Source organism: Scyliorhinus torazame, chromosome 27, assembly GCF_047496885.1.
Source record: "Scyliorhinus torazame isolate Kashiwa2021f chromosome 27, sScyTor2.1, whole genome shotgun sequence".
Taxonomy (NCBI): Eukaryota; Metazoa; Chordata; class Chondrichthyes; order Carcharhiniformes; family Scyliorhinidae; genus Scyliorhinus; species Scyliorhinus torazame.
The window spans coordinates 18,701,446-18,834,288 of NC_092733.1; the positions used below are offsets into that span (position 1 = coordinate 18,701,446).

Genomic DNA, 132,843 nt, shown 5'->3' on the forward strand with positions numbered 1-132,843 from the left:
TTCACAGTAACTTCACTGCATTGTCAGCCTACATGTGACAATAATAAAGATTATATTATGACGACCCAAATGTCTCACTCGTCCACAGCAGAAGATATGGATGATCGACAGCCTAGCGTGATTCGATGTGCTGGTCAGATGTTATCTCTCATTCTTTTAAAAAAATAAATTTAGAGTACCCAATTCCTTTTTTCCCAATTAAGGGGCAATTCGGTGTGGCCGATCCACCTAACCTGCACATATTTTGGGTTGTGGGGTTGAGACCCACACAGACACGGAGAAAAGGTGCAAAGTCCACACAGAGAGTACCCGAGGTCGGGATCGAACCCGGGTCCTCGTGGCCGGGAGCTTGCGGTGCTAACCACTGCTGCCCCGGTGGGTCAGGTGTTAAGTGGCACAAGTGGCCTGTTTGGTTTTATGGGGAATTCCTGGGCAAATTGTACAGTAACTGCGTTTATTTTTTCTGGTGCCCGCTCACGCGTCATCAGATTCGATTGAATTTGATCGGGCTGCTCATCGCAATGGGGTTTGAAGCTTGTGATGTCTACAATACTTGTTTGGCCTGGCAGTGTATAGCTTTGTACCCAGCTATTAAAGTGCAGGCTTTTCCTCAGGTGTACGTTGTCCACGTCAACTGGTCTCGGAGGTGGCATTTGAAGTGTTTGTGAGGGACTGTAGTTTCTTCCTTTCCCTGATTCCTTTGCACAGAGGCCCGTTCGCAGATAATTCACTCCCATGCCAATTCCCGCTCCGAACTAACAGCTCGAAGTGGCCTTAGCCTTTGTTCTGTAATTTTCTCAGTGCCGAGAGCCACGGATTAGTCAAGATCAACCGTGACATACCCGACGCTTGAATTGGGCGAGGTTCACGTGGCTCCTCGCCACTTCAGTGTCAGACAGTCCCTCATAAATCCGACGGGGAATTCAGGATAAACATCTTATCCCCAGAGAAAGGATTTGGATTTTGAGGTACAGTGAAAAGTATTTTTCTGCGAGCAGCTCAACAGATCATTAAGTCCATGAAAAGAAAAGAAAAGAGAAGAAAATACATAATAGGGCAACACAACATATACAATGTAACTACATAAGCACTGGCATTGGATGAAGCATACAGGGTGTAGTGTTAATGAGGTCAGTCCATAAGAGGGTCATTTAGGAGTCTGGTGACAGTGGGGAAGAAACTGTTTTTGAGTCTGTTCGTGCGTGTTTTCAGACTTCTGTATCTCCTGCCCGATGAAAGAAGTTGGAAGAGTGAGTAAGCCGGGTGGGAGGGATCTTTGATTATGCTGCCCGCTTTCCCCAGGCAGCGGGAGGTGTAGATGGAGTCAATGGATGTGAGGCAGGTTCGTGTGATGGACCTGGGCGGTGTTCACGACTCTCTGAAGTTTCTTGCGGTCCTGGGCCGAGCCGTTGCCATACCAGGCTGTGATGCAGCCCGATAGGATGCTTTCTATGGTGCATCTGTAAAAGAATAGTGACAATATGGAACTGGCTACCACAAGGAATGAGGTGGAATCAAGCCAAAGGTTAATAGGTGCACGCGGGGGAAAGGAACAGGAGAACATGCTGATAGCATCAGATGAAGAGGGGTTGAGAGGAAGATTGCGTGGAGCATGAACACCAGTTGCACTTTATGGGAGAGACTGGAACTATGGGATATAGGTTAAAAATGAAGAGTCTCTCATTCAAGGTGGAGGTGAGGAGAAGTGTTGTCTCTCAGAAGGTCCTGAGGCTGAATCTTCCAGTCCCGCAGAAGGAGGCCACCGGCGGCGGGTTCCCCGGTGGGGCGGCCCGAAGGCAACGCAAGCGGCCGGCGACTTCGGCAGTATCCTGTCAGCAGCCAAGGGTGAGCCACCTCCTGCGCTGGAAAATCCCAGCCTGAACCTTGGGAATTCTCCCCCCCCAAAAACAACGGAGGCAGGGTCCACGATTCTTGAGTAACAACAAGGGAGTCAAAGGTTATCGGGATGGGGGGGCAGGCGGGAATGTGGTCAAAGGTTATGGTGGGGGGCACGGGGAATGAGGTCAGAGGTTATGGCGGGTGGCAGGGGGAATGAGGTCAGAGGTTATGGCGGGTGGCAGGGGGAATGAGGTCAGAGGTTATGGCGGGGGCAGGGGGAATGTGGTCAAAGGTTATGGCGGGGGCAGGGGGAATGTGGTCAGAGGTTATGGCGGGTGGCAGGGGGAATGAGGTCAGAGGTTATGGCGGGGGCAGGGGGAATGTGGTCAAAGGTTATGGCAGGGGCAGGGGGGATTGTGGTCAGAGGTTTCTGGGGGGTGCAGGCGGGAATGTGGAGTTGAGGCCACAATCAGACCAGCCACAATCTTATTGAATGGTGGGGCTGGCTCGAGGGGGCCGAATGGCCTACTGGGATACAGAACTGGCTGGGTCATAGAAGACAGAGAGTAATAATTGAAGGGTGCTTTTCTGATTGGAGGGCTGTGACCAGTGGTGTTCCGCATGGATCAGTGCTGGGACATTTGCTGTTCGTAGTATATAGAAATGATTTGGAGGAAAATGTAACTGGTCTGATTAGTAAGTTTGCGGACGACACAAAGGTTGGTGGAATTGCGGATAGCAATGAGGACTGTCAGAGGATACAGCAGGATTTAGATTGTTTGGAGACTTGGGTGGAGAGATGGCAGATGGAGTTTAATCCGGACAAATGTGAGGTAATGCATTTTGGAAGGTCTAATGCAGGTAGGGAATATACAGTGAATGGTAGAACCCTCAAGAGTATTGAAAGTCAGAGAGATCTTGGTGTACAGGTCCACAGGTCACTGAAAGGGGCAACACAGGTGGGAGAAGGTAGTCAAGAAGGCATACGGCATGCTTGCCTTCATAGGCCGGGGTATTGAGTATAAAAATTGGCAAGTCATGTTGCAGCTGTATAGAACTTTAGTTAGGCCATACCAGGAATATAGTGTTCATTTCTGGTCGCCACACTACCAAAAGGATGTGGCGGCTTTAGAGAGGGTGCAGAATAGATTTACCAGGATGTTGCCTGGTATGGAGGGCATTAGCTATGAGGAGAGGTTGAAGAAACTCGGTTTGTTCTCACTGGAACGACGGAGGTTGAGGGCAGACCTGATAGAGGTCTACAAAATTATGAGGGGCATAGACAGAGTGGATAGTCAGAGACTTTTTTCCAGGGTAGAGGGGTCAATTACTGGGGGGGCATAGGTTTAAGGTGCGAGGGGCAAGGTTTAGAGGAGATGTACGAGGCAAGTTTTTTTACACAGATGGTAGTGGGTGCCTGGAATTCACTGCCGGAGGAGGTGGTGGAAGCAGGGACATAAGTGACGTTTAAGGGACATCTTGACAAATACATGAATAGGATGGGAATAGAGGGATACGGACCCCGGAAGTGTAGAAGATTTTAGTTCAGACGGGCAGCATGGTCGGCACAGGCTTGGAGGGCCGAAGGGCCTGTTCCTGTGCTGTACTTTTCTTTGTTCTTTGTTCTTTGATTGGTAGTTTTGTATGGACGGTCTGTTTCTGTGCTGTTGGCCCTACGCATCTTTGTCACATCACCCAAAACAAGCGACCCACTAATTCACCAACAACCTCAAACGCAACCTCAACACCAAATTCAACTTTGGTGCCTTGCCAATCTCAAATACCACGGACTGGATTCTCCGCTGGCGGGATTCTCTGTTGTGCCGGCAGCGCCCGGGGATTTCCCGGCAGCTGCCCACAATGGGCTGGCGGGCGGGACGGAGAATCCCGTCCAACGTTTCCGTACAACTGATCGCTGCTTTGCCAGCAGCATAGAGGCTCGGATGATGGGGAGGATGGGCCCATTATGTGCTGCACAGTGACACGCTCCTATTCCCAGATAGAGTTGCTGAAGATGCCTCCCTTTCCCTTGCCCCCAGTGGTATCTGCAGCATTGGGACTGTACTTCAAGGGAGATCTGCTCTATTCTGATTGTATATGAGCTATGGCGCGGGAGGTCTATGACTAGATAAATGAATAGTGGATCAGCAGATGCTGTTTTATTGTGTGTATGTGCAAAATGGTTGAAATCCTGATTCACACCCAAGCAGCCCTCTCTCTCTGTCTACCAGGTTCTCTCCGATCACCATCGAGGGGATGACGAGCCTCGCCGGCGTGAACCTCTCAGGCCCCACGGGCACCGGCTGGTGCATCTTCGTGTACAACCTCTCCCCCGAGGCGGACGAGAGCGTCCTCTGGCAGCTGTTCGGCCCCTTCGGGGCGGTCACCAACGTCAAGGTCATCCGCGACTTCAACACCAACAAGTGCAAGGGCTTTGGCTTCGTCACCATGACCAACTACGACGAGGCGGCCATGGCCATCGCCAGCCTGAACGGATATCGCCTGGGCGACCGCGTCCTACAGGTCTCCTTCAAGACGAGCAAGACACACAAGTCGTGAAGGTGCCCGGCAGAAGGGCACCAGAGAGAGAAAGAGAGAGATAAATAAACACACACACATGCGCGCGTGCACACACGGAAGCACCCTCCGCAACATAAAACAAACAAAAAAACAAAAAAAAAGTAAAGCAAAATAATTAGTACGCCACCAAACACAGATAGACAGACACATACGAACACGCAGACAGCGACAGAACAAAAAACACAATTTTAAAAAAAAGATCCATTAAAATATACCTGGGCTTACAGAGAAAACAAAACAGACTTTTTGAAGAGCCAGTGTTAGCGTTATATTGATACAAGACATCTTACAACAAATAACGAGGAAGCAATTTCATAAACAACTTTGAATACTTTTTTCATAGCTCTTACTATATGAATATAATACGTATAAAACATTACTACGCAGGGGGTTTTAACCCAGCCTAATATTAATAATAATACTTATAACTACCTTCCTTGAAGGTGATTATCTCTTGTAATGGTGGGCAGAACAGAAAGCTGGGAAACAGAACGTTTCACAAAGGCCCATGTTCAGGAGTGTCGTGTGATTGCAATTGATATATAAAAGAAAAAATATCTTTCCAAGGGGAATATTTATGAATGCAGCTCCTAATTAGTTTACCTTTTTTTTCTCTTTTTCCTGTTCCTTCCACGGTTTTATTAACTAAGATCAATGAAGAAAAAAAAGCAAGTGCAATACCGCCTGGCAGAACGCTGAAAAAGCTCTGTCGGACACTGAAGTGCATTACGGTAGATTAATTGTCCAAATGTCTTTGCTAACTTTACTCGCCTAACTTGTGCTGCGTGTTCTGCGTCGTGAGGGGCACTTCCCACTTTTGCAAGTCGGAGCCAGGGACTCGGGTGGCGAGCTCAGAAGGTTTGCGTGCAAACTGTTTCCGTGCGACCTTATCGGTGGAACTGGCATGTCGTTGGCTCGATACTTGAGACAGATTGTAGTGTCGCACTGTCTGTCGGAGTGACGCCCACTCCCGGCGAAGAAAATTTGGGGATGGGCAAAGCGGGCGTGTCGCCAGTGGGGTGGGCTGTGCCACAATCTAACGAATTGCCTCTGCGAGTTAAACTATTTCCCAAATAGGACAGAGTTCTCCTTTAATAAAGCAATTTCGTCATCGTAGTGCAGAAGTGACAGCGAATCTGATCCTCGTTTTAGCTTCTTAAAAAAAAAAGGAAAATCTTGAAAACATTGAAACAACATAATGCCGTTCACCAAAGCGAATAATGCATATCAACAGAGGACAGCTATGGGGGTCAGTTGTAAGGTCGGTTCCTTTTTGCTAGCAAGTGTTTTTTATAAGAGACATTTGAGACTGCAAGTTGTGCAGTTTGATTTATTTTGCCGTCTACCTTTCTTGAACCCCTCTGGTTGTAACCTATTCTCTCTGGTTACCAATTTTAAGCCAATTCTTTAGATTACCAGAGACACAAAGCGACCCCTCCCCCCCCCCTCCCCCCGAGAGAGTACTCACCCCTAAGGCGGCAATACCAATTTGTTCAACACGATTAAAGCTTCTTTTTGACATAGTTAACGGATAATGGATCCTGCCAAACTGTTCTACCGAGCTGTCAGGAGGACAGGTCATGTATAAAATAAAGTTATTTGATATCCCTATATTTATAAAAGCTAAAATAAAGCATCCACCTCTTTCATATTTAAACATTAGCTGTTTACAGGGCAACCGCTTAGGGAACACGAGGAGAGAATGTTTGACAAATGCCTTGGTGGAATAGTCTTTGCACTTCTCAACTGCCCCCTCATTGGATACTTGTGTGTCTCCTTGTACGTGAGGGAAGGGGGTGGGAGGGCAGATGTGTTGTGCAGTCTGCGAGGGAGAATCGCTCAGTCTCTCTTACAGGAAAATTTAGCGCGCCCTGACTGACTTGACCAGCCTCACTTGAAACTCCAGCCACCTTCACCCCAGGGCCACCAGGCTGCGCCCCACGCCCCACACGGTGATGCTTACCTTGCTCTCCTGGTCTCTCCCTCTAACTCGCTGGCTTGGCATCATTCCGATGTGGGGGGGGGGGGGGGGGGGGGGGGGGGGGGTGAATATCCATATGAATTCCTATCGGTCTCTTCTCATTGTCGAAGCATCAATACCAAAAGAAGCAATGATAAATCCAATAGCAATGTTGAAAGTGAGGAAGGACAAGACTTCAGCCTCCATTTTATGTGGAAGGCCCTCAGAATGATATAAGGTTATTCCTGAACAGCCAGGACACATTAGAGAAATGTGACAAGCACTGTTCCTGTAAGTCTCCCTCTATCTCGTGCTCTCATCTTAAGACATGGTATTCATTATATCCTCCACTGGAGTAAAGGCTGCATGATATCCATTGGGAAGCAAATTCAAGATCTTTTGACCCTTTGTCAACAGGTTCGACCAACACGCCTACCCAATATGTCATGTTGAACATTATAATCCACATTTTCATACATGAGGCACGGTGGCACATTGGTTAGCACTGCTGCATCACAGCGACAGGGACCCAGGTTCAATTCTAGCCTCGGGGGACTGTCTGTGTGGAGTTTGCACATTCTCCCTGCGTCTGCGTGGGTTTCCTCTGGTTTCCTCCCACAGTCCAAAGATGTGCAGGTCAGGTGGATTGGCCACGCTAAATTGTCCCTCACTGTCTAAAGATGTGCAGGTTGGGTGGAGTTAAGAGGTTCCGGGGAGAGGGTGGGGGAGCGGGCCTAGTTAGGGAGCTTTATCAGAGGATCAGTGCAGATTCTATGGGCCGAATGGCCTCCTGATGCACTGTTAGGATTCTATGAAAATTTCTAATGGAAGCAATCGGCAATAATGGGGAGTTCCTGGGTGCACTGCCTAGCATAGTTACTCCCGCCGCACCCCCCCCCCCCCCCCCCCCCCCCCCCTAATCAAAGGTTACATCGGTTTAGGTGCCTGTTCAAGGTTAATCTTCCTAGGGGAGATAGTGGCACTGTCACTGGATTAATAATCCAGAGGCCCAGGGTAATACTCTGGGGAGCTGGGTTCGAATCCCACCAGGGAAGTTGGTGGAATTTAAATTCAACAAAAATCTGGAATTAAAAGTCTAATGATGACCATGAAACCATTGCCAATTGTCGTAAAAACCCATCTGGTTCACTGATGTCCTTTAGGGCAGGAAATCTGCCATCCTTACCTGTCCTTACCCGGTCTGGCGTACATGTGACTCCAGAGTGCTTAAGTGCTGTCCTAACCAGCGACGTCCACAACCAATGAAGAAAAAGAACATTTTAGTCCCTGCTATCTGAATGACCCCTTACTCAGTCCAGATGAATCACAGTCAGGAGCTGTGGACAAGATGGTCCACTCATCGGTCCGAGGTTGCTGGTAAACTGATCGGACAGACTCCTGACGGGGTTTAAGTCAGAACCCACAGCTCCTCACTGGGTATTTTTCAATGCTCCCTTTAACCGTAACTCGGTCCCACCTTGTGCCAAAAACAATCAACGTCATGCAAATCGAAATGAAAAACGCCAAGGTACTCCCATTCAGTATTGCCTGATTAACACAGTGAATATAAATGTCGCTTGTATATGCACTCCATACACAGCACACGCACATGCCAAAACTAGCACCTACAGCGGTCAGTGTCGTACTGCTTTCCTGCCCAACTCAACACTTCCAGCGAAGAACCAAGCAAAATACAGTAGTGGGTGAATTTCTGGCAATCAATGGGACAAGCTAAACTCTAAAGCTTAACCCAAACCCAAAAACCAAGTACAATAGTAATGGCAACTTCTAGTACTGTTTGTAACAGTTAGCTGCTGTTGGGCAGTTCTCTCAAACACTTATGGTGCTGCAGCATGCTCTGCACCCCCCCCCCCCCACCCCCACCTTGCCCTGCTATACCTTTGGTACCTGGTTGGTAATCTGGCAGAATGGATTGCTTCCCCCGCTCTCACCCCGCCATCCCCATCACCTGAGTTCCACCCTGGCGAAACCTGCCGGATGAAAACCGGGTGGGTTCTAACAATAAGTTGGCAATCTTCCTCCCTAACAGCACTGTGGGTGCACCTACGCCACATGGAGTTTGGCGGATCGAGAGGTCAGCCCGCCGCCACCTTCTCGAGGGCAATCAAGGATGGGCAATAGTGGGCAGCACGGTGGCGCAGTGGGTTAGCATTGCTGCCTCACGGCGTCGAGGTCCCAGGTTCGATCCCGGCTCTGGGTCACTGTCCGTGTGGAGTTTGCACATTCTCCCCGTGTTTGCGTGGGTTTCGCCTCCACAACCCAAAGATGTGCAGGGTAGGTGGATTGGGCACGCTAAATTGCCCCTCAATTGGAAAAAAATGAATTGGGTACTCTAAATTTTAAAAATAAGGATGGGCAATAAACGCTGGCCTAGCCAATGGCACCCCCGCCCCGTGAAGGATTTAGAAAAAGATCTGCTGCTCTTGGGGCACCATTCTCTCCAACCGTGAGCAATGTCACTGGAGGTTCACCGTGCTCGGAAAAGTAGAACTGAATTCCCACCTTTTAGTTTTGCCTTCTTACATTCGTGCATTCCCTGACCTGTCACCCACCTCGATAACATCATCCCTTCACCGTATGTCATGAATTGAGGCGGTTCAAGGAACGTGATAAGGCATCATTCCGATTTCTCCCAGACCATAGTCTCAAAGGAAGCTGTCAGAAATTCTCTTGAATGTTTGACAGTCACCCCAGTAGCAAACAGAGCTTCGCCTTTCAAAGGTGTTCCATCTTCGAACCATCCACTATTTTCATACTTTGTGCGCCCCATCACTTTAAAGTGACAATTCCAATTCATTCAGTGCCACCCCTTTCCCCTTTATATGTGGGTCATTTTTACGGTGATAATGTGGTTAAAATAGAATAACCTCAGGGGATTAAATTCAGTTACAACCCCGTTCTCCTCTCTCTGTCACGTTGGAGATATCAATTTTTGTATGTGTCGGAAGACAAAAGAAAACTGCAGAACTGTAAGACAATTGAAGATTTTACTAGTTTGGGGATATTTCTATATTGACATGGAGGAAAGGCTAGATCCTGAAAAGGGTATCTTTGCTTGTATGCATCTTGTGTGGAGATGTACCTTGCTCCTATATATAAAATTCAGAAAATAGATATCTCAGTTTCTCGGTAAAGATACTAATTTTTTAACAGGGTTTCAAGATTTTCCTTTAACTCTTGTATTGAGATTTAGTGAGTCCATCCTGCGCTTTCCCCATTTCGTGCTCTCATCTCCTAAGAGTTCCTTGAGACAGGAGCCTTCCCAACCACAATTGTATTGACAACTGGAGGGACTTGGACAAGGCCCCACGCCTCCCACTCCATCGTTGCAACTCTGGGCTCGAAAGTATTTGCGCCAGCACCGACCTTGGACACCCTGTGCCGAGGCGGTGTGAGGTTGAGAGGAAATAGCGGCGTCCGGCGCCTACCATTGTGGCCACATGTCAGTTTCAGCGTCGGGTACACACGCTTCATTCCAGTTTGAAGGGTTTGTACTTGGAACTGAATCCACGTTGGATCCTCCACAGCAAATCTTAGGTGTCAGGCTTTGGTTTTGCGGTTCTGCAATAGTGCGTGCGACGCGGACACTACACATTATTATTGTACACAGTCCTTCGCTACAACACTCCTTTCATCTCTAATAGCCCACGGATCATTTTTTTTCTCTATCAGGGAAAATTAATAACTCTCTCTGTGACACACTAATACCCCACAGCCTCACGCATAACACCTCCATCAGTGAACCCTCTGTATGATAGATATATCATGACCACCGCTAATTCACACAGTTTATGTGTCCATATTAATAGGCACCATATCAAACACCCCATTTCTAAAAGGCTCATCAGTATATAACCCTCCGTGACATGCTCTATGATGTGACATGCATTAGTTGAGACTATGGATGCAGCAACACGGTGGCGCAGTGGATAGCATTGCTGCCTCACGGCGCCGAGGTCCAAGGCTCGATCCTGGCTCTGGGTCACTGTCCGTGTGGAGTTTGCACATTCTCTCCGTGTTTGCGTGGGTTTCGCCCCCACAACCCAACAATGTGCAGGCTAGGTGGATTGGCCACGCTAAATTACCCCTTAATTGGAAAAAAATAATTGGGCAGTCTAAATTTTTTTTTTAAAAGAAGAAAAAAAAAGAGAATATGCATGCATCAGAAGTCTACATCCCTCACTTGTTGCCTTATTAGTGGACGATTTTAGCAAAGAGACTGTGCTTTATTGAGTTACGTCAGATGGAGAACTGCACATGGCTCGCCTGACTGCCAATGTCATGTATTCGTGACAATTAACAACATCAACAGGCCAGCGAGCATTGCCAGTCCTTACGGTTACTTATGGGATGGGGGCTGTTAGCTAAAGGTAGAACGCTCAGTAGATCTCTCAGCCTTGCTAGTTTATCACCGTGAAAGAAGATCTAGATCATCGAAGACCGAGAGGCAAATATTTTCCACAGAACTGCTCCATAGTCACTCCATATCAGCGCAAGTAGACTTCCAGAGGTCTTTCGTGCCTCCTTCTACTTGGGTTGAACCTCTAGTTAGAAGGTGCCTTGATGTGACGCCATTGATCAAAGAGACCTTGTGTAGCTCGCTGTTTCTAATCATGATACCCCATGAGGGAGAACTCTGTAAAAGAAATGCTAACAAGCTATCCCCAGAAGGCAAAATATAAAATTCAGACACGTCAGTGATAGTACAGAAGATTTTCCTTCAAACGGTTATTTGTTCCTGGGCCAATTCAGCTCAGTGGTATTTGCGTGCCCCCATCCATCTGAATGTAATTAGGAGCTGGTTTGAAAAGTGAACATATTAACTACCCCCCCCCCCGCCCCTCACTCTACAATTAATGTCCCCTGTAGCATTTAGCATCCAAAACATCTCTCGACCATGGATTTCCCCTCCTTCCTATAAATCTTCGAAAAATACCATTCGGAATAGAGCCTTGTTCTAGAAACAAGTGTGTTCCGGATAATTGTCAGGATCAACAATGTTGTTGTGTCACACAAGTAGAGTTAAACCATGACCATTGCCTATTCTTGTATGAGTATGCCTTGCATACAGCTGCCAAAGACAGTTATAGAAACGGTCTACTATATTCATAACAACATACATGTCTCGAATAATCCTTTGAATGTGGAAGGACTGTCAAAAGAGAAACGAAAGGTATTAATGTATCGGGTTTTTTTAAAACAAAAGGATTCATAAGTGATCCCCTTTTTGATGTATCTTAAAAAATCCTGAAGACCTGCTGCAAGAACATGATGCAGACTTCTAATCATTTGTCTCCCCCCTTCCAAGCTCTTCCTATTTATTGTGATAGATAGATTATTGTAAAAAGTCCTTGTTTCCATGCTGGGGTTGGGAGGGTTCTAACAAACAACATTGGCGAAACATTTGATGACTTTTCATATTATAATAAATCTTGCCAAAGAGATGATCTCTTTGATGTGAATGGGTTTAAAAAAATCTATTTTTATAAAAAAGAAAAAGACCTCATTGAAAATTTTTACACAACCTTGATCGAGAAAAAAAGAGAATATTTTGACAGGTTATGTTCTTTTAGTGGGAGGGGGAGGACAGTTTTGTCACGTGTGCTCCAGGTTGATAACTTTTTAAGACTTAAAAAAAAAAGGGAGCATAAAACACATTGTTTTCGAGCAAGAATTGTTGATACTAAAGTACTCTTAATGACAGGGAGCACTCTCTCAACAGTACAGGTTCCACACAGTGACATCATAACAGCTGACAAGGTTTAGTTGAGGCCTTCCTATTTAGTTACCACGACAGGTCGACATTTCTGAAGAGAAGATTGCCACTGGGAAGGAGAGATTTTTAAAAAATCAAGTGACTCTCAACCCGTTGGCTTTGCCCGTGTGTTGGGAACCAGTTTGCTTCAACGAGACGGGCAAACGGTCAAGTTCCAAGTTCCCTCCCTTCATTTTGTTCCTTCACGCAGGTGTCCCGATTAAAAATGAATCGCACCCTTCTTCTCCTGGTGGATGCCTGAGACTCTCCCCTCCCCCACCCCGGCGCACTGCAAAGTTATTTGTCGTGTCAGAAGGACTCGAGTTGCTTCCGAGAAACCCAACGGCTGCTTAAACGCACATTCCCTCGACCAACTTGGGCCGTTTGTCGAATTCCCGAGACAATAAATGGAAGCATGTTCCCCGCCTTCTCAACCTTGACCCTCGCCTGCGGTGTGGTGACCCTCTGGTTAAATCAACACCAGTCAGCCCTCCCCCTCAAAGGGAGCCTATAGTCATCTTTACCTTTATATACAGAAAATGAAAAGCTCACTCACAGATCGATTTTTCCCTACTTGAAATTTATAGTTCACTTGCATTCTTGTAGGGAAATATCACACTCCCATCTGGCATCGTGTTAAAATCGTGTTTCTTCACTTTGGCCATTCTTGCGACTTTCGGCCGACAGCAACTATCGACCAACAATTCTCCAATTGGCGTAGAGTACCCTGTCTCGTCACCAGCTTCAAAATGTCCGTTTGAAGTAGAGGAGGACCCACCGTACAGGGCGGCTTAGCCGCACGGACCAGATCTTGCCTGCTCAACCGGGCCTGCCCTCCATACTTGGGCCATGGCCTCCTCAGACAGACTCTACCTCTACCAGCAAGCAGGGCGGTCAATGAAGACGAGGCAGCGTGTCACACCCTGGCATCCTTTGCCGGGTCTTCAACCCTCAGCTATTCACTGGTGAAGAGAGAGTGAGCATTTGGGACCTCTGGGACAGATAGCGGCGGAAGGTGCGAGGGGTGAAACAGTTCCAATTACTCAAAACCTGCCAACGAGGAACAAAATGAATGGAAAGCGTAATGAAGTCAAGTTTTTTAAAAAAATTTTGAACAGAGTTGGCACTATTCTCTTCAATCAAAATTGTTTGATCATTTGTCTGAGGGCCTCAGTATATTTATTTATCTTTACCACCTCTTTGACATAAGTTGTTCTTCCTTCGTTGGGTGTGGTAGGTGCTAGTTGACTCTTTGTATGTTCCAAAGGCAATGTTTGCAGAAAGCCACAGGTGCAAAGCCCTGCCTAACCTTTCCCAAGCTGAGCAAAGCACTAAAGGCTCTGTTGCGTTTGAAATTTAAAAAAAAATGCTTTTGATTTTCAATTTGGCTTTTCTTTGACCCATGTTGACTTTCTGTGGGGGGAGGGGCTTTCTTTTTTTTAAATTTCCTCCCTCTTCCCCCCCCCCCCCCCCCCAAGACTTGACTATTGCCAAACTTGCAAGTTTAGTTTGCATTCTCACTTATTTGTTTCCTTCTTTTTTCTTAATGTCAGATGTTTCTTTTGTATCTGGAACTCTATGTGTAAAGACATGGGTCTAATTTTGTTAGAATAGTTTTTAAAGATTTAAAAAAAAAAGGGAGAAAAAAAGATTTTCTATTGTTTTAAAACCGTGTTAAGTGTATTGTATGAATCTGTGGTAGCTTACATTGCAAGAACAAAAAAAAAACATTTAAAAAAAAAAGCACCATGACCTAGGTAATATTTTGGCAAATAATAGCTTCTTGTACCTTAACTTATTCAAAGGTTGAATATATATTATCGCACTGTAAAAGTCGTTCTGTGTATATTTATGTTCCTTTATATTTGCAAGTTTTAAACAAAAAAAAAAACGACTTTAATTTTTACCAATAAGTGGTTTAGCTTAATTTATTCTAAAGGGAACAAACTTAAAGTTTGAGGAAGGCTCTCCCTAGTCAAGTACACTTTTCTTTAAAAGTGTATGTCGTGATTCATACGAAACAAAACTATTGAGTATTAGGAAGTTTCTTTGTGTGATAGTTGTTCTAAATTTGCTATTACTTTCGTCTTGTTAAACATTTTCAGTCTTTATCTAATAGTAGTGTCAATGGAATTTAACATGTTATTGCTTGCTACCTCTTTAGTTTTATTTTTTCCTCTATGCCAATCCTCTAAGGTGCAATGGGTGAGCGGTGATGACCAAATGGGATTTTTTGTTTTGTGGGAAAAATGGGGGGGAAAAAAGGTCTCTGAGATATTTGTGGATGAGGGATGTCCGATTGACTGGACTATCGATGACAAGTTGTGGGGTGGAGTGTGTGTGTGTGTGTGCGTGGGGGGGGGGGGGGGGGTTGGGGGGAAAGTGGGGGGCGCAGGGTTCTGGAAATACAGTGAACAAAATGGAACCCTGGACGGAGTGTGTACAAAGCATTAGTGAGGAGGCACAGATCCTTTTACTCTTTGATGTATTTAGTTGGGGGAGGGGTAAAAGTTCCTACGATCATTTAACTTAATATTTATTTCGATGGTAAATTATGGCTGATTTCATGTTGGAACAAACTTGCTAGTTTAGAGTATTTATTACTGGGAATACAAATGTGAAAGCTGTAAACATTTTTCATTGAATTGTTTGATTATTTGTACTTTTCATGCCAGACAATAAACTTCAGAATCTTATTGCAGAGCTTCATTCTGTGGTGTTGTTGTTTTCTCGGCTGTACTCAGATTGCTCACTGTTAAGCTTCCCTTGCAAATCAGGAGGCATCGTTGGAAAAATACCTCTCCCTCCCCAGTTTTCCGCCACCTCTTCATGTGAAGATGTGGAGATGCCGGCGTTGGACTGGGGTAGGCACAGTAAGAAGTCTTAAAACACCAGGTTAAAGTCCAACAGGTTTGTTTGGAATCACGAGCTTTCAGAGCACTGCTCCTTCGTCATGTGAGTGAAGAGTGAAGTGGTAGTTTATACAAACACATATGTAGACAAAGCCAATGAAATTGGTTTTGTCTATATATGTGTTTGTGTAACCTACCTCTTCACTCACCTGATGAAGGAGCTGCTCTCTGAAAGCTAGTGATTCCAAATAAACCTGTTGGACTTTAACCTGGTGTTGTAAGACTCCTTACTGTGTATATGTGGAGACACTAGCCCCTTCTGAAGGGGACGAGGCTTAAGGTTTTCCCTGCAAGTAAGCAGCCTTTTCCCTGACTTCATGGACCTGCTTTTAAAAGTAAGGGGTGGGGTGTTCTGTTTAATGCCTTGGAGCTAGGCAGAGATGATACACTCCAGGTTATATGTGTCCACAGGAATGTACTCAACACTTCGAAATGTCTGCCTTCCTATGCTTACAGCTGCATGGCTCAGTAGTTACTCTTGCTATGTGATCACACCCAGACTTAAATAATCGCACACAGATACCAGACATACACCAAACAGTTGAAGACTGCAGAGGAATGGGATTAAGGTGTGTGCAAGCCCTAAACCAGCAGAACCATGGGCAAGTGTACCCCCACTGAACTTCACAACCATAGATGTTCCCTGACTCCCTCCTGAACACAGCCCCTTCCATTATTTGTCTGATAGGTGTCAGAAAGCCACAACTAGAGGCCTGTAGGAACTTAATACAAACTGTTTGGACTCTTTTATCAGCCTAGTTTTAAGGTGTGGAGATGCCGGTGTTGGACTGGGGTGAGCACAGTAAAAAGTCTTACACCACCAGGTTAAAGTCCAACAGGTTTGTTTCGAATCACTAGCTTTCGGAGCGCAGCTCCTTCCCTCAGGTGAGTGACGAGGTATGTTCTAGAAACACATATGTAGACAGTCAATGATGCAACACGATACTTTGAAAGTGTTGGACTTTAACCTGGTCTTGCCAGACTTCTTACTAGTTTTAAGGTGTGTGATTTGCATAGAAAATCTGTAGAGCAAAGGAGCTCCCCAAATTATATTTCAATTTGTCTGTGAACCACATAAGTCGTCACCCAATGTCACAGTATTGAACTCTGGCCAAGAACCTATTCGCCGCTTGTCAGTCAACTGTGCGTCTTTAATTCCTTCATGGTGTACCAGCATTGATGATAGGGCTGGCAGTTATTGCCTGTCCCAGAACTGAGTGCCTGCTGGGCCATTTAAGAGTCAACCAGTCTGGAGTCACATGTAGGCCAGACCGGGTAAGGACGGCAGATTTCCTTCCCTAAAGGACATTAGTGAACCTGATGTGAACGTAGAAAGGTCGCTATGCCCCGGCTTTCATTCGGGAAACAAAATAAAAAACCTCTGGATTACCCAACTGGGCGATGTTCAACTGTCTACCCAATAGTCTTCTTCCCACTCTGCCATTCTTACCCGGCCTGGCCTACATGTGACTCCAGGCCCACAGTGAGTTGGCTGACTCCTCACTGGGCCCTCTGGAATGGCCCAGCGAGCCACCAAATTCAAGGACAATTAGGAGATGAGCAAACAATTGCTGGACTTGTTAATGATAGCCGCATCTCGTCAAAATTAACTTGTTAAAACTCTATTTGGAATTATTAAACATTGGGCGGCACAGTGGCGCAGTAGTTAGCACTGCTGACCCGCGGCGCCCAGGACCCGGGTTCGATCCCAGTCCTGTACGTGTGGAGTTTGCACATTCTCCGCGTGCCTGCATGGGTCTCACCCCCACAAACTCAAAGATGTGCAGGCTAGGTGAATTAACCACGCTAAATTGTCCCTTAAATGGAAAAAAAGAATCGGGTACTCTAAATTTATTTTAAAAATAATTATTAAACACAAGTCTTTAATGAAAATTACACACACTCTTCTCTCAAGCCCTGATGATTTTTCTCCTGTGTTGCTTGCACCAATGTCTTGGAAATCCATCTTTAATTCCGGGAGGTCCCAAGCTAATCCTGGAGAGTTGTCCAGCCTTGTCCCTACTTGGTTTCGGCTGATATTCTGTTTTGTGATAGAAAGCAGCTAACCCAACATGTTGGGTGTCAGGTTAAGGTTGAACAGACCTTCCTGTCGCTGCCATTTCAACTCCCCGTCCTGCACTCACGTCCACATGTCCGTCCTTGGCCTGCTGCAATGTTCCAGTGAAGCCCAGCGCAATCTGGAGGAACAGCACCTCATCTTCCGATTAGGGACGTTACAGCCTTCCGGACTTAACATTGAGTTCAACACCTTCTGGACTTAACATTGAGTTCAACAACTTCAGACTGTCAACTCTTCCCTCCACCTTCACCCCACTTTTATTTCTATCAATTCATTTCTTCCTTCGATCCATTTTTCCCCACACCATTGTCCCCCCCCACCCCATTAGGGCCATCTGTTCCCCGTTCCTCTTCGCCCTTTGACACACTGCTCACCCGTTCTGCCATTGACACATTCTAATCTCTTAATGCGCCACTAGGCGGGGTTGCCTTGTTAATTAGGAATGAAATTAAATCAATAGCACTAAACGACATAGGGTCAGATGATGTGGAGTCTGTGTGGGTAGAGTTGAGGAACCACAAAGGCAAAAAAACCATAATGGGAGTTATGTACAGGCCTCCTAACAGTGGTCAGGACCGGGGGCACAAAATGCACCACGAAATAGAAAGTGCATGTCAGAAAGGCAAGGTCACAGTGATCATGGGGGACTTCAATATGCAGGTGGACTGGGTAAATAATACTGCCAGTGGACCCAAGGAAAGGGAATTCATTGAATGTTTACAGGAGGGCTTTTTGGAACAGCTTGTGATGGAGCCCACGAGGGAACAGGCCATTCTAGACTTAGTGTTATGTAATGAGCCAGACTTGATTAAAGATCTTAAAGTAAGGGAGCACTTAGGAGGCAGTGATCATAATATGGTCGGATTCAATCTCCAATTTGAAAGAAAGAAGGTAGAATCAGATGTAAAGGTGTTACAGTTAAATAAAGGTAACTACAGGGGCATGAGGGAGGAACTGATGAAAATCAACTGGGAGCAGAGCCTAGTGGGAAAGACAGTAGAACAGCAATGGCAGGAGTTTCTGGGAATAATTGAGGACACAGTACAGAGGTTCATCCCAAAGAAAAGAAAGGTTATCAGAGGGGGGATTAGGCAGCCATGGCTGACAAAGGAAGTTAGGGAATGCATCAAAGCAAAAGAGAAAGCCGATAATGTGGCAAAGAGTAGTGGGAAGTCAGAAGTTTAGGAAGACTACAAGAACAAACAGAGGATAACAAAGAGAGAGATAAGGAAAGAGAGGATCAAATTTGAAGGTAGGCTAGCCAGTAACATTAGGAATGATAGTAAAAGTTTCTTTAAATACATTAAAAACAAACGGGAGGCAAAAGTTGACATTGGGCCGCTCCAGAATGACGCTGGTAATTTTGTGATGGGAGACAAGGAAATAGCTGAGGAACTGAATAAGTACTTTGCGTCAGTCTTCACAGTAGAAGACATGAGTAATATCTCAACAATTCCGGAGAGTCAGGGGGCAGAGTTGAATATGGTAGCCATCACAAAGGAGAAAGTGCTAGAGAAACTAAGAGGTCTAAAAATTGATAAATCCCCGGGCCCAGATGGGCTACATCCTAGAGTTCTAAAGGAGATAGCTGAAGAAATAGTGGAGGCGTTAGTTATGATCTTTCAAAAGTCACTGGAGTCAGGGAAAGTCCCAGAGGATTGGAAAATCGCTGTTGTAACCCCCCTGTTCAAGAAGGGAACAAGGAAAAAGATGGAAAATTATAGTCCAATTAGCCTAACCTCGGTTGTTGGCAAGATTCTAGAATCCATTGTTAAGGATGAGATTTCTAAATTCTTGGAAGTGCAGGGTCGGATTAGGACAAGTCAGCATGGATTTAGTAAGGGGAGGTCGTGCCTGACAAACCTGTTAGAGTTCTTTGAAGAGATAACAAATAGGTTAGACCAAGGAGAGCCAATGGATGTTATCTATCTTGACTTCCAAAAGGCCTTTGATAAGGTGCCTCACGGGAGACTGCTGAGTAAAATAAGGGCCCATGGTATTCGAGGCAAGGTACTAACATGGATTGACGATTGGCTGTCAGGCAGAAGGCAGAGAGTTGGGATAAAAGGTTCTTTTTCGGAATGGCAACCGGTGGCGAGTGGTGTCCCGCAGGGTTCAGTGTTGGGGCCTCAGCAGTTCTCTTTATATATTAACGATCTAGATGACGGGACTGGGGGCATTCTGGCTAAGTTTGCCGATGATACAAAGATAGGTGGAGGGGCAGGTAGTATGGAGGAGGTGGGGAGGCTGCAGAAAGATTTAGACAGTTTAGGAGAGTGGTCCAAGAAACGGCTGATGAAATTCAACATGGGCAAGTGCGAGGTCTTGCACTTTGGAAAAAAGAATAGAGGCATGGACTATTTTCTAATCGGTGACAAAATTCATAATGCTGAAGTGCAAAGGGACTTGGGAGTCCTAGTCCAGGATTCTCTAAAGGTAAACTTGCAGGTTGAGTCCGTAATTAAGAAAGCAAATGCAATGTTGTCATTCATCTCAAGAGGCTTGGAATATAAAAGCAGGGATATACTTCTGAAGCTTTACAAAGCACTAGTTAGGTCCCATTTAGAATACTGTGAGCAATTTTGGGCCCCACACCTCAGGAAGGACATACTGGCACTGGAGCGGGTCCAGCGGAGATTCACACGGATGATCCCAGGAATGGTAGGCCTAACATACGATGAACATCTGAGGATCCTGGGATTATATTCATTGGAGTTTAGGAGGTTGAGGGGAGATCTAATAGAAACTTACAAGATAATGAATGGCTTAGATAGGGTGGATGTAGGGAAGTTGTTTCCATTAGCAGGGGAGACTAGGATCTGGGGGCACAGCCTTAGAATAAAAGGGAGTCACTTTAGAACAGAGATGAGGAGAAATTTCTTCAGCCAGAGAGTGGTGGGTCTGTGGAATTCATTGCCACAGAGGGCGGTGGAGGCCGGGACGTTGAGTGTCTTTAAGACAGAAGTTGATAAATTCTTGATTTCTCAAGGAATTAAGGGCTATGGAGCGAGAGAGGGTAAATGGATTTGAAATCAGCCATGATTGAATGGTGGAGTGGACTCGATGGGCCGAATGGCCTTACTTCCACTCCTATGTCTTATGGTCTTATGGTCTATCAATGCCCTTCTCAGTCATTATCACCACCATTTATATTCCTTTTTCCCCCTCCCATGACATCTTTGTCAATCTCCACCTATTGCACCCCCCCCCCGCCCCTCCCAAAACCATTATAAATCTGATCCCATTTCCAGTTGTCTCCAGTTTTGACAGTCATCCAGACTTGAAACGTTAGCTCCCTTCTCTCTCCACAGATGCCGTCAGACCTGAGATTGTCCAGCACTTTGTTTTGTTTTAAGGTTGCGGCGCCTCCCTCACACAAGACCTTGCTCGCGATCCCTCCCTCGGCTAGCATGCTGCTCTGTTTAACAAAGGAGCCTGCCTCACGTCACTGATAATCAGACCATCTTGCAGAGGCAGCTGCAATGGCAAATACGGCTGAATTGGGAACAGAAATAGTGGACGCACTACAATGAGAGAGTTCCTTTCCAATTTTGAGCTCTGTATCTGGAATATAGCAAGGGACGGGATGGCGGACGGGGGAGTGTACCAGCGTGCTGTCTGCTCAACGCTACAGGCCATTTCCACGCAATTTGCATTTATATAACACCATTAATGTGGAATGATGTCCTGAAACAATTCACCCAGGGCAGCGATCAGGCGAAATGAAGACGGAGCAAAGGGCGACGTCGCAAGAGGGGGTGGTCGAAAGCTTGGTCAAAGAGTCGCGTATCAAAGAGGGCGTTAGTGGCGAGAGTGATTCCGGTTTCGGGGCACAATATCATGAAGGCATGGCTGGTAATGGCGGGCAAAGGGGCGGGATGGCTCAACGGATCGGAGAATGCAAAATTCAGAGGAAGCGGGTGAGAGAAGGCACAAAAGGATCTGAACACAAGGGCAGGACTTCCTAAAATTAGGGCGGGGGACTAACTTGAGCAAGCTGGACACACTGGGGCAAAGGTCAGCAGAGCTTTGGGACGAGCTGGTTGATGGGAGGGTGGAAAGAGGGAGGCTGGAGGGCAAAGCTTTGGAATGGTCCACAGGCTCAATTTTAACTCCCAAGCACATGGGCTTTCTGCAGGTTATAAACAACAGGCCTGTTTGAGTTTGAAAGTGACAAAGGCGACGGATGAGGGTGCAGCAACAGATGGGAATGAAGCTGGGGCAGAGGCGAATAATATTGGGAGGCTGAAGTGTGCATTCCTCGCGATGAGGCTATTGGGAGCCACAAGTGAAGGTCTTGTCGCATCTCGTTCAAACGGAGGCAAGACTGAGGGCAATGGCGTCAGTGGGGAGTTGGTGCTGAGGGACAGAGAAGGATCTTAGACTTCCTAACTTGGGAATTTGTGGCGCACCCCAGACTGGATGGCGACGCGGTCGAGGGCACAGTCGGTGAATGAGGAATAAGGTGAGGAAGCAGGGCTGCCATCGAGAACCATCTACAGCAACATACTGAAAATTTGGAGTCTTAAAGACACTAACGAGAGGGATAAAGAACATTATTTCAGAATGTACACATAAAAACATATTGAATCTCAGAAACAATAGGCACACTACTGAATTCTGAATGAGAAATTAATGTAATTTGATGTCTTTGTAAATCAAGCACCATTGACAATCAGGGTGGAGTTGGGGGAAGGAATCCCATTGACCTTCACTGGACCAGCCTTTGACAGTAGCTACAAGAGCAGGTCAGAGGCTAGGATTTCTGCAACAAGCAACTTGCCTCCTGTTGCTTCAAAGCCTGTGCACCGTCTATAAGGCACACGTCACGAGTGTGATAAGACTATAAGACTGTAAGAGCTAAGAGCAGAATTAGGCCACTCGGCCCATCAGGTCTGGTCCGCCATTCAATCATGGCTGATATTTTTGATTCCCCTATTGATCAAGAACCTATCTATCTCTGTCTTAAACACACTCCGTGATTTGGCCTCCACAGCCTTCTGCGGCAAAGAGCTCCAGATTCACCACCCTCTGGCTGAAGAAATTCCTCCTCATCTCTGTTTTAAAGGATCGTCCCTTTAGTCTAAGATGGTATCCTCTGGTTCTAGTGTTTCCTACTAGTGGAAAACATCCTCTCCATGTCCACTCTATCCAAGCCTCGCAGTATCCTCGTTGGAGTATCCTGTAAGTTTCAATAAGATCCCCCCTCATCCTTCTAAACTCCAACGAGTACAGACCCAGAGTCCTCAACCACTCCTCATACGACAATCTTTGTTCCAGGAATCATTCTTGTGAACCTCCTCTGGATCCTTTCCGAGGCCAGCACATCCTTCCTTAGATACGGAGCCCAAAACTGCTCACTATATTCCAAATGGGATCCGCCCAAGAGCCTTATACAGCCTCAGAAGTACATCCCAGCTCTTGTATTCTAGCCCTCTCCATTGGCCTGGATGAGTGCAGCTCCAGCAACACTCTCAACCTCAACAGCATCCAGGAGAAAGCAGCCCTGTTGATAGACAGCTTATACACGACCTCACTCCCACTATAGTCAGTAGAGTGGCAGCAATGTGCACCATCTACAAGGCAGCAGGGTAGCATTGTGGTTAGCACAATTGCTTCACAGCTCCAGGGTCCCAGGTTCGATTCCCGGCTTGGTTCAGTCTGTGTGGAGTCTGCACGTTCTTCCCGTGTGCGTGGGTTTCCTCCGGGTGCTCCGGTTTCCTCCCACAGTCTAAAGATGTGCAGGTAAGGTGGATTGGCCATGCTAAATTGCCCAGTGTTCAAAATTGCCCTTAGTGTTGGGTGGGGTTACTGGGATAGGGTGGAGACGTGGGCTTGGGTGGGGTGCTCTTTCAACGAGCTGGTGCAGACTCGATGGGCTGAATGGCCTCCTTCTGCACTGTAAATTCTATGATTCTGTGAATCTCCACGGACAAGGACGGCAGATACATGTTTGCACGTTCTCCCGGTGCTCCGGTTTCCTCCCACAGTTCAACTATGCGCAAGTTAGGTGGATTGGCCATGATCAATTGCCCCTTAGTGTCCAAAACGCTAGGTGGGGGTTACCATGTTATGGGGATAGTGCTGGGCAGTGGGGATAGTGCGGAGGAGTGGGCGTAGGTAGGGTGCTTTTTCGGAGGGTCGCTGCAGACTCGATGGGCCAAATGGCCTCCTTCTGCACTGCAGGGATTCTATGAACATTGGCACCAACAGGTTCCCCCAAAAGTTACACACTATCTTGACTTGGAAATAAATTGCCGTTTAGTTACTGTCGTCGGGTCAGAATCCCTTCCTAACAGCACTGTGGTTGTACCTACAAATGGATTGCAGCTACTCAAGGCAGCTCATCGCCACCTTCTCAAGGGGAATAAATTCAGCCTTGCCAACACTGCTCTCATCCCGTGATCAAATAAAAAAGACCAGAAGACCGCAGGTTTGTACTCCGCGCACTCCCACCCCCCCACCCCCCAAATCTACATTTAGTTACAACACATCTAACAGGGCAGGACATCAGGCCGAAGATGGACGGGGTGGTGAGGAGCAAGAGGTTGGGGAAACAGATCCCAGCTCACTCATCCAAATCGTTGGCTGGTGAACGCCTGCTGGGGAATGAAACTTTCTTTTTATTCTTTCAATGGACGTGGGCATCATTTTGTGTCCACCTCTCCCTCCCCCAGTACTCAGCACATGTCGAACGAGGAAAGGATCAGCCACATGTACAATGTCTTCCGTGGGGGCGGATAGTCTGTTGCCACACTGACACAAAGAACAATACAGCACAGGAACAGGCCCTTCGACCCTCCAAGCCTGCACCGGTCATACCAAACTTGGCCAAAATCCTCAGCACATCTTTATGCCATATCCCTCTATACCTATCCTATCCATGTGTTTGTCAAGATGCCTTTTGAACGCCGTTAATGTATCTGCTTCCACAACCTCCCCTGGCAACGTGTTCCAGGCACTCACCACCCTCTGTGTAAAAAAACCTGCCTCGCACATCTCCTCTAAACTTTGCCCCACGGACCTTAAACCTATGCCCCTGGTGACTGACCCCTCCACCCTGGGAAAGAGTGCCTGACCATCCACTCTATCCATGCCCCTCATAATCTTGTAGACCTCTATCAGGTCACCCCACAACCTCCGTCGTTTTGATGAAAACAGTCCCAGCCCCTCCGCAAAGCTGATACCCTCCAGACCAGGCAACATCCTGGTAAACCTCCTCTGCACCCTCTCCTAAGCCACAGATGGCCTCTTGACTGAGGCATCAGGGTTGAAACAGCACAAAAGTGAACTTAATTCACGGTTCAAGATCGCCATTTTTTGGCAGTAGTTTATCGTATGGCCATAAACCTCTATTATGTTAACTTTGGATCCCTAACAAACGCTCTGCATATGGCACATCCTGTATTTTCAGAACATCATGTACCCATGGTAACTCAGTTATCTTGCCACTACTATGGTCGATCCCACGGGATGACCATCACTGACGCAGCGACAATAATCAGTAGTTTTCCGGTGGAGATGCTGGCGTTAAAATCTAATTCGCAACTCTACACTTGAGAAACCTCAGCAGTGAAAATTATAAATACTTTCAAGCTCGCACAAACCAGTTCGGTCAATTCCTTGGCAAATGATTAAAAGGGTAAGGTGGAGCTGAGGGTTAAATGTTCAGGGAGCAAAGGTGGGGGGGCACTAAAGCACCAATCACGACAAGAGTGTCATAACTAATGTAACTCCTTGGTTTTTAGGGTAACTTTTAAAAATTATTCTTTCACAGGATGTAGCTTTCGCTGGCTGGGCCAGCATTTGTTGCCCAATCCTAACTGCGCTCGAACTGAGGGCTGGCTAGGCCATTTCATAGAACTTAGTGCAGAAGGAGGCCATTTGACCCATCAAGTCTGCACCGGCCCTTGGAAAGAGCACCCTATTTAAGCCCATTCCCCACCCTATCCCCGTAACCCCACCTTATCTTTTGGACACTAAGGGGCAATTTAGCCTGGCCAATCAGACACAGGAGAAGAATTAGGCCACTCGGCCCATCGAGTCTACTCCGCCATTCAATCATGGCTGATATTTTTCTCATCCCCATTCTCCTGCCTTCTCCCCATAACCCCTGATCCCCTTACAATCCACCTAACCCGCACATCTTTGAACTGTGGAAGGAAACTCACGCAGACACGGGGGAGAAAGTGCAAACTCCACAGTCACCCGAGGCCGGAATTGAACCCTGGACCTGTGAGACAGCAGTGCTAACCACTGTGCCACCGTGCTGCTCATCCTCCGAAAGAGCACCCTACCTAAACCCATTCCCCACCCCTATCCCCGTAACCCACCTAACCTGGACACTAAGGGGCAACTTAGCATGGTCAATCCACCTAATCTGCACAACTTTGGACAGTGGGAGGAAACCCACGCAGACACGGGGAGAACGTGCAAACTCCACAGTCAGCCAAGGCTGGAAATGAACCCGGGTCCCTGGCACTGAGACAGCAGTGCATTCTGACTATCACCATTCCAAAGGTGTAAAGTTGAACAGGCACCATATTTTTGTTTGCGCTTAAAAACAAAACTCCAAGCAATTTATTCCCCTGGTCACGGATCCGCTAAACCCCTGTGCGGAGTCTGGATCAGCAGCACCTCAAGAGATATTCAGCGACAGAAATTGCCCACCTACACTGGCGGGTAGAACACAGAAGCTATACTTATCATAGAATGTATAGTGCAGGAGGCCATTTGGCCCATCGAGTCTGCAGCGGCCCTTGGAAAGAGCACCCTACCCAAGCCCTACACCTTCACCCTATCCCCACAACACAGCAACCCCACCCAACATTTTTGGACACGAAGGGCAATTTAGCATGGTCAATCCATCTAACCTGCACATCTTTGGACTGTGGGAGGAAACCGGAGCTGCTGGAGGAAACCCACGCACACACGGGGAGAACATGCAGACTCCGCACAGACAGTGATCCCAGCCGGGAATCGAACCTGGGACCCTGGAGCTGTGAAACAACAGTGCTAACCACTGTGCTACCCCGTACTTAGCTTGGTTTCCACATTCGGTTCCGAAGCTGCGATTTGTAGTTTTGTCGCTAGCTGTTCCTGCTTTTCCGAATGGCAGGAGATCACTTAAAGAGAAGGACAATCCAAGGACTTACCCACCAGCTAGATGGGATCAATTATATTTCTGATTGGAAAAACAGCGATCGGATCGTTTCAATGTTAGCTCACGTGCCTTCTAACTTCTTTGCGCCCTTGTTGGCAAACATACCAAGACCTAAAGCTGAGTGTGCAAGTGATTTCTCATTGCTGAATACCTTAATTCCCTGGAGTATTAAGCAGATGTTGGTGAAGTAAAGATATGTGTCGCATAGAGCAAGTACATTTTAAGTCGACGCAAGGAGTTCTCCAGTAAAATGAGTGCACGTGGCTCAAACGGCCTCCCGGCAGAGACCTGAGAGATTGAAATTTCTACATTAGAAACAGTGGCAGGTATAGGCCATTTGGCCCTTCCAAACCTGCGCCACCCTTCCAAGATGACGGGCCGATATTCCACCTCACCATCACCTGCCCACACTACCCTCATATCCTTTAATTCACCGGCGAGACCAACTATTTTGATCCAACCAAATAAACTAAATCAAACAAACTTGAGGGTCACTTAAAAGGGATACTGCCCCAAACAAAAATAAAGAGCAAACGAAAGTTAAAACCTCAACCCAAAATGTGATTAAAAGGGTTGGCGGAGCACTCCAGGCCCTGCGGTGCCCACCGGGCACGGAAGGTCTCGATGGTGCCCGTGGACACCGCATGCTCGCCTCTCCAGGGACACCCAGACATGGATGCAGCCGGGGAAGTGGGGCAGTCGGGTTGGGGAAAAAAAACCTATCAATTTCTGTCTTGAATGTACGCAACGACTGGGCGAACACACCTTTCTGGGTTAGAGAGCTCCAAACCACAACCCTTTCCTTCAAGCGACTCTTGAATGGCCAAAGCCTCGTTTCAAAGCTTGGATCGAGATTCCAGCTCGGAATCCGAGCGGCATCTACCCGGCCAAGGCATTTGTCTCGATGAGATCACCCCTCATTTCCTCTGAACGCGAGGGAATATTCCTTTGAACACTGGGATAAGGTCAGCATGTGGGAAAGGTTCCTGGCCTGCACATGGCAAGCTGTCTTGCCAAAGCCGGGTATGGTGGTTGTGGGGGGGGCGAGGGGCAGGTGTGCTTGCAGTGGGCTCTTTTGTTTTCATCCCAAGGCAGCCATGGTGATAATCCTCTTATTAGTCTTCCACAGGATATGGGCACTGCTGGCTAGGTCAGCGTCTGTTGCCCACCCCCAATTGCCCTCGATATGGTGCCTTCCAGAACCAAGGCAGTCCTAGACTCTCAAAACACAGCGTTGCTGCCTGCTGTACTTTACCAACCTGCAGCTGCTGTCGGTGAGCTGCTGTGACGGGAACGGAAGTGGCTCAGAAGAGGGAAGCAACGTCAGTTAAGATTTACCCGTGGATTCGGAGGGCAAAATTGGTCACAAAACCTTCCTTCAATTCCAGCATGGCCCAGTGCATCTCCGACCTATTAGACTGGATGATGGCACAGTGGTTGGCGCTGCTGCCGGACAGCGCCAGGGACCCGGGTTTGATTCCGGCGTTGCGTTTGCACGTTCTTCCCGTGTCTGCGAGGGTTTTCCTCCGGTTTCTTCCCAAATTCGTAAAGATCCGCAGGTTAGGTGCATTGGCCAAATTGACCCCTCGAGAGTCCAACGGTTAGGTGGGGTTAACGGGGAGGTGGGGCCTGGGTAGGACGCTCTTTTGGCGGGTTGGTGTAGACTCGGTGGGCCGAATGGCCTCCTTCTGCACTGTAGGGACTCTGCGATCTGTTTGAACATATTGGTCGGCAGTGCTGGCTGGCTACGCTTGCCAACAAGGCATTGCCGATTCCACCGATGGAAGATATTCTGTCAAACCAATGGTTTTGGGCCGGGCGGGGCAGGGCAAGGCGAAGCAAAACCAAAACACACATTATTCTTTCCAGCTTCATCCACCAGTTTATTTTCCATTTGTCACCAGAAGGTATTCATTTAACACTCGGAAATTCTAACTGGATCATGGCGTGATTGTAAATAGCTGACAGGGCAGACAGGTGCTGAAGAACTGGCAACACTCAAATTGCCTCTGGAAAGACAAGTTTGTATCGGGTTTTTAATAAAAATACAGTGATTGTATTCAAAAAAGTTTAAGACACAATTGTTTGGTCGCAGACAAGGGCAGGAATACAGCAGCTGAGGGCGGCGACAGGTGCAGCAAGGCTCCTGGGCGGGGTGCCTGAATCAGAGTCACCTCGATAGCCGAGGCTGGGCAGGAAAGGGAACTCCGAGTCACGCGGGAGCAAGATTTGAGCCACAAATCCCCACAGCCAAATCCCGTTCGGCTGCAAGCTCGGAGTCGAGGGGACCGCCCATTTATTATTACACAGGCCTGCCAGGTACAACAGCAAAGAGGCAGAGAGAAAAGGTCACAATTGCCCCCTCGGAAAGGACAAGGAGGAAAAAGACTTGCACCGGGAAATCCTGTTTCACTCTTCCTGAATCCGGCCAGCTGAGAGTTGAGCGACACCAAGACCCGTTACCCAACTGCACTGGTCTCCCGACGAGGGAGGACCGGGAGGTTCTGAGCACTTATAATAGAAGAGAGATTTGTGGGGCGGTGGGGGGGGGGGGGGGATCAAAATGTTTCGGGAATGGAGAGGTGGAGGAAGAAAGAGAGAAAATAGTCTTCAAAACAAAATTAAACCACTTTTGCAAGACTTTAGTTGGTTATACCATTTTAGGACTTTCACATTCAGGATTTATGTAACATTAACAGATTGCGGGACCTGGCTTCTTTGCGGGGCGGAGGAGCGAGGGACGAGGTCAAGAGAGAGCAAGTGACGAGTCCGAGGGCGAGAGCCCGAGGGTGAGAGCGAGGGACAAGGGCGAGAGGGAGGGACAAGGGCGAGAGGGAGAGCGAGGGACAAGGGCGAGAGGGAGAGCGAGGGACAAGGGCGAGAGGGAGAGCGAGAGAGCACAGGGGACGAGGGCGAGAGAGAGAGCGAGGGACAAGGGCGAGAGAGAGAGCGAGGGACAAGGGCGAGAGAGAGAGCGAGAGACAAGGGCGAGAGAGAGGGAGAGCACAGGGGACGAGGGCTAGGACAGTGGGTGTGAGAGAGGGGAGGAAGAAGGCCCAAGAGTGAGGGAGGAAAGAAGGTGTGGAAGAGGGGGAGGAAAGAGGGCCTGGGAGAAAGACAGAGAGGCAGAAAATACATTTCTTCAAACTATAAGTCACAGAAGTAGTATACATAGAATCTCGAGCCTAGACCTGAGCCGCATTTCTTTTTTAAAATGCGACTTACTACTCTCTTCGAGGAAGACCAATAGCCAACTGTGCTCACAGCAGCTCCAATCAGCCACATCGGTGTCATCCTCTAAATTTCACAATCAAGCATTAAAAAATATCAACTTTATTTCAATCAATCTTGCAGAATACTGGTCGAGATTGGGTCCCGCGCTGAGTCACCGTGTCTTACTGATTTGGGAAGCAGAGAGGAGGAGGGGGGAAAGAAAGACTGCGGCATTAAAAAAAGAGAGTTGTGATTTACGACCAAGTGATCAATGATGGGATGTCTCACCAGATATTCCGGAGGGAGTTGGGGGAAAGGAAAAGACATTGTTTTGGAAAACTGCCCATATGGAGAGGGTTTCAATTTTTTTTAAAAAGGAGGCTGGTCCGTGAGGGGAAAGGTGCCCGCTGGGTGAACAGTGCTTGCAGGCCCCAGAAAGCTCCTCGCATTCGCTTCTTCACAAGGAGATTCCAACAACCTACACAAGACAGAATGAATATCGTTCAGGAATCAAGGCAGGACAGAGCAAAGAAATTAACCTTTTCTTTGGTTTATTAAAACAAAAAGCAGCGCAAATGATTTTGTTGCAACACACACACACACACACACACACACACAAACACACACAAACACAAACACACTGCCTGACCCGACTGTTTCCAGCATTTTCCATTTTTCTCTTAAAACGTTCTGCGCCCCTGGTATTTTGCTTAGAATATCAGAAATACAGACGCTCGGATTCCCCCACTGCGCGCAGTCTGAAATAACCCCCCCCCCCCCGCCCCGCCTCCGCTTCCCCACTGCTACAAGGATGAAATTCGCAGTGTGCCGAACAGCTTTTAAACAGGGTGCCGTCAGTACGTTGTCTTTTTCAAGTATCAACGCCAAGGCACTCTTCTCTCTCCTTCCTCCCCATTATTCCCCCAGCCAGCCATCATTAAGAGGTGGGAATGGTGACCTGCATTCCATCAGTGAAAGCCACCTTACTGAACCGCTCTAAAGACCCGCTTACCAACGGCGGCGTCGGAAGGAATAAGTACGAGGAGCAAGGGGGCCCCCCCGGAAGGGAATCAGGTTGAGAACACAAGCACCAAATTCAGCAGTCTGGGCTCGGCTCACCTGTTAAGTCCCACTTGCCCGACTCTCACAGCTCGTCGTGGTCTCCGCCCTCCTCGTCGCTTTCCTCCTGACAGAAGGCCGGCGTCGAAAACTCCATCAGGTATTCACAGCGGCTGGGCTCAGAGGTAGACAACACCGCAGTCTCTTTCCCACAGGACAGCTTAACCTATCAGCGATTGAAACAACATTAAGGCCACGCTCCTGCAGCCAGACTAAAGGTTACATTCCGGGGTGCTTCATCTTCTAATGCCTCTGTTCACTCCCCGCTGGGAGTAAGCTGGGTGCAGTGGGAGCACTCTCACCTCTGCACCAAAGGTCAGGCGTGGGTTCAAACCCTTGACCAGGATTTAAGCGCACAATTGAGGTTGATACTTCAGTGAATTACTGAACAGGTTATGCACTGTTGGAGCTTACTTGCAACAGTAAGGGGCCACAAATAGTAATTAGTGATTTAGGGAGGAATGTTGGCCAGCTTATCTGCACTTTGTCAAATTACATCACACATATGGCGCAGAAACAGGTCATTCGGCCTTGTAGGGGCTTTGCGCCGTGCTGGGTCAACATCCCAGCCTCCGAGCCAGAAGCTCTGGGTACGGGTCCCACCAAAGGACTTGATGGCCGAGGAAGGTGCGTTCGCAACACGGCCAAAACGGGCCAAGCTGGTTGACCTGCAAAGAAAATTCTTTCGACGCAAACCAATGGCCGCCAATAGGATTCCTGGTCATCCAGGTGATGGAAAGAACGTTGGAGCCTCTGTGTTCACCCAAACAGGCAGGCATGCGGGGGGGGGGGACTTTGGTTTAATGTCTTATTCTATGCGGCAGCAGCTTAATCAATAGATAGTATTACACCGAGGCAGTAAGCTGGATTATCTGCTCAAGTCTAGGCAAAATGCTGCACTCAATACCTCCCGTCCCAGAGGTCCGACCAACTGTGAGCTTTAGTGACACTGACGAGCAACAAAATCAAAGACTACCCCTGCCAATGACAAGAAATGTACTTACCAAGGTAGACCTGCTCGGCCCTTGCCAGCAGCCTGTACCGTGCTCGTACTTCATCGCACTGAACCGGTTGTTTTCTGGACCAGCCCACGAGCCCCATAAGCTGCAAGCAAACAGCACGGGAAAAACAACTTCAACGGATCCCAAAAGCAACTTGGTGCAAAAGTAACAAAATTAATATCGGAGCAGAGGACCGGGAATAAGCTGTTGAAATCGAAAGACTGAACAATCGAAATACTGAGCTATACTTCAATTGGGGTGGGGGTATGGGGACGAGGAAATGCAAGAGCGCCGGTTAGCTCAGCTGGCTAGCGTGTGGATCAGATCAACACCCACCCCCTCTCCCTCCAAGAAAAACCCGGAGGCGGCCCCCTCACCCTTGCCGCAGCAGCAGAATCAGTGCACTGCGGGGTTCAGCAGAAGAATCACAAAGCCTGCCTTCGGGCGGAGAACTCGATGAGGAGAGAAGACGACGCCTCAACGCCACTTCTCCGGCCCTTGGTTCGTAGAAAGGTGGAAAACAGGAGCAGGAGGTGGCCGTTTGGTCCCTCGAGGCTGCTCCGCCATTCTGTACGGCCATGGCTGATCCATTTTCTCAACGCCGTACCCTTGTGATATCCCCGTACCTCCCCTTGAAGCCTTTAGAGTCTATGCATCTATTTCCTTCTTAGGTATATTCAGTGACTTGGCCTCCACAGCCTTATTTGGGGAGAACACAGGTTCACCCTTCTGAGTGAAGACATTCCCTCGCTTAACAAAAGAAAAATCTATCCATCAGCTGATGAAGCCCCAGCGGCGAGCTCCAGATTTTAACCTCCGCTTCTGTGAGGTACTCCGTGACATCTAGAAAATGTGCATTTATATTGTGTCCTTAATGTCGCATAATATTCCTAGGCGCTTTGCACTTAAGAAAATTTAACACTGATCAACTTGTGAGGATATTGGGAGGAAAGCTTGGTTTTAAAGAAGCATATTAAAGGAGACTGAGATTCGAGGAGTTTGAGGTACGGCCGCCAATGGCAGTGATTAAAATAGTAACTGCACAACAGGTCGAAAATGGAGGAGCTCAGAGATCGCGGAGCGTTGGACGTTTGAAAGAGTTTACAGAGATCAGGGAGGGATGAGGCCAAGTAGGAATTTGCAAACGATGATGAGAACTTTAAAATGGGGGATGTTAAGAAGGCATTGGCACAGTGGTCAGCACTGCTGCCTCACAGCGCCAGGGACCCGGGTTCGATTCCGACCTCGGGTGACTGTGTGGGGTTTGCACGTTCTCCCCGTGTGTGCGTGGGTTTCCTCCGGGTGCTCCAGTTTTCCTCCCACAGTCTAAAGGTGTGCAGGTTAGTTGGATTGGTCATGCTAAAATGCCCCTTGGTGTCCAAAAGGTTAGGTAGGGTTACGGGGATAGGGCGGGGTAGCGGGACTAGGTAGGGTGCTCTTTCAGAGAGTCGGTGCGGACCCGATGGGCCGAATGGCCTCCTTCGGCACTGTAGGGATTCCATAAAGACCCACCAGTATACGTGAACCCATATTGCAGCACTAAGTACGGCATTCAAAGAGAGGGGCAACATCTGAAAAATAAAAATAAAACGAGCAGCAAAAACTAATCTCATCTTGGTGTTTGAGGCCTGCGGCGGGAAAGGGCTACGAAATTTACCACGAGTAGCAAGGCGGAGCATGTTTACACGACTACCAAACCGGAACAAACATTTACCAAACAGGCTTCCTCAGCCAGGGCTCCCCAAACTGCGGATCACGACCGATCGCAAGCTCAGAGGCAGTAACGTGGAGCTCGGACCGAGTTCGGATACTTGAGAGGCCTCTTTAAACCCTCGCTTTTTATTTATTGGCGGGCATGATCTAATGGGTTGCTCTCGAAGGCCTGATTGCTGCAACAAAAAACAAAAGGTCCGCAGAGAGGTGGGGGGTCTCGGCGGGGGAAAATAAAGTTTGGGGCGGACTGTCCTAGACGCTGCAGCCGAAGCAACTCTTTCGCTTGGCTGTCCATAAATCAAACTACAAAGCGCCCCTGCGGACTATTAGGTCTGGCGAGGTAAGGAGCGGAAACCGGGCTCCCGGCTTCAACCTCCCGAGGCATACCTGGAGACATAAAGCAACGGAAAGTGTTGGAAAAGACGCAGCAGCGTCAAGAACTGGGGCTGCAGGAAGAGGGGCGGGCGGGGCAGGAGTGGTGGGGCGACAATAGGATTAGTTTTGGCTTTCTCCAGCAAAGGTCCAGCACAGGGTCGATGGGTTGATTGGCCTCCCTCCTGTAACGTACACGTCCACAGCGAACCAGATGCTAATGCATTATCATTAATTTTTTTCATAATTACAGACTTCAGCAGCTGTTCTTCAGTTTCCAACTATAGGGCATAGGTCACAATAAGTGGCAATGCTTTTGTCTCTGTGCTCATTTGGGGCAATTTGAGCCTATTTTCGGTCCTTCTGCCTCGCTTTTCATTTTGAAGGTAGAATTTAGGGTGACAGCCAATCACTGGCATGTTAGCAAAGTGCTCAAAAACTAGCCCCCCCCTCCACACCCGGTTTAGATTTAGCATCAATTTCATAATGGGTTTCATGTTAAGGCCCCTGCGCTTGAAATATCGAACGGGATCCTCTTTGTAAACCGCTCGGGAGACAATAGATTCCATTACGCGTTTCCCAAATCAGCTGACACGAGTCAGCTGAAGCAGGAAGAAATCATTCAGCTTTAGTGACTGTTCAACTAAGGAATGATTATGAAAGAAAGTTATTAAATATTTAACACCCTTTTCAAAGCAATTTTGAGATACCTGGGACATTTAAATGTCAGGGCTTTATATTAAAAAAATAGGATTGAAACAGTTGTCGACAAAATGAAAAATGGTCATTACAACAAAAATGTAACGGATTGATCTTCACTCTACCTCGCCAAATATGTACTCTTTATGTTTTCAAGATTTAAAGCAGCAGTTTTCTATACGGGCACCTTGGTGGGCGGTTGTTACTAATTACATATCACCCAAATGGCAGGCAAAAATGAGTGCATATTTGGAGCACTGTTAGGTGGAATTAATGGGGTATGTCATTCTCTACCTGGATACCTTTCGCAGGGGCTCACCCAGACAGCTTGACACAGAAGGTGGTCTACACTCGCGGGGTCGTCCATCAAACTCCGAGATGCTTCACTGCATTGTCAGGGGTTTTTTCCATGGCTCCCCTACCTAACCCGCAATCTCCGGAACCACATAAACGCCGGAAACAGCAGGCCACTCGGCCCATCGACCCTGCTCCGCCGTTCCGATACAATCATGGCTGATCTTGAGCCTGTGACGCCATCTTCCCCTCCCGCTTCCCGTCACCCTTAATTCCCTGGGACATCAAAAATCCGTTCGGCGCAGCCTTCGACATATTCAACTATGAGGCATCCACCGCCCTTTGGGATAGAGAATTCTTTTTTTATATATAAATTTAGAGTACCCAATTCATTTTTTCCAATTAAGGGGCAATTTAGCGTGGCCAATCCACCTAGCCTGCACATCTTTGTGTTGTGGGGGCGAAACCCACGATGTGCAAACTCCACATGGACAGTGACCCAGAGCCGGGATCGAACCTGGGTCCTCGGCGCCGTGAGGCTGCCGTGCTAACCACTGTGCCACCGTGCTGCCCGCTGGGATAGAGAATCCTAAACATTCAGAACCCTTTGACTGAAGAAATTTCTCCTCACCTCAGTCCTAAGTGATTGGCCCTCTTATCCGGAACCTGTGCCCCTGCCCCCACCGGTGTTTCAGATTCTCCGACCAACAGAAACAATCTCCCAGCAGAAACAGAACTCCCGTCCACCCCCCTCAGAATTCTGCACGGTTCAATGAGATGGCCCTTCGTTCTTCTGTTGTTTGAAAGCTGTTTGTTCTCTGCTGCTCTTCCAATTCCGATGACTGATCATCAATCTGAAACGCTAACTCGGTTTCTCTCGCCGCACATTCTGCCCGAGCTGCTGTGCGTTTCCAGCTGTTTATTCTCATCTCCGGTTGCCAGCTCTCACAGCACTTTGCTTTCGCTTGTGCCCCAAAGCGTTTGGGTAAATGCACTGGACGTAGTTCAGAGAAGGTTTGCTACACTCGTACTAGCAATGGCGGGTTGTCTCTGGGGGAAAAATAAGACAGGCTGGCCTTGCATCCGCTGGAGTTTAGCAGAGTGAGGCGCAACTTGATTGAAACACAAGATGCTGAGGGTGGATGTGGAGAGAATGCTTCCTCGTGTGGGAGAATTCAGAACTAGGGGGTCACTGTTTAAAAATAAGGAGTTGCCCATTTAAGATGGAGATGGGGAGAATTTTTTCCCCCCCCCTTAGCGGGGGTGAGTCTCTGGAACTCTCTTCCTCAAAAGGCGATGGAAGCAGAGACTCAGGCAGAGTCAGATGGATTATTAGCGAGGGGGACGAAAGGTTATATGGTGGATTGGCAGGAATGTGGAGAAATCGGCTCAGCCACAGTTTCATTGAATGGCAGAGCAGGCTCGAGGGGCCGACTCCTGCTACATTTTCTAAATGCTGGCAGCACGGTGGCGCAGTGGTTAGCCCGGCTGCCTCACAGCACCAGGAACCCGGGTTAAAATCCCCGGCCTCGGGTGACTGTGCGGGGTTTGCACGTTCTCCCCGTGGGTTTCCTCCGGGTGCTCCGATTTCCTCCCACAGTCCAAAGATGTGCCGGTTAGGTGGGGTTGTAGGGATAGGGTTGGGGGGGGGCTAGGTAGGGTGTCCTTTCCGGGGGGAGTAATACTACGTTCTCAGCAGAGTACTTTTGGGAGTTATTCCATATCACGTAAACAGATTTGTGCAGTGCCTCATTGGGAGTCCATGCTTGGATTAGAGAATGGCATGGATGATCAATTAAGTCTGGCTCGAAACACTCTGATCTGCTGGCATTCCGATTAATAAGCCAATCTCAGGCAGCTTCACCTCAATAAGGCCGTGATGGCGGCGCACTGTGCCAACGTACCAAAAAAACACAACGTGCCGTAACATAACACACGCGAAAGTAATGAAAACGAAGCATTAACGAACGTCCACTCGGCAGATCCGCAATGGTCTTACCCAAGACTTGTTTCTGAGCCCCCGTTTTTCGGCTTCTGTGCCACTTTATTGAACGGACAGAGCTTGTAGACGTACCTGTAAGGAACGGAGAACCAGAGTTAAAATCCTGAACCGTTTCCAGCCGAGATGTCCACATACAGCCCCGACTCGCACCCCACCTCCACTGCCCTCATCTTCTTGCTGACTGGTTTGACCCGTCTGAAATCCGTCGGCCTGGAGAGGATTGTTTCGACGCTGAGTGCACGAGTTTCAAATTAAAACACTCAAGGTCAACAGGGACATTAAGATGTATGTAAATTATTGGGAAAGATGGACATATAACCAGTCGCTCCGAGGCTCCATACGACACACTCAAGCAGCGCACCAACATTAAAGCCAGAACACCCCAACCCTAAGCAATTCATAGTCTCTTATACAGAGGGCTTGATACAACTTTACAGCGTTTAGTGACCACTATCCCCGGCCAGAATGGAGATGATTAGGTATTCACCCCCGGAGGATCCGCATTGCAGCAAGTAAAGAAGTATTCATTTTATGTACATAGATTGTATTAGGCAGTTCTCCTCCGCTCACACTGCATTTTGCTGGCAGAATAACCCTGCCTATACCGGTAGACTTTGCTGTAATTCTGGTCAGGAGTTCTGTTCGTTGTGCAGGAGTTTGCACAGGCCCCGCTTGCTCAGCAAGGAGACCCTGGGAGGCACGGTTCTCTGTGTAGGGGCTGGTTTAGCACACTGGGCTAAATAGCTGGCTTTTAAAGCAGACCAAGGCAGGCCAGCAGCACGGTATAATTCCCATACCAGCTTCCCCGAACAGGCGCCGGAATGTGGCGACGAGGGGCTTTTCACTGTAACTTCATTGAGCCTACTTGTGACAATAAGCGATTTTCATTTCATTTCATTTTCAAAATAGATCACTTGACGTTGTAGGTCCCGCCACAAGGTCCGTCCTGCCCGCTACCCACGGGCCAGCCCGGTGGTGACACTGGGCATTTCGCAGGCAGTAATATTAACAAAGCAACAGGACGAGTGACGCAACCTGATCCATGGTCTCATAGAACATCTCCAGAAGCACTTCACAGAACACGGGCTAGAAAGAACATTTCCCCCTCACCATAAAAAAAGGGGTTAACTTACGCCTACACAGCACCTCACACATCCCCGGGACGTCACAAAGTGCTTTACAGCCAATGAAGTACAGTTACTGTTGCAATGTAGGAAACACATCAGCCAATTTACATACAGCAAGCTCCCCTACAAACAGCAGTGTGGTTACCACCCAGCTATTTTTATTTTTTTACTTAGAATTGGTGGAGGGTCTTTTTGGAATGCCACAAATCCTGTACGTCTATCTGGCAGAGAAGACGGGCTTAACGCCTCAAAGATTGCACCTGCAACAACGCGGCACAGCACTCATATGCGTGCATTGTCACCTCGGGCTTAACGCCTCGAAGGTGGTGTCGCCGACAGCGCAGCCCACACACTCTGGTGCTCGGACGTGTCTGCGAGCTGAACAGAGCACCTCAACAATGAAGTTAATTAAACCCGCTTCAGCCACAAACTTATTCATGGCGTCAGGAATTGGACGTGTTTGCTCAGTCCCCCCCGAGCGCGAGCGTGCAAACACCTCACTCCATTTGTAATCATAGCGTTAATCCTTTACCTCTGTGAGCAACACGATTTTTAAATTACAGAAAATAACTAGTAAACAGCTCCACCTGTTTCAAGTAATGTCGGGTCAGTTTCTTGGCAAACTTCGAAAAAATTAAGTTAAGGTGCCCTTGCGCCATACAAAAAAAAAGGCTAAATGTTCAATTTTCTCCATTTGCACGGGTGAAATTGAAATGGGCTAAATCGCTGGCTTTGAAAGCAGACCAAGGCAGGCCAGCAGCACGGTTCAATTCCCGTACCAGCCTCCCCGAACAGGCACCGGTATATTTGAAGCCTACTTGTGACAATAAGCGATTTTCACTCTGTCCCGTCCCGTCATCTCTCCCCTCCTTCCACTGACAAGGTGAGCCACCATGTTGACGAGCAATATTCATCAGAAATAAATTCAGAAAGACATAGCTTCTTTTGAAAGCGGGAAACATTTTTACGGGTTCAGCAGGCCCACAGGTTTCCCTGCGTAGGTACGAACGCGTGGAAGGAGGAAGAAGGGTGAACATATTGAGTTACCAGCTCCGGCATCCTCCCATCGGCCATGGATGCTGGACACACAGCAATCAAGGTAGTTTCAGTTGTTGATGGCAGTCCCTCAAGGGCATGCAGGCCGCACATTACGCTACCAGGTGTCATGGTGGGTTGTTGGTCTTCGGAATTGTGTGTCTGCTGCCAAACCGCAGTAAGCCAATGGTCATTGTGGTGGCGTCACCGCTTTCCTCTGCCGCGGCCGGCGACCGACTCAGAGGTGCGATGACCGATAGCCGTGGGGCCGCTTGCAAACAGCCTTGAAGCGAGGCTTTGGCCATCTGCCGGCCTTGTGGCTCCGGCTACCTCAACGTACGCGACGTCCTTGGGTACGTGACCGTCTTTCGTCCTGCATGTGTGCCTAAGCCAAGGAGGCTACCTCTGATTGGTGAGTGCTAAAACGTTTGGGAGCCCTTTCCTTTTGAGACGCACAGGGAAAGCAGCTTTGGGAAACGTCATGCTGACTCTTAGGGCCTAGCTGATGGTTTTGAAATGCCTGCGTACCCACCCTCTGCGGCATGGCTGTGAAACATGGGCAACTTGCAGCTATCAAGGTCAGAAGCTCAACAATTATATTCTTGCTGTCTGCGATACATTATGGATATACCCTGGCAGGACTAAATTACAAACGCGGCAGTATTCTCAAAGGCAACTTGACGATTTTGTTCTGTTTCGTACAGCGCTGCAATGGCAGGGGGTCCTGGTAACGGGATTTTGGTTTTCGCCGCATAGATATTGCTAACCTGAATATTAGTCCAGAAGTTTCCACTCAGTTGTGCTTTCTTTCCCCAGGATTCACCCAAAATCAGTTCAAAAGGTCGCAAGAACGGGGCTGCACGGTGGTTAGCCACACCAGGGCCAGTGACTCAGGTTTAATTCCGGCCTCGGGTGACTGTCTGTGTGGAGTTTGCACTTTCTCCCCCATGTCTGCGTGGGTTTCCTTCGGGTGCTCCGGTTACCTCGCACAGTCCAAAGAACAAAGAACAAAGAAAAGTACAGCACAGGAACAGGCCCTTCGGCCCTCCAAGCCCGTGCCGACCATGCTGCCCGACTTAACTACAATCTTCTACACTTCCGGGGTCCGTATCCCTCTATTCCCATCCTATTCATGTATTTGTCAAGATGCCCCTTAAATGTCACTATCGTCCCTGCTTCCACCACCTCCTCCGGTAGCGGGTTCCAGGCACCCATTACCCTCTGTGTAAAAAAACTTGCTCGAACATCTCCTCTAAACCTTGCCCCTCGCACCTTAAACCTATGCCCCCTAGTAATTGACCCCTCTACCCTGGGGAAAAGCCTCTGACTATCCACTCTGTCCATGCCTCTCATAATTCTGTAGACAAATGATGTGCAGGTTAGGTGGACTGGACACAATTGATGTGCGGGGAGCTCCGGGGATAGGGCAGGGGAGTGGGCCTGGGTAGGGCGTTCCTTCAGAGGGGTCGGTGCAGACTCATAGAACATAGCACATACAGTGCAGAAGGAGGCCATTCGGCCCATCGAGTCTGCACCGACCCACTTAAGCCCTCACGTCCACCCTATCCCCGTAACCCAATAACCCCTCCTAACCTTTTTGGTCACTAAGGGCAATTTATCATGGCCAATCCACCTAACCTGCACATCTTTGGACTGTGGGAGGAAACCGGAGCACCCGGAGGAAACCCACGCAGACACGGGGAGAACATTCAGGCTCCGCACAGACAGCGACCCAGCGGGGAATCGAAGCTGGGACACTGGCGCTGTGAAGCCACAGTGCTATCCACTTGTCCTACTGTGCTGCCCTATCCACAGTGCTATCCACTTGTGCTACTCGATGGGCCAATTGGCCTCTTTCTGCACCGTAGGCATACTATGGAACACAAAATGCAAGCCATACTTCCTCGATCTTTCCCATTCGCGCTAGTTATAAAACCAAAGCACCGGAATCCAGACTTTCCCGGAAAACCGGCTATAACCCCAGAATGAAACATCTGCCAAATGGGGAGTTTTCACTGATGGTTACAGGCTGTCAAGATGGCTGAAAGAATGAAGCTGGGTCCTTTGGGTGCACACACACAAATGGAAATGCTTTTAAAAAGGCTTTGGACTGCAATTTCTTTTGAGAATTTATTAACTGACCCAACTACAAAACAGCTGAGATTTTCTTTCTTTCTTTTTTTTTTTTAAAAGTCACGTTCAGTCATTTTAAAATTAGTTTACTCACGGGTGATGGATCAACACAACGATTAGAGACGTCATTAGCCCGTTTTCAGCTGCATCTAAACAGCACCAAGTTACCATTCCACTCCTAAATATATCTCGAGGAATCTGTTTGAAAATAACTAGTTTGGGAAAGGAGAGTGACATTTACAAACACTGACTGTCCGCCAACGCTTCCAGAGCAGATCATGCCCCCGACGATTAGTCAATGAGATTGAGCAGTACCCGGGACTGGTGAAGGGAGAGAAATGAGTTTGAAAGCGGACCGGATTCCAGACTGGGTCCAAAGCAGAAAATGAGCCCACAATCACTAAAAAAAATTCACAGCACACGAACCTAAAAAAGGTTTAATACTGTCTGTGCAGAGTGTGCACGTTCTCCCCGTGTCTGCGTGAGTTTCCTCCGGGTGCTCCGGTTTCCTCCCACAAGTCCCGAAAGACGTGCTTGTTAGGTGAATTGGACATTCTGAATTCTCCCTCCGTGTACCCGAACAGGCGCCGGGGTGTGGCGACTAGTGGCTTTTCAAAGTAACTTCATTGCAGTGTTAACGTAAGCCTACATGTGACACTAATCGGGCAGCACGGTGGCACAGTGGTTAGCACTGCTGCCTCAGGGCTCCGGGTTGATCCCAGCCGTGGGTCACTGTCCGTGGGGAGTTTGCACATTCTCCCCGTGTCTGAAGTGGGTCTCATCCCCCACAACCGAAAGATGTGCAGTGTAGGTGGATTCGCCGTGCTAAACTGCCCCTTAATTGAGGGGTGGGGGGGGGGAGAATTGGGTACTCTTATATTAAAAAAAGATTACAAACACAAACATTGTGAACGTTCAAGAAATACGTTTGAAAAATTACACTTGATCTATCGTAGCGCTCTCTTACACAAAGATGAAGCACATTTGTGTTTGCCCCCCTTTTATTTCAACGCCCCCAAATTTCGTCAACTTGAAACAATCCGAGTTTAAGTGACCGTGTCTCGGGAGGAGTTATCGACAGATGATGAGAGGGAGCTAGCCGAGTGCCATTAGGCCATAATAATAATAATCTTTTTTATTGTCACAAGTAGGCTTACATTAACACTGCAATGAAGTTACTGTGAAAATCCCCTCGTCGCCACATTCCGGATTCATTTTGAGTGGCGCAACAGGGCTAAGCTGGCCAATCACGAGGTTGGCAGAGGAGGTATAGAAAACAAATTGGCATCTGCAGAACTCTGTTAAATAAAAAAAAAACAATCCTCGACCAGCTGCTGGAGATATAAATACGAGCGTTTCATTTTGTGCTTTTCATAAATCTTGTAACAGCCACGAGTGAACTTTCCTATTCGATAGGATTTGTGGATGGGAAGAGAGAGAGAGAAAGCACGTGAGAGATTTGTGGGGGGGGGGCAGGGAAGAGCAAGAGAGGCAGGGGAGAGAGGGAAAGAGGCAGGGGCGAGGGGGAGAGAGAGAGAGAGAGAGAGTCTGAGAGAAAGAGAGAGAAAGAAAGAGAGAGAGGGAGAGGGGTGAGGGGGAGAGAGGGAGAGAGGGGGAGAGGGAGGGAGAGGGAGAGGGAGACGGAGAGGGAGAGGGCGAAGGAGAAGGAGAAGGGAGAGGGAGAGGGAGAGGGGGAGAGAGAGGGAGAAGAGGGGGGAGGGAGAGGGAGAGGGGGAGGGGGAGGGGGAGGGGGAGGGAGGGAGTCAGAGAGAGAAAGAGAGAGGGAGGGAGAGAGGGAGAGACAGAGAGGGAGAGAGAGGGTTTGACAGTAATTATCTGCTGTTGCACTTAAGGATTTGCTGCCTGAAGCTTGGCTTGGATGTGCTGACCTAAACGAGCACTGCAGAAGATACATCATTTAAATAGATTCAGCTGTGCAGGCAACATACAAATATCTATTCCCAAACACCTGCTTCAAAAGCAATGAGGGTATAAATTCAACAAGCATAAATTAAAAAGAATAACCTTGCAAAATGAGACTGCTATTCCGAATACCGATTTGACGTTAATATATTTCGCTAAACATGACTGGTTGCTTTTAGATTTTGCTTGATGCTGCTTTCAGATGACCAGCTTCAGTGCATCCCATTCCTTTCAAACTGCAAATGCTGCACAATACGGAGATCCAGAGTGGCAAGAAAAATCCGCTGAGGTTTGTTTTATTGAAACCAGAAGCCACAACGGGGAAATTTTTTTTTTTTTTTTTTTTTTTGCAGGTCGCAGTTTCCCCGGACGTCAGGCTGTTTTGTTCATTGCGCCACAGAACGCAGTCAAGGGGTGGAGAGGGGCACATCCACCATCAGCGACTCGTCTGCCACGTTACATCGCCTATGGGCAGAGGCAATCGCTGAGCGTCCGTGATCAGTATAAGGGGCTTCGGAAAATCACAAATCAACGGTACAAAGGAATCCAGCACTCGCGAGACAAATGGTGCAGCAGAACGCAGCACCGCTAAAGGCGACCTTACTCAACCGCACAAGTATCCCGAGCGGTCGTGATAGGGCAGATGCTGAGAGGATATCTCTTCTTCCCCCCTCCCTCCCTCATCGTCAAGGCCACAATCAGATCAGCCGTCATCTTATAGCATGGCGGACCAGGCTCGATGGTCTCCCCCCTTGCTCTCGTGTTCTTTTCTGTTCCTACGTTCTAAAGATCGTTGACACTTTGGGACGTTCAAGGTGATACTTAAATCCACGTTGGCGATGATTGATTAATGAAGGGGGACGACGGGGGGACGCCTGGATCCCACATTCTCCATAAGCAGCTCTTTCCATTTGCTTGGACACGACTTTTCCCACCTTGACGCAGTTACGTCCACGGGATGACGATCCGTTTCACTGTGAACATGCAGATAGCAAAGCAAAAAAAGGGGTTTTGGGGGGGGGGGGGGGGGGGAGAGAGAACAAAAGCCAGTACTCACTCGTTTGTCGTCATCTCATAGCACTGGCTGAACATGTACGCAAATTCTCCGTCGGCTCCAAAGTCAATCGTAAGCTCCTTCTCGATACTCCTGCAAAACACCAGTGGCGAATGGCATTGTTTTATGGAGTTTTCTAAAAATGGATCGTTTCAAGGAATTATCAGTGTGTTAAAATAATCAGAAACACCGGGATCCAAATTCCTTTTCCCGCTGTCACAACGGAAACAAATCAACACCAGGCCAGGAAAATCAAAATAAAATTTTAGTCCGCCCATCACAAAAAAAACCAAATAACAACGTTATCGCAACGCTGCGGAGTATCGCCGATCCAGTCGGACAGTGCTGTCTCCGTTCATGGATAAGGCAACAGTTAACAGAGACGATCTCTACACCTCAGCCCACGCCCCTTGACAACTTTTGTTTGGTTTGCAGGGTCAGAGCAACCATGAGGCTGGTCAAATTGCGATCCATGCTTCCTGGGCCGTACAGATGTGGGCAAACCCCTGTCAATGCGCCGTCAAGTGCATGCTGTGAGAATTACATTGTTGAGCTCAACGCCTTGTTAAAGACGGGTAATAGTTATTGGTTCAATCTCCAAAACAAAGCGTGCAAACGGCACAGCTGGGATGGTTGTTGCGGGGGTGCAGAATAAACTTGCTGAAGGTAAAAGACAAGCTGCGGAATTATTCCTCAATCATACGCCAACGTTTAATATTAAATAAATAAATGATCTTTATTGTCACAAGTAGGCTTACATTGACACTGCAATGAAGTTACTGTGAAAAGCCCCTAGTCGCCACATTCCGCCGCCTGTTTGGGTGCACTGAGGGAGAATTCAGAATTCGCAGCTGGTACGGGAATTGAACCCGCGCTGCTGGCCTTGTTCTGCGTCACAAACCAGCTGTCTAAACCAGCCACTGAGCTAAACCAGCCCCACTCCAGACCCACAATGTCGCTGAACCTTAACTGTCCTCCGAGGTGGCTGTCAGCTACTCCGCTGAAGCGGAAAGAATGGGCAACAAATGCTGGACTTGCCAGTGACACCCACAACCTTGTGAAAGAATAAATTAAAAAATGCCTCTTTTTTAAAAATTCATTTGATGCGGGCATCACTGTCTAGGCCAGCGCTTATAGCCACTTGCAGCAGGACAATCTGCAACAGTTAGTTTCTCATCTTCTTTACAATTATTCTCTTACCTTTCTAAGTGTTTGGGGAGAAAGCTACATTTGCGTACAATGTGGGACATGTTAATACACATATTTAGGACGTATAATACCATACGTCACCCATGCTATAAATGTGTTCCAGAGCTCGATGCTGCCATTTGCAGTACTCCAAAGTTTATGAATTTAAATGTTCCCACCTGCGTTGTGCGGCTGGCCCAGTTGAGCCAACAGCTGAGACACGACAGTTGGCTGCAAAGGACGAGCATAGAGGTTAAAAAAAAAAAAGGGAATGGAGTTCCGGTTACTGCGCGACAAACCCCACCGGGGGTATGCGTGCGAAATTCAAGATGGGGGGGGGGGGGGGAGAGATCATTCCCAGCTGTGAAGCCTCGTGCAATTGAGGACAGCCTGACAGCACTTGCAATCTAGCCTTTAGCATGACCAAGGAGCCAAGGACCCGAAGGCGCTCTTGGAGCTGGGCCCCAAGGTGTAGTCACCAACTTCAGGAGTGGAGGGGAGAAATGCGTTTTTTCTGAAGTTTGGCCTGCAAAGGAAGAACTTCAAAACAAAGTACTTTGAAAACAAATTGTTGAATTTATGTCAAAAAGAAACAAATTAATTACCCGTACGCTCTCACCTGGTTCCATTGGTATAGGTCTAATCATAACCAAAGTATCAGTCGCAATGGCTTCTCTTCCCACTCCTGCATCATTAGCCCTGGTGTCCCCAAAGGATCGATATTTGGCCCTCACCTATTTCTCATCAATATGCTGCCTTCTGACATAATCTGAAAGCAGAGCGTTAGCATAGAATTCCTAAAGTGCATGAGGCCATTCCGCCCATCGTGCCTGCACCCACCCTCTGCCCACTCCCCCGCACCCCACCTAACCTGCACATCTTTGTCACTGAGGGGCAATTGATCATGGCCAATGCACCTAACCTGCACATCTTTGGACTGTGGGAGGAAACCCAATCATCCGGAGGAAACCCACGCAGATACACAGTCACCCAAGGCCGCAATTGAACCCGCGTCCCTGGCGCTGTGAGGCAGCAGTGCTAACCACTCTGCCACTGCGCCTGTGGTTACTTATCACATGTACATTGACAGCAACCAACTCTACCTCACCACCACCTTTCTTCACTTCTCCACTGTTGCCAAAACATCAGGTTGCATACCAGACATCCAGTGCTGGATGGGTAGAAAATCCCACCAATTAAATATGAGCAAAATTGAAACTATTGCTTTTAATCCCCACTCCGTTCCCTAGCTACTGACACCATCCCTCTCCATGGCAATAGTGCGGGACTAAAGCAGTCTGTTCACAAAGCCGGTGCCAAGTTTGACCCGAGATGAGCTTCCAAACACATTACATAGATTACATAGAACATACAGTGCAGAAGGAGGCCATTCGGCCCATCGAGTCTGCACCGACCCACATTAATCCCTCACTTCCACCTTATCCCCGCAACCCAATAACCCCTCCCAACCCTTATGGACACTACGGGTAATTTAGCATGGCCAATCCACCTAACCTGCACGTCTTTGGACTGTGGGAGGAAACCGGAGCACCCGGAGGAAACCCACGCACACACGGGGAGAACGTGCAAACTCCGCACAGACAGTGACCCAGCGGGGAATCGAACCTGGGACCCTGGCGCTGTGAAGCCACAGTGCTAATCACTTGTGCTACCGTGCTGCCCTACATGTTCACACCTTCACTAAGGATGCCAATTTACACCACCCTGCTATCACCCACCTTCGCCCGCCTCAGCTCATCCGCTGTCGAACACCTTCCTTCGTCACCTCTCCCGTATTCCGACGCGACCCTGGCTGTCCTCACACGTTTTGCCCTCATAAACCTCAGGTCATCTGGAAGTACTCTGGCTGCCCGTGTCTCAACTTGCACCAAAGTCCCGATCACCTGGTACTGGACGAGCAATGTCTTGTGATAAAATGGCCGACGGCCTGAATCTATTGCCCGATACAGAAATGGACATTTAAACTGAAGCCACAGTCAGAACCGCAGACAGGCCTGATGGGGGAAGTCAAATAGCCAAAATCGAATAGACTGGACAGGGACAGACAGCCGGGGCATGTCTGGGCCTGTCCTGTCGGAGGATAATCGGCCCCATTCAAATGGATTGCCCAGACTTTCTGGGACCCAGATTACCTTACATGGGATAAGGTTACGTGCAGACAATGCACCCGAAGATGGACCTCTGGGTGGGGGGGGGATCCCTCATCTATTGATGGCCCAAGCTTTGCAATTCCCTCCTTAAACCTCTCTCCGGCTCACTGTTCGCCTTTATGGCGCACCTTAAATTCTACTTCTTTGTCTCTGACACAGCCGCTAGCCATCAGGCCCAGTACCTGCTACTGAGGCCCATTGGCACTCTTTGCGTGGTAACGTTTCGGTACAGCCCCCTGGGACACTTCGTCATTTATGCGCGATTATAAACCTAAGCGCCGCTGGTGCTGAAGGGTTCCGTCGTCTTTGGGCCTTCCGCCACCAAACCACTGGGACTTTACCACTCCTCCACGTTAAGCGTGGAAGCGGTGGGTTTCTATCTGAAGTCTCGCAGGTAGAAGGAATAACAGCGCCCACAATAACTCGACGGAAGCAAGACCTCGGGATCAAGCTCTTCTATCTGGGACATCTGTGGGCCGCTGAGAGCCTCAAGGGCACTTATAAACATTTCCTTGGCTGGAGCGTAACAGCGAGTCGGGTGCTGCAACTTATTTTTCAGCAGCGTCCCTCCAGTTTCACTGCGCAAGGGCAGCATGTTGGCGCAGTGGTTAGCACTGCGGCCTCCCGGCACCGAGGACCCAGGTTCGATCCCGGCTCTGGGTCACTGTCCGTGTGGAGATTGCACATTCTCCCCGTGTCTACGTGGGCTTCACCCCCACAACCCAAAGATGTGGGGGTTAGGTGGATTGGCCACGCTAAATTGCCCCTTAATTGGAAAGAATGAATTGGGCACTCAAAAGTTTCATTACCGAGGGAGCTTGCCTGAAGAAAAACAATGCATCTGTACTTTGACCTGACATTGCTACACACCTGGTCCCTATATTATTTTATTTATTTACTGTTTATTAATTTACAGGATGTGCACGTCGCAGGTTAGGCCAGCATTTAATGTCCATCCCGAGTAAGAAAACTTGATAACACGTTATTACGTGTTATTACATTTATTACGTGGGCTGGGTCCACTCTGAGAAATAAATACATTTTAAATAATCTTTATTGTCACACGTAGGCTTACATTAACACTGTAATGAAGTTACTGGGGGCAGCACGGTAGCATTGTGGATAGCACAATTGCTTCACAGCTCCAGGGTCCCAGGTTCAATTCCGGCTTGGGTCACCGTGTGTGCGGAGTCTGCAAGTCCTCCCCGTGTGTGCGTGGGTTTCCTCCGGGTGCTCCGGTTTCCTCCCACGGTCCAAAGATGTGCAGGTTAGGTGGATTGGCCATGATAAATTGCCCTTAGTGTCCCAAATTGCCCTTAGTGTTGGGTGGGGTTACTGGGTTATGGGGATAGGGTGGAGGTGTTGACCTTGGGTAGGGTGCTCTTTCCAGGAGCCGGTGCAGACTTGATGGGCCGAATGGCCTCCTTCTGCACTGTAAATTCTATGATAAAAGCCTGTAGTCGCCACATTCCGGCGCCTGTTCGGGCACACTGAGGGAGAATTCAGAATTCTCAGTTGATACGGGAATTGAACCCTGCTGGCCTTGATCTGCATCACAAACCAGCTGTCTAGCCCACTGAGCTAAACTCCAGGCTGGCATGCTGTAACGTGATCACAGGTGACTGATTCTAAATGCTGCCAGCACAGGACGGTGACAGACTCTTCAATGTGCAGTGGTTGAAATGCTGCACCCACTGCTCCACCTAAACAGATGTACTTCCCAATCTCACTCAGATATAACTCTCGCAGAGGCAAATGCTTGCTTCCTTTCACCGTGGGCGGCACAGTGGTTAGCGTTATTGCCTCACAGCGCCAAGGAGCCTGGTTTCGATTCCGGCCTTCAGCGACTGTGTGGAATTTGCACGTTCTCCCAGTGTCTGCGTGGGTTTTCCCCCGGGTGCTCTGGTTTCCTCCCACAGTCTACGTGGGCTTCACCCCCCACAACCCAAAGATGTGCGGGTTGGGTGGATTGGCCACGCTAAATTGCCCCTTAATTGGAAAAAATTAATTGGGCACTCTAAAATTGGCGCAGTGGTTAGCACTGCTGCCTCACGGCACTGAGGACCCGGGTTCGATCCCGGCTCTGGGTCACTGTCCGTGTGGAGTTTGCACGTTCTCCCCGTGTCTACGTGGACTTCAGCCCCACAGTCCAAAGATGTGTAGGTTAAACATAGAACATTACAGCGCAGTACAGGCCCTTCGGCCCTCGATGTTGCGCCGACCTGTGAAACCACTCTAAAGCCCATCTACACTATTCCCTTATCGTCCATATGTCTAGCCAATGACCATTTGAATGCCCTTAGTGCTGGCGAGTCCACTACTGTTGCAGGCAGGGCATTCCACGCCCTTACTACTCTCTGAGTAAAGAACCTACCTCTGACATCTGTCCTATATCTATCTCCACTCAATTTAAAGCTATGTCCCCTCGTGCTAGACATCAACATCCGAGGAAAAAGGCTCTCACTGTCCACCCTATCCAATCCTCTTATCATCTTGTATGCCTGAATTGGAATTGCATTGGAATTTAGACGGTTAAGGGGTGATCTGATTGAAGTATTCAAGATATTATGAGTTTAGTGGACTGGCCATGCTAAATTGCCCCTTAAGTGTCACACAGATGGGACTTCCGGTTGCGGCTATGCCTAGGTAGGTCGCATGTTCGGCAGCTCCCACCGGGAACGGACTTTTGGGCTCTTCAGAGGGGCCCCAACGGCAATTGTTCGACAGCTTCCAGTGTGGGAAGGTGACAGCAAGGTCCCCCCGACATTATATCGATTGGAGCAGGAATGGAGCGGTTAAAAAAGTGATCCTGGTGCAGCGAAAAGTGCGAGGGAGTAAAAGCAAGATGGCGGCAGGTGGAGACCAAGCAGCGTGGGCGCAGTGGTCACAGGAGCAGCAGGAGTTTCTTAAACGCTGCTTTGAGGAGCTGAGGACAGAAATGCTGGCGCCAATGAAGGCGGCGATTGAGAAGCTTGTGGAGACCCAGAAGGCCCAAGGGGCGGCAATCCGGGAGGTGCGGCAAAAAGCTTTGGAGAACGAGGACGAGATCTTGGGCCTGGCGGTGAAGGTGGAGGCACACGAGGCGCTGCACAAGAGGTAGGCGGAAAGTCCACTACTGTTGCAGGCAGGGCATTCCACGCCCTTACTACTCTCTGAGTAAAGAACCTACCTCTGACATCTGTCCTATATCTATCTCCCCTCAATTTAAAGCTATGTCCCCTCGTGCTAGACAGCAACATCCGAGGAAAAAGGCTCTCACTGTCCACCCTATCCAATCCTCTGATCATCTTGTATGCCTCAATTGGAATTTAGACGGTTAAGGGGTGATCTGATCGAAGTATTCAAGATATTATGTGTTTAGTGGACTGGCCATGCTAAATTGCCCCTTAAGTGTCACACAGATGGGACTTCCGGTTGCGGCTATGCCTAGGTAGGTCGCATGTTCGGCAGCTCCCACCGGGAACGGACTTTTGGGCTCTTCAGAGGGGCCCCAAAGGCAATTGTTCGACGGCTCCCAGTGTGGGAAGGTGACAGCAAGGTCCCCCCGACAGGAGTGGAACGGTTAAAAAAGTGATCATTGGTGCAGCGGAACGTGCGAGGGAGGAAAAGCAAGATGGCGGCGGGTGGAGACCAAGCAGCGTGGGCGCAGTGGTCGCAGGAGCAGCAGGAGTTTCTTAAACGCTGCTTTGAGGAGCTGAGGACAGAAATGCTGGCGCCAATGAAGGCGGCGATTGAGAAGCTTGTGGAGACCCAGAAGGCCCAAGGGGCGGCGGTCCGGGAGGTGCGGCAAAAAGCTTTGGAGAACGAGGACGAGATCTTGGGCCTGGCGGTGAAGGTGGAGGCGCACGAGGCGCTGCACAAGAGGTGGGCGGAAAAACTCGAGGACCTGGAGAATAGGTCGAGGAGGAAGAATCTTCGGATTCTGGGTCTCCCTGTAGGAGTACAGGGGCCCGATGCCGGGGCATATATGAGCACGATGCTCAATTCGCTGATGGGCACGGGAGCCTTCCCGAAGCCCCTGGAGCTGGGTGGGGCTCATCGGGTCCTGGCAAGGAGACCCAAAGCCAACGAGCCGCCAAGGGCTGTAGTGGTGAGGTTCCACCGCTTTATGGACAGAGAGTGTGTCCTGAGATGGGCCAAAAAAGAGCAGAGTAGCAAGTGGGAGAACACGGAGATCCGAATTTACCAGGACTGGAGTGCGGAGGTGGCTAAGAAGAGAGCTGGTTTTAACCGGGCTAAGGCGGGGCTCCATCGGAAGGGGGTGAAGTTCGGGATGCTGCAGCCAGCACGATTGTGGGTCACGTTCCAAGATCGGCACCACTATTTTGAAACGGCTGATGAGGCATGGAACTTTATACAGACTGAAAAGTTGGGCTCAAATTGAGGGTTTGTCGTGGGGAGATGTTTACTGTGTTTACCGCGTTTGGGGAATGTTCTTTTTGTTTGAGTGCTGGGTGGGGATGGGTGAATGTATTTGATGTGGGGGCTGTGGGAGAGTGTGGGCGTCAGTGTTGGATGGCAGGACCCCATGGAGGAAGAGGGGGGGGTGGAATCCCGGGGATGGGAAGTTGGGGTAAGGCCGCAAAAAGAAGCTGCGCCAGAGGGGGTGAGGCCGTCTCAGGAAAGCGCGGGCATTTTCCCACGTTAGGGAAGGATGGGGGGGGGGGGGGGGGGGGGGAAGAAGGGGAGAGAGGAGGGTGGTGCTGGAGAGGAGTGCACCCTGACTGCCAAGGGGTAGGAGGATTCTCACACTGGGGGGTCGATGGCAGGAGAAGCCGGGGTCAGCAGGAGTCAGCTGGCTTATGGGAGTGTCACGGGGGGAGCAAAATGGCTAGATGAGGATCTAGCGGGGGGGGGGGGGGCCGCCGCCTGGGGGACTGGAGGGTGCGGGAGGCACGGGCGCGTGGCTGGCTTAGAAAAAGAGATGGCTAGTCGGCAGGGGGGGGGGGGGGGCGAGTAGTGAGGGGCCTGAACGGGCCGGTCAAGAGGGCCCGGGTGTTCGTGCACTTAAAGGGACTGAAGGCAGACCTGGTTATGCTCCAGGAGACACATCTGAAGGTGGCAGATCAGGTTAGGCTGAGAAAGGGATGGGTAGGGCAGGTCTTTCATTCAGGGCTGGATGCGAAGAACAGAGGCATTGCAATACTGGTGGGGAAGCGGGTGTCGTTCGAGGCACTGAATATTGTAGCGGATAATGGTGTCGATATGTGATGGTCAGTGGTAGGTTGCAGGGGGTGGGGGACACTTCAACACGGTGCTGGACCCAGCACTGGACCGTTCTAGGTCCAGGACGGGTAAGAGGCCGGCTGCGGCCAAGGTGCTCAGGGGGTTTATGGACCAGATGGGGGGAGTGGATCCATGGAGGTTTGCCAGGCCGCTGGCCAGGGAATTTTCCTTCTTTTCCCACGTCCATAGAGCCTACGCCCGGATAGATTTTTTTCATTTTGAGTAGGGTCCAAATCCCGAAAGTGGAGGGAACGGAATATTCGGCCATAGCCATCTCGGACCACGCCCCGCATTGGATGAAGCTAGAGTTGGGGGAGGAGAGGGACCAGCACCCGCTGTGGCGCCTCGATGTGGGACTGTTGGCGGATGAGGGGGTGTGCTGGCGGGTACGGGGGTGTATTGAAAGATATTTGGAAGCCAACGACAACGGGGAGGTGCAGGTGGGGGTAGTCTGGGAGGCATTGAAGATGGTGGTCAGGGGAGAGCTAATCTCCATTAGGGCACACAGGGAGAAGAGAGAGGGGAGGGAGGGGTTGGTGGGGGAGATTTTAAGGGTAGACAGGAGTTATTCAGAGCCCCCCCCCCCCGAGGAGGAGCTACTTAGGGAGCGACGGAACCTCCAGACAGAATTCGACCTGTTGACCACGGAGAAAGCAGAGGCACAGTGGAGGAAAGTGCAGGGGGCGACGTACGAGTATGGGGAAAAGGCAAGTCGGATGCTGGCACATCAGCATCGTAAGAGGGAGGCAGCGAGGGAGATTGGTGGAGTTAAGGATAGAGGGGGGAATACAGTGCGGAGTGCGGTGAGAATAAACGAGGTATTTAGGGACTTCTCTGGGGATCTGTACAGGTCTGAGCCCCCAGCGGGGGAGGAGGGGATGCGACGATTCCTAGATCAGCTGAGGTCCCCGAGGGTGAGGAGGAGGAAGTGGCTGGTTTGGGGGCGCTGATTGGGCTGGAGGAGCTGGTTAAAGGATTGGGGAGCATGCAGGCGGAAGGCCCCGGAGCCGGATGGGCTCCCGGTTGAATTCTAGGAAATATGTGGACCTGCTGGGCCCATTGCTAGTGAAGACTTTTAATAAGGCGAGGAAGGGGGGGAGCCTTGCCTCCGACAATGTCCAGGGCTCTGATTTCTTTGATCTTGAAGCGGGACAAGAATCCATTGCAATGTGGGTCGTATAGACCGATCTCGCTCCTCAATGCTGACGCTAAGTTGCTGGCGAAGGTGCTGGCTACGAGAATGGAGGACTGTGTCCCGGGGGTGATTCATGCGGACCAGATGGGATTTGTGAAGGGTCGGCAGCTAAATACAAATGTGCGGAGGCTCCTCAATGTGATTATGATGCCCTCGGTGGAGGGGGAAGCGGAGGTAGTGGCAGATATGGACGCGGAGAAGGCCTTTGATCGGGTGGAGTGGGAGTATCTTTGGGAAGTGTTGCGGAGGTTTGGGTTCGGTGAGGGGTTCATCAGTTGGGTCAGGCTGCTATATAGAGCCCCAGTGGCGGGTGTGGCTACGAACCGGCGGAGGTCGGAGTACTTTCGGCTGTACCGGGGGACAAGGCAGGGGTGCCCCTTATCCCCCTTGTTGTTTGCACTGGCAATTGAGCCGCTGGCCATGGCACTGAGGGAGTCCAGGAAATGGAGGGGGAGCATCATGGGATTTGTGTGGGCGAATAAGACCCAGAGGGTGAAGAGAGTGTTTCTGGAGCGTAGCAGGGACAGTGGGGGCTGGCGCTGCCGAATTTGTGTGGCTATTATTGGGCAGCCAATGTGGCGATGATCCGTAAGTGGGTAATGGAGGGAGAGGGGGTGGCGTGGAAGAGGCTAGAGATGGCGTCCTGTGTGGGCACGAGCCTGAGGGCGCTGGTTACGGCACCGCTGCCGCTCTCACCGACAAGGTACACCACGAGTCCGGTGGTGGCGGCGACGCTGAAGATCTGGGGGCAGTGGAGGCGACATAGGGGCGAGGTGGGAGCCTCGGTTTGGTCCCCGATTCGGGAGAATCATCGATCTGTCCCGGGAAGGATGGATGAGGGTTTCAGAGCTGGCATTGGGCAGGGATTAGAAGAATGGGGGACCTGTTCATCGATGGGACGTTTGCGAGCCTTGGGGCGCTGGAGGAGAAGTTTGGACCACCCCCGGGAAACGCTTTCAGGTACATGCAAGTGAGGGCGTTCATGAGGGTGGCAGGTGAGGGAATTTCTGCTGCTTCCGGCACGTGGGATTCAGGACAGGGTCATTTCTGGTGTATGGGTTGGAGAAGGCAAGGTTTTGGCGATTTACCAGGAGCTGAAGGAAGAGGAGGCCTCGATGGAGGAGTTAAAGGGCAAGTGGAGGGAGGAGATAGATGAGGGTCTGTGGACTGATGCCCTGAGTACGGTTAATTCTTCCTCCTCTTGCGCCATGCTCAGCCTAATAAAGTTACTCACAAGAGCGCATATGACAGGGGCGAAGTTGAGTAGGGGCGGAGGACAGATGTGGAGGTGCTCGGGGAGCCTGACAAATCACGTCCATATGTTCTGGTCATGCCCGGCGCTGGATGGGTTTTGGAGGGGTTTTGTGAGGACTATGTCCAAGGTGGTGAAAGCCCGAGTCAAGCCGAGCTGGGGATTGACATTATTTGGGGTATCGGACAAGCCGGGAGTGCAGGTGGCGAAAGAGGCCGGTATTCTGGCCTTTGCGCCCTGGTAGCCCGGCGGAAGATTTTGCTACTATGGAAAGATGCGAAGCCCCCAAATGTGGAAGCTTGGATCAACGACATGGCAGGGTTCATCAAGCTGGAGAGGATAAAGTTTGCCTTGCGAGGGTCTGTGCAACGGTTCCTCAGGCGGTGGCAACCGTTCCTAGACTATCTCGCGGAGCGTTAGGAGGTGGTCAGCAGCAGCAGCCCAAGGGCCGGGGGGGGGGGGGGTTCTTTTGGGGTGACATTTGGGTGAAGGTGGGGGGGTTTTCCCTATTTGCGTTTTTAAATGTTATATCGGGGGTTATTGTATCTGGGGGAAATCCAATGTATAATTTCTGATTGTTGTGTTTTTGTTTCTTTCTTTTTATTGGGGCGGGGGGGGGGGGGTTTGTTGAAAATTTGTTGAAAAATTTGAATAAATATATATATATATTTTTTTAAGTGTCACAAAGATGTGTAGCTTAAGTGGATTGGCCACGCTAAATTGCCCCTCAAGTGTCACAAAGATGTGTAGGTTAAGTACGGGCATGGGGCGGGGGTCTAGGCGACCCTCTTTCGGAGAGTCGGTGCAGGCTTGATCGGCCGAAAGGCCTCCTTCTGCACTGTAGGGATTCTACATATGTTGCCAAAACCACGACAAAATCAAATCAAATTATGAAATAATTGGCAGATTTCTTCAGTCCGGCAAAATCTTCTTAAGCAACCACTCCCCTCCAGCACTGACAATGTGTTGAAATGTCACAGAAGCAATCCTGGGGTTTCCTGTCCTCCCTAACAATCGCCTCCCTGACCAACATCCAACAATGCCCACATCCTGGACTATTTCCTGCAATGTGACAACAGAGCCGAGAGCAACAATAGCAACAAAAGTACAAAGGTCAGCACATAAAAGCTGCCTAAGAAAAGGGAAACCACACCAAGAGGACACACGCCAAGTTCCTTCCAGCGAAAAGTCGCAAGAGGTTGAAACGTTTCATTATTGAGAAGGCGGACCGCAGGACGAAGGCATCTGGCCTCGAACACCGTCGAGGCGGAGGAGGAGGAGGAAGCAGCACTGTTCAGGCAAGGCCGGGCTTAACAGAAGGAAGGAGGCAACTGGAAGCCATCCTAGTGCAAAGATTCTTCATCCTTTTAGTTTTATTGATATTTTCTTTGCCTCTCAAACACCCTTTTCCCTGTGTGTTGTCTGTGTGTGTGTGTGGGTGTGAGAGCGTGTAGGTGGGGGAAGTTAGAAAGGAGAGGGGGTTCGGGAAAGGGGTATTAGGCAAGTCAGTTACATTGTCAGTTTAATTATTGTGCATTTAAAATGTACAAACCTTTTGACTGCAGTTAATTGGGCCCAGTCAAGTTCCGCAGGTGTTTTAAAATAACAGATAATTTCACTTGTGTTGTGTGACGCTGGGTCAAGTGGGGCTGGAATTGAGCGCACACTAGTCATAGACATAGAATTTACAGTGCAGAAGGAGGCCATTCAGCCCATCGAGTCTGCACCGGCCCTTTTTGTAACCCAGCAACCCCACCCCAACCCCTTTGGAACTTCGGGCAATTTAACATGGTCAATCCACCTAACCTGCACATCTTTGGACCGTGGGAGGAAACCGGAGCACCCGGAGGAAACCCACTCAGATATGAGGAGAACGTGCAGACAGTGACCCAAGCCGGGAATCGGACCCGGGACGCTGGAGGGAGCTGTGAAATAACAGTACTAACCACTGTGCTACCGTGCCCCCCACCCCCTGCATCAATGTCCAGGGCATCGTGACAGCATCGAATCAAAAAATGTATGAGATTTTTTAATCCCGTTTAACAGGGTTAAGAGGGAGGGGAAAGGTCACAGTGTAAAGTTGCTGAACTCAACGTTGAGGCCTGGGGGCTGCGATGTGCCTAATCGATTAGGAGATGCTGCTCCTCCAGCTTGCGTTGGGCTTCACTGGAGCATTGCAGCAGGCCGAGGATGAGACATGTGGGCATGAGACCAAGGTGCCGAGTTAAAATGGCACGCAGACTTCCGGGTGCGGCTATGCAGAGCTAGGTCGCATATTCGGTAGCTCCCGCTTGGAACGGACTTTTGGGCTCTTTTGCAGGGCCCCCACGGCATTTGTTTGACATTTCCCGGAGTGGGAAGAGGACTGCAACACTCCCCTGACAGTGTCCCCCAGGAGTGTTGTGTCTTTTGGCTGCCAGGTCCGGCAGAAGCAGTGGAAGATTTGGCTGCAATCAGGATAAACAGGGCCCCTTCCAGCATGCAAGCAGGGGAAGGGCAAGCTTAAAGCTGCAAACTGACCTGAGGGCCTTTATCAAAAGTGAATTCTAACAGCAGAGGGAACAACTGTGAAAAGATATCACCAGGGCCACTGAAGAAGCGGGGACGAGGCTTCCGGTGGCGGCCGTGGAGGAGTTGGTCGCGCATTCGGCAGCTCCTGTCTGGAACGGACACTTAGACCTTTTTCAGGTGTTTCCACGGACATTTTGGGGCAGATTGGTGAAGAGAACACTGCCAAAAGTATTCCCTCTCGAGATTTTTGGGCTCTTTTCAGGGCCCCCAAGGGCACTTTTTCGACGTTTCCCGGTGTGGGAAGGAGTTAATAATAGTTCCCCGTCAGTATATAGCTTTAACTAGGAGCGGGGTGACAAAAAAGGTGGTGGTGGACCAGAAGAAGGGAGGGAAGAAGGACAAAATGGGGGCGGGCGGAGACCAGGCAGCGTGGAGGCAGTGGGTGGAGGAGCAACAGGAGGGTATCCAGCACTGCCTCAGAGAGATTAAAAAGGACCTGCTAGAGCCGATGAAGGCTTCTATTGATAAGCTGCTGGAGACACAGACGGCCCAGGGGGTGGCGATCCGAGAGGCTCAACAAAAGATCTTGCACGAGGCGCTCCACATGAAATGGCAGGAGCGGTTCGAGGAGATGGAGAATCGGTCGAGGCGGAAGAATCTGCGGATTCTGGGCCTCCCGGAGGGGCCGGACGTGGGGGCCTATGTGGTCACCATTTTAAACTCGCTGATGGGAGCGGGGTCCTTCCAGGGGCCCCTGGAGCTGGAAGGACCATAGAGTGTTGGCGAGGAGGCCCAAGGCTAACGAGCCTCCGCGGGCGGTGCTGGTGCGGTTCCATCGGTTCGTCAATCGGGAGTGTGTGCTCAGGTGGGCCAAGAAGGAGAGGAGCAGCAGGTGGGAGAACGCGGAGGTTCGGATATATCAGGACTGGAGTGCGGAGGTGGCAAAGAGGAGGGCCGGGTACAATCGAGCGAAGGCGGTGCTGCACAGGAGGGGGGTGAAGTTTGGCATGTTGCAGCCGGCGCGACTGTGGGTCACCTACAAGGACCGGCACCATTATTTTGAGTCTCCGGAGGAGGCGTGGGCCTTTGTTCAGGCCGAGAAGCTGGACACAGACTGAGGCTCGGGAAGGGCGATTGTGGACTGCGGTGGATGTGTTATGCCTATTTTTGTTTCGGGGGGGGGGGGGGGGGGGGGGGGGGGGGGCCTTTGCATTGTTTTGGGTTTCTTTTTCTCTGTGTTTTTCTCTTTCGGGTTGAGGAGGGTGGATGGGGCGGGTTGGGCACTGTTTTGGTTGGTGGTGGGGCCTGGTAGGTGGAGCGCGTGGGATTATTTTCCCGCGCCGAAGATTGGGGGGGGCGGGACCGGGGCAGGGAAGCGAGGATTGTTTCCCGCGCTTAGAACGGAGGGGGAGAGCCTGTGAATGGGGAACGGGAGAGGAGGGTGTGCCACACAATGGGAGGAGTCGAAGGGGAGGCGGGAGTGGCCGGGGTCAGAAGGAGTTAGCTGACTTGCAGAAGTGCAATGGGGGGAGTAAACCAGCTAGGATGGGCCCTAGCCGGGGGGGGGGGGGGGGGGGGGGGGGGGATCGAGTTGCTGCTGCTAAGGTCAAGGAGGAGCTGGAGCGAGTGTGGGGGGGGTCCAGTCGGGGGTATGCCGCTGTGGGGAACGGGCCGGGTGTGGGGTGCGGGGTGCGGGCGCGTGGCTGGCCGAGGAGGGGTCATGGCTAGTCGGCGGGGGAGGGGGGCAGGTAGTCCCCTAATCCGGCTGATAACCTGGAATGTAAGGGGACTGAATGGGACGGTCAAGCGGGCCCGCGTGTTCGCGCACCTGTAGGGGCTCAAGGCGGATGTGGTTATGCTCCAGGAGACACACCTGAAGGTGGCAGACCAGGTAAGACTGAGGAAAGGGTGGGTAGGTCAGGTGTTTCACTCGGGGCTAGATGCCAAAAATCGAGGGGTGGCGATCTTGGTGGGAAAGAAGGTGTTATTCGAGGCGTCGAGCATTGTGGCAGATAATGGCGGTAGGTACATAATGGTAAGTGGTAAGTTGCAGGGAGAGAGGGTGGTACTGGTCAATGTGTATGCTCCGAACTGGGACGATGCGGGTTTTATGCGGCGTATGTTGGGTCGGATCCCAGACTTGGAAGTGGGGGGCCTGATAATGGGGGGAGACTTTAACACGGTGTTGGATCCTGCACTGGATCGCTCCAGGTCTAGGACGGGTAGGAAGCCGGCGGCGGCTAGAGTGTTGAGGGGATTTATGGACCAAATGGGAGGGGTGGACCCTTGGAGATTTGCAAGGCCGGGGTCTAGGGAATTTTCATTCTTCTCACATGTCCATAAAGCTTATTCTCGAATCGACTTTTTCATTTTGAGTAGGGTGCTGATAGCGAGAGTAGAGGATACCGAGTATTCGGCAACAGCCATTTCGGACCACGCCCCGCATTGGGTGGACTTGGAGGAGAGGGACCAGCGCCCGCTGTGGCGCTTGGAGGTGGGGCTGTTGGCGGACGAGGAGGTGAGCGAGCGGGTCCGAGGAAGTATAGAGAGGTACTTGGAGACCAACGACAACGGGGAGGTCCGAGTGGGGATGGTATGGGAGGCACTGAAGGCGGTGTTGAGGGGAGAGCTGATCTCCATCAGGGCCCACAAGGAGCGGAGGGAGCAGGGGGAGAGGGAGAGGCTGGTGGGGGAGATGGTGAGGGTAGACAGGAGGTATGCGGAAGAACCTGAGGACGGATTGTTGAGGAAGAGGCGCAGCCTCCAGGCCGAATTCGACCTGGTGACCACCAGGAAGGCGGAGGTGCAGTGGAGGAAGGCCAGGGGGCGGTCTACGAGTATGGGGAAAAGGCAAGCCGGATGCTGGCGCATCAGCTTCGGAAGCAGGACGCAGCTAGGGAGATCGGGGGAGTTAAGGACAGGGGAGGGAGCGTGGTGCGGAGTGGGGTTGGCATCAATGTGGTCTTCAGGGACTTCTACGAGGAATTGTACCGATCCGAGCCCCCACGGGAGGAGGGAGGGACGGGCCGTTTCCTGGACCAATTGAGGTTTCCAAAGGTGGAGGAAGGACTGGTGACGGGACTGGGGGCCCCGATTGGGCTGGAGGAGCTGATCAAAGGGATAGGAAGCATGCAGGCGGGGAAGGCACCGGGGCCGGACGGTTTCCCGGTCGAGTTCGATGAAAAATATATGGACCTGTTGGGCCCGCTGTTAGTTAGGACCTTTAATGAGGCAAGGGAGGGGGGGGCTTTACTGATCTCCTTGATCCTGAAGCGGGACAAGGATCCCCTGCAATGTGGGTCTTACAGACCAATTTCCTTGCTAAATGTAGATGCCAAGGTGCTGGCGAAGGTCTTAGCCACGAGGATTAAGGATTGTGTGCCGCAGATCATCCATGAAGACCAGACGGGGTTTGTGAAGGGGAGACAGTTGAACGCGAATGTGCGGAGGGTTTTGAACGTTATCATGATGCCGGCGAGGGAGGGGGAGGCGGAGATAGTGGTGGCGATGGACGCTGAGAAAGCCTTCGATAGGGTAGAGTGGGGGTACCTGTGGGAGGTGCTGAAGAGGTTCGAGTTTGGGGAGGGGTTTGTCAGGTGGGTTAGGCTGTTGTACGAGGTCCCGATGGAGAGTGTGGCCACAAATAGGAGGAGGTCCGAGTACTTTCGGTTGCACCGTGGGACGAGACAGGGGTGTCCCCTGTCCCCCCTGCTCTTCGCACTGGCGATTGAACCCCTGGCTATGGCACTGAGAGAGTCGAGGAACTGGAGGGGGTTGGTGCGGGGTAGGGAGGAGCATAGGGTGTCGCTTTATGCGGACAACCTGCTGCTGTATGTGGCGGACCCGGTGGGAGGAATGCCAGAGGTAATGAGGATGCTTAGGGAATTCGGGGACTTTTCGGGGTACAAGCTCAATATGGGGAAGAGCGAGCTGTTCGTAGTTCAGCTAGGGGACCAGGAGAGGGGGATTGGCGAGCTCCCACTAAAAAGGGCGGAGAGGAGTTTCAGATATTTGGGGGTCCAGGTGGCCAGGAGCTGGGGGGCCCTGCATAGGCTTAACTTTACAAGGCTGGTGGAGCAAATGGAGGAGGAGTTCAAGAGGTGGGACGCGTTGACGCTGTCCCTGGCGGGTAGGGTGCAGTCAATCAAAATGACGGTGCTCCCAAGGTTTTTGTTCCTGTTCCAGTGCCTCCCCGTGTTTATCCCGAAGGCTTTTTTCAGGCGGGTTAACAGGAGTATAATGGGGTTTGTGTGGGCGCGAGGGACTCCGAGGGTGAGAAGGGTGTTCCTGGAGCGGAGTAGAGATGGGGGGGGCTGGCGCTGCCCAACCTCTGTGGGTACTACTGGGCCGCCAATGCGACAATGGTACGCAAGTGGGTGATGGAGGGGGAGGGGGCTGCATGGAAGAGGCTGGAGACGGCGTCCTGTGTGGGTACGAGTCTGGGGTCGCTGGCAACGGCACCGCTGCCACTCCCTCCAAGGAGATATACCACGAGCCCGGTGGTGGTGGCGGCCCTCAAAATTTGGGGGCAGTGGAGGCGGCATAGGGGGGAAGTTAGGGCCTCGGCGTGGACCCCATTACGGGGGAACCACCGGTTCGCCCCAGGAAGAACAGGTGGAGGGTTTTCGGGGTGGCACAGGGCAGGCATACGAAAGTTGGGGGACCTGTTTGTGGACGGGAAGTTCGCGAGCTTGGGTGAGCTGGAGGAGAAGTACGGGCTCCCCCCGGGGAACACCTTCAGGTACTTACAGGTAAGGGCGTTTGCCAGACGGCAGGTGGTGGAATTCCCACGGCTACTGCCACACACAGTACAGGACAGGGTGCTCTCGGGGGGTGGGTGGGAGTGGGGAAGATCTCGGAAACTTACCAGGTGATGCAGGAAGAGGCCTCGGTGGTGGAGTTGAAAGGTAAGTGGGAAGAGGAGTTGGGAGAGGAGATCGAAGAGGGGACGTGGGCAGATGCCCTAGGGAGGGTGAACTCTTCCTCTTCGTGCGCGAGGCTCAGCCTCATACAGTTTAAGGTGCTGCACAGGGCACACATGACCGGGACAAGGACGAGCAGGTTCTTTGGGGGTGAGGACAGGTGTGTTAGGTCCTCAGGGAGCCCAGCAAATCACACCCATATGTTCTGGGCATGCCCCGCGCTGGAGGAATTTTGGAAGGGCGTAGCGAGGACAGTGTCGAGGGTGGTAGGATCCAGGGTCAAACCGAGCTGGGGGCTCGCAATATTTGGGGTGGCAGAGGAGCCGGGAGTGCAGGAGGCGAAAGAGGCCGGAATTCTGGCCTTTGCGTCCCTGGTAGCCCGGCGAAGGATTCTTCTTCAGTGGAACGATACGAGGCCCCCAAGTGTGGAATCCTGGATCAGCGATATGGCAGGGTTCATTAAATTGGAGAGGGTGAAATTCGCCTTGAGAGGGTCGGTACAAGGGTTCTTTAGGCGGTGGCAACCGTTCTTAGACTTTCTGGCAGAACGATAGACATTGGTCAGCAGCAGCAGCTCGGGGGGTGGGGGGGCAGGTTTACTTTATTTTTGTTTATGTTATTTACACTGGAAGGGTCTGTTGTCTTAAGTCGTGGTGTTAATGTTAATTTATTATTTAGGTACGGGGGGGGGGGGGGGGGGGTTTAGGGGGTTGCTTTTTTAGATTGTGTTTTGTACTTAACCCTGTTGGGTTCTTTTTTCTTTCTCATTTTGTTATTGATATTTTATGAAAACCTTTAATAAAAATTATTTTTTAAAAAAAGAAAATGGCGCGCGACAGGTAGGTGGGGGGGGGCCGGGTTGACGGCTGAGCAAAGGTGTTCCGCAAAGAGGTCACCCAGTCTGCGCTTCGCCTCGCCAGTGTAGAGGAGACCGGGTTGGGAGCAGGGCTAGAGGGGGTCAAATTACGAGAAGAGATTACACAGATTGTGTTGGAATTTAGAAGGTTAAGGGGTGATCTGATTGAAGTATTCAAGATATGATGAGAGAAAGGCAGAGTAGATAAACTCGTGCCGCTGGCTGGAGATTCTAAAACGAGGGGGCATAGTCTAACAAGTAGGGAGATGTTAGGAAGAACTTCTTCGCTCAAAGGGAGAGATTTGGAACTCTCTCCCATAAACAGCAGTTGAAGCTGGAACACTTGTTAATTTATTTATTTTTAATATAAATTTAGAGTACCCAATTCATTTTTCCCAATTAAGGGGCAATTTAGCCTGGCTAATCCACCTAACCCCCACATCTTTGGGTTGTGGGGGGCGAAACCCACGCAAACACGGGGAGAATGAGCAAACTCCACACGGACAGCGACCCAGAGCCGGGATCGAACCTGGGACCTCGGCGCCGTGAGGCAGCAGTGCTAACCATTGCGCCGTCGTGCTGCCCAACTGTTCTTAATATTAACCGGAGATGGACAGATTTTTGTCAAGCAAAGATATTTAGGGATACGGGCCAAAGGCAGGTGTATGGAGATAGGCCACAGGTCAGCCATGATCTCATTGAATGGCGGGACAGGCTCGAGGGGCCGAATGGCCTACTCCTCGTCCTACTAATATAGAAAACTTGCAATGTAGATCCTTTTCTGCTACGCCTTAAACTTGGTCACAGATCATCCTTTCCCATCTCTTCCCAGCCCCCACCAAACATCAATATGTCCAAAGGGAAACCGGAGCACAGCAGTATATTCACTTCACCGCTCCTGTTCCAGTTCCTCAGCTCTAATGGGTGGACTGGCCAGAAAGAGAAAAAGAGAATTCAAATGAAATGAAAATCACTTATTGTCACAAGTAGGCTTCAAACGAAGTTACTGTGAAAAGCCCCTAGTCGCCACATTCCGGCGCCTGTTCGGGGAGGCTGGTACTGGAATTGAACCGTGCTGCTGGCCTGCCATGGTCTGCTTTAAAAGCCAGCGATTTAGCCCAGTGTGCTAAACCAGCCCCTGGTTTCTGAACTTTTCCCCAAGCTCTGGCGGCCTCTCGGGGAGTGATCGGCTCACCCAGTGGGACGTTTCGGGACACGCCCTGCCTTGAATGCAAAGCAGCTGACACACTTTGGGAAAAATACATTATGGAGGTACATTACCCGATCAAACTCTCCACCTCCTTCAGCGATTTCTCGGCTTCAGAGAACTCGTTTCGCGCTTTTTCTGCGGCTGTAAATAGGAGGAGGTGCAGTTAGCCAGGGAGCAGGGTTCATACAGCATTGCACAGCATTCAAAGAAGCACGGCACAACTTCTGTTGTGACAGTAGAGGTGCGAACGTATTTGGAATTCGTTGGTCAATGCAGGAGGCCATTCAGCCCATCGGGTCTACACCGCCCCTCTGAAAGAGCACCCTACCTTGATCCACTCCACCCCCACCCCCTAACCCCACTTTTGGATACTAAGGGGTAATTGCACGTCTTTGGACTGTGGGAGGAAACTGGAGCACCCGGAGGAAACCCACACAGACACGGAGAGAAAAGTGCAAACTCATTAGAACGCAAGCTATAGAAGCAGGAGTCGGCCACGAGCCTGCCCCGCCTTTCAACATGATCCTGGCTGATCTAGGCTGGCCTCAACCCTTTTTCTGTGCCATATCCCCATGAGCCCTCTATTCCTCGATCTATCAAATATTTATCCAGCTCCACTTTAAATACTTCTCATGATTCAGCCTCCTCCACCCACCGGGGCAAAGAATCCCAGAGATCCACCACCCTGTGCGATAAGAAATTTCTACGCGCCTCATGTTTTCAATGACCAGCCCTTTATTTTGTCGGTATGTCCCCTTGTTTGAGACCCTCCCACCTGGTGAAAACATCTCACCATCTACCCTGTCGAGCCTCCTCGGGATCTTGAACGCAGCGGTGTAAAAAGCAAGCCACATGTCTGACAGCCCCCACTCCTTAAAAACGGGAGCGGCCTTTCTAACGAAACCGCCTCATCGCAAAGCTGAAATCATTTACGTGCGATCAGGCTGGTGCATGGTCAGCTCATGGGACAGCTGCTAGGAATACGCTGCACAGCTGCATGCGGGGGAGACACTGAATTCTTTAACGGAGCTGAGAGTACCCAGCACCAGTGTGGAACGGCAACACACGTGCCAGCAACTCTCCAACAGTCAACCTCCTCCCCGTGCAAAGTATTCTGCTCAATTTCCATCAGTCGCAAAACATTTACATAGCTGCGCCTGTTGCTGCGTTAATCGGATGGGATATTAAATGGAAGACCTGTCTGCCTGCTCAGTATCGCACTGTCTGGAGAGGAGCAAGGCAGATTTCCTACTCTTTCGACAAGAAAGCATCAACAAACGCCATTCATTGTAGATCTCATGGTAGTTCATTGGCCGGCCTATTAATCTAGAAGTGACGACACGTCCCAGGTCATTTTTGCTGGCTGTGTTGTTTAACGTCCTGAGATGTGCCACGCAAACGCGACTGGGAAATAGCCTCCAGCGTCTCCCTCTCTCCTCCGTCCAAACCAGGTCCGCCTCCCTCATCTGTCTCGACCGTCCGGCGTACCAGAAGGAATTAGGGGGTGTTGCGCACCAACATCCTTAGTTCCATAAGCAACACGAGATGCAAGTCACCAGGACTGGTCCCACGGAGGTGCAGTGGGTTAGCACTGCAGCCTCCCGGTGCTGAGGTCCCAGGTTCGATCCCGGGTCACTGTCCGTGTGGAGTTTGCACATTCTCCCCGTGTCTGCGTGGGTTTCACCCCCACAACCCAAAGATGTGCAGGGTAGGTGGATTGGCCACGCTAAATTGCCCCTTAATTGGAAATAATGAATTGCGTACTCTAAATTTATTTTTAAAAATGATTGCCCAGCACCCGCGAGCTGAAAAAGGCGAGCCGAGGCATCAGCCAGGGAGGAGTTTTCTACAGAGCGGGATCACGGAAAAGACCCAGCTTGGGGTACAGTACAACGCCTCCCACTATCCAAGGTTCCACTGGCATTCGATGGGCTAGTACATGAGGAATGGCGGCGTGGGCCCAGCAAACGTTGCTGCATTTGGGACGGGGATGACAGGAAGCTGGCAGCAAAAAAGAAAATCGCAACTCAAGGGCTAGTCACTCGGTGCCCGAATAATACAGCACCTTTGACCTCAAAACATTCCAAAGAACAAGAACAAAGAAAAGTACAGCACAGGAACAGGCCCTTCGGCCCTCCAAGTCTGTGCCGACCATGCTGCCCGTCTAAACTAAAATCTTCTACACTTCCTGGGTCCGTATCCCTCTATTCCCATCCTATTCATGTATTTGTCAAGATGTCCCTTAAATGTCACGATCGTCCCTGCTTCCACCACCTCCTCCGGCAGCGAGTTCCAGGCACCCACTACCCTCTGCGTAAAAAACTTGCCTCGTACATCTCCTCTAAACCTTGCCCCTCGCACCTTAAACCTACGCCCCCTAGTAATTGACCCCTCTACCCTGGGAAAAAGTCTCGGACTATCCACTCTGTCCATGCTCCTCATAATTTTGTCGATCTCTATCAGGTCGCCCCTCAACCTCCTTCGTTCCAGTGAGAACAAACCGAGTTTATTCAACCGCTCCTCATAGCTAATGCCCTCCATACCAGGCAACATCCTGGTAAATCTCCACTGCACCCTCTCTAAAGCCTCCACATCCTTCTGGTAGTGTGGAAACCAGAATTGAACACTATACTCCAAGTGTGGCCTAACTAAGTCTCCATACAGCTGCAACATGACTTGCCAATTTTTATACTCAATGCCCCGGCCAATGAAGGCAAGCATGCCGTATACCTTCTTGAGTACCTTCTCTACCTGTGTTGCCCCTTTCAGTGACCTGTGGACCTGTACACCAAGATCTCTCTGACTGTCAATACTCTTGAGGGTTCTACCATTCACTGTATATTCCCTACCTGTATTAGACCTTCAAAAATGCATTACCTCACATTTGTCTGGATTAAACTCCACCTGCCATCTCTCCGCCCAAGTCTCCAAACGATCTAAATTCTGCTGTATCCTCTGACAGTCCTCATCGCTATCCGCAATTCCACCAACCTTTGTGTCGTCCGCAAACTTACTAATCAGACCAGTTACATTTTCCTCCAAATCATTTAATATACTACGATCAGCAACGGTCCCAGCACTGATCCCTGCGGAACACCACTAGTCACAGCCCTCCAATCAGAAAAGCACCCTTCCATTGCTCCTCTCTGCCTTCTATGACCTAGCCAGTTTTGTATCCATCTTGCTCACCTCTGATCCCGTGTGACTTCACCTTTTGTACCAGTCTGCCACGAGTGACCTTGTCAAAGGCCTTACTGAAGCCCATATGGACAACATCCATTGGCCTGCCTGCATCATTCATCTTTGTGACCTCCTCGAGAAGGTGCCGTGTCCGACAGCGGCGGGTTGCAGCACCGGCCGAGAGGAGGATGCTCTCAGGGAACAGGGCCTGGACCACGGGGGGGAAAAGAGTGCACCACCCAGCGAGCCATGTTTGGTACCGCGGGCGAACGTTACCACGTGAGCAGCATGGTAGCATAGTGGTTAACACAATTGCTTCACAGCTGGCACAGTGGTTAGCATTGCTGCCTACGGCGCTGAGGACCCGGGTTCGAATCCCGGCCCTGGGTCACTGTCCGTGTGGAGTTGGCACATTCTCCCCGTGTGCGCGTGGGTTTCACCCCCACAACCCAAAGATGTACAAGTTAGGTGGATTGGCCTCGCTAAATTGCCCCTTAATTGGGAAAAATAATTGGGTACTCTAAATTAATTTTTTTTTTTTAAATTGCTTCACAGCTCCAGGGTCTCGGGTTCGATTCCCGGCTTGGGTCACTGTCTGTGCGGAGTCTGCACGTTCTCCCCGTGTGTGCGTGGGTTTCCTCCGGGTGCTCCAGTTTCTTCCCACAGTCCAAAGATGTGCAGGTTAGGTGGATTGGCCATGATAAGTTGCCCTTAGCGTCGGGTGGGGTTACTGGGTTATTGGGATAGGGTGGAGGTGTGGACCTTGGGTAGGGTGCTCTTTCCAAGAGCCGGTGCAGACGCAATGGGCCGAATGGCCTCCTTCTGCACTGTAAATCCTATGCCCCCCCACCCGTCAGCATTTACCCGCATGCCAACGACAAGCTTCAGAACCGGCGAGGCAACCGGAGTCTAAGCAAGGTGGTGCTCGGTGAGGATAACGAGAGTGGTGAACGGCGATCGCACAGCAGACAGACAAATCAGCTGGGCTGGGGAGGACCGGAACCGTTCCACGAAAGGAAACGTCAGCGGCGTAGGGGGTTAAAAAAAAAAAAGAGGAAAATCTCTATCTCTCGTAAATGGGTCTCAAGTGTGCAGCTACACGCTCACAGCGGGGCCAGGCTCCAGCACGATGTGGCGCCACAAAGGCTGCAGCCTTGAGCCGAGAGCCAGCAATTTAGATTGGAAAATGCTGCATTATCCTCACAGCAGGAACCCACACCTGCTGTCCTCTGAGACAATGACATCAGCTCCAGGCAGGCTGACACAGCCACTTACACAAGCCCCGTCTTCTCCTCTGGGAGCACAGCTACTCCATATTTCAGGACAATCAATTTTTTTGGGGGGGGCGGGGGGGTTGTTGTACAGAAAAAGAAATGTGAGCAAAATAAATGCACGCCAAATCCCACTCCCGCTGATGAAAATCGTGCATATGCAGTGGAATGGTTGGAGAGGGGAGAGGACAAAAAATGCAACAGAACGTTGCGCCGACCAGGAACAGGACGAAAGTCAATAATTAAAAGGGCTATCGTGAGCATATTAAGTTGCAGGAGGCGGGCTGCCTGCTGCCAGTAAAGCGGCAGATTGATGGGTCTCACCCTGGGTCAGAATTTCAAGGGGAAAGGATGTGGGAACAAAAACAGATCAAGATACAACACTAATTTCGCAGGAAGAGGCTAAATGCACCGAGGTCTTCCGTGATTGACAATTTTAGGGTTTCTTTCCCCCTCAGGTTTTTCCAACGGTAACCCTCGATATGGGGCTCCTTTCTCCAACAAATTGGGAGCACGCAGGCGGAGGTGGGAGAGGTGGGGACGGAGATGAACTCTCTCTTCGCTGACAGCTGGTTGTCCAGGGTGTGGAGGGATTTTAACCTAGGGAGTAGGGCCTCACCACACGCTGCCGAGAAGGTGAAGGACGAAGAGATCAGGTGTGACTCAGAAGTGCACAGTGATGAAAAAAATAAAATAAAATAAAAATCACACAGCTACAATTAAGGAGGGAACGCACGAGCCTCGGAAAAGGCAGCTGCAGACCATCTGCCGGCCTTGCGTCCCTCCGTCGCACCATCGGGCCACACAGTGAACAATGTCGCCCTTTCGGAGACCCTGCTCATTTCACAAGTCTTGTCACTCTTCTCTGCTGTTTTTTAGGTAACTGTACTTCATTTTCACGTAGCGTCATAGAACCCCGATAACACAGAAGGAGGCCACTCAGCCCGTCTAGCCTACGCCAGCCCGCTGAAAAAGCACCCTATCCCTGTAAATCCATCTGCCCGTTGGTCAATTCAGCACGGCCAATCTACCTAACCTGCTCATCTTTGGACTGTGGGAGGAAACCCACACAGGCACGGGGAGAACATGCAGACTCCGCACACAGTCACCCGAGACGGAATCAAAGCCGGGTCCCTGGTGCTGTGAGGCAGCAGTGCGCGCCTCCGTGCTGCCCATACTCCACCTGACCCCGTAACCCCATCTAACCTTTTGGACACTAAGGGGCAATTTAGCGCGGCCAATCCGCCTAACCTACACATCTTTGGACTGTGGGGGGAAACCGGAGCAGCCGGAGGAAACCCACCCAGACACGGGGAGGACGTGCAAACTCTGCACAGTCACCCAAGGCCAGAATCGAAGCCGGGTCCCTGGCGCTGTGAGGCAGCAGTGCTAACCACTGTGCCAATGCTCCTGTGTTCTTGTTCTATCTTCTCAACTAACTTTGAATTTATAACCTGGGTTTGATCCCCACCCCCACAGCCATCTGTAGAGTTCTTAATGCCCCCCCACAGCGCATACCCTCTGCCTTCAAGAGCGGCTTCTGGTCTCCTTTCAGCACAAGCCTTCCTGGGACTTCCTTTGGCTACCGATTCGTGCAAGGGGCCACACATCGGGAACAAGTATAAAAAGACCCCATCAGTACTGCCGGCACTTCGCCAATGCAATACCTAAACCGAGTAAATCATAGTGCAGAAGGTGGCCATTCGGCCCATCGAGTCTGCACCGGCTCTTGGAAAGAGCACCCTACCCAAGCCCACACCTATCCCCATAACCCAGTAACCCCACCCAACACTCAGGGCAATTTTGGACACTAAGGGCAATTTAGCACGGCCAGTCCACCTAACCTGCACATCTTTGGACTGTGGGAGGAAACCGGAGCACCCGGAGGAAACCCACGCACACACGGGGAGAACGTACAAACTCTGCACAGGCGCTGACCCAACAGGGAATCAAACCTGGGACCCTGGGGCTGTGAAGCAATTGTGCTAACCACCATGCTACAGTGCTGCCCATGTAAATGTTTGACAACTCCACGGCCTCTCACAATAAAACGGATGCTGTGCGCGACCTGCATTTTAGAGCAGAAACGGGTTTGGAAAGGCAGCCTCCAAGGAAGCCCGCAACCCGAGTTTCTTTCCACCTGAAAATAATTTTCCATTACAGGCGGGAGAACTGACAAGAAACCGAACAGATATTTCACGGGGCAAACCGGCTCGGAGCAGAAAGAAAAACTGACTCCTTCAAAGTCTCTTCGTGATCTTGGATCAAAAAAATAATAATAATTCAGATAAGCTCATTTTGTCGTTTCAGGCCTGGGGACATCAAGCAGAAAAGGGACGGGGGCAAAAAAATAATTTTTTTTAAATCCTCTCCTGTTTGTCAGATGGATTGGTATCAGGCGGACCGCTCCGTGGAATCTAGGTCACTAGACGCCAATCTGAAACTACTCTGGTACAAGGAGAAGTGCTGGCGGAAAGCTGCTGGCTCAGGCCTGGACCCCCCCCCCCCCCGACCCCAACCCTTTGATGTGTTTAAAAACGAAAGATGAAGAGGATAAAGCAAGACAGCAGCTTATTTTTAAAAGAGGGAAATTGCCAGCGGTTTTGATTCCGCAGCAGCAGCTTTGCCCATAGGGAACACCGAAGCCCGCACAGTGGACCTTTCCCCTATCCTGACCTCCCGGAACAGGGACGTGCTCAGCGAAGAAATGAAATGGACGAAGACGGACTGAAAGCTGCAGAGTTCCCATTCTGCGCTCTCTTGGCGCAATGTCAAGATTTGGAAAGCGGAATCTTCGACGAGTGGTATCTGCGGGATTTGTGACGAGTGCCATCGGAAATGTCTTTGCGCTGTGCGATTTCGACAGAGGTTAATGCCGCATAATCACATTTACGTGATCGCTGCAATCGTTATCGAACATAGTGAGGCCTGTGCAATAAAGGACCGCCATTGTATAATTATTCGCTGCCTCGAAGCTGCCGGGCCGCATGTCTGACATCCAGTATTGGGGGAGCAGAGTGTACCTCCGACTAAAAACACTGGGCTGGCCAAAGCCACTGGCGTTGGTCCCAGCCACGAACCTCGCTCCCCAGCCGCCAACTCCAACCTTCTCTTCTCCCTGGCGACAACCTGCGACTGAGCCAGACCCGTTTGCAGTCTCATGTTGCATTTGACAGTCTTGCGTGGAGTTTGCACGTTCTTGCCCCGTGTCTGCGTGGGTTTCCTCCGGGTGCTGCGGTTACCTCCCACAGTCCCAACGGTGTGCGGGTTCGGCGGATTGGCTGCGGTCAATTGCCCCTTAGGTTCCGACGGTTAGGTGGGGTTCACCTCACAAGACTGCAGCAACCAAAGAAGGCAGCTCAGCTCTGCCTCTCCAGGACAATTAGGGATGGTAAAATAATTGCTGGCACCCTCGCCCCATGGATGGAAGAAAGTTGGGCAGCAGGTGGGTACCCCAAGACTGCAATATTCACTCGTAAGCAAGTTTCAAACAAGTAATGACAGTATAAAATAAAGGCAGAAACTCGAAGAGGTGGTGCAGGAACAGAGGAATCTCGGTTTGCAAATGCATACGTTATTGAGGATGACAGGGCAGGTTGAGAGAGCAGTTAATAAAGCAAATAGTATCTTGGGCTTTATTAACAAGGGTAAAGAGGTCATATTGACACTAGATAGGCCTCAGCTGAAGTCTGCGTCCAGTTCAGGGGTCATACTGGAGGAAGGTTGTGAAGACACTGGAAAGAATAGAGAGGAGGTTCACAACAATAGTTCCAGCAATAAACAACTGAAGCTATGAGGATGGATTGGAGAGGTTGGGACTGTTTCCCTTGGAGGAAAGGAGGCCGAGAGGAGGCCTGATGGAGGTATTCAAAATCCCGAAGGTGTGGACAGGGTACGCAGTGAGAAACTGATCCCACTCGAGTGTCCCGGCCCTGGGTCACTGTCTGTGCGGAGTCTGCACGTTCTTCCCGTGTCTGCGTGGGTTTCCTCCGGGTGCTCCGGTTTCCTCCCACTGTCCAAAGATGTGCAGGTTGGGTGGATTGGCCATGATAAATTGGCCATGATAAATTGCCCTTAGTGTCAAAAAAGTTAGGTGCGGTTACAGGAATAGAGTGGAGGCATGGGTTTAAGTAGGGTGTTCTTTCCAAGGGCCGGTGCAGACCCGATGGGCCGAATGGCCTCCTTCTGTACTGTAAATTCCATGACGTCCCTCGCCCAAAAGCAGCTTAGCTGGGCTGCATTCTAGGATCAGGTTTCAGCCCAGCGAGCAGGTCTCAACCTGCGGAAGCCCTGGTTTTGTTTTGCCTTTGTGTAAACAAGCATCAGACACCCCAATGAATTAAATGGCGACGCACCTGAAAGAATCCTAAAGAGCAAGGGAGCTGTAAATAAAGCAGCACTGCACCTGCTCACTAACCCGGCTGCTGGTCACTTACCGCAGGTGTAACTAAACTGTGGAGACAAGTTGCAGCCTCCCTGAGGTGACCCTGCGGGCTATCCACCTTGTGTTTCGTTGCTATAATTGCAGGGACGTGCCCCCATGGACAATGATACTTAATTTTTGATGAATTGTCAGTTCTCGTCAAAACGCTGGCTGCTGTGAATATTACTGCCCAATGGGGATTTTTTTTTTTCGTAAAAAAGTTATTGCTTTCAGTTCCGTCTAAACCAAGTTGATTTTAGAAACAGTCAAAATGCTTTCTGGACTGCCCAGTGAATGCACAGAATTACCATAGAATTTACAGTGCAGAAGGAGGCCATTCGGCCCATTGAGTCGGCACCGGCCCTTGGAAAGAGCACCCTCCTTCAGCCCACGCCTCCACTCTATCCCCGTAACACCAGAATCGGACAGCTCCATTGTGTGGTCAGAGCTCAGCCCACGCAACTGGCATCAGTACCAGTAGACTGAGGGACGGTGAGAGCATGAGATGGGGGGGAATGAGAGGGAGGGGGAGCACGAGGAGGGAGCGGGAGGGGGAGAGGGCGGGTGAGGGGAGGAGAGAGAGAGGGGAGGGAGGCAGGCACGGAAGGGGGAGGGAGGGGGCGCGCGAGGGGAAGAGAGGGAGGGGGCGTGTGAGGGGGGCACGTGAGGGGGAGAGAGAGGGTGGAAGAGAGGAAGGGGGTGCGTGAGGGGGCGGGCACGAGGGGGAGAGAGATGGAGGACGAGAGAGTGTGGTGGATGGAGAGAGAGAGAGAGAGAGAGAGAGAGAGAGAGGGAGAGAGAGAGAGAGAGAGAGAGAGATTGATTATTCAATAAACCCAAGTGCGTGTGGGGATTTAGTGAGCACTGGTTGGGCTCAGCTGTGATGCCTCAAGCAGTTGAATAACCTGTTAATGCTTGGATCGACTTGTATATAAGAAAGGCTATTATAAAGCTGCTATTTGTTATGAAACCATCCCACAGCAGGGGATGGCAGGAGAGAAGCAGAGAAATATCAAGAAAAAAAAGACTGTATTGCACCAGTCCCAAAGCATCAAACCTTTAGAAGAATGAGAGGTGATCTCATTAAAACATATAGAACTTTAAGGGGCCTGACAGGGGAGATGGAGAGAAAATGCAGCCCCCTGGCCGGGGAATGTAGAACACCTGACTACAGTCCCGGAGTGGGGGAATTGACTAATTCAGACCTAGACAATGGGAGGTTTTGCCATTTCAAAAGGTTGTCCATCTCTGGAGCTCTCCATCCTAGCAAACAGCTGCAAAATCAGTTCTTGAGCCGATACAAGGTACTACGGGGAGATGGGACGATGCGAGAAGCTGGAGCTCAGGTAGAAAAACAACCATGTTGCTGAATGCCGGAGCTGGATCGAAGGGTCCAATAGCCTGCTCCTGCGTCTTGGGTCATGTACAAAATAATTGCCGGAACTTCCATACTTGGCCCATATTTATTGAACCAAGTGACCTCCTGGGACACATGCGGAGCTACGATTTGTCACCTATCCGTCATCTTGCCTCTTCACTTTGTGACAAGATCCTTGCAAGAGGAACGCCTCATGTTCTGCACCGATACACTCTATCGGCCTTTATTCGACACTTCAGTATCCCATAGAAAGCATCCTATCAGGCTGCACCACAGCCTGGTATGGCAACTGCTCGGCCCAGGACCGCAAGAAACGTTAGAGAGTCGTGAACACCGCCTAGTCCATCACACAAACCCGCCTCCCATCCATTGACTCTGTCTACAGCTCCCGCTGCCTGGGGAAAGCGGGCAGCATAATCAAAGACCCCTCCCACCCGGCTTACTCACTCTTCCAACTTCTTCCATCGGGCAGGAGATTCAGAAGTCTGAGAACACGCACGAACAGACTCAAAAACAGCTTCTTCCCCGCTGTTACTAGACTCCTAAATGACCCTCTTATGGACTGACTTCATTAACACTACACCCTGTATGCTTCAACCGATGCCGGTGCTTATGTAGTTACATTGTGTACCTTGTGTTGCCCTATTATGTATTTTCTTTTATTCCCTTTTCTGCCCATGTATTTAATGATCTGTTGAGCTGCTCGCAGAAAAATACTTTTCACTGTACCTCGGTACACGTGACAATAAACAAATCCAATCCAATCCAATCCCTCTTCGGTACGCAAACTGCAATTTGGTGAACTCTCAGATACCTAGCAAGTTCCACCGTTTGCTAAAATGTCATTATGGGTAACGATTAGGGTTCCACGTTAAAACAGGCAAGTCTCGTCACTTGCATTTTATGAACTTCTCACCATCCTACAGATGTCACAGAATGACCGCAACATAGCTAAAGACGCATTTTCACGCTGCCCAGGATCGTTTTTAGTACAGACTTCAAACATTTCATAGAATTTACAGTGCAGAAGGAGACCATTCGGCCCATCGAGTCTGCACCGGCCTTACAAAGAGAACCTGACTCAAGCCCACGTATCTACCCTATCCCCGTAACCCCCACTTAACCTTTTTGGGCACCAAGGGCAATTTAGCGCGGCCAATCCACCTAACCCGCACATCTTTGGACTGTGGGAGGAAACCAGAGCACCCGGAGGAAACCCACTCATGATTGACGGTAACATTGACGGTAAACATATCTCATTACAGCTCCCACTTCTTAGCCTGATATCCCGAGAGTAAATGAGGCCCTCCCAAATCTCAGGAGAGATCAAGTCACCATACCCGTGGGCGCCAGATTTGGTAACTTACTTTTACTTTTCTCCGAGGGGCCTGACTCAGCCGGGACAGTGAAAGATTACAGCTGTAATTTGGCCGCAACACCGGTGACCGGTGACGGTCACATGCGCACTGTACCCCGGTGAGAGAGCCAACACCAAAAAAGGAGAAGAAAAACTGCAGGGAAAACTACAGAGGGGCAGCACGGTGGCACAATGGTTAGCACTGCTGCCGCACAGCGCCAGGGACCCGGGTTCGATCCCGGCCTCGGGTGACTGTCTGTGTGGAGCTCGCACGTTCTAAATCAGCCGCTTGTTAAGATTCAAAGCTGCTCGGACCCAGCAGAAGAAAAAGGCACCCAAAAAAATAACATACCGTCAATCAGCACTCGTGTCTCTTCATCGTAGGCTGGCATTTTCTCTTCACCTGCATCTTGCTTTTCCGGTAAATAGGAATTTGGCTGGTCCAAAAGAGAAACAAAGAAAAGGATCGTTACTTCTCCGAGAGACAGACGAACTGGGACAACATGGTCGATGTGGGCAAACTTCAAGAGCCGAGTTGTATTTAGAGGCCAGAGTGGGCCCAACAGTACACCAGACACTGACAGGCACCCAATCTAAGACGGATTTAGGCCACTGGGTGGTCCAGTGGGAAGCGCATTTTTCATACGTATTTAAGAAGCGAGTAAAATTAAACATTTTTTTAAAAGTGCAGTGGGTTTTCAAAAACACTTGGAAATACAATATCAAAATCAGATTATGCATTTAACGTGTCCCTGAAATCAACTAAATTTGGACTCCTAACATCGGACAGCGTATTAACCTGGTACATGTACTTTTTTTAAAAAAAAATTTGAGTACCCAATTCTTTTTTTCTAATTAAGGGGCGGCATGGTAGCACAGTGGTTAGCACTGGTGCTTCACAGCTCCAGGGTCTCAGGTTCGATTCCGGCTTGGGTCACTGTCTGTGCGGAGTCTGCACGTTCTCCCTGTGTCTGCGTGGGTTTCCTCCGGGTGCTCCGGTTTCCTCCCACAAGTCCCGAAAGACGTGCTGTTAGGTGAATTGGACATTCTGAATTTTCCCTCCGTGTACCCGAATAGGCGACGGAATGTGGCGACTGGGTGATTTGCACAGTAACTTCATTGCAGTGTTAATGTAAGCCTACTTGTGACAATAAAGATTAGTTATTATTATTTAGCGTGGCCAATTCACCTAACCTGCACATCTTTGGCCTGTGGGGGTGAAACCCATACAGACACGGGGAGAATGTGCAAACTCCACACGGACAGTGACCCGGGGCCGGGATCGAACTGGCACATGTACTTAATGTACTTTTGGGGGGGGGGGGGGGGGGGGGGGGGGAACAGACATTAATAGGTAACGATGAAGACCTGAGACAGCACTTCGTTCTGCAGCACCGAGGTCAAACTGATGTTGCTCGACACACAAGCCGACGGGAATCAAAGTCGGGAACCAAAGAGTTGCGTGGTTCAATTATTCTCTGGGCAAGCTCGCCGAGATCAGAAAGTGGCAATGCTGCTGTCGAAAATTAATATCGCAAAGTATAAATGTACCACAATTCGCTAGCACCCTCCGTGCACACCCGGATTAATGAATGATAGATAACAGCGAGAATTCTTAATTAAAAAGCAGTAGGAGATAATGATTAGTCTGCTGAAATAGAATCTTCCCACCCCCTCCCCCTTTCAAGTGAGATGCACAGAAGTCAGGTTTGCAATAGTTTGAGTATTTGGACTAGACAGCTAAATCACAGATTCGAGATTTAACAGAATGAAACCATGGGGTTAAAAGCGATGGTGCACACTCAATATTAATTGTCCCAGGGAGCCACTGCTTTTTCATGCTGCTCTTCGATAGAATCTTTCTTCTCCCTTGTTTTCATTGAATCATGGAATTTACAGTGAAGGAGGCCATTTGACCCATCGAGTCTGCACCGGCCCTTGGATAGAGCACCCCACTTAAGCCCATACTTCCACCCTAACCCAGTAACCCCCACCCAACCTTTTTTGGACAGCCAGGTGAGGGCACGCAGAGGGCCACAGGCACACAGCCAGGTGAGGGCGCGCAGAGGGCCACAGGCACACAGCCAGGTGAGGGCGCGCAGAGGGCCACAGGCACACAGCCAGGTGAGGGCGTGCAGAGGGCCACAGGCACACAGCCAGGCAGCTGCAATGAGTACAGGATGAAAGCTACTCACAGTTGCCTCAAATTCGATAAATCTAACTGTGGGGGCACAAGAGGATCACACTCGGAGGTGATGCGGGTAAAGAAAAACTACTTTATTTTCAGGACTATGCTTCATTTCTGACTGACAAAAGCGAACAAAAGAGTATATGCTGTAAAATCCCAAGGATACCCAGGTACTGTACACCAGTCTATTTCTTTTTTACCCTTTTCAAAAGAACAGCCTCTGGCGCTCATTTGAATTACTATAGAAAACCGAATTACTGACTGGGAGTGAATTCAAAAGCAGTATTTCAATTCATATTGAACTGTAACAATATCACAATGTATTAGGTGCTCAGGGGATCGGGATTTATGGGAGAGAGCCCACTCCATCACTCACAGTTGGATTTGACGGTGGGTAAGAAAAGGTTGGGAATTTTCAGCTTTGACAGTCACCGCTGCAGAGTTTCCCCAAGTACAAACACGGAGCTTAACGTAGGAACAAACATAAAAAACATTTTTATTTCAGCGTCACCCATTATAAACAAACAGACATGCGCAAAGTAGGCAGACTCTTTGTCGGAAGGGCGAGGGGACTTCAGAATGACTGCTGGGAATCTTAAGCGACAGGGGAACACTTTTCTTTCTGACTGGCCGAAGGTCCTTTTATCCCTCTGGGTTGCCGGGGGGGGGGCAGAGCAGAGTGCATGAGGGGCTCAGAGGAGAAAGGGGGGAGCTGGGGGGCTCCAGAGGAGAGACGGAAGGGGAGGAAAGAGGGGAGGCATTGGAGGAGATGGGGAGGGATCGGGGGGGGTCAGTTGCTGGTAGGGGCCCCAGTGGAGAGGTGGATGGGCTGAGTGGCAGAGGAGAGAGGTGGTGGAGCCAGAGGAGAGATGGAAGAGGGGCTGCGAGGCCAGAGGAGGGGGGAGGGCCTTGAGGGCCCCAGTGAGCTGGGGAGGGGGGGTTTGGAGGAAGGGTGAGGTGAGAAGGGGCTGAGCGGTCACCCCAGAGGAGAGGGGATGCAGGAAGGGGCCCTAGCGGAGTGGGGCCGGGGGAAGAAGAAGTGCAATGATAAGAACAGTTCACCTCCTGGCAGCAAGACATGGCAATATGTGGGTGCTTTGTCACTGCGCTCTTCGAACCAGAAGTATACGTAGCGGATCCCAGGGTTTGATGTTAGGATCACTGTTCTTTCTGGTAACATGATGCTGAATATAACTTGGGTATACTAGCACAGAACTCAGGATTGTTTCCAGACAGGCAGCACGGTGGCACAGTGGTTAGCACTGCTGCATCACGGCGCCGAGGACCCGGGTTCGATCCCGGCTCTGGGTCACTGTCCGTGTGGAGTTTGCACATTCTCCCCGTGTCTGCGTGGGTTTCGCTCCCACAACCCAAAGATGTGCAGGGTAGGTGGATTGGCCACGCTAAATTGCCCCTTAATTGGAAAAGATGAATTGGGTACTCTAAACTTATTTTTTTTAAAAAGGATTGTTTCCAGACGCAGACTGCTGAAATGGGCAGACATGCAGCAGATGAAATTTAACACAAGTGTGAAGTGCTACATTTTGATAGGACAGGACAGACGGGAAGCGATGATATATATTACATGGCACAATCTCCACGGCTAACAGAGTGATCTCACGCAAGCACTCAAATCTTTGCCGGTCGCTCTTGGCTTTAGTAATCGGGGAAAGAGGACAAAAGCAAGATGGAGGTCCTGTGGGGCAGCGGGTTAGCGTCCCTGCCTCGGAGCCAGAAGCTCCGGGTTCAAGTCCCACCCCAGGACTTGACGGCCAAACAGGTTGAGTATGCCAACCTGCAAAATCCTTCCGAACGTGCCAATGGCTGGCGGTAAGAGTGGGGACAGACTACTGATCAGCCGTGGGATGGAAAGAATGTTGCAGCCTCAACCATCACTATCCCTAGCTCCCAGACTACATCGTGGCTGCAATATGTTGCCAGGGCAACGCAGCCTCACAGGCACCACCAGAAAGTTCTGCTAAATCTTTATAAAACACTGGTAAGGCCGCAGAGGGGACTCATCCCTCTGTTTCTCTGTATTCCGGCCCCGGAGCGCTCGCGCGACAGCCGCAATCCTCTATGCCGGCCTCTTGCACGCTGCCAGTTTTAATTGCGCCATCACGAGTGGTGGTGGTCGTGCCTCCAGCTGCCTGGGACCCAAGCTCTGAAATTCCCTCCCTAAACCCTCTTCCCCTCTCTACGCCATTTGCCTCCTTTAAGCCTCTCCTCAAAACTTGCTTCTCCGACAACGGTCTTTGGTCACCTGCCCCTCACGTCTCCGGCTCGGTGAGGCACCTCGGGACATTTGATTAGGTTAAAAGGCGTTACAGAATTAAAGCTCCGAAGAGGAGAGCAGGCGGACTCGAAACGTTAACTCTTGTCGCCGACTCCGCGGGCGCTACCAGACCTGCGGAGCATTTTCCCGCTTTCATTACGGAAATCAAGCTGCTGCTTTTACGTCCGGTTACGACAACACCCTTGAGGGAGGATGTCGAGAGCTCGGAGGGTGCTTACCCGAATGGTACCGGGGAATGGGAGTGGCTCAGTTGGCCAGACGGCTGGGTCGCGACGCCAACAGCCCGGGTCAAATTCCCGCACCGGCCGGGGTTGTCCGCAAAAGGCCCCACCTTCTCAACCTTGCCCCTCACCCAAGGGACGGTGGCAGCCCTCAGGCTAAATCACCGCCAGTCAGCTCTTCCTCAAAAGGGGAGGGGGCGGCCTCCGGGGCTGGGGCGGAATCATTTACATCTCCACCAGGAATGAGCGGACGACTACAGGAGCAAGTTGGATCGCACGGCCGCTTACCTCGCAAAAGGGATCAGTACTGGAAGAGGGAAAAAAAAGAACGTGTCAGGATTGTATCGGGAGAGCAGGCAGGAAAAGTCAGGCAGCTACTGAACGATGGGCTAAATAACCTCCCTCTGCGCGGAATCATTTTCTGATTTTATGAGCTGCCATTTAGCTGACAGTCGTGACGGAGAAAGTACAATTTTCTTTTCTGGATCTGCTGCGCAGTGCCAAAGAGGTGTTTCTCTCCTCTGCTGTTGACAAGCGGGAATGCTTCGGGGCAGTCATTACAAGGCAGTTGCCATGGTTACAGTTAGCGCTCGCTGATTGAAAAAGAGTATACGGCTCCTAAATGCTGGTGGTATGTGGTAACCTTGCTCTACCTGGACCATTATCTCACACAAAGGACATCTTATCCTCCGCTGCTTTTGGCCTCACACACTGTGCAAGCGGATTCAATGTGCCCGATTCTTCTGCATTTAAGTCCTGCTGTGCAGGCCAGCAAGTACCTTGTCCGTCTTCTCTCCCCCCCCCCCACCCCTTCAAATACCTTGTAATCTTCTTCGCCTCCCTCCTCCTCTTCCTCATCCTCGTCACCATCGTCATCGTGCTCCTCACCGCCGCCATCATCGTCATCCTCGTCACGGTCATCCTTCTTCCACTCTTCACGGTGCGGCGTGGAGTGGCCGTCCTCTACCTCCTCCGCGGGAATCTCCGGGAGCGTTGGGATTTCGACTGCTGCCTGCCAGATCAAACAAAGAGGTGGTCTGAACAAGCAAGCCTTGGGTTCAAAAGAGGTACCAGCAATGTGGTTAAAAAGCAGACGTTAAAAAGCCATCATTCCTTTTTCTTTTTAAATTCAGAGTACCCAAACCTTCTTTTTTTTCCCCAGTTTAGCGTGGTCAATCCACCTGCCCTGCACATATTTGGGTTGTGGGGGGTGAGACCCACGCAGACACGGGGAGAGTGTGCAAACTCTGAATTGAACCAGGGTCCTGGGCAGCAGGCCACAGTATTGCTAACCCCTGTGCCACCGTGTCATCCTCGGAGCCAATATTTCCAATGGATCTAGCACCAATTCCTCTGATGGCAAGGACACCGGCTACATCCAGTGCAGGGTTAAGTGAAAATCGCTTATTGTCACAAGTAGGCTTCAAATGAAGTTACTGTGAAAAGCCCCAAGTCGCCACATTCCAGCGCCTGTTAGGGGAGGCTGGTATGGGAAGTCACACGAGGCAGGACATTCAGAGCGTGACTCCTGGGGGTTTGCTGACCTCGGTAGAGACAGTAACTGCAATGAAGTTACTGTCGCCACATTCCCGTGTCTGGGTAACACAGAGCGAGAATTCAGAATGTCCAATTCACCTAACAAGCACGTCTTTTAGGACTTTGTGGGAGGAAACCGGAGCACCCGAAAGAAACCCACGCAGACACGGGGAGAACGTGCAGACTCCGCACAGACAGTGGCCCAAGCCAGGTATTGAACGTGGGACCCTGGGGCTGTGAAGCAACAGTGCTAACCACCGTGCTATTGTGCCGCCCGGTTATGAGACAGCACCCGTACAAACTGCTTCCTAACCAGCTAGGCTCAGAGTTGTCAAAACAGCCATTTGAGGGCAATGTCGAGAAAGCTTGACGTGCGCAGAACATACACAGAACTGGGAGCATTTTTTAATCTGATTTGTAATCAAGGGAAAGGCACCCACCTCAGACTTGTACTTGTCCTGGATACCTGCCCAGATAGCGTCCCGGAAGCTGGTAACATCAACCTGTCTGACACCTCCCAGCACACTCTGTCGGAAAAGGAATCACTATTTTATTTTCAGTTAACGTACGGTTGGATATGTAATAACCATGAAAATCAATCGTTCACCTCTGTCAATAACCTCTTTGCTGGTTTAATGGTGTAGCGTTCCAGGTGTAGCCGTATTAAAAAATATTTAAAATTCTTTCACCTCGCCTGTTCTTCTCACCCCGCCTGCTCAACAAAAACAACAGGCGCCCTGCAGCTCACCGCCATTTCCCAAATTCCGTCTTTCGGAGCCCGGCATTAGGAATTTACAACGTCTTTTCCTTTTGCGCGCGCATTTTGAAAGCTGCGGGCGCAGAAGGAAAGTCCGTTCAGCGCGACTAAGTCTGCCAACCCGCAAATCCACCCGCCAACCGATACTGCAGCTGATGCCCTCTGTAAATCTCAAGTTTGGTTCTCACTGCAGGTTCGCCCGGGGGGGGGGGGGGGGGGGGGGGGGGGGGCATACATCTGCAGACCTTGTCACGTCAGGCTGAGTTGGGAGAGGAGAGTGCATGCAAAGTAAAAAATGCAGAGGAATGATAAGAGGGCGAGAAAAAAAGGTCAGCCGTGGAAGGATTTGGGGGCAGAGGGGGGCAAAATTGCCAGCCGATGCATATACCAGCTCAGCAATTCTAATGACAGGAGGCTACAAGCCCTATTTGGAAGGCCATGATTCCAAACAAAATTAATGCTTCTTTTTTTTTTTGGTTAAACTTCCAGGTCATTTCAGTTAATCCTGCAATGCTGGTTAACGATTCTTCCGACAGTGAGAGAATCATAGAATTTACAGTGCACAAGGAGACCATTCAGCCCAACATAAGCACCAGCCCTTGGAAAGAGCACCCCACTTAAGCCTGTACCTCCAACCTATCCCATAACCCAGTAACCCCACCTGACCATTTTTGGACACCAAGGACAGTTTAGCATGGCCAACCCCACCTAACCTTTACATCTTTCGGGATTGTGGGAGGAAACCGGAGCACCCGGAGGAAACCCACGCAAACAGGGGGAGAACGTGCAGACTCAGAGTGACCCAAGCCGGGAATGGAATCCGAGACCCTGGAGCTGTGAAGCAACAGTGCTAACCACTTATGCTACTGTACCGCTCAGAGAAGGAAGGAGAGTAAGACAATTGAAGAACAAGACCAATTAGCATAGCACAGTGGCACCATGGTTAGCACTGCCGCCTCAGCACCAGGGACCAGGATTCGATTCCGGCCTCGGCTGACTATGTGGAGTTTGCACGTTCTCCCCGGGTCCCCTCCCACAGTGGGTCAGCTTATGGCATTACCGGGATAGAGTAGGAGAGTGGGCCTCGGTAGGGTGCTCTTTCAGAGGGTCGGTGCAGACACGATGGGCCGAATGGCCTCCTTCTGCATTGCAGGGATTCTATAATTCTATGAATTCAAAACTGCAAGGGATGAGATACCATGAACCACAGTGATGAAGGGCGCTCTCAGTCCAGGTCCGCAACCTTCCCTAAACCTAAACCCAAGACCAACAGCGTAGAAAGACTCCGAGGATTAAGCTTTGGTGAAGACAAAAACACAACTTAAGCCGCACCTCTGCTTCCTGCTCAGACACCACGCCATCTCCATCGCTGTCTAATTCTGGATGTGTCTGAATTTCACTTATCGAAACCGCTGAAATTGAAAGAGAGAAACAACATTTACAATTCATTCTTCTGATGGAGGGAAGTTAATCTCAAAATCAATGCTCGAAGAAACCGCTGGTGCCTTCTGTTGGACGATCGCAGCCAGCACGCCATCCCTGAATCAAAAGCCAGCTGGATTGCAAAAAAGAGGCAAAAAAATGTCATCCAAATTGCACTCTGAAATTAATTTGATCCAATGAGATTGTGGTCCTTAACCTCAGATACTAACCTCGCCATCTAAATCGGGAGGAGAACTGCAAATAGGTTTTGTGTGCCGCTTCTCGAATCCCGCTCTCTCTTGTTTCGATGCCAAACTTATAACCAGAAGGTCGTCAATTTAGTAGGTGGAACCGCAAATGGCAAGGCCTTTTTGCAAGAGCATGCCCAACCCCGCAACCTCTTTGACCCAGGAGGTCAAGGGCAGCGGGCGCGCGCGGGAACGCCACCACCACCTGCAAAGCTCCCCCGCCACATCATCCTGGCTTTGTCATGCCCAGGTCAAACTGGAACTCCCTAGCAGTACTGCGCACGCAGCTTCAGAGCATGGGGGCTCAATGGGGTGCAGCACCGCGACCTTGAGAGCAATTAAAGACGAGCAGCAAACGCTGGCCTTGACCCACATCCCAGAAACAAAGAAGAAGCTTTCATCATCACAGTCGTGCACCACAAGCAAGCGAGCTGAACCACTTGCAATTTTTTTTTCTCCGTCATCTATTCATGGACGTCGCTGTCTGAGCCCAGCATTTATTGCCCATCCCTAACTGCCCTTCGACCGAGTGCCTCGCTCGGCCATTTCAGAGGGGTCAGTCAAGAGACAACCACTTTGCTGTTGTCTGGAGTCACATGAAATGAAAATGAAAATGAAAATCGCTTATTGTCACAAGTAGGCTTCAAATGAAGTTACTGTGAAAAGCCCCTAGTCGCCACATTCCGGCGCCTGTTCGGGGAGGCTGTTATGGGAATTGAACCGTGCTGCTGGCCTGCTTTCAAAGCCAGCGATTTAGCCCTGTGCTAAACAGCCCCTGTGTAGGCCAGACCGGGTAAGGACGGCAGATTTCATTCCCTAAAGGACATCAGTGAACCAGGCGGGCTTTTACGACAATGGTCTCGTAGTAACTAAGACTTTTAATTCCAGATTTCTTTTTTTTTTTTAATATATGTACTGCATTCAAATTGATTCGAAGCCGGGTCCCCGGGGCATTGTCCTCTGGATTGCTAGTTCAGTGACAGCACCACTATGCAACGCCTTCCGATTCATCCAAAAGCACAAGGGAGAAAAGGAGATCTGTCAGTTTCAAAAGTGTGCTCATAAAGCCGAGGGGTTCTGGGCCGGCACGGTGGCGCAGTGGTTAGCACTGCTGCCTCAGGGTGCCGAGGACCCGAGTTCGATCCCGGCCCGGGTCACTGTCCGTGTGGAGTTTGCACATTCTCCCCGTGTCTGCGTGGGTCTTACCCCACAACCCAAAGATGCGCAGGGTCGATGGATTGGTCATGCTAAATTTGCCCCTTAATTGGTAACATTTTTAAAAATCATTAAAAATGAAGGTTGGGAGTGCGCGCGGGGGGGGGGGCTTCAGCAAATTGAAGCACCCGCTGGCATAGACGTGGGCCTCTTTTGACTGGTGAGCTCGCCGATAAGGATTACGCTGGGGATCTGCGAACGCTGGGCAGGGAAAAACACTGTGGCCACTTTGAGCAAGGTGCCAGTCAAGGGTGGTGACCGTGGGAAATCAGGGAAGCCGATCAGAAAATCAGTGCTGCCGACTCCACGGGGACACAGGAACGACAAAGGTATTCAAAGCAGGCTCTTTTCTTCTTTGTTAAAAAAAAAAAGTCGAAGAAAGCCATGCCAGAGCGCAAGCTGGTAAACTCACAAGCCATCTTCGTCGTCATCCAGCTCCTTGAAGGTTTCGGCAGCCTTGGCTTTCTCCTTCTCCAGCTTGCGTGCAGCTTGGACCTCTGCGAAAACAAAAGGGATATTAATTGAGAGCCAGCTCACATTAACTTGGAAATCGGCACCCCACATGCCTACCGTACGCATTATAAGTCAAGGCCACTTTTACCCGCCTGGTCGAATTTTCTATCAAAAGGAACGAGCTCCCGTTTTATTTTGCGTTTTGTTGCGATGGAGGTCAAAATATTGTGTCACAGTCTGGAGTACAATAAACCCAAGTGAGCCGTCAAAGAATGACCCTAAATTAAAAATCTTTTGTCAACACCAGAACGCATTATTACTCTTTATAGTACATTCCCTCAGCAAGGACACACAGCACAGCAGCAGCTGTGGCTAACGCACAGGGGGAAAAAAAAAAGACAAAATTCCAATTGGAAAACGCGACAAAGAAAACCACACAGATCGGGGGGAGTACAAGGCCATTTTGCAATCTGGGTTTCGATGCCGATTTTGAAAGATGCTGGATTTAAAACCAACTCAACCTCCACTCCCTGCAGCTTAAGATCCCCCCCCCCCCCCCCCCCACACCCCCCCCAAAACATGAAGGGGGTCATATTTTCTTTGGCAAATGATCCTGCCAAACACACCGACCTTGGGACGTTTTATTACATTAGAGGTGCTATCCAAGTTGTTGTTGCTGCTGAACACGCCCCACCCCCACCTACGCTGCATCAACGGTGTTTGGTCAGGCATTCATTATCCGCACTGCAGAAGCAGTACGGAATGCCATTCTCTTCTGCACCGTGGAGTGATGGGTTCACACAAGTATAAAAATAATTTGCTCGCGTGAATTATTCATGAGCTGGCAAGCTGCTCTCCCTTTTCCAGAGCCTTACTGGCACGCAAGGATTGGAGGGTTTATTTTTTTATTTTATTTTTTTTTAAATTCGCTGAGCAAAAGACGGTGACCATGAATTCCGGACACTTTCTCGCTAATGCGAGCGGAAAATCAGCCGCTCAACTTTGCAAAGATCTCACGCGACACATGGTGAAAACGGCGGTAACCTGTCACCGCCAAGCTGCAGGTGAGCCGCCTTACCCAACCAAAAGGTATCCCCTCCCAAGCCATGGCTGGCGGGAGCGCCGAAGCTGCCCATTCGGGGAGAGGCGGCTGGCTGTTTGCAAGCTCGCGACCCAGCCCAGGCGGGTTCAACAGAGAAACCGCCAAGTAAAGTGTCGTAGAGGCAAGGTGAATAAAAGAGGGGAAGAGAACTCCGTGAAGAGAGAAAGGGAGAAATAAAACTGAATAGAGTCTTCACAGGGAGCAAGTGAGAGGCAGCATGAGAAAAGCTGACTCGTGTGTGTGTGTGGGTATGTGTGTGTGTGTGTGTGTGTGTGTGTGTGTGTGTGTGTGTGGGGGGGGGGGGGGTGTGTGTGTGTGTGTGTGTGTGTGGGGGACCCTGTTTAGGTTTAGACCTCAACGCCTTTGAAATGAGATGAAATGAAAATCACTTATTGTCACAAGTCGGCTTCAAATGAAGTTACTGTGAAAAGCCCCTAGTCGCCACATTCCGGAGCCTGTTCGGGGAGGTCCTCTCAAGGCATTTTCAATCATTTTCTGTACTACACAGCATCAAAAGGCTTGTGACGGTGAGGGGTCTGGTTTAGCACAGTGGGCTAAATAGCTGGCTTGCCATGCAGAACAAGGCCAGCAGCGTGGGTTCAGCGTGGCAGCACGGTAGCATTGTGGATAGCACAATTGCTTCACAGCTCCAGGGTCCCAGGTGCGATCCCCGGCCAAGGGTCACTGTCTGTGTGGAGTCTACACGTTCTCCCCGTGTCTGCGTGAGTTTCCTCCGAATGCTCCGGTTTCCTCCCACAGTCCAAAGATGTGCAGGTTAGGTGGATTGGCCATGCTAAATTGCCCTTAGTGTCCAAAACTGCCCTGAGTGTTGGGTGGGGTTACTGGGTTATGGGGGTAGGGTGAAGGTGTGGGCTTGGGTAGGGTGCTCATTCCAAGAGCCGGTGCAGACTCGATGGGCCGAATGACCTCCTTCTGCGCTGTAAATTCTATGAATTCCCGTACTGGCCTCCCTGAACAGGTGCCGGAATGTGGCGACTAGGGGCTTTTCACAGTAACTTCATTGAAGCCTACTTGTGACAATAAGCGATTATTATTATTATAATAAACAGCAATGTTGCCTGATATGAATGCCCACATTACCATAGTTTGCCCCAACATGAGATAGAATTTTTTTTTTAATATATAAAAGTGATTGGTAGCACTCAACATTTTTCACTTTCTTTCCTCTCTGCAAATCAAGTTAAGAGCCACCACAGCACGGAAGGAGTCCGCTCGGTCCATCAAGTCTATGCCGGCCCTCTGAATAGCAATTTCGTCTCAGCCCCCGCCCCCCACCATTTGTCTTCAACCATTATCCAGCGAAGCCGGCACAGATGGAGTTACCAGGATTTTGCCAGCAGCCTCTTATAATAATAATCTTTATCAGTGTCACAAGTAGGCCTACATTAACACTGCAATGAAGTTACTGTGAACATCCCCCAGTCGCCACATTCCGGCGCCTGTTCGGGTACACGGAGGGAGAATTCAGAACAACCAAATCACCTAACAAGCACGTCTTTCGGGACTTGTAGGAGGAAACCGGAGCACCCGGAGGAAACCCACGCAGACACGGGGAGAACGTGCAGACTCCGCACAGACAGTGACCCAGCAGGGAATCGAACCTGGGGCCCTGGCGCTGTGAAGCAACAGTGCTGACCACTGTGCTACCGTGCTGCCCTTGCATCAAGGGTTGCAGCGGACACCCTTATTTCTTCATCCAAACACTTTCCATCTCCCACCCATCCCCCCTCAATCAACTTCCTCAAGATCGCAAACCTGCAGAGTTTTTTCTCCTATCAATCTATGCAGTAGCCTACTTGCTGGTAGACTAAGACGTTTTGCTGATCATAGAATCTCTCCAGTGTAGGAGGCCATTCGGCCTGTCAAGTCTGCACCGGCCTTTGGAAAGAGCACCCTACTAAAGCCCACATCTCCACCCTATCCCCAGTAATCCTACGTAACATTTTGGACACCAACGGGCAATTTAGCATGGCCCATCCACCTAATCTGCACATCTTTGGACTGTGGGAGGAAACCGGAGCTTCTGGAGGAAACCCACGCAGACATGGGGAGAGCGTGCAGACTCCGCACGGAGGCCAGAATTGAGCCTAGGTCCCTGGAGCCGTGAAGCAGCAGTGCTAACCACGGTGCCACCCAATGGGTCTACGTTTTTTCAAAAATCAAATTGGAAGTGGGGGGTGGGGGAATATTGTGTTGTTAGGTGTCGAGGTACTTTGAAAAAGTACACCCAGGCAGGTTTTATCTACAAGGCTGCAGAAGGTGTTTGTGTCGAACTTACACAGATAATGGGACAGAGCTGAAAGCCAGCTCGAAAGATAAGAGTAAAGTAAACCACAAGATTATGTCACTGAAACAAACTCATTTGCTATACATCCTGTGAAGATAGAGGCAACATCATCTGTTGGCCAAGTACACAAATGCACTGACTTCTTTTATCACAGTTACAAAAAAAAGGGAAGATAATATTTTGAACGGTAATTTTTAATCAGATGTGCAAACAGTAGGATTTAGCACCATCATGTGGCGAGATATGAAATGTCAGATAGGTAAATGCAGCTGATGGCCACCGCACGTGGCTCAGTAAGGAGCAACATCAGCATACAAACCATAGAACGACAGAATTCCTACAACGCACCGACCCTCTGAAAGAGCACCCTACCTAGGCCCCCACCCCCACACCATCCTCATAACCCCAACTAATCTGCACCTCCTTGGACTTTACGGGGCAATTTAGCACGGCCAATCCACCTAACCGGCACATCTTTGGGGCTGTGGGAGGAAACCGGAGCACCCGGAGGAAACCCACGCAGACACGGAGAGAATGTACAAACTCCGTGCAGACAGTCACACGAGATCAGAATTGAACCCCGGTCCCTGGCGCTGCCAGGCAGCAGTGCCGACCACTGTGCTACCCCTGGAAACTCCCAGATTCAATCCCCCCAAGACGAGGCAGTGTTGCCTTTAGGCACTCATGGCAACAGTAGTTCTCGGGCGGTGGGGTGGTGGTGGTGGTGCATTCCTGATTGCTGTTCAGTGACAGCGACTGGGACAGTACTCGGGACAGAACTGGGATCAGCCATGGTGCCCCCTTCTTGGTTGAACAGGTTGCCAAGACTCACCGTTGAGATTCACAAGTCAATAACTTGGGTGAAGTCCTACAGGGTCATCCCCATCTGAGGTACCCTACCCCAGAGAGCACTCGGGTCTCTAGCAGAAAGGGGGGGACGGTCCCACAAATTTGTTAACATTGGACACCCTGGGATTCTAATCCCACCATTTTCGGTGGGCCTGAATGGCAGAGAGGACAGAGAATAGAGCGGGGATCACAGAACGTCTTCTACGCTGGCAGGCTTTTCCCCCACTCGACTGTCCCCACCCATCGCTGATGACTTTAGAAGTCAGGATCCCGATTTACATCTGTTTGAATATTCAGATCAATGACAGTCCCCCCCATCCCCAACGGTGGACGGTCCATTCACACAAGCGTGCCGAATTATGACAGATCCTCCGCAACTTGCAGCTGGTGACCAGAACCCACCGGGGACGCACAGATTAGTACAGCCCGCCAGGGGGAAAGAGGGTCGTGCCTGGGCAGTGTCATGAGGGTACTCTTATTCCACTTGTATCTTTATTTTTACAACAGCGCTCAGACCTTTCAGGAGCGGAGGTCGCTGGTGACATCGTGGGACCCGCCGCCTTGATTTTCTTTTCACCAAGTGTCAAATAACACGGCGGTAAAAGCCGGAAGTGCAGCCGGCAGGCTCCGCCCCGCCTTTCCCACCCGAGTCACAAAAATGGCAAAATTCCGCCCAAGGGTTAATAATTCCTTGCACCTTGGAACAGAAGGTTCTCCAATTTGAACCAGAACGCTTTGGGATGCCAGAGGAGAGAGTACAGCTCGGCGGGACCGTTGAATGTTTTAAAATCGGTGGAGGCACACGGATTCTTGTCAGGCAAGGGAACCAAAGGTTATCGGGAGGTGGGGGAAGGGGGCGTTAGATGGGAATGTGGAAGTCTAAACACAAACGGATGGGAGCAGGCTCGAGGGGTCGAATGGTCCGCGGTGTCTTGCTTCCGATGTCTCCCGTCTTATCGATGAGCAGCTGAGGGGGAAATGAAGAGAAGGCTTACTTGATGGGGGCGAGGCGAAGGGCAAGGGGAGGCCTGTGGACCTGTTGGTTGAATTGCCTCTTTTCTGCTCTGTAAATGCTTTGCAGCACTTTGTAAATCCTTGCGCAAAGGTGACGAGTAGGACAGCCGACCATGCGTGGCTAAAGCATAACTTCCCTGACCAGCAATAAACTTAAGGCAAGGAGATTTATCGACAACAGTGTGGGGAACAGTTGCGGTTAACAAACAGAACGCTTTGAAGGATGAGAGCAGTAATCAGGAAGATTAGAGAAATCTCTCTTTGAAGTAAACACCTATAACCATTTGGGCAAATACATAGAATTTACAGTGCAGAAGGAGGCCATTCGGCCCATCGAGTCTGCACCAGCTCTTGGAAAGAGCACCCTACCCAAACTCACACCTCCACCCTCTCCCCATTACCCAGTAACCCCACCCAACACTAAGTGCAATTTTGGACACTGAGGGCGGTATAGCATGGCCAATCCACCTAACCTGCACATCTTTGGACTGTGGGAGGAAACCGGAGCACCCGGAGGGAACCCGCGCACACACGGGGAGAACGTGCAGACTCCGCACAGACAGTGACCCAAGCCGGGAATCGAACCTGGGACCCTGGAGCTGTGAAGCAATTGTGCTGACCACAATGCTACCGGTCTGCCCAAAATGGTTTGTTTTCAAAGGATTCAGGAACAGCTACATCATGGGGTCGTATCTGTGACTTGCACCTTTGATGCATGCCAAACATAGGTGTGAAAAGGAACGTTGGGGGGCGCGAAACAGAACCCGCAAAACCAGCTATTACTAAGGACGGCTGTGTGCATCTCGACAACAAGCGTCCCACGCTCACTCAACGCTTGTTATGGTGAACCGCAGAAGGAGAGAGTTTAAGTAGAGTTATCCATTCGACTCAAAACGTTTACTCTGTTTCTGTCTCGGGCAGCGCAGTGGCGCAGTGGGTTCGCCCTGCTGCCTCACGGCGTCGAGGTCCCAGGTTCGATCCCGGCTCTGGGTCACTGTCCGTGTGGAGTTTGCACATTCTCCCCGGGTTTGCGTGGGTTTCGCCCCCACAACCCAAAGATGTGCAGCTTAGGTGAATTGGCCACGCTAAATTGCCCCTTATTTGGAAAAAATGAATTGGGTACGCTAAATTTAAGGGGGAAAAAAGAAAAAAAAGAACTGTTTCTATCTCCACACATGCTGCCCAGCCTGCTGAGCTTGCACAGCACATATTGTTTTTAATTCAGGAACGCAGTATTTCGCTTTTATATTCGGGAAAGAAGGGGGCTTGACGACAGTCAACGATGGACCAGGCGCTCAAGGCAGCGACTATTTTGGAGCAACAGCAGATATCTTTTCCCCCACAGATCTAGTGCTGCATGGTGTTCCAGAGAGGCTTTCCTGTAAAGGAAGACGGCGGTCAGAATTTGTGCGCAAGATTCCCCCATCGAGGAGAGCAGGGACAGGGCGCAACCGAGAAACTGTAGTGAACATTTACATTTTGCCTATTAAAAAAGCTGCCGGCTGCATTCTCTATTTGCCTACCTTCAGGTCAGACTGTGAAAATACTCTTGCGCCCTCAGTGCCCTCGTGGATGAAGGTGACACCCTAATGTACTACATCAGATTAACCAGAAGATCCCCACAATTCAATTCCTGGGTCAGTGGTGGGCAATGCTGCCCAAGGATTGTGCGCTTGAGCGCAGCCGGCTTTTTCAACATTTGAGGCCTTTTTTTTTTTTAAAATGAGCCTTTACATTTAACGAGAGCAAGGCCTACGGGGCACCTAGCCCAGGATGCTGCACAGCCGCCTGCGCACAAAGCTCAACAGTGACATCGAGTTAGTTCACCTCAACTGGAACAATAGTGGAGGAGCGACAACCGATGGTGAGCTGGGCGAGAAGGTGAACATACAGTGCAGGAGGAGGCCATTCGGCCCATCGAGTCTGCACTGACCCACTTCAGCCCTCACTTCCACCCTATCCCCATAACCCAATAACCCCACCTAACCTTTTGTTTTGGACACTAAGGGCAATTTAGCATGGCCAATCCACCTAACCTGCACGTCTTTGGACTGTGGGAGGAAACCCACGCAGGCACGGGGAGAATGTGCAGACTCCGCACAGCCAGTGACCCAGCATGGATTCGAACCTGGGACCCTGGCGCTGTGAAGCTACAGTGCTAACACTGTGCTACCGTGCATGCCCAACGAGGTGAGAATTTGGACCATAATTTCCTCAGAATGGGCCACCGTGTGACTGCTTACGCTGCACCAAATTTCTTCCGCGCCTGTTTCGGCCCCACCTTCCGACTCAGGCCAAGCAGGGTCCAGGCTGTGCGTCACCGTGCCCAGCGCCAAAGTCTGAGAGGGTCGGAGAGGAGGAGGACACTGCGCTAGCTATCGTATGGTAAAGCAGGTAACGGTCCAATAGGGAAGTTAAGTGTATAGGATTTCAGGGAAGTGGGTGGCACCTCAGGTCGGGGGAGCGGGTGGGGATAGTCCTGGGAGGAGGGGGGGTGAAATCAGAGGGTAACTACCAAGCAGGTGGGCAGTGGTGAGTGAGGGCGAGGCAGCCTCTGGGCCATCAGTAGTACGCGGGATCCCCATGTGGGGATCGGTCAGGGTATTTTAAATAGTTATGTAGAAGTTGAGGGTTTAATCCTACCTAACTTTTCCAAAGTAACTATTAGTGTATCGGTGGCGATTGAAATTGTTTTTTTTACATGGCTCACAGCACAACGCAACTGCCCAGAGGGAGTTGACGCTTCTGGATGATTGCCGTGCAAATGCTTCACCGAGAGCCTCCTAGAGGGATTCTCCTGCGCATCTTTGGGGTACAACCGCAAATCCGACATTGGGGAGCCTGGAAGTGACGGCCCATGGTCGACATCAGATTGCTACCCAGTGACCCCGTTACATGTATATATTTTTAAAATAATAAATTTAGAGTACCCAATTCATTTTTTCCAATTAAGGGGCAATTTAGCTCGGCCAATCCACCTACCCTGCACATCTTTTGGGTTGTGGGGGCAAAACCCACGCAAACACGGGGAGAATGTGCAAACGCCACACGGACAGTGACCCAGAGCCGGGATCGAACCTGGGACCTCGGCGCCGTGAGGCTGCAGTGCTAACCACTGCGCCACCCTGCTGCCCTAACCCCGCTACATGTATGAAAGCTGAGCCAAAGTTTCAGACTGTGGCGCAGTGCACTCCCGCTGCCCCATATTCTACCTGGAATTACGGAAGGAATGGGCTCCTTGGAAAGTGCTGGGGGGGCTATTGGCCACGGCAGAATTCTACAGGAGAAACCGGGCTGGTTTCAGTATCATTCTGTCAGTGGACAGTAGCCCTCCAGCATTTTCCAAGGAGCTATTAAGCGTTTGGATCGAGTATGTGAAGTAAAATGGTTTCCAATGGCTGAAGGGTCAATAACCAGGGGGCACATATTTAAAAGGCGACTAGCAAATGAATCCAGGAGTGAAACGAGGAATTCTTTACATTTTTCTTTGAAAACAAAAAAAGTGGCAAGCACTGCCTAATAGGTTGGGGAAATGGATCCAATAGCAGTCTCAAAAAGCAATTTGGATAAATCCACAGATGGAGGCCATTCGGTCCATCGAGCCTGCACCGACCATAAGACCAACCTACCGCGCCCTATCCCCATAACCCACCTAACCTGCACATCTTTGGACACTTAAGGGGCAATTTAATAGAATTTCATAGAATCTACAGTGCAGAAGGAGGCCATTCAGCCCATCGAGTCTGCACCGGCTCTTGGAAAGAGCACCCTACCCAAGGTCCACACCTCCACCCTATCCCCATAACCCAGTAACCCCACCCAACACTAAGGGCAATTTTGGACATTAAGGGCAATTTAGCATGGCCAATCCACCTAACCCACACATCTTTGGACTGTGGGAGGAAACCGGAGCACCCGGAGGAAATCCACGCAGACACGGGGGAACGTGCAGACTCCGCACAATCAGTGACCCGAGGCCGGAATCGAACCTGGTGAGGCAGCAGTGGTGACCACTTGGGAGGAAAGAAAATCCAGGAATACTGGAGAGACAATGGAAGTGGGACGAAGTTAATTGCTCTTTGAAAGATCTGGTGCAAACCGGATTCTCCAATTGGCCTCCTTACGCGCTATACCCTTCCATGGTTCTAAATCTTGGTAATAGCGAACATCCCTGCGAGAGAAAAGGAGGAAGGTTGACTACTTTGAGACTACAATAGCCCCATTACTTTTTTTCCACTGCCGTTTCTATTCACTGCGAACGGAATCGTTCGGATTTTACCATGATAAAACATGGCTGTAAAATAGTTGAGAACGCTAAAAAAAAATCTGGTTCTCAATCTCATAGCCGGTCTAATGTCAAAAGCAAGGACGGCGCTTCATAAGACGGTAATGCTGAACAGCTCCCATGCACAGTGCTGCCGAGCTGGTTAAACAAACAAAAAGTTGCACGCAGTGCAACAAGCAGGAAGATTGCTGTCTGCAGTGAGCTAGCAGCTCCAGCCATTCATTACACCGACTTGCCCACAGACTTGCTACAGAATTTTACAATGCAGTGCAGTGACTAGAAATCCAAAACAACAATGTGAACAGGGTAAACGTTTCTCCTTAATCAGTCAGATTGAAGACACAATGGAGACACACAGGGTCTAAAGCAGGAAATGCAAGTCAGGTTAGTTCATTTAATGGCGAACCATGCACAGGAATTAAAGAGTGAGAGAAAGATGTGATTAAGAGAGAAATAAAAGAGGCAAATAGGTTAAAACAATCTTACTGTCTTAATTCTTTTTCGTACAAAATCTGCAGTGATAAAAATCTGAAGGAATGAGACCCCACACTGGACAAAATAAATTACAGGGCCAGATAGGCTGTTTGGCACTGTTTGAGACTTGTCGCACTGCAAGATTCATCTACACTTGAATGGACAAGCCCAACCTTTTTCTGATGTGTTTAGTGGGTATCGATCATGCAGATACACCAACATATTCCTATTCCAGGCATTTAGTCGTTGAGGAGGTAACGAAAACCTCCAGAAAAGCACGGCAACTTGGTGCTTAAATGTACATGTGCAGTTGCAAGAGGTTGCTGTCCGATCTGCTGCCTCGTGGATCACCTTAGTTAGCCTTAGTATTCATTTTCCTGCAAAATCCAGGCCAGCCTGCCTAAATTAATAATAATAATCTTTATTAGTGTCACAAGTAGGTTTACATTAACACTGCAGGGAAGTCACTGTGAAAATCCCCTAGTTGCCGCACTCCGGCGCCGGTTCGGGTACACTGAGGGAGAATTCTGAATGTCCAATTCACCTAATAGCGCGTCTTTCGGGACTTGTGGGAGGAAACCGGAGCTCCCGGAGGAAACCCACGCAGACACGGGGAGAACGTGCAGACTCTGCATAGACAGTGACTCAAGCCGGGAATCGAACCCGGGTCCCTGGCACTGTGAAGCCACAGTGCTAACCACTGTGCTACCGTGCCGCCCATAATACAGTAGTGTGTTATCCGGAAGTGTCGCTCATGGGGAAAATCCATACAAGAGTTGCCGTGGCGTTGGGAGCCGGAAGGTGCATCTCAAGGACAAATAGCTCATATCACGAGTGCGTTACACAGAGACTGAAGAGTTGGCAATTCTGAGGAAATGATGGAGGGCCCACAACATTAATAAGGCCAGTCTGTTACGGGAAGAAGCATTTTAGAAAGTGCAGACTATACACAATGCAACAGCCACACCTCCCAAGCTTATTCCTCCAGCAGAACGCAATGAACAAAGGATAACTACATAACACAAAGTGAACCGGGTTCTCAGCAGAGCGCATACCTCCGGCGCACGCATCGTTAACGCAACATTATGATTACGCGTCCCTTCCTCGAGGACGTTTCCTGTCTAGTTGATGCTCTGTAACTACAAAGCTGAAAATAAATCTTTGCACTAAGAGCCTCCAGAGCTGCCAAGCCAATCCACGTCCAGTAACCTGCTCTGAAAACTCTGCTCGCATTTTAACAGTGAGGCAGCCGATCGCATTCAAAAACACACGCCATCCTAAAGCAAACAACCCACAACTTCCTGAAAATAAAAATCAATTCACCCAATGTTATCAGATCCTTTGAAAAAACTCCAGGGTCGAATACTTCATGGAAGAGGAGGAAAAACCTGGCACAGCAAAAGAGATGGAATGCAAACTTTGATCAATCACAATTTGTTGTGGGTTATATGGCAGTCCACCCACATACGCCCCATTACCTAATGGTCGCTAATGAGTTGTGGATTAATTAAGAATATTCTAGCTGCTTGGTAGGACAGAACGCAAGTATTGTTGAAAGAAAAGACACGTGGGCCCGTAACTTCAGAGTTCCAAGGCAGTGGGTCGGAGTGGTACTCCTCGCCCTCCGGAGGTTCCCAGGCACGGATTGCGCAGCATTTGCCCAGGAAATTCAAACTTCCGATGGGCAATTACTCCGTAATGGGAACCATCCAAAAATGCAATTTAAATTGCAAACTTCAGATGGTTCCCAATTGTTTTCCATCAATAATTATCCAGGAAAAGTTAATAGAGTGACTGGGTAACTGTAGCACTGACCGCCTCAGATTGCCCCCACCTCCCAAATAACAGGATTCCTTCCCCTTTCCTGCACCTCCTCTCCCCCCCTCCGACCACAGGACTCCGGACTACAATCAGACTTGACAGCCCCGTCACCAGAGGTTATAGCCCATGGCGTCGAAGCTTATCGTCCTGCACTCGTCAGATTAGATCCGCAAGAATACCAATTGCAAAGGGATCAATAATTTATACTGCATGAGAGGAGAGAGAGAGGGAACGTTGACTAGTTGGCAAATCGACTCTAATTGGTAGAGGAAAATACACCAGGGAACAGTTAATTGCCAAGGGAGCTTTCTTGATCCAATTCATTTGAGAAACTCATCAAAAAACAAACGAAACAGAAATGGGCTACTTACCATCCCATGCTTTCTTATGAATTTCTTTTGCCTCTAGTTCAGGCTTCTCTACCGCTTCCTTCACTGCTTTCAGCGATTCCACATTTGCTTCCCAGGTCTCCTTCTTCTTCTGCAAGTCTGTGAGTGCTTGCTGTCGACACACAACAGACAAAACGCACGTCAATTTTTATTTGGCAACTTTTCTTTCACCAAAGTGGAATGATGCTGCTGTTCAGCAATGGAACGGATACGGACTTTTGCCATCTAGACTGCTGCTTCGCCTTAAAGTTTTCCTCATGTCCCCTACATCTTCCAGGGTGCATTTAAAATTACACCCGTTTTCCTTAAAAAAGCACCGCCCAAGTAGACTGACTTGTCAGTATCATTGCCGTTTTCCCCCCTGGAAATTTAGAGTACCCAATTATTTTTTTCCAATAAAGGGGCAATTTAGCGTGGCCAATCCACCTACCCTGCACAACTTTGGGTTGTGGGGGTGAAACCCCCGCAGACACGGGGAGAATGTGCAAACTCCACACGGACAGTGACCCAGGGCTGGGATTCGAATCCGGGTCCTCAGCGCCGTTAGGCAGCAGTGCTAACCACTGTGCCGCGTGCTGCCCCTCATTGCCGCTTTTGAAGTCTCGCTGGGGAAGGCTGGTTGTTGAATTTGTCCCAAATAACAGTGACAGCACTTCAAAAAAGTACATTTTTAAGGAAAACGGGGGTAATTCAGGATATCCGAAAGGTGCCAAATGCAGGAAGTAAATTTTCAAGTGCCATCTCAAACCAGGATCATGGTTCCCTGCTGCCCCCCCCCCCCCCCCTCCCATTTCCACTCAGCCCCCAACACTCGCCACCTCCACCACACAAGCCTGCTGAGGTTCACCATTCAGACTTCAATAGGACGGTCTGAGTGAAGTCGTGGGTGAGAAAATGCCATCAATGTCCCAGCAAAGTTCAACCCTTACGGAAAATAGAAGCCTAGCGAGTATTCTTTCTGCTGCAGCATCTTGGCTGTGGAGGGCAAATAACAGAGTGCCTTTAAGACAGAGATAGATAGGTTCTTGATTAATAAAGGGATCAGATGTTATGGGGAGAAGGCAGGAGAATGGGGGTGAGAAAAATATCAGTCATGATTGAATGGCGGAGCAGGCTCGATGGGCCGAATGGCCTAATTCTGCTCCTATGTCTTATGGTTTTGGCGCAGTTATTATGGGCTGTTGGCGACGACTGCGAAACTCCATGTTATAGTGAGTTCCCATCCCGGGGAAGAAGTGGGCAAGATTGAAGAGAATTTAGATGGAATAAGAATTCAAAAAAAAAAAATGTAACTTTTTAAAAATAAATTTAGAGTACCCAATAATTTTTTTTCCCCAATTAAGGGGCAATTTAGCATGGCCAATCCACCTAACCTGCACATTTTGGGTTGTGGGGGTGAAGCCCAGGCAGACACGGGGAGAATGTGCAAACTCCACATCCCATCGCTGGGATCGAACCCAGGTCCTCAGCGCTGTGAGGCAGCTGTGCTAACCACTGCGCCGCCGAGCTACCCGAGATAGAAACAGAGTAAAACGTTTTGAGTCGAATGGAGAATGTGCAAACTCCACACGGACAGTGACCTCGGGCCGGGGTCGAACCTGGGACCTCGGTGCCGTGAGGCAGCAGTGCTAACCACTGCGCTGCCGTGCTGCCCATCAGAAAATATTTATGACAGATTTCCAGCCACACGTGCCTCGAGATTCACCTCCAGTGAATCCAAAGAGAAGTGCTCATGATTAACGTTAGTTCGAATGTGGGTACGCACGCGTGCTATGTTTTTTAAAACAAATTAAGAAAAATTGCACAATTGAAAATCATGCTCACGAGCTGGCTGTTTACTCTGGAACTCCACATCTCAACGTTCAATGGGGCAGCGATCTCGCTGGTGACTTAAAAAGAACTCCAGTGTAGAGTGAAGGAGCAAACCTGTTTATCTTGCCGGCTTCTCTTTGCTTCTTCGATGAGCTGCTGTTTGAATAGGAGTCCTTCTTTGGCAATTTCCGCCATCTTCTGCAAAGTCTCCTTCTCTTTGCGCCCTTGCTCCCTGTTTGGTTGCAAAGAGCGGGGAAAGATTTGTTCAGCTCTTGGGACACAAGAGGCCAATCGTTCAACTGCATTGATTACAATTTAGAGGCAGACATGCACCACAGAAGAGTTAAGGTCCCCAAAGGGCCGCAGTTACCAACGTCTCCGATACCCGAGAGCTGCTTCTATCAGGTTTCGCTTTATCTGTGCATTCATTAACAGGACATGGGCCTTCCTGGAAAGGCCGACATTTCTTATTCCATCCTTACTTTCTCTTGTGATGGTGGTGGCGAGCTGCTTGCTAGGCCATTTCCAGAGGGTAGTTAATAGTAAACCATATTGTTGTGACCCTGGAGTCATATATAGGCCAGAACAGGCAAGGAAGACAGGTTTTGGTTCCCCAAGGGTCATTTGTACATCAGCTGAAGTTTCCAACAATCCAGAGATTTCATAGCCACCATTACTGACGCTAGCTTTCCCTCGCAGATTTATTTAATGGACTGATTTCCATTTGCCTCTCCAATTATTAATTAGGCCTCTGGATTACTAGTACAGTAACGCAACCACAATACTACGGTGTAGCCCAGCAGCACGGTGGTTAGCACTGCTGCCTCACTGCACAAGGGACCCGGGTTCAATTCCGACCTCTGTGTGGAGTTTGCACATTCTCCCCGTGTCTGCGTGGATTTCCACCGGGTGATCTGGTTTCCTCCCATGCTCCAAAGGTGCGCAGGCTAGGTGGATACACCATGCTTAATTGCCCCTTAGTGTCTAGGGATGTGCATGTTAGGTTATGGGGATAGGGTGGCAGGATGGGGTGGGGCAGTGTATCTGGCTAGAGTGCTCTTTCGGAGGGTTGATGGGCCGAATGGCCTCCTTCTGCACTGTGGGGATTATATGTAGTCAATTGAGTTTCTACAAATGCTCCTGATAGTTACACAAGTTTACTGATTAACTGAGCTATTCAGACAAGGGATTTCAATCCACGCAGTCTACACTGAGTTTATTCATCTCAACAGTCGTCACGTTATAACTGACTGTCACATCAGTGCGCTAGCGCACACGGGACAGAACTAGGGACAGCCATGATGCTCATCACAGTTGACAAGTGGACCAAGATACATCAAGACTCGGAAAGCATTAGCCACAAGGATATAGTGCTCCAAAGAAGGAAAGGAGGGAGCATAAAGCACAAGAGATGAATGGATAAGGGCTTCCCATTCAAGGTTTTGACCCTCTTTAGAAGGCGTATTATTGAGTTAACTGTGCGAATTAAGCAGCATCAGACATTATAGAAATGGCAGGGGCCATGGAAAATTAACTAACTGAAAAGGAAAGAAAGGCAAAAGGCAGAAAACAAAAAGGGTGGGAGCAATGTCTTTTGTCAGATACAGCATTCGGGTAGCCCGGGGGGGAAACAGGTCTGTTAACATGGTCAGTGACGATGACGGATCAACAAGGCTGTACTCACTTGCAGGTATTTTCACACGAAGCACCACTGTTGTACTCATCTGTAGTATCGCAGCAATCTACAAAAGGCGACAAGAAAGGAACACTGTACTTAGGCAACGGGAATAATGTCCCAAGCTAGACAATGATCGGGTGGCTCTGAGGATTTAAGCAATTTACTAACGAAGATGCATCAAATTGACTGAAGCTCCCCAGTCATGAAAAGGGCTGTTCAAGCAATAGGAGGTGTGATTCAAATGCACCTTCCCGCTAATGGCTTAGCCCCCACATGGGTAAACCAAGCCACACAGGCCAGCTTCAGACTAAACCACAAATGTGGGAAAAGTTAACTGTACCCTATTGGTAGCCCGTCCGTCCGGTCTCTTCCCCCCCCCCAAAGCAGGGACAGATCCCATTTGTGGGGAGGTGGAAGCAGGAAGTACTGCTCAGCAGCTGGCACAGTGATCATCATCGCCAGGGAACTCAAACAAACGGGACAGGGGGCAAGCAACGATCGCTGTAATGGGAAAATAAATCAATTTGCACAAGTGGTGACAACCTCACTTGGCACGAGGCGCACGAACAGCTGGTCATTTAATCAAATAAGTTGGGTCTGAATAATGAGAAGCCAAAACAACATTAATAAATTAGTTTTCTCAATATTAAAAGGGTAATTTGTCACAGCATAGCTGAGCTGCCGGAGTATTCAGCTCTTCCAATGTTGCGGCAGCCGACGTCCTGCTATCACTCAGTCCCACTGACAGGCTGAATGGAGGGTGCGCGCAGGGGTTTCTGCAGCTGAGAGCTCAGCTTGGCACTCCAGTAACTGTGCACTTCATTAGTACAAATCACCGGTCTGAAATGCCCCCCTCTTTTTATGTAGCCTATTCATTTAAGCTTTCGGGATACTTTCCGCTGTACATATTGTACGTGTGGTTAATATCGCAAGCACCGCCCTTTCTGGATGCCGAATTTTTTATTTTTTTATATCAGTGTCCTCCTCCTCGAAAATGTTAGTTCAGACTGGTGGAAGATTGCCCAGGCACCAGCGCTGGCCAGCGATCAGGAAAGGGTCTGCATTCCACTCAGGGACCCAGATTCCAATTGCAGTGCCCACGACTGCTGGCTTGGCAGAGATAAGCTAACTCTGCTCCATCCAGGAAAGCAAAACCCCAAATCTACCCCTCTATGTTGCTCAGCCCAGCTCCACACCAGTGGGCGCACCTTCCCCACTGCAGGTCGGAGGAATCACAGGCTACAACCTGACTTGAACCACTTTCTATAAAGTTTTTCTTTTTTAAAGTTTTGCTCTCTTTTCCCTTCTAAAAATGAAAGGACAGCTACGCTTCACTCCACAACGAGCATCTCCTGTAAGCACATCAGCTGGCACCGGTCTGCTGCTAATCTGACATTTCATTCCAGCTAGCACAAAGCACAAATGAAACAAAGCAACCTGTGGTATAGACGTTCCAGGATTTCAGCAAAGCTCATGGTCGCTGCTTCGCTGGGTCCAGCTTCTGCCTTCCGAAACCAGAATTGTGTCTTTGTCAGGTTTTTTTGAATGACATCACTCAGGAGTGAAGCACAGGCAGTGGAGGAATCGTAGAATCCCTACAGTGCAGAAGGAGGCCATTCGGCCCATCGAGTCTGCACCGGCCCTTGCTCCGATAGAGCACCGTATCCAAGCCCAATTCCCCCGCTCCTATCCCCATAATCCCACCTAACCTTTTGGACAATTTTATCATGGCACCTAACCTGTACATCTTTGGACAGTGGGAGGAAACCGGGGAACCCAGGGGAAACCCACGCAGACATGGGGAGAATGTGCAAACTCCACGTCTGTCGAGGTCGGAATCGAACCCGGGTCCCTGGCGCTGTGAGGCAGAAGTGCTAACCACTGCACCACCGTGCCGCCTGGTAGTCATGCAAACACTATAGAGCACCGCACAAGAGGCTTACTGGTATATAAAAACATAATAACTAGGAGCAGGAGTAGGCCATTTGGCCCTTCGAGCCTGCTCCACCATTCAATGAGATCATGGCTGATCTTTTGTGGACTCAGCTCCACTTTTCCACCCAAACATCAGAACCCTTTATTCGTCAAAAAACTATCTATCTTTATCTTGAAAACATTTAATGAAGGAGCATCAACTGCTTCATTAAAATCAAATTAATTTACATATTTTTCCTTGGGGTACCAACACGCCATGTTAAATTAAACAGCAACATTGTTATACCGCTCCAGGAAAGGAAGGTGAAAATGCACAGCACAAAATCAAACTCTCGTGCCAAAGGAACGTTCATTCTGACTTACGAAGCCAAAATATTGAGGAGGAAGGCACATACTCCGGCAGTTTTAAGTCGCTGAGGATGTTAACTGCGAGGGTGGAAATCGGCATTACACAATTATGCTTCTGCTTGCCGCTTTCCGTCTCTCAGGAGCAGAATAAATCGCTGAGTTGCAACTGAGGCAGTCTGATGTGCTGCGAGAACAGGGCACTTTTATAATTACCAGAAACACCGTCTCCACCTTGCAACACACTATCGCACTGTTGTGGATTGACAAAAAGTAACATGTGGCCCAGTTAGAAAGAGGGGCTGATTGAGAAAACCTGGCGATCCTTATCGACCAAGTGTAGTGGATATAAACCTCAACTGCAAAGCGGAAAAGCATGAATAGTTAGTTAAGAATATTCACATTGTTAGCAACGGTGACAATATTAAGACAACACGGTAGCACTGTGGTTTCACAGCACCTAGCACTGTGGTTTCATAGCGCCAGGGTCCCCGGTTCGATTCCCGGTTGGGTCACTGTCTGTGCGGAGTCTGCACGTTCTCCCTGTGTCTGCGTGGGTTTCCTCCGGGTGCCCTGGTTTCCTCCCACAAGTCCTGAAAGACGTGCTGTTAGGTAATTTGGACATTCTGAATTCTCCCTCCGTGTACCCGAACAGGCGCCGGAGTGTGGCGGCAAGGGGATTTTCACAGTAACTTCATTCCAGTGTTAACGTAAGCTTACTTATGACAGTAAAGATTATTAAAATTAACTACTATTGGCAACGCGAGTTATATTCGCGGCTTATTCAAGCTGGATTCCTCCGTGTTGAGAGCACATCAGTGTCACAAGAATCGACATCCAATTAAGCCTGGAATCCCTCCCACCCTTGTGTCGGTCCCTTTATGAAGTTTACCCCAAGATGTCCAAACTATACTGTAAAAGGAGACCAAACTTTCAAACGTTACTTATCCAGAGCCCACAAGTGATTACAGCCTTCCCAGACTGAATCGTTTTCTAGAACAAGGCCCCAGCACCAAGGGATGGTCCAACGTCAAATGAGCATTGTGATAAATGAGCAAATAAGATTTGTGCATTATTTCACAGCTGCGTTAAAACCCACAATGAAAAGTTGGTTCCCGCACTTGGCAAGCTAGCCACCGCGACAAGGGATCAAACTGCAGCTGGTCACACCGGCATTGGAGAAGAATGCTTACCGCATATACCATCATTCACGCGGGAGGACGGAATGTACTGGGGTTTGTGGCCAGCGTTCGTGCAGTGGAAGCTACCATTTGGACAGGCGGATGTTCCTGGGGAAAAAGAAAACCAAGTCAGACAGGGCAAAAGCTTTCACTCACACAGTATGGCAAACCTTCGCGCGTGCTCCACAGAGGGAGAAACAAGCAGGAGCTGGCAGTACGGTTGGCAGAGCTCACTAAAGGCACAGTCACTTTGGGATTTTTGAAGGTAAACGCTGACATTTCGAGGGACTGCCAAAGGGAATTCAATTGTATGGCGAGTAATGACTGGTTGAAGCAGAGCACAATCGGAATGAAATGCAAGCTGAGATACAGACGGAAGGGGGCTGATATTGTTGGAAAAAAAAAAAAAATTACATTTATGTAGCACCGTACTTAACACCAGGGACTCCCAAAGCACTTCATAGTCAATTAAATACTTTGGAAGTGTTTTCACTGTTGTTCTGTGGGAAATGCAGTGGCTAATTTGTGCAGCAAAGTCTCACAAACATCAATGTGATACTGCGGCACGACGGCACAGTGGTTAGCATGGCTGCCTCACAGCGCCAAGGACCCTGGTTCAATTCCAGCCTCAGGTGACCGTCGAGTTTGCACGTGCTCACAGTGTCAGCGCTGGTTTCCTCCGGGTGCTGCACCGACAGTCCAAAGATGTGGAGGTTAGGTGGGGTTACAGGGATATGAGGGGGCGGGCGGGGGGGGGGGGGGGGGGCTCAATTTAAGTAGGGTTCTCTTTCAGAGGGTCAGTGTAGGCTCGATGGGCCGAATGGCCTCCTTCTGCACTGCAGGGATTCTACGGTTTTCAGTGATGTATAAATGTTGGCCATGATAGCGGAGAGAACTTACTTGCTCTTTGTCAAATAGCGCCAAGGGACTTTGAACATCAGTCCGAGAGGCTTATATTTGATGTCTCGCCCAACAAACTAACCGACTTCCTGCGGCGTTACTCATGGGGATATGCCCAACAATGCAGGCCGTCAGCAAAGGTGCACACGCACAGGGGAATCCAAAGTTACACGGGTCAAAAAACTGGCCGGGGAATAAGCATACAATTGGGGAGATCGCAAGGACAACACTAAGTTAGCTGGGTAATGAAAGGCTCCAGAAACGACGCAGAAAGACTAGCTGAAAAAGGGACGCCTGCGAAAGCAGAAACTGCGGCTCAGCTGGGAGCACGCTTCACTTCTTGAGTCATCAGGTTCTGGAATAAAATCTCACTGCAGGGCTTGGGCGCTGAAATCAAAGCTGATGCACCAGTGCGGTGCTGAGTGAGGCCTGTGCTGTTAGGGGCTGCCACCTCAGGTCTACACTTGCTGGAGGATACGGAGAGGCCCTAAATGGAGTGGACGTGGAGAGGATGTTTCCACCAGTAGGAAAGCTAGAACCCGAGGGCACAGTCTCAGGCTGAAGGGATGATCCTTTAAAACAAGAGATGAGGAGGAATTTCTTCAGCCAGAGGGTGGTGAATCTGTGGAACTCTTTGCCGCAGAAGGCTGTGGAGCCAAATCACTGAGTGTCTTTAAGACAGAGACAGATAGGGTCTTGATTAATAAGGGGATCAGGGGTTAGAGGGAGAATGGGGATGAGAAAAGTATCCGCCATGATTGAATGGCGGAGCAGACTCGATGGGCCGAGTGGCCTAATTCTGCTCCTCTGTCTTATGGATTTATTGAGAGGAGATCTAATCGAGGTACATAATGTAATAATAATAATCTTTATTGTCACAAGTTGGCTTACATTAACACTACAATGAAGTTACTGTGAAAAGCCCCTAGTCGCCGCACTCCTGCGCCTGTTCGGGTACACAGAGGGAGAATGGCCAAATCACCTAACAGCACGTCTTTCGGGACTCGTGCGAGGAAACCGGAGCACCCGGAGGAAACCCACGCAGACACGGGGAGAACGTGCAGACCCCGCACAGATAGTGTCCCAAGCTGGGAATCGAACCTGTGACCCTGGCGTTGTGAAGCAATGGTGCTAACCACTGTGCTACCGTGCTGCCCTTTTTATTCCTTGTTCTGAGACAGTGGACCCCTCTAGTTCTAGACTCCCCTTCCAGTGGAAACGCCAACTCGGTGTCAGTGCTAATAAGCTCCTTAAAAGTTTACCGTTACAAAGAGATCATCTCCTCTCCTAAAATCTAGAGACTGTATATTTGATAATGCACTGGGCACGTCACAATTTTCTGATTAGCTCAAAAGAGCATGTGGTTTGCGATATAGACCAAATGGGAGCCCAAGCTGGCCGTATATGCCTGCACACGATATTTATGTAAGTTAATATACATCATTCAATAATTTCAAAAAACCGAACAGAACCTTTGATACAGCTCCCTTGCCTAAGGTTCTGTTCATATATCATAGGAACTAGGAGCAGGATTCGACAATTCAGCCCCGTGAGCCCACCCTGCAAATCGGTACGATCATGTCTGGTCCCATCTTGGCTTCAACTCCACCTTCCTGCCCCTCTCCCGATAACCTTTCATCCCCCTGCTAATTAAAAACCTATCCATCTCCTTAAATTTGTTTAGTGTCCCGCGTCCGCTGTGCTCTGGGGTAGAGAATTCCACAGATTCGCCACCCTTTGAGTGAAGCAGTTCCTCCTCAATTCAGTTTTAAATCTACCACCCCTTAGCCTAAAACTGTGGCCCCTCGTTCTAGAATGTTCAGCATGGGGAAACATCCGCTCCAGGTCTATCCTGTCCAACCCCTTTAGCTCAATCCCCTTTAACATCCTATGGCGGCACGGTACCACAGTGGTTAGCACTGCTGCTTCACAGCTCCAGGGGTTCTCCCCGTGTGCACGTTTTCCCCGTGTGCACGTGGGTTTCCTCCGGGTGCACCGGTTTCCTCCCACAGTCCAAAGATGTGCAGGTCAGGTTGACTGGCTATGCTAAACTGCCCTTGGTGTCCAAAAGGGTTGGGTGAGATTACTGGGTTACAGGGATAGAGTGATGGTGTGGGCTTGGGTAGGGTGTTCTTTCCAAGGGCCGGTGCAGACTCGATGGGCCGAATGGCCTCCTTCTGCACTGTAAATTCTATGATCAAACAGAAATATTCTGGGAAAACTCAGCAGGGTTGGCATCATTGGTGGAGAGAGAAATAGAGTTCATGTTTCGAGTAAGACTTCTTCAGAACTAAAGAGAGGGAGAAACGCGATGGATTTTATACTGTTTAACAGGGGGCGGAGCAGGTGGAGTAAAACAGGTCAGGGATAGGTAGAGGCTCAGGAGAGATTTGACAAAGATGTCACGGACACAAGACAAAAGGAGTATTAATGACAGTGTTAAAGACTAAAGGAGGTGTTAATGGCAGCATAAAGGTGAGATCGCAGAATGTGTTAACAGCAGAACAAGGGCGCGAAAGCAAAACTTAACAAGTGACAGATGGTCCTGGGCGGGGGGGGGGGGGGGGGGGGGGGGGCTCGATTTTAAAAAGTGGTCACGATGGAGGAGTTCATGGTCTAGAGATGTTGAGCTCAATGTTAAGTCCGGAAGGCTGTTAAATGTCTAATCGGAACGCGAGGTGTTGCTCCTCCTGTTTGCGTTGGGCTTCACTGGAACATTGCAGCAGGACAAGGACGGACAATATGAGCGTTGGAGCAAAGTGGTTAGGCAAACAACAGGACGGTCAGGGTCATGTTTGCAGACTGAGTCAAGGCGATCCACAAAACAGTCACCCAGTCTGCGCTTATTCCCTCCAGTGTGTGGAGATGACCACATTGGGAGCAGCGAATAGTGGACCACACTGAAAATGAAAATCCATCCAGTTTCTCCCTCGCTGTAGCTCTGAAGTGGAGTCACATTGGACTCAAAAAGGGGTTTCTCGGTTGTTAAAATTTCAGATTTCCAGCGTCCACAGTATTTTGCTTTTACTGTCACACTATAAGGGGTGGGTCATGTTAGGACCGAGGAGGAGGAGAAATTTCTTCACTCAAATGGCTGTGAATCTTTGGAATTCTCTATCCCAGAGAACTGCAGGTGCTCAAACCTTTTGAATATATTCAGTATGTGGCGATGCCGGCGTTGGACTGGGGTGAGCACAGTAAGATGTCTTACAACACCAGGTTAAAGTCCAACAGGTTTGTTTCAATGTCACTAGCTTTCGGAGCTAGTGTATTTTCAGGACAGAGATTGATGGATATTTGGATAATGAGAGAATCACGGGGATAGGGTGGCAAGATGTAACTAGTAGGGTGCCAGAGAGTTCGGTCCTTGGGTCCCAGCTATTTACAATCCATATAAACGACTTGGACACAGGGATAGAAGGTTCTACAGCCAAGTTTTCAAACAACACAGGTGGGACAGTAAGTTGTAATGAGGAAATAAGAACCTTACAAATAGATATAGAGAGGTTAGGAGAGTGGGCCAAAACGTGGCAGATGGAGTTTAACGTGGATAAGTGTGAGGTCAAGCATTTTGGTCGGAAAAATGGGAAGGCAATTTATTATCTGAATGGGGAGAGACTTTGGGATGCTCCACTGCAGAGGGGTCTGGGTGTCCTTGTGCATCAGTCACAGAAAACTAGCATTCAGGTACAGCAGGTAATAAAGTATGTGAATAGAACTATTCCTTAGCTATAAATTTGAACAGAGTGTAAAGGGAGGGAAGTGTTGCTGCAACTATACAAGGCATTGGTGAGATCACAGATGGAGTATTGTGCACAGTTTTGGTCCCCTTATTTGAGGAAAGATGTGGTGACATTGGAGGCAGTTCAGAGGAGGTTCACTAGGCTGATTCCAGAGATGAGGGGTTTGGATAAAGTAGATGTGGAGCGGATGCTTGGTCTTGCAGGACATTCTAGAACGAGAGGTCATAATCTCAGGTAGCAAGAGGTAGCAAATTTGAAATGGAGTTGAGGAGAATCTATTTCTCCCGAAGGGTTGTGAATCTGTGGAATTCGCTGCCCCAGAGTGCGGTGGATGCTGGGACGTTGAGTAAATTTAAGGTGTTAAGAGAGATGTTTAATTGGTAATGGGTTTAAGGGTTATGGAGAACGGGCAGGACGGTGGAGTTAAGGCCAGGGTGAGATCAGCCATGATTGAATGGCGGAGCAAACTCGATGGGCCAAATGGCCTAATTCCTGCTCCTATATCTCATAAACTTATATATTCAAGGCAGAGCGAAACAGATTTATGATTATACAAGGGAGCCATGAGTTAGGCGCGGGGGGGTTGGGGGCAGACAGGAAAGTGGAGTTGAACGCACACATCGATCAGCCCTAATCTCACTGAATGGGGGAGAGGCTCGAAGGGCCGAATGTCCTACTCCTGAATCCTATGTTGCTCATTTGCGCTTAAGTTTCACAGGTCTTTTCATTAATAGCAACACCTGGATCCGAGCAAGCGGTGGTTTTAAGAGGTAAAGTGGGAATGAGCACAAACATGTATGAAGTTTACTTCTCAATCAGAACTAAGAGTTGACCCAAATCACAGATATTTGTGTACTAAACTCTCCACAACACTATTAAGATACCTTAATCTTCTTTATTCACATAAATGAATGAATTAATCGCTTCTCGGCCTTTTGGCAAGATCAAGTGTAGTATCTGCTCTGCCTTTTGGCTCAGATCTGGTATGTCTCTCTTGTGGGGACTATGAATTGGATTCAATTTGAATTGGTTTTTGGAGCAGGCAAGGAGCTGGATTAGAGGTTCGCCCCTGACCACACCCTGAGCCCTGGCTTTGAACTCAGAAAAAGTAATAATAAATAAATAAATGAATTAGCATGTCTCTTGTTTCTGAAGTTAGGGCTGCTGATAGGTAGGTGGCAGCATAGGTACATGGCAAGTGATCTGCCTCCATGCACAGTACTGATGTTCCACTGCTATTGATCAAATGGCTAGGCCCACAATCTTTCCCAATTTAGAATTCAAAGGGGGAGAAAGAGAGAGTGAAAGAGAGAGTGAAAGAGAGAGTGAAAGAGAGAGTGAAAGAGAGAGTGAAAGAGAGAGTGAAAGAGAGAGTGAAAGAGAGAGTGAAAGAGAGAGTGAAAGAGAGAGTGAAAGAGAGAGTGAAAGAGAGAGTGAAAGAGAGAGTGAAAGAGAGAGTGAAAAAGAGAGAGAGAAAAAGAGAGAGAGAGAGCGAGAGGGAGAGAGCGAGAGGGAGAGAGCGAGAGGGAGAGAGCGAGAGGGAGAGCGAGAGGGAGAGCGAGAGGGAGAGCGAGAGGGAGAGCGAGAGGGAGAGCGAGAGGGAGAGGGAGAGGGAGTGCGAGAGGGAGTGCGAGAGGGAGTGCGAGAGGGAGTGCGAGAGGGAGTGCGAGAGGGAGTGCGAGAGGGAGTGCGAGAGGGAGTGCGAGAGGGAGTGCGAGAGGGAGTGCGAGAGGGAGTGCGAGAGGGAGTGCGAGAGGGAGTGCGAGAGGGAGTGCGAGAGGGAGTGCGAGAGGGAGTGCGAGAGGGAGTGCGAGAGGGAGTGCGAGAGGGAGTGCGAGAGGGAGTGCGAGAGGGAGTGCGAGAGGGAGTGCGAGAGGGAGTGCGAGAGGGAGTGCGAGAGGGAGTGCGAGAGGGAGTGCGAGAGGGAGTGCGAGAGGGAGTGCGAGAGGGAGTGCGAGAGGGAGTGCGAGAGGGAGTGCGAGAGGGAGTGCGAGAGGGAGTGCGAGAGGGAGTGCGAGAGGGAGTGCGAGAGGGAGTGCGAGAGGGAGTGCGAGAGGGAGTGCGAGAGGGAGTGCGAGAGGGAGTGCGAGAGGGAGTGCGAGAGGGAGTGCGAGAGGGAGTGCGAGAGGGAGTGCGAGAGGGAGTGCGAGAGGGAGTGCGAGAGGGAGTGCGAGAGGGAGTGCGAGAGGGAGTGCGAGAGGGAGTGCGAGAGGGAGTGCGAGAGAGTGAACACAGAACATACAGTGCAGGAGGCCATTCGGCCCATCGAGTCTGCACCGACCCAATTAGTCCCTCACTTCCACCCTATCCCCGTCACCCAATAACCCCTCCTAACCTTTTTGGTCACTTTGGTCAATTTATCATGGCCAATCCACCTAACCTGCACATCTTTGGACTGTGGGAAGAAACCGGAGCACCGGGAGGAAACCCATGCAGACATGGGGAGAACGTGCAGACTCCGCACAGTGACCCAGCGGGGAATCGAACCTGGGACCCTGGCGCTGTGAAGCCACAGTGCTATTCACTTGTGCTACCGTACTGCCCGTGCTGAGAGAGCGAGCGCGAGAGAGAGAGAGCGAGCGAGAGAGAGCAGAGAGAGCGAGCGAGAGAGAGCAGAGAGAGCGAGCGAGAGAGAGCAGAGAGAGCGAGCGAGAGAGAGCAGAGAGAGCGAGCGAGAGAGAGCAGAGAGAGCGAGCGAGAGAGAGCAGAGAGAGCGAGCGAGAGAGAGCAGAGAGAGCGAGAGAGAGAGAGAGCGAGAGAGAGAGAGCGAGAGAGAGAGAGAGCGAGAGAGAGAGAGAGCGAGAGAGAGAGAGAGCGAGAGAGAGAGAGAGCGAGAGAGAGAGAGCGAGAGAGAGAGAGCGAGAGAGAGAGAGCGAGAGAGAGAGAGCGAGAGAGAGAGAGCGAGAGAGAGAGAGAGCGAGAGAGAGAGAGCGAGAGAGAGAGAGAGCGAGAGAGAGAGAGAGCGAGAGAGACAGAGCGAGAGAGACAGAGCGAGAGAGACAGAGCGAGAGAGACAGAGCGAGAGAGACAGAGCGAGAGAGACAGAGCGAGAGAGACAGAGCGAGAGAGACAGAGCGAGAGAGACAGAGCGAGAGAGACAGAGCGAGAGAGACAGAGCGAGAGAGACAGAGCGAGAGAGACAGAGCGAGAGAGACAGAGCGAGAGAGACAGAGCGAGAGAGACAGAGCGAGAGAGACAGAGCGAGAGAGACAGAGCGAGAGAGACAGAGCGAGAGAGACAGAGCGAGAGAGACAGAGCGAGAGAGACAGAGCGAGAGAGACAGAGCGAGAGAGACAGAGCGAGAGAGACAGAGCGAGAGAGACAGAGCGAGAGAGACAGAGCGAGAGAGACAGAGCGAGAGAGACAGAGCGAGAGAGACAGAGCGAGAGAGACAGCGCGAGAGAGACAGCGCGAGAGAGACAGCGCGAGAGAGACAGCGCGAGAGAGACAGCGCGAGAGAGACAGCGCGAGAGAGACAGCGCGAGAGAGACAGAGCGAGAGAGACAGCGCGAGAGAGACAGAGCGAGAGAGACAGAGCGAGAGAGACAGAGCGAGAGAGACAGAGCGAGAGAGACAGAGCGAGAGAGACAGAGCGAGAGAGACAGAGCGAGAGAGACAGAGCGAGAGAGACAGAGCGAGAGAGACAGAGCGAGAGAGACAGAGCGAGAGAGACAGAGCGAGAGAGATAGAGCGAGAGAGAGAGCGCGAGAGAGAGAGCGCGAGAGAGAGAGCGCGAGAGAGCGAGTGAGAGAGAGAGAGAGAGAGAGAGCGAACGAGGGAGAGCGCGAGAGAGAGAGAGAGAGAGGGAGAACGCGAGCGAGAGAACGAGAGCGAGAGAGAGAGAACGAGAGCGTGAGAGAGAGAACGAGAGCGTGAGAGAGAGAACGAGAGCGTGAGAGAGAGAGCGAGAGCGGGATCCTCAGTCCCGGCGGCCAGCCAATGGGGTTTCCACCCCCAAGCCGTCGGGAAATCCGCAGGCATGAGTGGATTGCCAGCGAAGCAGAGAATCCCGGCCTTGGCGTTTAAGTTAGGATGGAACAGATTCCTATTTGAGCAAATGATTTAATATGACGTGACATCCCGTGAATAAACTAATCAGATAGGACAGGCTTTTAAAACCTTGCAAAAATAAGTTCTGGTCTCCATTGGCCCATGTGAAAGAGAATTTAATTTTGCCATTCAAGGAGAAACAGAACCGTTAAATGAAATTTCATGAAGGAGTAACCACTGGGGTTTTAAATGATAATCACTTGCCCAAATTCTTGTCACCTGTTGAAGTGATGTCAATCGCTTGACCCTCCTCAAGGCGAGACAACCTTTCTCATTAGCTTCTTTACTGGCAAACATAAACTCTTTTTTTTTACATGGGCCAATGGAGACAGAACTTAGCTTTGCAAAGTCTTATAGCGTGTACCACGAGTACTTTGGTGATATTGCTCTTCAATTGCATGCAGAATAGGAGCAATGCATTTCGGTAAAGACCCAATGCACAGCGACTTACTAATACACTTCCTCCAGTAATGCACCAGTTAACACATTTGTGGAAAGTTCCTTTGGGCTCTATTTTAAACAGGTTAATGGCTACATTAAAATAGCTCACACAGCAAGTAGAACACAACTTCACTGCCCTAGAAGGCAAGCAATGAAACCCGTCTACTGGTTAATGTAAAAAAAAATGTTTTACCATATTTTCAACATTGCAAAGGAATAAACACACGACTAAACACAGCAGATGCTGAAAATTTGAAGGGTCGGAAATACCGGTCACAAGTCAACAGGTCTGGCTGTAAATGCAGGGAGAGGAACATAAGGTTAACAATTCAGGCCGGTGACCTGGAACGTTATCCCCGCTGTTCTGTCTCCACAGGCAAATGAAAGTAAACTTGCCCTAGTCTCAGATGACCATAGGCTGCTTGGGTTTCCCTGACTGGTGGTGATTTAAGCGAAGGGTCACCACACCTCAGACGAGGGACCACGTTGAGAAGGCGGAGCCTTCGCGAATAACCTCAGCCGGTACGGGGATTGAACCCACGCTGTTGGCCTCGCTCCACGTCACAAACTGTCCAGCCAACCGAGCTAAACCGGTTCTATGGGTACAGCCTGCTGCTTACACTTTACCAGTTGTTTGCTTGGCGGGGCGGGGGAAATAAAGGCGAGACTGCCTCTGCAGTGAATCAAAAGGCGGCCTTTACAGCATCTCAACTATCTTCCATTCTGACCTGGTTCATCCGAGCCATCCTTGCAATCACAGTAGTCATCGTTCACCTCGTCAAACGGAATGGTTTTCGAGCCATCCAAACATGTAAACGGTCTGTACTCATCATAGAAGTGTCGATCTACAAGGAAAGGGATGAGTTTTTGGTGAAAACCAGGACCACACGCACCTTTAATTTTAAATCAGCTTGTGCGAATTGTTTGTACAATTAACAGCTGCAGCCCACTGATATATGAATGGTGCTGATGCTCCGCACCTGCCTCCTGGTCAGTCTATCCACATATTAGAATCCCTAAGTGCAGAAGGAGGCCACTCGGTCCATCGAGTCTGACCGACCCTTGGAAAGAGCACACTATCTGGGACCTCTTCTCCCCTCCCCAAATCAGCTTTCATGCCTTTAACGAAGGGAAGCCTTGACTGAACTCGCTGTGATCATACCAGGAATCCAATTACTAATTACAATTACTAAAACAGATTTCACAATTGCAGCATTCAAAGGGCCTGCATTCCAACGGTTTGTCAGACATATAAATCTGAAACTACAGTGGATTAATGAGGAGCAAACGTAGTGAACAATCTATTGAACTGTCTGAAATAGCCAATATGTTCAGATAAGCAGCACTTTGGTGATGTATGGGTGTTGAAAATGCGGAAAGGTCTGGCGAGCAGACGGGGAGAAACAGTACCCGCTGGAGTGGAAGGATCGTGCGCCGAGTTAAAGGAAACAGCAAATGAAGCAATGATGACCGTGGGGAACAACGCTTTCCCGGGGAAAGTGGCTAAGATCCGGAACGCATGGCCCGAGAGTGCAGTGGAGGCAGATCCAATCGTGGGTTTCAAAGAGAATCGGATTGTCTCTGCAGAGAAAAAAGTTGCAGGGCGAGGGAGAATAATGCAGAGGAGTGAGACCGGGCGAGTTGCTCCTCCAGAGAGCTGGCACGGAGGCAATGGGTCGAATGGCCTCCCTCTTTTATAATCTTCATTATCGTCACAAGTAGGCTTACATTAACACTGCAGTGAAGTTACTGTGGAAAGCCCCTAGTCGCCACATTCCGGCACCTGTTCGGGTACACGGAGGGAGGGAGAATTCAGAATGTCCAATTCACCAAGCCCGTCTTTCGGGACTTGTGGGAGGAAACTGGAGCACCCGGAGGAAACCCACGCAGACACAGGGAGAACGTGTAGACTCTGCACAGACAGTGACCCAAGCCGGGAATTGAACCTGGGACCCTGGCGCTGTGAAGCAACAGTGCTACCACCATGTATTCTGTGCTGCAACCATTCTGATTCTTCTTGGTGCTAGCAGATGGCAAATGCCTTCTGTCTGTTATAGAGGCTGCTACCCAGTGATGAGCTCAGGCAAAGTTAAGTGGTGGTCACTGTACATTTGAAGTGGAGTCACTATTACAACACAAAGAATCACGTCAGCCAATTGACACATTGCAAAGTTGCCAATAACTGCTCAGGTATAGCGACCAGCTAAGAGACACAAAAACGCTGGAAATAGTCAGCAGATCTGGCAGGTCAAGGACGAACGAACGAACGGTTCAGATCAATGACCTTTCACCAGGCCCAGTGATCAAATAGCCCATTTTAGTGATGTCAGCTGAGGGATCAATATTGGTCGAGACACCAGAAGAATTAATTGCCCTGCCCTCCTTTGGAATCGTGGCTTTTGGAATCAAAAAGGTGATTTCTAAATTTGCAGCTGACACCAGGACCGACATTAATAAACTTGCAGAATGGGTAAATAACGAACAAATGAAGTGGAGCACAGATAAGTGGGTGGCAGCACGGTGGCAGAGTGGTTAGCACAGCTGCCTCAGCACCAGGAACACGGGTTTCATTCCAGCCTTGGGTGACCGACTGTGTGGAGTTTGCTCGCTCTCCCCAAGTCTGCATGGGTTTCCTACAGTTTCCACGGTCCAAAGATGGGCAGGTTAGGATTGATCGGCCATGCTAAATTGCTCCTTAGTGTCCCAAGGTGGGGGTTATGGGGATAGGGCGGGGGAGTGGGCCTGGATTAGATTCCCTTTCAGAGGGTCAGTGTCGACACGATGGGCTGAATGGCTTCCTCCGCACTGTAGGATTCTAAATGTGAGGCTACTTGCAGTAGGAAGAAAATAAAATGGTAATTTATTATTTGATTCACCGGAGAAAGGAGCAGCGCTCCGAAAGCTAGTGACATCGAAACAAACCTGTTGGACTTTAACCTGGTGTTGTAAGACTTTGTACTGTTCTCTCCCCAGTCCAACGCCGGCATCACCACATCATTTATTATTTGGAAAGTGAAGACTAGGTGGGGCAGAGGAACAAAAGGAACTCGACGAGCAAATACATCAATCATTAGATGTTGCACCACAAGTTGGCAAAAAAGCAATCCGAGTACTAGAGTTTATTTTTAGAGGGACAGAATTGCAAAATTGGGACGGTTCTGCTGCATCAATCCTTAGTTAGACCACACCAAAAAGGACTCGATACAGTTCTAGTCACCATATTAGATAAAAAAGATACCGAGACGATGGAAGGGGTGGGGAGAAGCATGATACCAGAATTGATGTATAGATGCCAGCGTTGGACTGGGGTGGGCACAGTAAGAAATCTTCCAACACCAGGTTAAAGTCCAACAGATTTATTTGGAATCACTAGCTTTCGGAGCACTGCCTCTTCATCAGGTGAGTCAATGAAACCTGGGTCCCTGGCGCTGAGGCAGCAGTGCTAACCACTCACCTGATGAAGGAGCTGCACTCCGAAAGCTAGTGATTCGAAATAAGCCCGTTGGACTTTAACCTGGTGTTGTAAGACTTCTTACGAAACTAGAATTGTGTAAGTATACACATCAGGAATACATTAATTGGCGAAGTCTCCTTTCTAAACCAAAGGCTATCAATATAAGATAATCACCAAGACATCCGATAGAGAATTCAGAAGAAACTTCTTTATCTAGAGGGTGGTGAAAACGTGGAACTCACTGCCACAAGGGGTGGCTGAAGCTAACAGTATGGATGCATTTAAGGGGAAGCTAGAAAGATTTGAGGGAGAAGGGAATAGAGGGTTACGTTGGTAATTTTTGAGGTGGAAAAATGGAAGAAAGCTCATGTGGAGCACAAACATCAACATGGAACAAATGGCCTATTTCTCTGCATTATATCTGGTCTAGTTGCTAAAATTGGCAGTAACCTACTGCGTTGTTCCATTAATTCTGATACTGGAAAAGACAGTAGCCTCATGGACCAGTAATCCACAGGCCCAGGCTAATGCTCTGGGGACAGGGGTTCCAATCCCACCATGCCAGCCACACTGACATACCATGAATGAACTGTTTCAAATGAACCAATCTGCACTGTACTCAAGTGCTGTTGGCCCTGCGCCAACATGCAAGGCCCCACGTCAATGTGCAAGGCCCCTGTCCCAACATGCAAGACCCTGTGCCAATGTGCAAAATGGTGCGACAATGTGCAAGATCCTGTGCCAATGAGCAAGACCATGTGCAAGGCCCTGTGCCAATGTGCAAGACTCCACGCCAATGTGCAAGACCCTGTCCCAATGTGCAAAATGGTGCTACAATGTGCAAGGCCCTGTGCCAATGTGCAAGGCCCTGTGTCAATGTGCAAGACTCTGTGCCAATGTGCAAGACTCTGTGCCAATGTGCAAGACTCTGTGCCAATGTGCAAGACTCTGTGCCAATGTGCAAACCCCACGCCAATGTGCAAGACCCTGTCCCAATGTGCCAAGACACCGTGCCAATGTGCAAGACCCTGTGCCAATGTGCAAGACTTGTCTATCCAAAAATAAATTGGTACATAATCATTAATGTACTTTAATATTACTGCATTACTTGTATTGAAATGGAGGGCACCTGTGTTTGTTGTGTGTGGGGTGTCTTTTACTCACTGGACAGGGAGACACCCTGTGGCCGCTTCACCTCCACGGCGGCGGCGCTGCTCAGGGAGAGCAACAGGAGGCTCCGAGCCGCCAGCAGCAGTGAGACAGGCACCGCCATCCAATCAGCGAGCGGGTTCGCGGCGTCCAATCAGAGAGCGGGTTCGCGGCGTCCAATCAGAGAGCGGGTTTCTAGGCAGCCAATCGGCGTACGCCGGCCTGGCGGACAGGGGTCCAATCAGAGAGCCGTGTTCCGAGACGACCAATCACCAGCGCCGGCCTGGTGGGCAGGGGCCCAATCACAGTGCGAGCTCCGAGGGGGCCAATCGGCTGACATCGAGCAGAAGGTCCAATCAGAGAGCGGGTTCCAGGCAAGCAGCGTCCAATGAGCGAGCGACGTTGGCGGCGGTAGTGTACAGACGTCTCGAACTGAAGTGAACGCAACTGAGAGCGAGATTGGACTGGAAGGCGGAGGAGGAAAAAAAGAGAGACGTCGGAAAACCAAAGGCAGGGTTGGAGAACGAAATTAAATCGATCCGAAGTTTAGAGAGATGAGGAAGCGCCTCCCTGCCCTGACGCGGCTCCGATCCCGCGCGCGGCGACGCTCGAGCTGCTCGGGACCGTGACCCGCTGTCTGGCTGACGCGTCACTTCCGCCTCCGCCGCGGCCTTCCGATTGGACGGGGAGTCCCTGCCGCACCGCGCATGTGCCTACCTCGCCGCGGTGCATGCTGGAAGTGGTGTTCTCCTGCTGCACAGATTCACCCGCCCTGTGTCTGAGGAGTGCATGTGGGCAGACAGACACAGAGGGGATGGGAATTGGGTGCAACAGGGGAGTTCATTTGGGGGGAGTTGAAGTTCATGTGGAAATTTAGGGGGAGTTGATTTTGGGGAAAGGGGAATTTGCCCTGACCAATTTTTACAGGTGTGCCTCCACGGCAAGCATCCTATCCGGCCACATTGCACACAAGCCCGGTGTGGCAACTGCTCGGCCCAACACCGTAAGAAACTACGGAGATGCGCCAACACAGCCCAGTCCCATCACGCCAAAACGCCTCCCACCCACGTAACTCTGCACCGTACGCTGTCTCGGGAAAACGGGCGGCATAATCACAGACCTCTCCCACCCGGGTTACTCTCTCTTCTGACCTCTTCCATCGGGCAGGAGATTCAGAAGTCTGAGAACCTGCACTAACCTATTGAAAAACAGCTTCTTCCCCACTGTTACCAGACTCCGGAATGACCCTCTTATGGACTGGACAGATCTCTCCACACATCTTCTCTACTGAGTAGCACTACACTCCGTAGGCTTCACCCGATGTCAGTATCTATGTATTTACATTGTGTATTTATCGTATGGCGTATGTTTTATCATGTATGGAACGATCTGTCTGGACTGTACTCAGAACAATACTTTTCACTGCACCTCGGTACACGTGACAATAAATCCAATCCAATTAGGTGGATAAAAGCAAATTACCGTGGATGGTGGAATCTGAAACCAAAGAGAAAATGCTGGAAAATCTCAACAGGTCTGGCAGCATCTGTAGGGAGAGAAAAGAGCTAACGTTTCGAGTACAGGTGACCCTTTGTGAAAGCTCCACCAATTAGGTGGAGGAAGTTTTTGGGGGAAAGGAGTTAATTTGGGGGTGAAGGAATTGGAGAGTGAGTTTATGGGGACATGGGATTTAGGAGAACAGGGAAATAATTTTGGGAAAGGGGAATTAGGCAGTTTTTGGAGAAATGGGATTTACAGGAATAGGATTGAGGGGAACAGGAGAGTTAATTTTGGAGACAGAGGAATTAGAGAGGGAGTGCAGGGGGACATGGGATTTAGGGGAATATGGGGGATGGGAAATCAGAGTTTGGGGGGAAATGGGATTGAGGGGAACAGAAATGTTATTTTTGGAAAGGTATCAGACGGAATTTGTGCGGAAATGGGATTTAGGGGGAAAGGTGGTTTTGGAGAACGGGTTTATTTTGAGGGAAGGTGGATTAGAGGCTGAAGGAATTTATGGAGAAGGGGATATTGTTTAAAGGAGTTTATGTAATGGGAATATAGGGGATTGAAAGAAAAAGGGTTGTTACAGGGATCGAGGATTTGATGTAAAGGTGAATGGGTTGAATTGGAGTTTCACCTTTTATTGTTGGAAATATAAGTCAAAGAAAAACAATGTGACATCAGAATTATATTCACCTGTCCTTTGCAGTTTTATTCATAGCAATATTCCAGATTTGCCCTTTCCATATCCTTACTCATATACTTCAGTTCATTCCGGATTGCAAAGCCCATGTTTCTCCAGTCTATCCGCATTGCTCAGTCTTCCGAGGCAGGAAGAAAGTTCCTGTCTCTGTGCTGCATGGCGCCCATTTCTTGTATTGTGTCATATGCTTTTAATCTCAAGTGTAGCTGTATTTTAAAAAATTTCAAGTACCCAATTATTATTATTTTTTTCCAATTAAGGGGCAATTTAGCATGGCCAATCCACCTAACCTGCACATCTTTGGGTGGTGGGGGTGAGACCCACGCAGACATGGGGAGAATGTGCAAACTCCACACGGACAGTGACCCAGGGCCCGGATTCGAACCCGGGTCCTCAGCGCCGCAGTGCCAGTACTAACCACTGCGCCACATGCCACCCTGATCACAGTTTTATCTGACTGTGGTACCATTCCATATCCTGCAGGCTTTGCTTTTCTTTAATTTTTTCACAGAGTGTGGTTAGGCTGGCATCTGTTGCCCCATTCCTAAATGCCCTCGAACTGATTGGCTTGCTTGGCCACTTCAGGGGGCAGTTAAGAGTCAACTGTATTGCTGGAAGCCTGGAGCCAAATGGAGACCGGACCAAATAAGGATGGCAGATTTCCCATCCCTAAAGAACATTAGTATACCCGATGGGGATTTCTTTTACAACAATCAATGATAGTAGTCATGTTCACCAATACCAAGAATCGCTTTACTAATTGAATTTATATTCCATCAACTGGTGGTGGGACTTGAACCCATGTCCCCAGATCACTAGCCTGGGCCTCTGGATTACTAAGCCAGTGACATTACACCACAGAGGCAAGAGGACAATAGGCCAGCACGGTAACACAGTGGTTAGCACTGTTGCTTTACTGCGCCAGGGACCCGAGCTTGATTCCCAGTTTGGGTCACAGTCTGTGCGGAATCTGCAAATTTCCCCTTGTCTGCGTGGGTTTCCTCCAGGTGCTCCGGTTTCCTCCCACAAGTCCCGAAAGTGCTTGTTAGGTCTATTGGACATTCTGAATTCTCCCTCCGTGTACCCGAACAGGCGCCGGAATGTGGCGACTAGGGGATTTTCACAGTAACTTCATTGCGGTGTTAATGTAAGCCTACTTCTGACACTAATAAAGGTTATTATTATAAAAAGAGAATTTTCATTAAGCATTGAACGCAAGTATCTATCAACAAATAATTCTGCTTTTGCTTAGAACCATAAATAACAGAAGGCCCATCACGCCCGAACCAGCTCAGGATATGGGGTAGGCCATTTAGGACTAAGATGAGGAGAAACCTCTTCACTCAGAGGGTGGGGAACCTGTGAAATTCTCTACCACAGAAAGCTGTGGAGGCCAACTCACTGAATGTAAGGGCAGCACGGTGGCGCAGTGGGTTAGCCCTGCTGCCTCACGGCGCTGAGGTCCCAGCTTCGATCCCGGCTCTGGGTCACTGTCCGTGTGGTGTTTGCACATTCTCCCTGTGGCTACGTGGGTTTCGCCTCCACAATCCAAAGATGTGCAGGGTAGGTGGATTGGCCACGCTAAATTGCCCCTTAATTGGAAAAAATTAATTGGGTACTCTAAATTTATTTGAAAATGTCACTGAATGTATTTAAGAAATAAATAGATACTCTAAAGGTGTCAAGGGGTAAGAGGAGAGCGCAGGAGTATGGCATTGAGATAGATGATCAATCATGATCATATTGAATGGGAGAAGCATGTTCGAGGGGCCGAATGGCCTACTCCTATTTTCTATGTTTTCTAAGAAAATCTGGAATTGACAGCTTGCCTCCATGATGATTGATTGTTGTTAAAAACCCATCTGGTTCACTAATGCCCTTTTGGGAGGGAAATCTGCCATCCTTACCCGATCTGGCCTACAAGTGACTCCAGATCCGCAGCAATGTGGTTGGCTCTTACCCACCCTCTGAAATGGCCGAGCAAGACACTCAGTTCGAGGATGGGTAACAAATGCTGACCTTGCCAGTGACACCCACATTCCCAAGCCTCCTCCCACACTCTTTCATCTCAGCCCCATCAGCACACGCTTCTATTTCTTCATTCACCATCCACCTATCTTGCTTCCCCTCAAGTTACGGTTGCCAATCCTCCATGATTAGCCTGGAATCTCCGGGAACTGGCGATTCATCTCCACAGCATGACAGGGAGCAATTCAGAAACTGAAAACAAAAAGTTTCTGAAAATCATTTTGAAGATTAATCTTCAATTCCTGCAGGAAAAACCTTTTCACCCAGAGGGTGGTGGGAATATCGCTGCCCAAAGGGGTGGTAGAGGCAGGAACCCTCACAACGTGGATGAAGCATTCAGGTGAGCACTTGAGACGTCATAGTATACAAGGCTACGGACCAAGCACTGGAAAATGGAATCAGAATAGATGGATGTTCGAAGGCTGGCACAGACACGATGGGCTGAAGGGCCTCTTTTTGTGCTGCGAAGCTCGATGATTATGGTCTGAACTTTCTCCAGTTGTTCGCTGGAGGCAGGGTTCTCAGTCCCGCCGGCGACGCGCCCCACCCGGGGGTTTCCCGCCAGCGTGGGATGCCTTCAATAGAAGATCCCATTGACAGCGGCGGGAACAGAGAATCCCGCCGACCACGAACGGCACCACGACTCCTGCTGCCGAGAAACACGCGGCCGGAACGGGGAATGCAGCCCTCTGACTTCAGGCCCATCCCGGTTGTTCGGCAACCCTTGATGTATTTTGGGATCGAATCAACTAAATAGAATAACAGAAATTAACTGAGGGGCAAATTAAAAGGGGCTCCTGGCAAGGGGCACTGCCCAAAAGTAACAAAGAGCAACGGAAACTTAGCATCAAATCATAATGTGAAAAGGGGTCGATGTCGGGCATGGAATTGGGAATTAGTTTAAAAACCGAACCTTAGTGCGGGGGGGGGGGGGGGGGGAGGCAGTTTGAAATTCATGCATCAACCCCATTGGCCATTCAAGTCTCGTTTGCTTCTTTCCGTTGGCCAGGGAAGGCGGGACGGGCAGGTTGCGTGGCCAATGGGCGGGGGGGGGGGGGGGGGGAAGAGTTGGGGGGGCCATGTAAAAGGCAACTTTGCAAAGATACATTCAGTTGCTGCTGGCAACCCTGAATTCTTGATTCACCTGAGGAAGGAGCTGCGCTCACAAAGCTAGTGATTCAAAACAAACCTGTTGGACTTCAACCTGGTGTTGCAAGACGTTTTGGGTTTTTTGAATAAATTTAGAGTACCCGATTTCCTTCCTCCCCCTCCAAATTTAGGTGCAATTTAGCGTGACCAATTCACCTAACCTGCACATCTTTGGGTTGTGGGGGTGAAACCCATGCAGACACAGGGGGAATGTGCAGACTCCCCACGGACAGTGACCCAGGGTCGGGATTCGAACCCGGGTCCTCAACGCCATGAGGCAGCAGGGCTAACCACTGCGCCGCGTGCCACCCTGTGCTGTAAGACTTCTTACTAAATTCTTGAGGAAGCAATATTCCAAAGTTAGACCCAGCTAGTGGAGTTGTAAAAGTTTAGCACAGCTGGCTTGGCTTTTGAGCACCAATGGGGGGGGGGGTGAAGGTTTGACAGTGGATACATTTCAACTATCCAATGGGGGGGTTGAAAGGATACATTTCAACTATCCAATGGCGGGGGGGGGGGGGGGGGGGGGGTTGAAAATGGATACATTCCAACTATCCAATGGGATGTTGCTACTTGTGAAGCAGGAAGTGGGTGAGTTTTGAATGGGGATGGTGGAGGTTTTGCTGCACGTCCTCAATTCTTTCGCCCAAGTGGAAGGCAGGGCGGCTGGGATTCGGGACTCGGGGGCTTGTCTACTGCTGGGGGAGGAATCCTGCGGCAAAAGCGCCCTCCTCTTCCTGGCCGCGGCCGCGGTTGCCGCCCGGGGAGGAAGGGACCGGGTGCTCTTCCTGGCCCCCCGCCCGCTGCAAGCCCTGCCCCCGCCGCTGCTCCGCCTGGAGCCCGGCGGCCTGCGGAGGATCCAATTCGCCTACCCCGGCTCGGCGGAGGGGTTGCTGGAGGTGCTGGCGTCGCTGCACCAGAGCCCCGGCTGCCTGCCCTCTCTGCTGTTACTGGACGGGCTGGACGGCTACCTGCGGGGCCCCGGCCACGGGGACAGGGCACATCAGGCGGCCCTCATCTCCGCCCTGCTCCGGGACAGCGCGGCCTGGATCAGCGAGACACTGCCACAGCGGGCTCAGTGTCAGGTCATTGTCACACTGAAGGTGCACAACTCCCTCCTACCCGTCAATATCCACCTCCAATGCTGCATTCTCCCTCAATATCCACCTCCAATGCTGCATCTCCCTCAATATCCATCTCCAACGCTGCATCTCCCTCAATAACCACCCCCAATGCTGCATCCCCCTCAATATCCACCCCCAATGCTGCATCTCCCTCAATATCCGCCTCCAATGCTGCATCTCCCACAATATCTACCTCCAATGTAGCATCCCCCTCAATATCTACCTCCAATGTTGCATCTCCCTCAATATCCATCTCCAACGCTGCATCTCCCTCAATAACCACCCCCAATGCTGCATCCCCCTCAATATCCACCCCCAATGCTGCATCTCCCTCAATATCCGCCTCCAATGCTGCATCTCCCACAATATCTACCTCCAATGTAGCATCCCCCTCAATATCTACCTCCAATGTTGCATCTCCCTCAATATCCACCTCCAATGCTGCATCTCCCTCAATATCCACCCCCAATGCTGCATCCCCCTCAATATCCACCCCCAATGCTGCATCCCCCTCAATATCCGCCTCCAATGCTGCATCTCCCACAATATCTACCCCCAATGTAGCATCCCCCTCAATATCTACCTCCAATGCTGCATCTCCCTCAATATCCACCTCCAATGCTGCATCTCCCTCAATATCCACCTCCAATGCTGCATCTTCCTCAATATCCACCTCCAATGCTGCAACTCCCTCAATATCCACCTCCAATGCTGCATCTCCCTCAATATCCACCACCAGTGCTGCATCTCACTAAATATCCACCTCCAATGCTGCATCTCCCACAATATCCACCTCCAATGCAGCATCTCCTTCAATATCCACCTCCAATGCTGCATCTCCCTCAATATCCACTTCCAATGCAGCATCTCCCTCAATATCCACCTCCAATGCAGCATCTCCCTCAATATCCACCTTTAATGCTGCATCTCCCTCCATATCCATCTCCAATGCTGCATCTCCCTCAATATCCACCTCAAATGCTGCATCTCACTAAATATTCACCTCCAATGCTGCATCTCCCTCAATATCCACCCCCAATGTAGCATCCCCCTCAATATCTACCTCCAATGCTGCATCTCCCTCAATATCCACCTCCAATGCAGCATCTCCCTCAATATCCACCTCCAATGCTGCATCTCCCTCAATATCCACCTCCAATGCTGCATCTTCCTCAATATCCACCTCCAATGCTGCAACTCCCTCAATATCCACCTCCAATGCTGCATCTCCCTCAATATCCACCACCAGTGCTGCATCTCACTAAATATCCACCTCCAATGCTGCATCTCCCACAATATCCACCTCCAATGCAGCATCTCCTTCAATATCCACCTCCAATGCTGCATCTCCCTCAATATCCACTTCCAATGCAGCATCTCCCTCAATATCCACCTCCAATGCAGCATCTCCCTCAATATCCACCTTTAATGCTGCATCTCCCTCCATATCCATCTCCAATGCTGCATCTCCCTCAATATCCACCTCCAATGCTGCATTCTCCCTCAATATCCATCTCGAATGCTGCATCTCCCACAATATCCACCTCCAATGCTGCATCCCCCTCAATATCCACCTCCAATGCTGCATCCCCCTCAATATCCACCTCCAATGCTGCATCCCCCTCAATATCCACCTCCAATGCTGCATCCCCCTCAATATCCACCTCCAATGTTGCATCTCCCTCAATATCCACCTCCAATGCTGCATCTCCCTCAATATCCACCTCCAATGCTGCATCTCCCTCAATATCCACCTCCAATGCTGCATCTCCCTTAATATCCACCTCCAATGCAGCATCCCCCTCAATATCCACCTCCAATGCTGCATCCCCCTCAATATCCACCTCCAATGCTGCATCTCCCTTAATATCCACCTCCAATGCAACATCTCCCTCAATATCCACCTCCAATGCTGCACCCCCTCAATATCCACCTCCAATGCTGCATCCCCCTCAATATCCACCTCCAATGCTGCACCCCCTCAATATCCACCTCCAACGCTGCATCTCCCTCAATATCCACCTCCAATGCTGCATTCTCCCTCAATATCCATCTCGAATGCTGCATGGACCTACATGGCCTCCGGATCTGGCAACACCGGCTCAGGGGACGGGGAAGGTGCGCTAATTAACAATGCCCCTGGACCAGAGTCCATCTAATTCCACACAAAGCAGAGATTGACACTAGTCCTTTCCAAGTCTGTTTGACTCAACATTTAAACATTCACAACTGAAGAAACCCTGGCTTTCTGATCTTTTAAAAAATAAATTCAGCACAAACAGAGGCCCTGGCTAATGAGAGTCTTTCATTTTTTTTCACTTTAGACACTAACTCAGGAGGAAACTGCTTTGGATCTCGGTCTACCTATGATCGAGCGCTATTTCCCAGTCAAGTGTGTGGTGAAGGAGGAGCTGTGCCAACTGAAAGGCGTTCAGCGTTATCTCGTTTCGTTTGGCGGACTGGCAAAGAGGGAGGCCAAAGGGCCTCCTACATCGCCAAGCGCGGTGGACTGCACTTGGGAGCTGCTTTGTGAGGCGGATAATGTGACAAGCATCCAACCTGTAAAAAGAGAGAGGAAGGAAAGGGAAGAGTCACAGGACATTTGGGGATCCGGGGAAGGGACTTCGACGAATCCTTAACCTGCCATCATGAGTACCGAAGAACAATTCGAACCCATCCTTCTTTTGGTGTCCAACTACATTTCCAATGTAACCAATGTCTTTATATCCACTGCCCCGTCACTCTCTGGGTGCAATGTCAAGGCAAGGCCCTGTCTGCCCCCTCGGATGGACTAGAAAGGTATTGACCGGCGGGAGGGGGTTCAGAAGCCTGAGGGAAGATCCATGCTCTTCCTCAAAGAGTGCCTTGCTCTCTCTTACGCCCACCTGAGAGGGCAGGTTTACTGTCACATCCAAAAGACGGCACCTGACAATGTCTGAATGATGTGCAGCACGGTCGTGTTGTGGATAGCACAATTGCTTCACAGCTCCAGGGTCCCAGGTTCGAATCCGGCTTGGGTCACTGTCTGTGCGGAGTCTGCACGTCCTCCCTGTGTGTGCGTGGGTTTCCTCCGGGTGCTCCGGTTTCCTCCCACAGTCCAAAGATGTGCAGGTTAGGTGGATTGGCCGTGATAAATTGCCCTTAGTGTCCAAAATTGCCCTTAGTGTTGGGTGGGGTTACTGGGTTATGGGGATAGGGTGGAGCTGTTGACCTTGGGTAGGGTGCTCTTTCCAAGAGCCGGTGCAGACTCGATGGGCCGAATGGCCTCCTTCGGCACTGTAAATTCTATGATAATCTATGATGTGCTCGAGTGTCTGGCCTGGTGCTCAAATCCACAACTTCCTGAGGTGGGAGTACCATGGCTGGCACGCCCTCGCTCTTCTAAGCACGAGTGTCCTCCCTCTTGGAAAATCTGTGGCTACTTCAAACATGTTGGCTGAAATTTTTCGGGCCGTTCCTGCTGGCGGGATTTTCCAGCCCCGCCAATGGCGTGCCCGCACCGCCGTTGCAAGCAAGGGAAAATCCGTCGAGTCCAACCAATGGTGGGCCTCTTCTGCCACTGCAAAATACGCCATGGGGGGGCGGTGTAGAGTGGCAAATCCCACCAAATCATTGACAACGTGGAGATATCATTTGGGATCTCAAATACATTGATCAGCTCGCCCTCCCTCGTGGCGGAGGCTTCCCAAAGGCGAGGTTTAAAAACTTGGCTTGGGTTGATTTTGAGGGGAAAATGAAAGAAGCATTTTTCTTTTGAGGTTCAGCCCTTTGGGGAGAGGGTCCCTAACTTCAGGAAAAAGAGTACGAATTGGTATTCGGAAGCTAAGCCCGGACTAACATCTCGCAGCTAACCAGGCAGGGTTAGGCCTGAGGAGCTTGGAATGCAAAACGATTGTTGGGAGAAATGTGTTAGACTTTCAGATAGACCTTCCACACAGCCTGATCGAAGCAGTCACAGACAGATAGCAGTTGGATATTACAGTTGGAGAGTGAGGTTACAAGAGGGAAGATGTTCAATGAGCTTTTCCCTGACGCTTTTTTGTTGTACACTTCGAATCGAGAAGAGACGGCGCGCTGAATATGAAATGTTGCTTTTCCTGGCTCCCACTGGGTGGGGGGGGCCTGGTTTCTTCATTGACCGAGGGCCTCATCGGGGAGAGAGAGCCCAGAGCTGGATTGAGACCTTAGCTTGAGGCAAAGTTTAGAGTAGAGTCTACATTTTTGAAATGCTTTCATCTCTGAAAGTTGCAACTTCGACATTCCCAATCCCATTCACTTTCGAGCACAACGGAAAATCAAAATGACTTCCAGCTAAAGGAATGAGTGTCATCAGCACCAGACCAATAAGTAATTAATTGGCTCTGAAGCCCGCAAAAGGTGCTGTAGGATTACAAATTGTTTGTGTCCTATAACGTTAGCCGATTTTTAAACTTAATCCTTAAGCCTCTTGGCCCAGTGACTCTTCTCCACCATTTCCCAAAGAAGGCTTCAGAGAGTACTTCACCCTCGACCCTTTGCAGTCAGCCAGAAGGATGAGCTAGTCATTTACCCGTTTCTTCTATGGGGAGTTGTCTGACCAAGGTGAGGACCCGTTGGTCCCAATTAACTCCTCTCACCTGGATAGAACCAGGAGTGGGGTGGGAAGGAGGTGAGGTGGGGGCAGGAACAACAGCTAAAATGAGAGCAGTCTCTGATCCAGCTACGTTCCAGCTGTGTCCCGATTGCGAGGGTCTCCCTGAGAAAGGCTGACTTTAAGATGCAGGTCCCAGTGATATTAGATGGAGGCCTGAGTGGAGAAGGGGAGCAGCTCTGCTTTCTCTGTCAGGCCAGATCTGTCAGGTCATGGGTGATGGGCTGGATGAGGCCCAGACAGGTAGGCTTAGGTTTACACCCGGGAGGTGCTTATCCAGACCTGACGGGGAAGCGTTCCTGGGACCAGGCTCCCACCCACCACTGATTACCTCATGTAGCCATCAACCCCCGCCCCCCCCCCCCTTTGTTTGTTCCCATGCATCCCTGGATGAGGCCTATCCTGAATTCTCACTCCCGCCCACCGGCCTTGCTCTGCATCCGGTCGAATTCCATGCAGCAGCACTTTGGGAGAAGCTACGGCATAACGAGGCTCAATCAGGTCCCCCGATCCCTCCCAGTACTGGAGCTGTTGTATGTGCTGTATTCTGCCAACCACCTCCATTTAAAATCAGCAATTGTGTCAGTGATTGATCGAGGCAAACCTGGGCCTTGTTATTCTGTAACCAGTAAGCCAGCAGGCGTTCCCCTAGCTTGAGCATTCATTTATGTGAATGGCTACCCCGATCGTGTGGAAGTTTATTTAAGTTTAACACCCGATGGCTCTGTGAGTTCACCCTTAGTAGCTTTAGGAAAGTCGCAGGTAATCTAGGCCTTGTAGGGACCAAGGGTGGGGTGGAGGAGTGAGTTGGGACAGCACAATTTTCCTGGGTTTTGGAAGGGGAAAATTGTTTGCTGAACGTTAATCCAAGGCTGGAAGTGCTTGGGCTCGTCAATCGGGTGAGGATCCAGGCTCCGAGAAGCAGGGTGGCAATTTGGCTGCAGTTGGGAGAGTGAAACAACCAGTCACTTCTAAAGGGGGAAATAAATGTTACAGTTTTCTCTTGATGTTTGAATGGAAACAAAATGAGATATGCTTCACAAAGTTCTGAAAAGACTTGTTTGTTTTTGATGTTACTGTTTAAACGGAGTCTGGTTTAGAAAAATGTGTTGAAAGTTGTCTTCTGTGTGCGCGTACCTGTCAATGTGCATCTCCATAAGACATAGGAGCGGAAGTAAGGCCATTCAGCCCATCGAGTCCACTCCACCATTCAATCATGGCTGATTTCAACTCCATTTACCCGCTCTCTCTCCATAGCCCTTAATTCCTCGAGAAATCAAGGATTTATCAACTTCTGTCTTAAAGACACTCAACGTCCCGGCCTCCACCGCCCTCTGTGGCAATGAATTCCACAGACCCACCACTCTGGCTGAAGAAATATCTCCTCATCGCTGTTCTAAAGTGACTCCCTTTTATTCTAAGGCTGTGCCCCCCCGGGTCCTAGTCTCCGCTGCTAATGGAAACAACTTCCCTACATCCACCCTATCTAAGCCATTCATTATGTTGTAAGTTTCTATTAGATCTCCCCTCAACCTCCTAAACTCCAATGAATATCATAGAATTTACAGTGCAGAAGGAGGCCATTCGGCCCATCGAGTCTGCACCGGCTCTTGGAAAGAGCACCCTACCCAAGGTCCACCCTATCCCCGTAACCCAGTAACCCCACCCAACACTAAGGGCAATTTTGGACACTAAGGGCAATTTATCATGGCCAATCCACCTAACCTGCACATCTTTGGACTGTGGGAGGAAACTGGAGCACCCAGAGAAAACCCACGCACACACAGGGAGGATGTGCAGACTCCGCACAGACAGTGACCCAAGCCGGAATCGAACCTGGGACCCTGGAGCTGTGAAGCAATTGTGCTATCCACAATGCTATCATGCTGCCCTCCCAGGATCCTAATATAATCCCAGGATCCTCAGAGTTCATCGTATGTTAGGCCTACCATTCCTGGGATCATCCGTGTGAATCTCCGCTGGACCCGCTCCAGTGCCAGTATGTCCTTCCTGAGGTGTGGGGCCCAAAATTGCTCACAGTATTCTAAATGGGGCCTAACTAATGCTTTATAAAGCTTCAGAAGTACATCCCTGCTTTTATATTCCAAGCCTCTTGAGATGAATGACAACATTGCATTTGCTTTCTTAATTACGGACTCAACCTGCAAGTTTACCTTTAGATAATCCTGGACTAGGACTCCCAAGTCCCTTTGCACTTCAGCATTATGAATTTTGTCACCGTTTAGAAAATAGTCCATGCCTCTATTCTTTTTTCCAAAGTGCAAGACCTCGCACTTGCCCACGT

General features: G+C 50.0%; 3 protein-coding genes and 1 non-coding gene across 13 annotated transcripts in view; 3 read left to right on the forward strand and 1 right to left on the reverse strand.

Annotated features, from left to right (window-relative positions):
• The window catches only part of LOC140403268 (ELAV-like protein 2), a 258,076-nt gene extending 243,218 nt beyond the window's left edge, over positions 1-14,858 (forward strand). For 9 of the 10 annotated variants that reach the window (XM_072491044.1, XM_072491045.1, XM_072491047.1 and 6 more), the window contains one exon: positions 4,050-14,858. In XM_072491044.1, coding sequence (XP_072347145.1) covers positions 4,050-4,398 — 349 coding nt within the window. In that variant the 3' untranslated portion in view covers positions 4,399-14,858. The remainder of the gene's footprint in view (positions 1-4,049) is intronic. The other variant, XM_072491048.1, reaches the window with a different exon arrangement.
• Positions 14,859-28,166: 13,308 nt separating this feature from the next.
• On the reverse strand, positions 28,167-120,050 carry prkcsh (PRKCSH beta subunit of glucosidase II). The gene is made up of 17 exons (XM_072491055.1): positions 119,417-120,050; positions 115,527-115,643; positions 105,677-105,772; positions 102,210-102,267; positions 100,640-100,757; positions 98,696-98,825; positions 86,431-86,515; positions 84,466-84,544; positions 82,817-82,903; positions 81,661-81,852; positions 76,488-76,572; positions 64,598-64,667; positions 43,999-44,088; positions 36,721-36,795; positions 31,647-31,746; positions 30,643-30,808; positions 28,167-30,001 (listed from the first exon to the last, which is right to left on the reverse strand). The coding sequence occupies exons 1-16, from the start codon at positions 119,523-119,525 to the stop codon at positions 30,668-30,670; spliced, it is 1,632 nt and encodes a 543-aa protein (XP_072347156.1). The 5' UTR covers positions 119,526-120,050; the 3' UTR covers positions 28,167-30,001; positions 30,643-30,667.
• LOC140403413 (U2 spliceosomal RNA) lies at positions 111,227-111,418 on the forward strand. The gene has a single exon (XR_011938307.1). It is a non-coding gene; the product is annotated as a U2 spliceosomal RNA (small nuclear RNA).
• Positions 120,051-125,392: 5,342 nt separating the features above from the next.
• LOC140403234 (ATPase SWSAP1-like) lies at positions 125,393-131,643 on the forward strand. Its single transcript, XM_072490995.1, has 2 exons — positions 125,393-125,887; positions 128,233-131,643. The coding sequence occupies exons 1-2, from the start codon at positions 125,393-125,395 to the stop codon at positions 128,545-128,547; spliced, it is 810 nt and encodes a 269-aa protein (XP_072347096.1). The 3' UTR covers positions 128,548-131,643.
• The last annotated feature ends 1,200 nt before the right edge of the window (positions 131,644-132,843 follow it).

Excerpts from the sequence above, each read along its gene's own strand:
- prkcsh (XM_072491055.1), bottom strand. The coding sequence starts at position 119,525 with ATGGCGGTGCCTGTCTCACTGCTGCTGGCGGCTCGGAGCCTCCTGTTG. Across the intron at positions 102,268-105,676 it reads CGTGAATGATGGTATATGCG|ATTGCTGCGATACTACAGAT; the intron begins GTAAGCATTCTT and ends CGCCTTTTGTAG. Across the intron at positions 64,668-76,487 it reads GACACGAGTGCTGATTGACG|CCGCAGAAAAAGCGCGAAAC; the intron begins GTATGTTATTTT and ends TCCTATTTACAG.
- LOC140403234 (XM_072490995.1), top strand. The coding sequence starts at position 125,393 with ATGGTGGAGGTTTTGCTGCACGTCCTCAATTCTTTCGCCCAAGTGGAA. Across the intron at positions 125,888-128,232 it reads AGGTCATTGTCACACTGAAG|ACACTAACTCAGGAGGAAAC; the intron begins GTGCACAACTCC and ends TTTTCACTTTAG.